This window comes from Dasypus novemcinctus, chromosome 17 (assembly GCF_030445035.2).
Source record: "Dasypus novemcinctus isolate mDasNov1 chromosome 17, mDasNov1.1.hap2, whole genome shotgun sequence".
Lineage (NCBI taxonomy): Eukaryota > Metazoa > Chordata > Mammalia > Cingulata > Dasypodidae > Dasypus > Dasypus novemcinctus.
In genome coordinates, this window is record NC_080689.1 from 15,844,621 (window position 1) to 15,988,799 (window position 144,179).

General features: G+C 39.3%; 2 protein-coding genes across 4 annotated transcripts; one reads left to right on the forward strand and one right to left on the reverse strand.

Annotated features, from left to right (window-relative positions):
• Window positions 1–1,069: 1,069 nt before the first annotated feature.
• On the reverse strand, window positions 1,070–89,524 carry SEPTIN10 (septin 10). 3 transcript variants are annotated; one of them, XM_058278326.2, is made up of 11 exons: window positions 89,397–89,524; window positions 54,963–55,031; window positions 47,994–48,114; window positions 47,402–47,597; window positions 35,422–35,608; window positions 32,769–32,930; window positions 30,953–31,049; window positions 29,572–29,740; window positions 19,887–20,019; window positions 3,881–4,068; window positions 1,070–2,086 (listed from the first exon to the last, which is right to left on the reverse strand). In XM_058278326.2, the coding sequence occupies exons 1-11, from the start codon at window positions 89,424–89,426 to the stop codon at window positions 2,071–2,073; spliced, it is 1,368 nt and encodes a 455-aa protein (XP_058134309.1). In that variant the 5' UTR covers window positions 89,427–89,524; the 3' UTR covers window positions 1,070–2,070. The 3 variants fall into 3 exon arrangements, with proteins under 3 accessions (XP_058134309.1, XP_058134310.1, XP_058134311.1); XM_058278327.2 differs by having other exon boundaries at window positions 3,877–4,068; window positions 89,397–89,523; XM_058278328.2 differs by lacking the exon at window positions 1,070–2,086 and adding an exon at window positions 3,303–3,317 and having other exon boundaries at window positions 3,877–4,068; window positions 89,397–89,519.
• Window positions 89,525–90,095: 571 nt separating this feature from the next.
• Window positions 90,096–94,718, forward strand: SOWAHC (sosondowah ankyrin repeat domain family member C). The gene has a single exon (XM_058278329.1). The coding sequence runs from the start codon at window positions 90,275–90,277 to the stop codon at window positions 92,078–92,080; it is 1,806 nt and encodes a 601-aa protein (XP_058134312.1). The 5' UTR covers window positions 90,096–90,274; the 3' UTR covers window positions 92,081–94,718.
• Window positions 94,719–144,179: the final 49,461 nt, after the last annotated feature.

The following is a 144,179-nucleotide window of genomic DNA, read 5'->3' on the forward strand; positions in this document are numbered from 1 at the left end:
ATGAAAGAGCTTTAAAAATTAGAAGAGTATGGACAATCGATTAATGGTTGTTAAGGGCAATTCTGTTTCATGTGCCTTTATAGGGAAAATTTTTAAACAAAACATGCCTAGCTTTATTTTGTTCCCAGGAGCATCACTGGATAACAATCACTTTGTAACCTTGTACTGATTAGTTAAGAATAAATTAGCTTTGTCATATATTAAGAACAGGAATTTCATAGTGCAATTGTTAAAATTTTTCTTAGCAGTGGAACCCCTTTAAAATGAAATTTTATATGGAATCTCAAATGCATGAAATAAACTAAAGAGTTCACTGTGGTTGCAGCACAGTGAGGCCTTCTCACAGCAAAGTCAATAGTAGTACAAAATAACTATCTACTTAAGTCCACAGACTTAGGAAGGTTTCCAGTAAGTTCTTCTCAGTTAGAAACTTTTTTAACTTTGCCTTACCAGGCCAACAATCAAGCTGGCACTTAAAAGTGAACTTCCTACAGTTTAGGTCAGCTGTTTAAAACAGCTTGGTAGAACATGGCTGTCAAATAGCAATCACTCACAGAAACGGAACTGAGCTCTCCTGGCGCACACGCGTCTCTGCTGACACTAAGCACCGCGGTGCTGCCCCTTGCTGACCAGGCCCCGGACCCCTGGCCTCAGGGCCTCACCGACACCCACTCCTCACCTAGCAGAACTCAGGCATCTTGAGAACAAAGTTCAGAGCGTTTTCTGTGACACAGAAGTGAACTACCTAAAGTTTTAAAAGGCTAAGATGCATCTGTGAATTTCAAATGCAGAAATGGAATTTAAAGTGTTTGTAAAGAAATTATGTTATAAAGTGCAAGATATTATTTGCAACTTATACAACTTCATGAGAAAATATACTGCTCAGAATCTGACAGAAGGCTAAGTAAAACATTTTCTTAGTCTAAAAATACGGGTAAAATACCTCTACATCTTAAAATAAATTGAAGAATTAAACAAACCGATTTTGATAAAATGTGTTAAAATGATAGTTTACAAAAAGAAAACTTAGATCATTTTAAACATTTCAGTAAATATGGAGATATATCTGTCAAGAGTAAAAGTGAGATTTATTTAGAAATAGCCAAGTACAAAAAATGAAAAATTATATATCTAAAATTCTTAAGGAAAGGTTGGAAACCACTAAATTGTTCTGAGAATATTACTAATACACTTTGAATTTCAAATATTCCTTGAGATACAAATTATCTGAATTAATATTCAGATGTCCATAGCTATTTTCTTTTTTAAAAAAATCTTTTAATAAAATGGCTCTACCTTCTTATTTTTTTCCTTGGAAGACAGAGTTTTAAGCAACAAGTAGGTAATAAATCCTAAAGAAAACAGTGTGATACACCCAATTTCAAAGGCAGCTATCACTAGCAAAAGGGATTTATATGCCTGGACGATTTTACTTTTAATCATATTTTGTTTCATCACACCAATACATCAACCACAATAAGGCATACTGAAGCATAGAAGGTCTTCATGCTATATAATTTGGTACAGAAGCTTGGGATCATCTTACTGATTAGGTAATCACATCAAAATTTTTACATTTCTATAAAACTATTGAGAGGTTACACAATTTAAAGTATATAATACACTTCAAAACATATTCCCAAAATTTTATGTTTAGGATATTTTAAAAAGAGTACACCCTGAAATATAAACGCAATCAGAGAGATATAAATTGAATGAGTTCTTTCTGTATTTTTAATGGCTCTGACACTTTTCTCTTTGGTATAATGCACAGAAATGTCAATAACTTGGCAATAGGGTAAAACAATCTAAATTTATTTCCAACCAGCAATTTAAAAATTCCTAACAGTGAATATGTAAGTAGTATCATCTACTCTAATATATATATTTTGATCTTATACTTAAAAGTATTTTTCCAGAAATGGAAGTTTCTGTGGCCACTTGCCAGACATAGAACTAATAAATGATATAGCAAATAAGAACAGCAAAGAAAATCAAAGCATACTCTAACATTTTAATAACTTTTGCTTGTGGTGACCTTCTGTGATGTACAGTTCTGGAACCTCTGTTTTACATATAATTGGAGCTGAAAAGAGAAAAAAAACCCTTTGATTGGTACAATAAAAACCATATACTTTTTAATGTAACATTTTGTGTGATTTATGTATCTTTAAAAAAAAATACACAAAGTGATACTACTCATTTTACAAAAATCAAACATACACCTAATATACTTTAGGATATCTAGCTAGGAGTCTTTGGAAAAGAGAAAAAAAAAACCCACACCAATTCTTGAGGATTGATCCTTCTGACCTCTCAAAAACCTATGGCTTTGGCCATTATTTCATAAAAACTAGCACATACTATGGATTCTTGGGTGGAACAGGATAATCATTTTTACAAGATAAAAGTAACTGGCTTTCATATATGAAATAAAATTTGGGAATTCAATTTTAAAAACAATGGATTTAGATAAAAGTATTAAAATTAGTTTTATAATTCAAAGAGCTGATAAATTATATTTACAGTTGTACTTTGAAATTCAATGCTTTAACTAAATGATACATAAAGAAAAAATAGCTTATTATATGATCATATTCATTCTGTCTGCTACTGTGGGCACTGTTCTAGGCTCTAGGGATGGACACATCAATAAACAAAACAGAGATCAATGCCCTGGTAGATTTCACAAGATCACACATGAGAATTCCTCTTCTCCCTCCCAAACTATAAAATTCATAGGCTGATTAAATCCACCAAAACCATTTGGATTTACTTCTCCCATTTCAAAAATGGAAAGCCACCATGGGCCAAGAGTATGTTTTCTGAACTATTTTGACACTGAGTTACAATATTCTGAAAATAATGAGTCTGAAATAGACGCAGTGATTAAATTAAAACAGAAAAAGCATTACTCTGTAAGGAGCACAAGGAGGATTTAGTGCTGCTAAAGCAGAGGTAATTGGAGTAAACGGAGGCAAAGACCCACAAAGGCAGCATGCTAATAAGCCATGAATTTCAAAGACAGTCAAATAGATAAACTGACAAGGACATTGTGGGAAATAAAATGAGGGACACAAGGCACAGAAGGAAATAATCAAAAAGTAAAAAAGAATCTTATTTTCTAAAAACTTTGGAAACTTTGATTTTAACACATACCCATAACCTATAAGCCTTGAGATTATCATCCAAATGCTACTCATGGCCGCCCCATTGTACTGGGGCCCCCTCTACCTTCCTTTGCATCTTTAGGTCCATCTTTGGATTCACAAGCTCTGACATCAAAGCACAGGAATTCGAATCGACAGTCTGGATCCCTTATTAAAATAAAAATTCTCACAGAATCAATAACAGAATTTGTTAAAAAAAAAAAAAAAGAGCCTAAGAATTAGGTTTTTAATCAAGTACTATTTTATGTCTATGATTCCCAAACAAAGTATATAGCTTCCACTTAGATATGAAATTTGACATAATTAATGGTAGGTTAACAGTCATTTGCTGTGTACTAGAGCCCCAGGATGGGCTTTGAAATTTTTTTCCTCAGCTAACTGAACCTTTTTACTGTGATGTATTTTTATTTTCTCCATCCATCCATCCATCCATCCATCCATCCATCCATCCATCCATCCATCCACTCACTTGTTTTGGCAAACATTCAGTGAGAACCTACTATGTGCCAGACAGTTACAGATGCTGGGAAAACAACAGTGAACACAATGGACAAGGTTTCAGTCAAGGAGCTAACATTTTAGTTGCAGAAGACAAGGCATAAGTAAACAGAGAAGTGCTATGAAGGAATCAAACAGGGCAGTGGGCCGGAAGATGACGGTGAGGCATGGGGTGGGGAATCCAACAGACGGGGTGGTCAGCGATTACCTACTTCTTACGATCCTTGTCTTTCTTTAAGGTGCTACCTGATGCAGCAAATGACTGGTTCTGGAGTGTTTCACAGGTAGTTTTCTTTTTAGAAAAAGCAATTATTTCTTCTTCTAAAAGTTTTCTCTTTTCTTCAAGCTTCAGTTTCTCTTCTTGGTGAACTCTTTTAAGGTGCTCAAATTTGGCCTGTAGCTGTGAAACAAAGGTGCAATACTCACTAAGGACACAGGGTGACAGCACAAGCACAGGAATGTACTCCAGCTCAGGAAAACAAAAGTAACCCTCAACTACAGTTTTCCTAACACTCAAAAGTTCGTGCTTAAAGGCAAAGTTTAGGAATGGAATTTCCTTGGTACCTTTACGTTTAAATGAGTTACAATGCAAAAAAAGAAAAAATGTTTGGAATAAATGTAAAACTCATAATCATGAAAAAATTCTTTTTAAAACCGTTGATCTTTTTCTCCTGAGTTATTTTCTCTCTCTACTTTTTCCCATAAAGCCTCTTAAAATAAAGTTTCTCAAAGCCATGCTCAAACAAAATACATTCATTTAAAGATAGTATGCGTAGTGAAACAGTTGTTGAATAGTTATACTGATAGACTCTTTGGAAAGCAATTGCCAATTTTAGTAAAGAACCTTAAAAATCTACTATATTTTTTCCTTAATCATTCTACCTCTTAAATCTAAAATAAACAAAGAAATCCTAAGTTCAGAGAAATACTTATATATGAAAATATTCCCTGTAGTAGAATTTACATCATAATGGAAAAAATTGTCTAAGTATCCAAAATTAAGTCGAAAAACAAATTTATGCTTAATATATTCAATGTAACCACTAAGATGAGTTTTGAAAGTTTGTAACATTACCATGTGATATTCCCCTTATCAAGTGAAATAGCGGAAATGGAAAAATATTTAAGTTAAGGACAAACTTTAGTAAATATTCATTTCCTTGGGGCACAATATCATCCTAATAAACCATAAGAAAAGAGCATCATCTTGGATGTCAATTTAGAGGCAGGCCTAAATCTGACATTATTTTATTCCAATAAAGTTGAGTTGGGGATGGATAACAGTGGCATATTTATCAGAGCTATGAAAGGAATAAAACTGAAAAACATCTAAGACAGATAAAAAATTGGACAGGAAGAGATAATCTAACATTTTTACCATGATATCTGATATAGTAAGCACTAAAAAAATATTAGCCATTATTATTTTTAAAAAGCAAAAAAACAAAAATGGATGCCACTGCTCTTCAACTCTTGCATGGGCACTTAATGACTCCTTCCCCTTGAGCTCCATTATGGCCATGAAAGAAACCCTTCAAACACCATGTTGCACAGTAATATTAATAGTTTCCATGACCCACTCCTCCCTGAGATATCCTACACTCCTAGCTCAAGAAAGGATTCTAAACGATCTTAAGGATTAACAATAAAATAAAATATAAACATTTAAGTCCAAAAAGTCAATTGTGCAACAATGAATGGCAGTATACCTGGCTTAACTGTGGTTTGCTTAAAAAACATCTAGAAGCTTTTGGGTGGCGTGGCTGACAAGAACACAAGCAAGTGTCTAGAATCTACATAAAGAAAAAAAAAACTTTTTTTTTTCTTCAGACCTGGCAGATACAGTGAAACTGGCATTTTCAGTTCAGGGCAGCAACCTAGCATTAATACAAAAAGGACAGCATGGTGTCTAGAAAAGATGTCATGCAATAGTTAAGGAAATATTTCACTAAAAATAAGAGACTGAAAGGAAGAAATTAGAAGAAGCTAAACTTTAGCCTAATAAAATGTAAATATTCAAAATATAGAATAGGTTGTCTTGTGAGCCAATGAATGCCTTGATAGGAGAACAGTCAGAGGCCGAATAAGGTTGGAAAAAGATAATTAGGACTCTTTATTTTTTTTCAATCCAGGGAATTACTTTTTAAAATCTTCCCAGGAATGAGTAGTAATGAAAATATGAGAAAACTGGATTCCAGTTTCTCTGTATCCTCTCCAACATTTATTTTCTTTCTTTTCTTTCCTCCCTCCCTCCCTCTCTTTCTTTCTATACCAGTCATCCTTGTAGGTTTGAAGTAGTTTCTCATGGTCGTTTTAATTTGCATTTCCCTTAATGGCTAATGATGCTAAGCATCTTACCATGTGTCTTTATTGGGCACTTGTATATCTTCTTTGGAGAAATGCCTATTCAAGTCCTCTGCCCATTCTTTAATTAGGTGATTTGTCTTTTTGTTGTGGAGTTATGGGAGTTCTTCATATATTCTGAATATTAAACCTTTATCTGATATATAGTTTGAAACTATTTTCTATTATTCTGGAGGCTATCTTCACTTTCTTGATAATTTCCTTTTATGCACAGTTTTTAATTGGATAGAACCCAATTTATCTATTCTTTGTTTCTTATACTTTTTGTGTTATATCTGCCAAATCCCATGTCATGAAGACTTGCCCTTATGATATTTTCTAAGAGTTTTATACTTTTAACTCTTACATTTAGGTCCTTGATCTATTTTGAGTTGTTTTTGTATGAGGTGTAAAATAGGGGTCTAACTTCGTTTACCTGCATGTGGATATCCAGCTTTTCTAGGACCATTTGTTTTAGAGACTATTCTTTCCCCACTCAAAAGCCAGTTGGCCAGAGGACATCATCAAGATGCTGGTGAAAGACATCCCTGGAAAAATTTTCCCTTAGAGAAAGCTTAATAAAAGGGCAGATTCCACATGCTTAGAACAACAAAGTCTGGAGTAAGACTATATAAACACTGAATCAGAGGGGGAAAAAAACACAAAGGAAGAAGGTAGGAGATCTACTACTCAGGCATACAAGTCCGGACCCCATCCCCATGGCCAATCCTGAGTGGCTTAAGAGTCACACAGCAGCATCACCCAGCCCAGGTACCTCCTACGATGGTCACTGACCACATTCCCATACAGGAATCCAAGACAACCTGTTACATCCTTAAGGGCTGGCGAGCATGCATATACAAAGCATCCCCAGGAAATAAGAGCCACTGGTAGCAGAACTGTTGGGAAGCAGCGCACACTCCTAACCCCATCCCTAACTGCTAAAGAACCTAAACAAAAATTGGGCATTTTTTAACACTGTCCACTATCTGGGTCCCTGGGGTGAGATATTCTAATGTGGAAGTTACCAGAGGCAGAAAAGCCATACGGGAAAAGGGAAGAACTAAATCGTAAGGAAGGGTAGATCCAAGACTGATAGGGATAATAAAAAGGTAGCCCTGGCTTGGGCAAAGATATCAACGAAGATCAAAATTCATACAAAGAACCAGGAAGATATGGCTCATTCAAGGCAATCAATGAAAACTTCAGAGAAAATAGTCACTTGAACAACTAATCTTTAAGAAGTTCAAATAAATATCCCCAATCAATTCAAGGAGTAGAGGAAAATATGGACAAAAATAAACTAAATATGGATATTGAGCTAAAGGTTATTAAGAATGACAATGTGTGAACAAAAAGAATTAGAACATTTTAAAAAGGAACAGAGTAAAACTCAGAGGGATGAAAACACAATACTGGAGCCTAAATGTACACTAGAGGCATACACAGCAGATTTGGACAGGCAACAGAAAGACTCAAGGAACTGTAAGCAGAACAATCAAATGCCAAAGATAAAGAGAGAATTCTGAAAACAGCAAGACAAAAGGGATTCAACCTCAATAAAACTAAATTCTGATTTCTTATTAGAAATGATGGGAGCAAGAAGACAATGGTACAATATATTTAAGGTACTGAAAGAGAAAAACTGCCAGCCAAAATTCATTATCCAGGAAAACTGCCCTTCAGAAATGAGGGATAGTTTAAGACATTCACAGATAAACAAAATCTGAGAGTGTTCATCACCAAAACACCTACCTGCCCTAAAAGAAATACTGAAAGGAAAAGACAAGTAAGAGTAGCTTGGAGCAGTAAGAAGTGACGATCTCCATTAAAGGTAATTATATGGATAAACACAAAACGAACAGTACCGTATCCTCAGTATAATAATTCTACTCTTTATTATGTATAATATTTAGAATGAAGTTGAATAAGAAGTAATCACATTTCTTTGAAATGGACATATAAAATATAAACAGGAAATGTGTGACAAAAACAACATAAAGAAGGGAAACAGAGAGGGGAGCAAAGACTGTGTGTGCTACTGAAACGAAGATGGTATCTTTTCAAACAAGTAGGTTATTGACTTAGGCTGTTTAATACAAATCCTAGGGTAACCACAAAGTAAGTATTTAAAATAAAGAAAGGGAAATGAAAATGTAAATCAATCAGTTACATCACAAAAGATCAACTATATACAAAAGAAGGTGCAAAACAGGAGAGGCAAAAAAGATATATAAAATATGAAAGACAAAATGGCTTAACAGTAATTACTTATCAGTAATTATAATGAACGTAAATGGACTAAACTCTCTTATTATTGTGTAATGCAGCAGTGCCCCAAAATGTGTCCACTGAGTGCAATGACTGTGCCACAGTGATGAGGGAGGTTGTTGGTGTGGGACGAGTGGGGTGGGGGGTGGGAGGTGTACAGGAACCTCATATTTTTTAATGTAACATTTTTTGGGTGAAGTATATATCTTCAAAAAAACACAATTTACAAAAATGATGTAGTGGCGGGTGGGGAGTGAGTTATATGGGAACCTCTTACATTTTTTGTTTTCTAATGTTTTTTAACGTAACATTCCTTGTGATCTATTAGCTTTAATTTTTAAAAAGATATTATTAAAATTTTTTTCAATAAAATATATATTCTACAAGAAAAAAAAAGGTCATAGACTGGCAGAATGGATAAAAATAAACAACTATAAGTTGTTTATAGGAGACTCCACCTTAGACCCAAAGACATAAACAGGTTGCAAATAAAAGGGTGGGAAAAAATTCCATGCACATAGTAACCAAAAGACAGCTGGGGCAGCTATACTAATATCAGATAAAACAGAAAATCTGGATATCCACATGCAGATAAAACGTTTTCTAAAAAGTTACAAGAGACAAAGAACAGTATATATTAATAAAAGGATTAATAAACCACAAGAAATAACAATCATAAACATTTATGCACCCCACTGCAGTACCACCAAATATATGAGGCAAACATTGACAAAACTGAAGGGAGAAAAAGAAACCTCTACCATAATAGAGACTTCAAGATGCCAGTTTTATCAAAGGATATAACACCTGGATAGAAGATCTTAATAAAACGGAGAACTTGCACAATATTATAAAATAAACTAGACCTAATAGATACATAAAGAACTCTTGATCTGAAAACAGCAAAGTACACATTCGTCTCAAGTGCACAGGATTATTTTCCAGGATAGACTACACATTAGGACACTTAACAAGTTTCAATATATATACAGAGATCAAAATTATATAAGGCATCTCCTCTGGCCACAAAGGAAAAAGCTAGAAATTAGTAACAGAGGAAGAAATGGAAAGTCCACAAATATACAGAAGTTAAACAACACACTTTTAAACAACTAATGTGTCAAAGATGAAATCACAAAACACATTAGGAAATTTCTGGAGACGAATGAAAATGAGAACAGAACATATAAAAACACATGGAACATGGCAAAGGCAGTGCTTAGAGGGAAATTTATAGCCCTAAATGCTTACATGAACAAAAGAAGAGCTCAAGTCAGAGACCTACCACACATCTGCAGGAACCAGAAAAGGAACAGCAATTAAACCCAAAGCAATCAGAAGGAACAAAATAACGAAGGTTGGAACAGAAATAGAGAATTAAAAAAAAAAACACTAAAGAATCAACAAAACAAAACGTTGGTACCTGGAGAAGATCAATAAAATAAAATAAATAAATAAATAACCCCTTAGCTAGACTGACAAAGACAAAGGAGAAAGGATGCAAATAATTACAATCAGAAATGAAAAGGGGGACATTATTACCAACCCACAATAATAATAAGGATTATATAAGGATACTAATTTGTATGCTAACAAATTAGACAACTGAGATGACTGGACAAACTCCCAGAAACTCCCAGCCTACACCGACTCTAGAAGAAATACAAACCAGTAATAAGTAGAGACTGAATCAGTAATCAAAAAATTCCTAACACAGAACAGCCTAGAACCAGACAGTTTCACTGAGGTATCCTCTCATACCACTAGAATGGCTACTAACAAAACAAAACAAAACAAAAAACAGATAATAGTAAGTGTTGGAGAGGATGTGGAGAAAGAGGAACACTCCATGTATTACTGGTGGGGATATAAAATGGTACAGCTGCTACAGAAAACAGTATGGAGATTCTTCAGAAAGTTAAGTCTGGAATTACCATATGACCCAGCAATTCCACTTCTAGATATATATCCAAAAGAAATGAAAGCAAGGAATTGAACAGATTTTGCACACTGATGTTACATGTGGCTTTATTTAACAATTACCAAAGGGTGGAAGCAAACCAAGTGTCCATCAACATACAAATGGATAAACAAAATATGGAATACATATATATATATAAAATGGAATATTACTCAGCCATAAAAACAAATGAAGTTTTAATGGATGCACCCTGAAGACATCATGTGGAAAGAAATAAGCCAGAAACAAAAGGACAAATACTGTATGACCTTACTTATATAAAAGAAGCAGAATATGCACATTCAAAAGTCAGAAACTAGAATACAGGTTACCAGGAGCCAACTGGAAGAGGGGAATTGCTATGGAGTTTCTGTTTGCAGTGATGGAAAAGTTTTGGCAATAGATGAGGGGGATGGAGGCACAACTTTGCATATGTATTTAACATCACTAATATGTATATTCGAAAAGGGAAAAGGGTGAAATTGTGGGTGTATGTAAGTTACCACACATACATACCCATAGAACTAAACAACACAATGAGTGAACCCTAATGTAAGCTAGTGGGCTAAAGATAATTGCACAATTATTGTTTCATGAACTGTAATAAAGATGCTACTATACTATGCAAAATGGTAATAACAGGGAAAACTGTGTATGTGTGTGTGGGGGGGGAGTTATCTGGGAACTCTGTACTTACCACATGATGTATCTGTAAACCTACAACCACTCATATGGGGGAAAAAAAAGATCAATTGACCATATATGTGTGGGCATATTTCTGGTCTTTCAGTTATATTCCACTGATTTATTTGACTATTTTTATGCCAATATCATACTTTTTGCTTACTATCACCTTGTAATACAATTTGAAATTGGGAAGTGTGAGCCCTCTGACTCTGTTTCAAGATTGTTTTTGCTATTCAGGGCCCCTTGCAGTTCTGTGTAAATTTAAGGATTGGTTTATCCACTTCTGCAAAATAAAGCTACTGGATTTTTAAATAGGGATTGTACTGAATTTGTATATTGCTTTGGGAAATACTGACATATTAACAATGTTAACTCTTCCAATCCATGAACATGGGATGTCTTGGTATTTATTTATTCTTTAATTTCTTTCAGTAGTTGTAGTTTTCAGAGTATGAGTCTTTTATATCTTTGATTTAAATTTATTCCCAGATATTTTATTCTTTTAGATGCTATTGTAAATGGAATTGTTTTCCTAATTTCCTCTTCAGATTGTTCAGAGCTCATATATAGGAATACAATTGTTTTTTGTGTTGATCTTGTACCCTGCCGCTTTGATGAATTCATTTATAAACTCTAATAGTTTTCTCATGGATTCCTAGGAGTTGTCTCTATATAACACCATGTCATCAACAAATAGAGATAGTTTTACTTCTTCCTTTTCAGTTTGGATACTTTTTATTTCTTTTTCTTGCCTTATAGTTCTAGCAAGAACTTCTAGAACAATATTGCACTACAGTAGTGAAAGCGGGTATCCTTGTTCCATTCCTCATTTGGGGGGAAAGTTCTCAGTCTTTTACCATTGAGATGATGTTACCTGTAGGTATGCATCTATATTCATAAGGGAAATTAGTCTGTAATTTCCTTTTCTTGTAATGTCTTTAGCAGGCTTAGGTATCATAGGAATGCTGGCCTCACAGAATGAATTAGTAAGTGATCCCTTCTTTTGAATTCTTTGGAAGAGTTTGAGGACTAGTATTAATTCTTCTATAGATGTTTGGTATAATTCACGAGTGAAGCCATCTGGTCCTGAACTTCACTTTAGTGGGAGGTTTTTTATTAATGATTCTATCTCTGTACTTGCTATAGATTTAAACTGGTTTTTTGTGTTTTTTTTTTTCCCATTTCTTCTTGAGTCAATCTGGATAGCTGATGTATTTCTAGGAACTTTCTATTTCTTTCGGATTATCTAGCTTGTTGGTGTACAACTGGCATACACTTATTCATAATACCCTCTTATAATCCTTTTTATTTCTGTAAGGTCAGTAGTGATATCACCATTTTCCTTTACAATTTTTTGTCAGTCCAGCTAAAAGTCTGTCAATTTTATCGATTTTTTTCAAAGAAATAAATTTTGTTTACTCTCTCACAATTGTTTTTCTAGTTTCTATTTCATTTATCTCCACTCCAATCTTAATTATTTCCTTTCTTCTGCTGAGTTTACTTTGTTCTTTTTTTCCCTAGGTCCTCAAGATGTAAAGTTAGGATATTAATTTGGGATCTTCTAATATAATACAGACTTTCATAGCTATAAATTTTCCTCTGAACACTGCCTTCACTGCATCTCATACATTCTGTATGCTGTTTTTGTTTTCACTTGTCTCTAAGTATTTTCTAACTTCCCTTCTAATTTCCTCTTAAACCCATAGATTATGTTTTTTATTTCCAAATATCTGTAAATTTTCCTATTTTCCTCTGTTACGGATTTGTAGCTTCATTCCATTATGTGCAGAGGAGTTACCTTTTATGATTTCAATATTTTAAAATTTGTTTAGACTTCTCATGTTCTAACATATTGCCTATCCTAGAGAATGATCCTTGTACACTACAAAAAAATGTGTATTCCACCATTGTTGGGTGAAGTGTTTTACATATATATATATATATATATATATATATATATATATATATATATATATATATGTTGGTTTATAGCATTGTTCAAGTCTTCTATTTCCTTATTTATTTTCTGCCTAGATATTCTATCCAGGGATGAAAGTGGTGTGTTAAAATTTCAAACTATTATTTTAGAACTACTTCCTCCTCCAATTCTGTCAATTTTGCTTCATATATTTTGGCACTCTGCTCTTAGGTACACATATGTTTATAACTGTTAAATCTTATTGTTAAATCAACCAATTAATATATAATGTCCTTCTTTGTCTCTTATAAAAGTTTTTGGCTTAAAGTCTATTTTGTTTGATATTAATATAGCTATCCCCACTCTCTTGATTACTATTTGCATGAAATATTATTTCCATCATTTCATTTTTTAACTTCTTTGCCTCTGCAGCTCTATAATGTGTCTCCTATAAACTGCATATAATTGGATCATGTTTCTTACCTATTTTGCCAATCTTTGGAGAATTTAATCTATTTACATTTAGGGAAATACCGATAAGGCAAGATTTACTCCTGCCATTTTGCTCAGTTTTTTTTGTACATCTTATACCTTTTTTGTCCCTCCATTCCTCCAATACTATATTCCTTTTGTTTAGACGATATTTTATAATAAGCCATTTTGAATCACTTGTCCTTTCCTTTGGTATACCTTTTTAGATATTTTCTTTATGGTTACCATAGTATACCAAATCTACTACAATTTAGTTTGCATTAATTCCAACATGATTTCAGTAACCTATATATCAGTATCTATATTCCTCTGTTCCTCCCTTTTATGTTGTTCTTGTCACAAATTACATCTTTACACACTGTGTGCCCAGTAACAACGATTTACTGTTTTTTTTTTAATATATTTAATTTTTCAAGTTTACAAGTAAATGGCAGCATGACAAGTGAAAAATGAAATACTGGCATATATATTTACCCATATTATTATTTATGGCATAGATCTATATTTTTTCAGCCAACATCAATATACTATCTAGTGTTCTTTCCTTTCAACATGGAGGACTGCCTTCAGCACTTCCTGTAAGGCAGGTCTAGTAGTAATGAATTCCCTCAGTCTTTATTTATCCAAAAATATCTCAATCTCTCCCTCATTTTGAAGGTCAACTCTTCCCAAGTAATAGTTTTTTTCTTTCAGCACTTTAAATATGTCCTCCTACTGCCTTCTGGTCTTCATGGTTGCTACTGAGAAACTAGATGTTAATCTTATTAAGGATCCTTTATATAGGACTCATCACTTCTCTTTTACTGTTTTTAAGATTCTTTGTTTTTTGCAATGGACAGTTTTTTCATAATGTATCTTGGTATAGATCTGTTTGTGTTCATCCTGCTTGGGTTCACTGAGCATTTTGCATTTGCATATTTAAATCTTTCATCAGATTTTGCAAGTTTTCTGTCATCATTTCTTCAAATATTTTTCTGGCGCTACAGACTATCTTCTGGGAGTCCTATGATACATATATTGGTACACTTGATGGTGGCCCACAGGTTCCTCAGGCTCTGTTCATTTTTTTTCATTCTTTTTTCTGTCCCTCAACCTTGATAATTTCAATTGTTTTGTCTTTGCGTTCGCTGATCCTTTCTTCTACTTTCTCCAATCTGCTCTTGAACCTTCTACTGAATTTTTCATTTCAGTTCCTGAATTTCTTCCTAGATTCTACCTCATTATTGAAATTCTCATTTTGGTAATATTTTGTTTTCCTGATTTCCTTTAGTTCTTTGCCCATGTTTTCCTTTAGTTCAATAATCCTATTTATGAGAACTGTCCTAGGATCTTTGATCAATAATTCCCAGAGACTGCACTTCCTCCAGAATATTTCCTATTGAATACTTTTTTTTTCCTGTGACTGGGCCATAGCTCCCTGTCTCCTTTATGTTTTATAATTTTCTGTTGAGAACTGGACATTCTGAATATTATGTTATAGTCACTCTGGAAATCTAGTTCTCCCACTCTTCAATCAGACTAAAAAGGAAGAAAAAAGCAGGAAGGAAAGAGAAAGGAAAAGAAAAGTAAAGGATCCAAATAGACAAAATACCCATGGGGGGAATCAAGAAAAAAATAATGAACTATACTGCCTCTCCAAGTCTCTTGTTATATACCAGTCAGAAGGTCAAAGCTGCTGGTTTTGAGGCTGACCACTTGTCTCTGTTCATCCTTCAGAGATCTACCAGATGCAAAATTATAAAACACAGAAAGAAAAAACAAAACAGAAAAAAAAAAAAAAAAAGAACCAAAAGGAGGAGGGGAGGAGGAAGAGGAGGAAAAGAGAAAGGTACAATGGTTCGCTGCTGGTGTGAAGCCAGTAGACTCTGCTTCTGAGAAAAGCTGAGGCTAGCATCTGCACTGGGCTCCCAGGGATCTAGCAGAGTGAACAACACAAGAAAGAAATAGAATCTAACCAATGAATAAGTGTAATGGGTCTTTTAAGTCTTGATTGATGCTGGTTTCAGGCCAGACACCACTGATGCAGAGAGGGCTCAAACCAAGGCCAGAGTCTATGCCATACCCTCAGGAATCTGCTGCCAGGAAATGCCTATACAAAGAAGGAAAGTTTTTTTAAAAAAACTAGTTCTTAATATATAGGTGGATGCTGGTGGGAGGCCAGAAGCATTGCTGCCCAAAGCACTGAAACTGAGGCCAGCCTCCACCCAAGGATCCCCAAGACTGACCTCAACTCCAACCCCAACTTTTAGAGGACAGGGTTTCCTCTGGCAGCCCTGGCTCCAGCCAGCTACTCTAGGCAACTGTGGCCATTTCCATTACCATGGGGTTAAACAATGGAACTGGTCACTGGTTCATGCTTTCACTCACAAAAGCTGAACTCTTGGCAGCCTCTCACTTCTTCTGGCACTCTAGTAATTATTCTAAATGTCCATTTTGGTTCCACGGTTACAACCTGTCTCTTTTCCCAGCTCTTCTGTTTTTCTAGTGGAGGAAAGCGATTTGTAAAACTTCCTATTCCACTATTTTTCACCTGCCAATTAAGGTCCTTCTAACAAGATTCTAAAATTCTAGCTTGTCTTTTTCGAGAAGCATGATTTCCTTAGTATTTGCTTATTTAAATGGTTCCTGATTTTAAAAAGATATAATAAATGTGTTTGTGCATGTGCTTCAAGATGGGACCTCATCAAGTTATTATTCAAATCAGTGATTAAAAGACACAGTTCAGGCTTGGAAGGGGAGGATACAGGGAGAAATGTATATTATGCAAATAGAGATAGATCTCTGATTACTTAAATGGAGGGTGACCTATGCATACTTAAATATCTTGAAAGAGTATAGAGTACCACATATTTCATTCATGAGGTTGACTACAAATTCCAGGAAAGCTATAAAGGAAAAACCTTTGAAAGAGTGTTTGTGTGTTTATGTGTGTGTGTGAAAAATGGGACTATAATTCATACTATGTGGAGTTCACAACTTTGATAGCAACAATCTATTTCATTTACATGAAGCATATTACCATTCAGTCATGATCCCATTGTTCAATACAACAGGTATTTAATTCAAATATATTTTCAAATACTCAAAAAATTAAAAAGCAATGGGATAACTAGTTGTGCTGTGTTTAACTAGTCATCAATGCTTTTAAGGTTATGTAACTGATTTAGGACACTGCCATATCTTTTGTAAACACTAGTCTTTTGAAGCTACATTCTGTTGTTCAATGATCCTTTAAAGAAATCCATTTTTAGAAGTTAGAAATGAATACCAGGAAAAACATTTCACTTGTTTAACTAGTTAGAGCTTTAGTCTGAGCTCTGTATCTCACTGTGGTCCCTCTTTTGCCTTGATTGCCTGAAAGTCAGAACTAGGACTGTGTGTTCATTTAAGAAGTTTCCCTGAGCCAAGGCTTTTAGTTGCACTTTTGTGCAACTCACTCCTTCTTGTTTGTTCTCTTCTTGTTTTCATGGTTAAAATGGATCTGCATTTTTACTGCAAATTGTCTACTTTTTGGAAGTAGAAGAGGCACAAATATTAAATGAATAAAATCATACAAAGAAATACTTTCATATAAAATCACAAAAATATATTTCAAAAATGGTTATGTTCTTTTTTGAGGAGATTATATAAACTATTTTTTCTTGTAGTAGGGAAGGAGGTGGGAAATTTCTTTCTTATATAACATGCCTTATTAGCTCATCGAGAATGATGTTAATAGAGATGTGGAAAGGATAATATTTAAATAGTATTTCCAGATATTGTTTGTTCTCTGCTTCTTCCTATCTAGTTATCTAATGTTCACATACTATTATATAAGTGCACATAATTTAAAGCTAACCATAGTGGATTGCACTCGGTCTTGGTCCACATTCTGATGGAAGAGGTGGGCCCAGTATAAATAAGACCTCTGAATTCAATGCAACTGTTACTTCAGTTGTGGTATGACCTAAGTGAATTCAGAGTGGGTTTTAACCCAGATTACTGGAGTACTTTATAAGCAGAGCGACTGTGAAACTGAGAGAAGCCATGGGAGTAGCCAAAAGCTAGAAGTCAAAGGAATCTGGAAGCGAGGAAAGGACATCACCATGTGCATTGCCATTTGACAGAACAGCCAAGGATCCAAGGATCGCTGGCAGCTGCTCCAGAACACCACTCTTCAGGGACAAAGCAACGCCTTGCTGATGCCTCAGTTTTGGATTCCTCCTACCCTCAAAACTGTAATTCAAAAAATTCTGCTTGTTTAAGCCATCCCATTGAATGGGAAATTAAAACACAAACTATAGATGAAAATCAAGATTTATGCAAAAGATAAATTAAGGGTTTTTTGAGTCCTAAAAATATTGAGAGGGTATTTTAAATAACAAAATTTTCTAACACAAAATTTAATATTTTGTTACCAAGAGAATTTCTTTTTACTAGTAACTGCCAGTATTTACTGACATAAATAGCTTAAAATGTCAATAGCCAAGAGTTGGGTGAACAAATGTCTCAGGATGTCCAGAAGATACCAGTTTATATATACTTGTTGCTCTAGTATAATTATTAATAACCATCCTTTCCCTCTTAAAACTGTCCTAATTAAGACAATATATTATAAAGTCCCCCCAGTCCTTAAACTGATAATTCTTGGCCTAAGCAGGAAGGACTAGTGACTGGATCAATAATTCGACTAACTAATCATGAGATTAACTTTCCTTCCAAGTATTAGCAATTAACCGATAAAAACCAGTCATAAGATGCTTTGTAATATTAATAAACAAGTCATCAAAATCTGTCTTTACAGGTAAATAAGGGAAAGTGGGAACTCTTATGACAACTTTGGTCTTTAATATCTTAGGTTTAAATTAGCTTCATCTTTTGCTTAATGCACTCTTTAACACAACTAGTTGAACCAAAACAAAAAACAAAAAAACACCAAAAAACAAAATAACAAGCAAAAATCCACAAATCAACAACTGACATGATTTATCTCTTTTTCCTTCAATCATTTGGGCTCCCTGATTTTTCGGTTTTCCTCTTAAATAATAAATATACATTTAAACACAATTTCTTATATTGGATTTTTAATATTTTTTAAAGCTATAAACCACTTTGACATCATTTCTTCTCATGGATGAAACTAAGAATCATGACAGAGATAATAAACTCTTTAAAGACTTTTACCTACCATCTTAACAATGAATCTACTAATTTAAGAAAAAAACTTTATCATCCTCTTTTCCTATTCATTGCAACTCTCTACCCAATATTTACATTTTAAAATAACTCTAAATATGAATTAAAGGAACATAACATCCAAATGCAACATGTGATCCATGACTAAATCCTGGTTCGAAAACAAAAACAAAAACAAAAAAAGACAGTATTGGGTCAATTGGGGAAACTCAATGTGGGTTAGTTATTAGATGATATTATGACATGACTTAAGTTTCTCAGATGTTATACTGATACTGTGGTTATATAGGAGGAGGAGCTTATACGTAAGAAATGCATGCTGAAGTTCTTAGGGACAGTGTCATAATATCTGCAAACTTCTTTCAGGTGAACAATGGAAAAACACACATACAAATATACATACACACATATAAATAAGTAAATATGGCAAAATGCTCACTGTTAAATCTATATGGGAAGATACCGGTGCCCTGCACTGTTGATTTTCTGTTGTTTGGATATTTTCAAAATAAGAGGTTAAAATTCAAATTATGAATAAGATAAATTAGCAGATAATTCATTTTACAAAACCATCCACTTCATAGTTCATTTAAATAGTAAGTACTTAAAGTGTACTTGAAATAATAAATTTGCAAAATTAAATTACATCACAAATAACTATTCAAAGGCTCTGGTATCATCATCATTATTAGCATTTCTGTCTACTCTTAGAAAATTCCTTTTCGCAGTAAAATGACCCTCACCATAAATGTGCCATTTACACTGCTGTTAGGTATACAGAAAACAGCTTAACTAAATAAAATAAAACTAAATTTGTTGCTTGAAGAACTAGAGGAAATTCACTGGCAATGTTTTCTTGTACTAAGGTTATCCAGAGGTCATCCAGATCTACTAACTACACCCAGAAAGCCTGAGCTTAAAGGCAAAGAAAAGCTACTTTACAGGTTTCACAGTTACCCATTTCATACCAAACAACCCCAAAAACCTTCAAAAAGGCCTACCAATCCACACTAAGTACTTTTCTTGTTCTGACTGATGATGCTGTAGAAGAAATCAGATGTTTTAAATAGACTCTATATTCATTTCTAAGATACTGAAAACACTTCTTAGTAACCTAGCCCATTAGGTCTTTGGTAAACCATTTTTAATAGAAAAATATTTGCTTTTGAAAGGTCAAAATTTTAAGTTTGACTTCAAACTATGATATTTTAAAAGTCTGTACTGAAAGACTAGCTTTAATGTAGCTAGCTACTTACTAAAGAACAACAAATAGCCTCTAAAAACATCTTAACTAAATACTTGAGATAAATCCCCCAAATTAATAGGACACCTAAAAAACAAATGCAAATCACATCAAACCAGCAGAACGTGCCTCTCTTTCAGCCTCTTTCAATATGGCTTCTTTCTCCTTTACTCGCTGCACAAACATCTGCTTCATCTCTTCCTCCTTTCTCTGACGCTCACCGTAGATTTCGTGTCTTTTGGCTTCGTAGGTCTCTTGAAGACTAAAAAAGTTATTTGTGGTAGTATCATGTTAAAAAGATAATAAAACAAACTTGCAAAAACTCATACATTTCACATTAGGCCTCATATATCAACATGTACCAATACCCCAAACATGGAATTTTCTATAGTATGAGATATAAGAAGCAAAGTACTACATCTACTATGGAGAGTATTAAATTTTGAAGTATCTGCTTAATCAGTTCTTTCACAAAAAAGTATTCTCATCTCACCCCAAACATATTCCTCTTTCTGTTACTGGCATTGTTGTGTTAAGAAACCCTGAGTCTTTCAAGACTTTCATCTTTGACTCTTCCTTTACCCTTAGGCCCATATCTGATATGTTAATTCAGCCTGTGCCACTGACATCACATTTAAATCCACCTTCCTTCCACTGCTGCAGATATTCTGTTTCAGCCCAATTTGATGTCTTCGTGATTTTCTGTTTCCATTATTCCAATCATCTCCTAATTGGTCTCTTGGCCTCTAGTTCCTCTTTTCTTTTACTTGTACATTTTCTTTTTCTTTTACATCCCCAAGGTTTTCCACCAAAAACTCATTCTCTTTTTTAACTTACATTAGTCATGGTATCTACAGAATATGGTTCAATCTCCTTTAAATAGCATTTAAGAAACTTTGCAATCTGGCCCCAATCTATCTTTCCAGGTTCATTTCTCATCAAACAAATCCAATCCCCTTAGGTTCCAGCCATATCAACCTACTGATTGTTTCTAAAACATGCCACACATTTCATGCTTTAATTACTTGTGTCTGCTTGGCTTCCAATGTCATTCTCCACTTCCTACCCCTAAACTATCCTGCTTACCCTCTATTCCTCTACAGCCTTCCCCAGTTTCCTCCCTTGCAATTAACTGTTTCTTCCAGCACTTCCACCACACTGTATATACCTCTTTTTATTTTTATCCCAGTCACACTGTCCCTGTCTTCTAATAGGTCACAAATCTTGATTACAGTGACTGGATGCTTATGACTTATGATGCTGTAACCCTACTATCCTGCAGAGCTCTCTGAACATTTTAGTTTCTTTGTAAATGTTCAATTAATTAGAAAAATTTCCAGGAAGTAGAGACAGACTAAACCAAGCAGAAAAAGGATTGTCCTGGAACTTGAAAGCCAGCTGCCCTTTCTCACTTGCAGCATTTCAAAGGTACAATAAACCCTCTTATGTGCCAGAAAATCTGGGCCCTTTCATTTTAGCCCACCATGAGAATGAACAGTTCAAAGGTTTAACAGGGAACACAAATTCACTTTCCAGCTATGTTATGGTTAGAAATTTCTACTGCTTATTAAAAAAAAAAAAAAATCTTTTACCTACATAGATTTCAAAATACGATAAATTAAGGAATTTTACTAATCTTAAATATTGTAACTGGAGAAATAAATCTTTGAAGTGTAGAATTCTGTAAGTTCAAGGAAAAACAGTAAGAAATATTACACAAAAGCCATTATGGCTAGCAGTTGAGTGTCTGGTATGCACAGCAGGCATTCTGATTTCAGAGGAGGAATAGATCCTAAACATCTTCAGAATACTTTCTTTACTAATGCTAAGGAATATATTTAACCCTTCTGCCACTCCTTGCCTTCTCTATCACTACCACCATCATCACCACTGATTTGAAAAATATGCAAAATACCTAGATATCACAGAAATGCCTCAAATCCCAAGGAAGTACTTTACTTTATAACAAGGATTTTTGTTTTTCAGTAAGTGCAAAATGCCCTCGATATCACAGAAATGCCTCAAATCCCAAGGAAGCACTTTACTTTATAACAAGCTTTTTTGTTTTCCAGTGTGTTTGATTTGGTTTTATTTTAAATAGGCCCCTAAATCAGGCAACTTTCTTTTATTCACTTTTTTAAAATATTCATTCATTCATTCATTCATTCATTTTTGGAGGTACCAGGGCTGGGGATTGAACCCGGGACCTCATGTGGGAAGCCAGCGCCCAACCACTGCGCTACACCAGATCCTCATATCAGACAACTTTTACCATTTTTAGAAAACTCATTGAATTTCTATACCTACAGTGAACTGACAATCTTTTAACAATAAACTTGGTTTAAATAATGTCTTTAATTCATATTGAATGTAATTTTTTTAAAGTTTCACTAATCTATATATAAACACCTGAGCTGTTTAATAAGGACAATATATCTGGAAAAGGGAAGAGACCTAACATTTATCAAATAGCTGCTACCAGCAAAGTACTGTTCTGGGCCCTTACGTTCATTATTTAATTCCCATAACCATTCTGATGGACAAGAACAAATATTCTGTTTTAGATCAGAAAAACAGTTCAGAGAGGTAAAGTAAACTGCCCAAAGTTAACATTGCCTATTAGCAGAAAGCTGGGATTTAACCAAAGCCGACTTGTTCCAAATTTCATATTCCTAATCACCATCTATTAAAAAGCCCTAAAGTGATGTCTCAGTGGCATGTCATATCACACCACTTTCCAAATTTCTGACAATATGAACATATGGGGCCAACTGCAAGTAAAGAAACTGACACTATCTTTGTTCAAATGTGGTAACAAGCAATTAGGTAAAAAACTCTTAAAAGATCCGGAAGAGAATGACTCACAGAGTTAAAATTGTAAAACTAAAGTAACCACTGTTTACAGTAATAGATTTATTTATTAGAGATGAAAAAATAGTTTTCTTGCTTTATTACTCTCTTTTCTGGCATAAAAAATAGTTTGCTGTCATGAATGATTAATGCCAATATATTACTATAGTCATAAATCTCACTGACTTAAACCACAGGGGAAAACCAAAGTATAAGAAAAAACTCTCAGGTGCTCATATCACCAGGGTCATGTGCTTTTATCCTCAAAAAAATTCCTCAAGGTCCAACTAGAGTAGGGAAAAGACATAAGATGTCAAAGCTGCTGCATGGAACAAGATAGAGTCAGGCTTGAGCTCCAGATGGGCCAAGAGCTCTCATTCTTCTGGTGTCTCTGACATGCCTCAACTACAGAAATGAGTGGTAGACTGGCTCCAAGTAAAAGTACAATGTATATCACCAACTTGCCCTTTTCCCTAGCAAATAATGACATATACTGGATTATTTCCGACAATGGCAAAGTTGTAAAGGTTACTATAATGTAAGATAAAGATACCAGGAAGAGTAAAGGGGTTGCATTTATTCTATTTTGGATAAAGAATTTGCTAAAAACTGTACCAGGGCAATAAACAACAAACAGTTATTTGATAGAGTGATAAAAGCAAGCATTGCTATTGACAATGGAAGAGCAGCTGAGGTCATCCAAAGGCAGAACTACACTGATAAACCTAAGTGTTACGAATGTGGGGAAAGTGGACACAAGTTATGCCCATTCTAAAAATATGCTGGAAGAATGTGAACCTCCAAAGAAGAAAGAGGAAAAGAAAAAAAAAAAAGAAAATTCCTGAATGAGAAAAAGAAACTAAGGAAGTAAAGAAAGTGAAGATAACTGGGAAGATTCTGCTCTTGACAGCCTCAGTCAGGCCACAGCTTTCCAGCAAACCAAAACTGAAGAACATAAAAGGTAGAAACCCATTTCAGGGGACCCCTCAGCCTCAGATGATTCAAGATGCCCAAGGATACAGAAAAGCACATATTTCAGTGATGAAAAACTTAGTGATTAAAATTAATATTATGTAAATATTTAAATTTTTAAAAGTCAGAGTACGAAGTTCAGTTGGAGACTAAAAGTTACATTTAGAACTTTAAGTATAAGAACCCTTGACACTGCATAGCTTTTTTACTATAAAATAGTTCACAGGAAACTGAAAAATAATGTTAAATATGTTTATGTATCTAGCAGAGTAATAAGATCAAGATTTGCTAATAACCATTAATCCTGACAACAATTACTTTTAATATGAGTAAGAACACTTAATGCTATTATAGTAATACTACCGTTATCCCAAGAAAGAAGGTAGATATTAAAGATTTATTAGAGCTCATCATAGAGGCTTTATTCATATTAGATTGGTTTACATTAATATTTTTCAAATAAGTTTAATCTTTACAACAAAAACTTCATAAAAACTGTGACAAATGTGAGTGATTTATTGTTAAATGTTAAAATTTTCAAGAGAATTTTATGCATAAAAAAACAAAAAAACCTTCAAGTCTCTTCATTACTACCAGTTTTTATTTCCTCATTGCCAAAGCCAAGTATCAGACAATGGCTTGGCTTAAGTAATGGGAATTTATAGATTTAGTGTTGATGCTGGGAGAAATCCAAAACCACGGCATCATCAAGGTAATGCTTTCTCCCAGAACACTGTGCCATTCTGGGCTGGTTGCTGGCGATCCTTGCTTTTGGCTCTTCTGACTCATGGCAATGCACTGCACAGCCTGGTCTGGCCTCTCTTTTCTCTTCTGAATTCCCTTGACTAATACTTCCTGCTGTTCCCTCTCTCTTCCCGTGGTAATCTTCAGTAATAGGATTAAGACCCATGCTGATTCAGTTGGGCCACACCTTAACTGAAATAACCTCATTAAAAGGGTCTCCTTACAATGGGTTCCCAGCTACAGGAATGGATTAAGTTTAAGAACATGTTTTTCTGGAGCACACAGCCCCAAGCTACCACAGGACCTGTTTATTTTTGTTTTATGGATAGTTCTAATAAGTTGCATGAACTGTTTTCCAAGTCTATTGCAGACTGAACGCAGAAAGTTACCTATTTATTTTCTGAGAATTCCAAAGACACAAAATTTGACTATGATTATATCACACTTAAGTAACTCTACAATGCTACAGAGAGTTTTCTTTCAAAGTTTTAGGTGCCACAAAACTTTAATGACAATGATTTTGTGCTTAAACATATTAAAGGTGATTAAGTGTGGGAAAGAAAGGGATTATATTAAATCTGAAATTACTGAACTTGGGTGTTTAAAAGTTTGGTTTTTTTAAAGCCTGTTTTAAATAGTTTAAATAATTAGCATGAGAATATTATTAAGATTGGTTAATTAAAACTAGAGGAGTATACACCATTTACTTGGACCTCATGATAAACACTTGATCAGTGTTGGTAGATCAGAATGTCAAATACAGGCTCAGCATAACTATTCAATAAAATGTAAGTGGAAAAACAAACTGTAAGGTCTGGCAATGAAGAAGGCTGCAAAGTAAACAGAAATAAAGGTCACCCTAACAGTTTCATGCAACTATAATATTTATCTACAATGCTAATATTGAGGGACAGATCTTACATGCAAACCAAATTACACTCATTTCGTTATGTACCTGCCAAATTATATGGGAAAGATTCCCTTGAAAAAAATAAAATGTAACCTGAAACTGTAACAGTTATAGTACTATAAAGAACTATAGAAGCCTTATTAAATTCTTTATTTATAAATTCTTTGCCAAGAAAAGAGACATTTTGCCTCTCTGTCTGGCCTAAGAAAGCTATTGTGAAATGTCTTCTTAAGGAGGTTAAGGAAGGGCAGAAGGCCCACTGGTCTCCTAGAAAGCAGGCAAAGATCTCCCTCACACTGAGAAACCTAGTTTCTCATCACTCCTATTTATCTTCTGCAAACAACCTCCAGTCATTGCTACCTACCCAATCTGTGACTTGGTCTAAATTAAAGAACATCCTTTTCCAATTTTCCATTCTTCATCTGATTCAGTGAGTAGATGTTTCCCAAACTGAACAAATGTTCAATAAACAGATGTGATGGATAATCTTTGACTTTGACTAACCATCATCTATTTTCTTTTGGTATTATTATCCTGCTAATATTTGGGGGAGCTACCTCTTCCAACAGGATTCAGTCTGGTGGGACGTTTAATCAGGTTCCTGCCTACCTATAGACAAGAGATGGCTACATGATCTAAGTTGAACCAACTGAACACTACTTCCCCGGAACACGAATTGTGAGCAGAGAAGAAAAAAGGCAGGAAGGCTTTTAGTTCATTCATTTCTCCTCCAATGCCTGAATGAAACTCTTTTCCATCTGTTTCAAGCTTTCCCTTTGAAACTATAATTCCTGTGTAACCCTCAAACCATTGCCCTTTTGAAGAGAGAGCAGTCATCGTTATTTTTCAAAGAACTGTAATGGACACAACCAGATTGTATTACACTGCTGTACTTTTACAGCATAAACCATGATCTTCAATTTCAGTACAGCTGACCACTCCTTCTTTCTTGAAACTTTTTTCATTAGGCTTCTAAGTCATTAAACTTTTGGTTTTCTTCCTTCTTCTGTCTGATCCTTCTCAATCTATTCTATTTGCTCTTCCAGTTAACAAATATTAGAGAGACTCAAGGCCATTTCCTAGGTACCCTTCTTTCCAGATATACTTCTCTCTCCAGGCAATCTCATCCATGCTCATATTTTCACTTAACTCTTAAGTGTCTTCCTTTAGCCCAGCCTTCTATGAGCTCCAGATAAATAACCAAAAGTGCCTACTCAACATCATTACTTAGATATTTCAGAGGAAACTCAAAAAAGTCAATGGGTCTCAAACAGCACTCATGATCACCTCCTTGTTCATCACTGATACCCTATAAAAGAAGCTAGTTGTCTTCCACAGCGATACCCATCTCAGTGCTTGGGATGACCATCCACCTACTCAACAAAGCCATAAATCCAAGAAACCTCTTGATATCTTCTTTTTCTTCACCTTATTATATCTCAGAATAATCATGTTCTTTCAATTGTACCTTCTAGATATCTCTCAAATCTGTCTAGTTCTATTTCCTTCGCTATCCCCTTAATCCAATCAATATTCTTCTAACTAGTCTCTTCTAAGTAGTTTTGCATACCTCTCCAACACATTCTTCACATTACAGCCAGGAGTGATTGTTCAAAATGCAAATATGGTATCACTCCTTCAACGGGTTTGACTTCCTCTTAAGACAAAGACCAGAATTCTCAAAAGGGCCTTCATGGTTTGATACTTCCTTACCTTGTTAGTCTTATTTTTATGCCATTCCCACCACCCTCACCACCATCTGAATTCCAGCTGCACTGAACTTCCAGTGCTTTCAAGATGCCATTCCCTGTAACTTCAGGATCTCTGCATATGTCTTGCTCTGTTTTCCCCAATTTATTACTTAGTTATCTTTCTGAGATCAGCTAAAAATATTCCCTGCCTCAAGGAAGTCTTCCCTAATTTTCCAGATTAAATTAGCAGTCCCATTATATACTATCTCTCCTTTAGTACACATATCATGCTGTAATTTATTGTTTAATTATTTAATGTCTGCCTCCCCTGCAAAGTGTACTCTATGAGAGCCAGGACTATATTTAGTATTATATCCCTAGCACTTAACCAAGAACCTCACAAATAGTAGAGAGACACACACACACACACACACACGCAAACTTGTGTTTATACCCACGCTGTTAACTTCCAAACTACTATCTCAGTTCTAACCTTTCCCCAGTTCCAGATGCATTCATTTTAGGTAATAACCTACTCAATTTCTTCACCTGAATATCTAAATAAGCACTTAAATTGCTCTTATCTAAAACCTCTCAATTACCAAACACAATCCTGAAAATCCACTCTCCGGATTTTCTCATGTCAATAAATACCAATTATCATCACCATTCACCCAGTTTCTTGGGGCAAAAACAATGATTGGATTCATCCCTGATTCCTCCTTTTCCTTTATATGCCATATCCAAACCATTTCATCAGTCCCAATAACTTTATCTTCAAATTATATTTCTTAAATATGTTTCTCACAACCACCCTACCACGCTAGTATAAGCCTCTATCTTCTCATGCCTGGACTACTGTAGTAGCCCCCTGACTAGTCACTTTGGACTCCTCACCACCACCACCCCAAGTATGTCTCCACATGAAGACCAAGTGCCATCTGCCCACTCTGCCCTTGAAGCTCTACAAGACCAAGATCTTTGTATAATTCCACATTGCATATACTCTGTGACAGATGTTAAACAAACAAGATGTTAAACAAACAAATATTTGCCAAATGACTGAATGAGGATTTTTTATGCTGACTACTAGCCTCCATCCTGGAAATTCAACTTTGATAAGCTGGAGCCAGCATTTCTTAATCATCCATGCGTAACTAATGATCAGCCAGGTGTAAGAACCACAGGGCTAGATTAATCCACCAGACAACATGAAACTCTCTTCTCTGAGATTATTTCAAGTCTGCTAAACTTGCTCTCAACTTAATCTCTTCGCCTCATCAGTGCATACATGTAACTCTGAACTGACTCCTGAGACTCCAAAGAAATGAGAAGTGAAACCTCCTCTGGGAAACACTAAAGAAGCCAACTCTACGTGCTTTTTCTTCACCAAAGAAAATAATCAGTTAAACTGAATTGGCCCATAATGTACGAAAAGTAAGGCATGCCTGAAAATGACTAGCGAGAAGGGGTTAAGTACACACAGTTCTTAATTTATTATGCTACCAGAAGCTAAAAAAAATAAACACTAATAAATTAAATCCATAGCTTGAATTATTTTTAAAACTTAACCTCATGTATTATTAAATCTTCTACAAGGTCTTAAGTAATAACAGCACTGATCTGATGTTCTCTTCCACTTCCCTTTTGTGTTTACTTTCTGGTACAAGTACTAAAAGCTATAGAAATGAGTAAAATGCAAATAATGAAAGGGAAAAGGAATCCTCAGTTTCTGTTATGAGAGTTTAAAATAGTGTTTGCCTTAAAGATTTCATACTTTCCTGCAAGCAAAAATTATTCTGGAATTCTCTATCAAATCAAATTTTATTAATACATTCAGGATTAAAGTTTTATGTTCATGTTTCAATCAAAAAAAGCCAGGATTGTAACATCAAATAAAATTACCAAGCAAGTTTATTGCTGTAATCACTGATTACAGCAATTATGCCTATATATATATATTTTTTTTTTTAAATAATATTTTTAAAGATTTATTTTATTTATACCCTCCCCCTTGATGCCTGCTTGCTCTCTGCTCTCTGTGTCCATTTGCTGCATGTTATTCTGTCTGCTTGTCTCCCTTTCTTGCATCATCTTGTGGCTCCAGCTCTCTGTGGGCGCGGGCTGCTTATGACTGTATTTTAATATTATAATAATCTAATTTCTGACTCCCCCAAAAGACTTTCATTCTTTCTTAATAAGATATTTTACTAAATGTAAGTCATGCAAAAACTTTCATCAGGATAAAAACCAACAGAAAATATTTTAAATTTGTTTAATATGACTCCGTACCAACTTTCTTCTGTGGTAACACATTAAATGTACTTTCACCTATTTCATATATACACAAAAATAAAACCAAATAATTACTTTTTCCCCTGAGTATTTATTTCAGCATATATCATAGCATATAAAGTGAGCTTCTACCCAACTCCAACTAAATCAGAAAAGGATCTAAAGAAACTTCAAAAGCCAAGAAGGCTTTTGAGAAGCCCAATTAATCATAACTAAATGATTGTATTTCATGGTTTGGGGAGATTTCTAAAAAACTCATTCTCCAATTTATAAAAGGGCACAATTCTTTCTAATTTATTCTTTTGTTGGATTCCTATCAACAACAGCTTGTCCAAAAAAAATTCCCACTTACCTGACAGGCTTGTTCTCTGGACCCGTATCTTTAAAGCCCATTTCCTCCAGTTTGCAACGCCTATAAAGTTCATAGTGTCGTGTGTGGGTTTGTTCTCTCAGGTCCTCCATATTTGTACAAATGAGCATTTCCCGGAGCTTTACAAAGTCACAGTGGTTTTCATTTTCCACTAGTCAGAAAAATAATAAAACAGCAATACTGGTTTTTAATTTCTGGCACAAAATCAATATGTGTTGATGACAGAATACATGAAAACATTTGAAATAACAGCCAAATGATCAGCCTGATTAAGAGATACAATTATTTTATATTAAAAAAACAAGGAAGAAACTCTAAAATTACATATACCAAATTGAAGGCAAAGTTAATTAATAGACCAGGAAATTTATTTTAAGTTTAGTAGCCAAAGGATAATAAACAGGAAATAGCAAGGAAATCCATCATATTATGTTGCCATATGCTCTAGTTATTTCACTAATGTTTTATTAGAAGCTTACAAACCATCCTCAGGAGATCTCACATGTTGCTTAAAAAAAGGCTCTAACAGTGTTCCACTAAAATCCCAAAGCAGCAAAATATGCAAACTCATATCATCTTCCATGTATCAATTATCAAATTATTTTATACAATACCACATTTATGAGCCTATTTAGACACTATTCAATTTAGACACTATTCAAAATTAGTGAATAAACTTATATGGTCTTTCTATATTTACAGTGACCAGAAGACTATTAATACAATGTAATGTTATTGTGACTAGCATTTTAAGTATTACAGTTTTGTATATTAAAAATGTTAATTTTTCTTATTATTTTTCATTATTTACAAAATTAGTCTATTTTTAAAAAGCACCACTTGGAAACCTATACTGACAGGGGTTATTCATTCCTCATTAATTAGTATCACAAGTAAATGAACCAGATAGTACTCATTACTTACTATAATGCTAGACGAATAATCTAAATGTCAACTAGATTTAATGTTTTAGTTGACTGACAAGTTTGTTTTGGAAATAATTAGCAATATTTTGTTCTGTTGACTAGTAAAACTTCAAATTTACAAGTTGGTTTATTGTGCTCTAAAATTTAGTAATAATTTTTATGTGTCATGTCTGCACAAGTGCTCTGCCAGTGATGGTGGGGACCTTCTGAATGTCACTGCACACCTGGGAGGTAAAGTGTGTGAAAAATAAGGAGGCTCTGCCTGGCCTCTACAGACTCTTACCTACAACAGCAAATAGCAAACTCCTGTAACAACCAATCAGAATCCAAAATAAGCATCCTCTCAAAAAAATGCATTAAATTTAATTTTGAAACTACTGGGTAACACATACTTCTAATAAATATTCCAAATTGTTGCTCACATTTATCCTATTTACCTTGTACAACACCCCAAGGGTACTGACGAGCTTTGACCATTTTATTTCCAACTTTTACCTCTTCCATACTTCCCACAACAGCAAATGGTAAATGTCCCTGAAAAGGAACCATAATATCAATTCCATCTTCTCATACCAATATGACAATAGACAAACTTAAAAAGTTTATGAAAATAACAGAAAAGAGAATAATTTATTATATAACCAAGCTATTAAAATCAAGTGATCTGCTATACCTCAGATTTTAAAACTTGGCAATGAGAATGTGTTAACTGTTTTACATTTTCAGGTCCTATAAAAAATAAAAAATTGCCTACTGAACATCCCCTACATACATGGCATCATGCTACTGGGAATACAAAACAGGAAAGAACTTTAGTATACCTATCATTTTCCTTAATATTATCTTTGCCCTAAAAGACAAAGACAATGTTGAGAAAATTACACACACACATATAGTACACATAACTAAATTACATATCTGTATTTAGTGTGTGTATAGATACATTACACTAATACAAAGTAATACATAATTTCCAAATTAATGCCAAATACAGTAAATGCTATAGAAATTCAGTGGAGTAAGAGATCACTGTGAACAGGGAGAATCAAGAAGAGGTTGAAGAATTAAGTTCAACCAAACTGGATCAGGAAAGATTAGATTTTAGATCAAGAAGAGTAGGAAGGACAAGATTAGGCAAGGAGAAGATTTTGAACAAAGATGTAGAAACAGGAATATGCAAAAGACAGATGCAGTGGCAGTAAGTAGATTGGTCTGTCTGAAGTTGAGGATTGATATAGAGGGAAAGCCTACTGTAAAAGTATTAAGTACTATGTTTAGTATTTAATAATTAACATTATTTAGACCTTTAATTGCAGCTTTCTAAAAGATGATTCCAGATGAGCACAAGAAATAACATTAGATCAAAAGACAATTTAACAGCTAGGAAATAAGATCACCTCATTTACACTGGTCAGCTTTTTATACACTTCTTTAATATCTTAATATAAAGAAGATATGAAAAATCAGAAAAGAAAAGAAGTGGAGTTAGCATTTATTGAATGGCACTAAGGCAGGTACTTAACAAAGGTATCATTTAACTTTCACAACATCCCTTGTACCCCATTTTGTAGATAAGTTAACAATCAAGGATGGTAGTAACTTCCACAAGAACAAATGATTAATTCTCTCTGCTTCCCAAACCCATGATTCTTCAAAATAAAGTCAGATATTTAAGAAATCTGTTAGCATGAAGTAGCTCAAAGAAATTACTCATGTTACAGAAATACACTATATATGCAAAATTATATATTATACATTACATCTCATATGTAATATATAGTAAAACTAAAAAATACATGAATGTTTAATATTTAACTTTGGCACTGTACATGTGACACTAATAATCTTTTAAAACCCAGATTAAAAAGATCTCCTTAACTTACAAGATTTTAAGATTCTAAAGCATTCCAAGAGAGGCTAAAAGTCTTCTCACATTTTTAAAGACAGGATAGAAAGCAATCTTTGTAAGGTAGTTTAGTAAGATTCCACAAATGGTATACTCAGTCTCACAAATGGGTCATTTATTTAGGTGAAAAGTGGGAGAAAGAAAAATATGCTTAAAGACATATTCTCATCATACTTTTCCCAAGTCAAGAAAATAAAACATTTTCCCACATCCGACATACGGAAAATTCACCTTGCTTGAAGTCATTTTGGAGGATACAAGTGAAATTATATTAGTTGCAATGTCACTTGTAAATTATACTTTTATTTTTATAAGTGAAAGAGAATTCATATATAACAGAAGCTTACATTCATTGAAGCATTGATTTTAGCAATAGTTTCATCATCTGTTGGGAACTGGTATATCTGGACACCATTGCTAACCAATTCACTCATGAGCTTGATCTTAAACTTGTGTAATTCAGTTTTAGAAATTGCATCTGCTTTGGCAATTACTGGTATAATGTTCACCTATAAAGAATAAAGAAAACAAACTCTCACAATTCAAAGATCTGTTTTTCATACTGTAGTTTTTATATTCAAAACCATTCAATCTCTGACAAATTTCCTTAACCAAGATCAAGGGACAGACAAACTCTGGTCTGACTCGCCAACTGTTTTTATAAATAACGTTTAATGGACTAAATTGTAAAAATTTTTAGAAAATTTTGAAATTTTATAAATACCAACTAAAAGTGTTCACAATGCAAAGGAATAACTTTCTCAGCATTATTTAAAGTTCTGTCACTACCCAGAGAAGAAGAGCTTTGGGGTTGTGAACACTGACTAGCTTCTAAGTCTAGTCCCATAAATGATTAATGGGTACAAGAGTAAACCTTGATGTTTCTACAAATTCGGGGATTGGTCTGAGTTTGTTTTTTTAGTTTGTTTTAGTAAAAAACTCAGGTTAACCAGGCATGTGTCAAAAAAGTGAGATTATAATGTAAATCTTCAGAATAAAAGTGAAAAGTAAAAATCATAATTCTTCTGTTCTTAATTTTTCTCATTTCTCACTGATTGATGGTATATTTAGATTTATTAGTTTTCCATAAGTTCCAAAGGTATAAAGATTTTTCCAACTCTATAAAATTAATGTTGGAAAACTTTCTAAGCAATTGCAGGTAAAGAATGTTAAATTAGTCAAAGTACATAGAAATGTGGAGGCGGACTTGGCCCAGTGGTTAGGGCATCCGTCTACCAAATGGGAGGTCCGCAGTTCAAACCCTGGGCCTCCTTGACCCGCGTGGAGCTGGCCCATGCACAGTGCTGATGCGCGCAAGGAGTGCCTTGCCACGCAGGGGTGTCCCCCGCGTAGGGGAGCCCCACATGCAAGGACTGCGCCCCGTAAAGAAAGTCGCCCAGCGCAAAAGAAAGTGCAGCCTGCCCAGGAATGGTGCCGCCCACATGGAGAGCTGACACAACAAGATGATGCAACAAAAAGAAACCGAGATTCCCGTGCCACTGACAACAACAGAAGCGGACAAAGAAGACGCAGCAAATAGACACAGAGAACGGACAACTGGGGTGGGGGTGGGGAGGGGGAGAAGGGGAGAGAAATAAATAAATCTTTTAAAAAAAAAAAACAGTACATAGAAATGTTGAAGCCAAATTCATGGTTTCAATATTTTCTTCTTAAATATTCCAAAATTTATGCCATATTAAGGACAAATAACTGCCTCCATGATAAATAGCAGAAATAGACCTGATGTTAAACATAAATGTTTATGTGTATATCAGGGAGAGAAAAAGTTACAGATGTTTCCCAACGAAGATACCTTGTCATATTTGCATAAAATAAGGTAACTATCCATGTCAAAAACTTCTTGGGCATTCTGCTTTTAGGTACAAAAGACAACTATTCTCAAGGAGGCCTGAGGAACTAGAAGAAGCCAACTCAGACACTTCTCATCTTTACGTAGTGATGCAGTGGTCTTGTGTAAATCAGGATCTTCACATATCTCCCAAGTGTCCTTGGGATAACAGCCAACCCCACAAACAAACAGTGTATACTCATATAATAAGCAACAAATCAAGTAACTGAGGCAAATCTTAGTTTTACCTAGAAATTTAAATCCCTTTAAACATGTAACAAAGTTTAGGTGTAGCATTCATTTTTAGGCTATACAACAGAAAGCTAGAAGTGCCACTTTTTTTGATAAAGGAGTCCCAAGTTTAAAACTTGTCCCTCCATCTACCAAGTAAAGCAGAAGACTGTGGTGAAAATCTTTAAATGAGTGCATGAAACCATATTTTTCTTTTACTGTTACCATGAAACATTTCATTTAAAAGATTTAGCCTGAATGAAAAACAAAGTCATGACCCAAAAGATAATATTGCAGTGCTATTCAAAGTCTTTGGAATTCTGTGATAAGCATCTAGACTAATTGTTGTAAGTTAGCCATGTATAGGTTGATTGCTGGCCCAAAGATGTGTTCACTATGGACAAGAGCGCATCATCTCATCTATCTATTCCTGAGAGTCTACTCTGGAAACACATGACCATAAAATGCTCCTGGCTAACTCTTTATTTGAATTTATATATAGTTCCTTGGTTTAAAAATTCAAAAATAAGTTTTCTTGGTATGGTCTGAATTAAAATACATTTTATAATAATACATGATGAAACATTAGTTGCACTCTTTGTCAGTGAAGTTCTTTCTCTTAATGGTGTCATAAAGTGAAATTAGTGTCAAACAAATTCTACATCAAATGTAGATAAATATCCATGTTCTGACATGCAATTTAATCACTAAAAAAAGGAACTAAAATTTTATTTTAATGTTTCTCCTTTGCATTTCATGTTCTAAACTGAGTTTCTCCGGAAAATAATCTATGGATTGAAACTTCAAATGTTTAAAAGATGCACAGAAAAAAAATGTTATAGCTACATGTAACTTAAAGATATTTTAATAGTTCAAATAAGTATTAAAGCATGACAGGTTGACTCTTTTCCCAAACCTACCTTACTGTCAAGGCTCTTCATGGTTAAGAGATCAAGTGTCTTCAGAGAGTGGCCTGTGGGTGAAATGAAGTAAAGGCACACATGGATGCGAGAATCATGGTAGTTAAAGAGAGAACGTTTTATCTTCAATTCTTCTTGGAGATAGGCCTCAAACTGAGCATCTATGTAGTCAACTATAGGTTGATAACTGAAAAAATAATTATTAAAATATTTAATACAACATATTCATGCTACCTTACTAAGCTACTTGTGCAATCTAAAGTCTAAAATCTATATTTTTACCAATTAACAAACAGTTAATTTTTATGAAAAAACAGACACCTTATTGATAAAATGTATTGTCCAGAACATACCCATACCAAGGTAATACTTCAAAACCATCAAAATTGCCTGTGCTTTAAGTTGTTTTGTAGAAACTGACTCACATTCATTTACACTGTGGGTCACTTCACACAAAGGTTCCCATACTAGTCAGCTTGCTAAAGAATGATTAGGAGTCTTATTTGTAACCTAATTGGTACTTGGCATATGATTTAACTGAGAAAAGGCATGGGTATCAATAACTTTAAAAATATTTAAGTCAAATTCTATGACTTCTTACCTCTTAAATCAGATTTCTAAGGCATGGAGAGCTTGAGAGAGTAAGATGAAAGGCACACGTCAACTGAAAGTATTTAACTAGGAATGCTGGCATGATTTTATTTTCATTTAACTATAAACCAAGGCAAGGCACATCACATCCTGTGCTCTATGCTGTTTTTCAGATCACTTCTCCCTGGACTAACTGCTCCCCTCTAGCTTTCTAACTCTATTCATCCTTCAAGATGCAAATTAAATCACTGTGTATGTATGTGCAAAGCACTTGGTTAAGATTGTTTCTTGAAATTAGTTTGTGAACATTCCACTTGGTTTTTCTCCCCACTTCATTTTGATATGCTAGTAACTGCCTATGCAACTTACATTTCTACTCATAAGTATTCTCATTAATCACTCTGATTTTCCCACAGAAAATAAAACCAAATAGTTCCTATGTCAAATTCCCTGGACACCTTAGTAATTAATTATCTTTGTAGTTTCAAAATGGAGCAGTACCTTGTGCATATATATGAAGCATTCATAAATTGTGTAAAACTGTGAATTCCTCTATAAAGTTGCCTGACCCTTCTAGTCCTTGAGAATAATCCATTTCTTTTTAACATATAAAATACCTTGTCTCCCTATCCAGATAGTAAGCAATTTGAGAACATATAGTATTTTATATTTCTCAGTTTTCCATAAGAACTAGCACAATACCTTGAACATTATAAGAACTTAATTCCTTTCTGAGTGAATATTACAAATACAAGTAAGTGTTAGTTAGGAAACTGGTCTAAAGGTGACACAATATGATTCTCTACTCAAATGATAGGAAAAAAAAAGTTAATTTGTAAGTATACAATAAATGACCTAAAATAGGTTGGTAATATGATTCGCATTTCCCAGAAAGCAAAGTAGAATCCTATTAAGACATTTTTAAATGCCAGTCACTCAGACTCTACTGAGACACTAAATTAATAATATACTAAAGCACTTCTTTCATAGTAATTTTCCCATGTTTCCACTCCCAATGGTGGACTCACTCTTACAAAGAAAACAAAGATACTGGCACAAAATATTTAAAATCATTTCTTAAAAGCACCAACATGCTCTGGTAAGGAATTAACCTGGCCAAAATTGAAGGGAAAGTGGCAACAAAGAGATAATCAGAAGACCAGAGGTGGGATAAGTAAACTATGGACCATAGGCTAAATCCAGCTACCATCTGTTTTTGTACAACCTTCTTGGAACACAGCCATATTCATTCATGTTTTATCTATGGCTGCTTTTGTACGACAATAGCAAAGCTGAGTAGTTGGGACAGAGATCATATATCCTACAAATTTTAAAATACTTATCATCCAGCCCTTTACAGAAAAAGGGTTTAGTGCTAACTCCTGCACTAAAGCATCAAAGCTGCTTTCAGCTTCTGAGGCATTTGTTAACCCAGTTCTTGTGCTTTGTTTTTGAAGGTCTTACAGGACAAGAAGAAGAAATCAAAGGTCAGGACCCAAACAAGGTGGGAAATCTAATGAGACACATACCCCCACCACCACCTTGAGTTGAAATCCTAAAAACCTATACCTTTAGCGTTAAGGTGAACCAGAAGTAAACCTGCAACTCCACCTTGCTCCTTACAATGGCCAGGAAAGAAAGTTGTTTTGGCAATAAATGAAATAGGCAATACAAAAGGAAAGAGGAAAAGAAAACATTCTTAAGAACTTGTGGTCATGGGACCAGCCCTTGTTTCTGTAGCCCAGATTCACACTGCCTCTCTCACTCTGGGAACCTCAAGCCATAAATTAGGTTTAGGAATCTCCAGACCAATTTTTTTAATTAATTTTTTAAAATTTTTAAACCAGCTTTAGATTGCATAAATGTTACATAAAAAAATATGAAGGATTCTCCTATGCTCCACTCCCTCTCCCTCCCACACTTTCCCACATTAACAACATCCCTCATTGGTGTGGTACATTTGTTACAACTGGTGCTCCCATATTGAAGCCCTGTTACTAACCATCAACAGTTTACATTATAGTTTATACTCTGTCCCACGCAATTTTGTAGGTTACAATAAAATATACAATGGCCTGTATCCATCACTGCAATGTCATGTAGGACAACGCCAATGTCCCAAAAATGCCCCATATTACATATGTTCTTCCCTCTGCCATCCCTCAGAATGTCTGGTGGCCACTGCCTTTATATCAATGTTAAGAGTTCTTCCATTGCTAGAATAATAAGTCTACAGTAGAATAATAATAATAATGTCTACTTTAGTCCACAGCCTGTTAATGCCCAGAGGGGTCTAGGCTAAGCAATTCCAAATCTGTTCAAGAGGAAAACATCTTGGACCTCAAAGTATCTCCATAAAAATTTTTTAAAACACCATGAGAACTATAATAAAAACAACCAAGCAAGCAAATGAAAAATGAGAACTAATTATTAATGAGAACCAAAAGGAAAAGTAAACATTAGTAAGATATCTTTAAACTTTTACGTAGTTGAATTATAAGATATAATTATGAAATATTAAGCTTACCATACCTAAAGAAATAAAAAGCAAGCATGCATGTATGTGCTGAGAAAAGGAAACTATTAAAAATAAAAAGTGATCCTGCAGATTCTTGAATACGAACCACATAAAATGTACAGATTTGAAAAATACTGAAATGAAAAACTCAATGGATTCATTTAATACTAGACTAGACACTGCCAAAAAAAGAATTAGTATACTGAAAGATAGATCACAAACAATATTTGAGAATCCAACAGAAAGGGGGGATGGAAAATATGGATTAGAAATACAGAATAATAAAGGATAAGCACTATGGACATGGAAGACATAATGGAAAGGTATAACATACATTTAGTCAAAGTTTCAGGAAGAAAGGAGCCAGTAAAAGGGATAGTAAAATAGAGACAATATTTAATGAAATAACACTGAGGTTTTTAAGGAACTGATAAAGGACACTGTATTCGAATTCAAGAAGCCAAACAAACCACAAGTAGGATAAATTAAAAAGAAATTTTAAAATAATATATCATGGTAAAACTGTAGAACAATAAAAACAAAGATTTTAAAGCAGTGGAGAAAAATAAAACAAAAGGAGGGAGTACCTAAGAAAGATTGACATTGATTTCTCAATAATAACAACAGAAGACAGCAGATCATGGAATGGTATCCTCAATGGGAAGAAAATAACTGCCGAGCCAGAATTGTTTACCCATGTAAAATTTCAAGTACAAGAACAAAATATTGAAATTTTTGGTTAATAAAGGGTAGTAAACAAATACTGGCCACAGAAAATAATAACTATGTCTTATGTGGTTTAAAAATACGAAGATAAAATGCATGACAACAGTAGGTCAGGAGGGAGAATTAATGGAGCTTAATTGTTTTAACTTCTATTTTATTGTCAATTTTTATTGCTGGACAGAAGTCCAAATATTAATTCAACTTTAAGTTAAAGAATTTATATTATAATTTCTAGGGTTAAAAACTACAAGAATAGAAATCAAACAAGAAAGGAAAAAGAAATACAGAACTGGCAAGACAAACAGAAAACAGAAAATAAGATGGCCATTTAAACTCAAATTTACCAGTAACGATTTTAACTGAGAATGAACTAAATACACAGTTAAAAGAAGCATTGTCAGACTGAATTTAAAAAGAGAAAACAGTATGTTCTTAATAAGAAACACATCTGAAGCACAGGGTACAGAAAGGTTCAAAGTAAGAAGAATACACCATATATAAGAAAGCTGATGTACTTATATTAATATCAGGCAATATAAATTTCCACAAAAGACATATTATAAGAGAAAAGAAGGTCACCATATAGCAATAAAAGTGTCAATTCTTCAGGATGAAAAAGTTGAGATTAGAAATATTAACTGAAAATGGATGAAAATGAAAATGCTATATATCAAAATTTATGGGATGCAGGCAATGTCATGCTTAGAGAGAAATGTATACTCTTAAATGTGTAAAGCTGAAAATCAGAGAGAAATTAAAGCAAACTAAACCCAGAGAAAGGAAATTATAGACATAAGAGCATAAGTAAATGAAATAGTTAAAACGTATAAAATTGAGAGGATAAATAAAACCAAAATTTAGTATTTGAGAAGACCATAACCTGATAACTCTGTTGAAATTTATCGAGGAGAAAATGAAAACAAGCACAAATAAGCAATATCAAGAAAGGAATAACGGATATAATTACAGATGATATCAGCAACAAAAAGATATTAGGAGGGTATTATGGATATCATTAAGACAACAAATTTGAAAAAAAAAGGATGAAAAGAATAGATTCTTACAAAATTATAACTTATCAAACCGTCTCAATGGTTATCATCCCATAACCATTGAAGAAAATGAGTAGCAATACAAAAATCAGAAAGCAACAGACCTAGATGGTTTTACCAGTGATTTCCACCAAACATTCCAAGGACATGTAACTTTAATCTTATACAAATTTTACCAGAGAATGAAAACTCCCTCAACACATTTTAGAAGGTTAACAAAACCTAAAAACCCAACAATGATAGTAGAAGAAGGAAAACATAGGCCAAAAGCCTCACTTATGAACACAAATGGAAAAGTTCTGAAAAAATAAAAAATGAAATAAAGTAAAATATGATCCAAGACTGTAAGGTTGGTTTACCAATAAAAAAATCAGTTAACGTAATTCACTTTAAGATTAAATGAGAGAAAGCATGGTATTCTCAAGAGAATGCAGGAAAAAAAAAACCTGAAAAGGGTAAACACTTCATGACTTTAAAAAAAAAAACCTTACTAAATAATAAAAGGACTCCATAATTTAATTATTAAAAGAAACTTAAAGAAAGCACAATATTTATTTTAAAATAAATAGAGCTTTCCCTTTGAGGTTAGTACAAAGGGAAAAATGCTGCTTTCACTAGTACAGGCAAAAATGCTACTAGTACCACTGATTATCCAACAAAGTACTGAAAGTTCCAATTAGTACAGCCAGGAATTTAAAAATAAAAGGGGGGCGGCAGACTTGGCCCAGTGGTTAGGGCATCCGGCTACCACCGGTTCAAACCCCGGGCCTCCTTGACCCGTGTGGAGCTGGCCCATGTGCAGTGCTGATGCGCGTAAGGAGTGCCCTGCCATGCAGGGGTGTCCCCCGCGTAGGGGAGCCCCACGTGCAAGGAGTGCCCTGCCACGCAGGGGTGTCCCCGCATAGGGGAGCCCCACGCGCAAGGAGTGCGCCCCATAAGGAGAGCTGCCCAGCGCAAAAGAAAGTGCAGCCTGCCCAGGAATGGTGCCGCCCACATGGAGAGCTGACACAAGATGTCGCAAAAAGAAACACAGATTCCCATCCTGCTGACAACGACAAGAGAATCAGACAAAGAAAATGCACCAAATAGACACAGAGAACAGACAACCGAGGTGGGGGGTGGGGGGGCAGAGAGAAACAAATAAATAAATAAATCTTAAAAAAAATAAAAATAAAAGGGGGAAAAAAAAATACAGACTTCTGTGTCCAGTCATGGAGTCACCATGACTGGATTTACCCTCCCACCTTAAGCAATTAGAAATTCAGACAAAGGTTTTCAGACACTAGACAACAGAAAGAATAAAACTGTGATCACTGAGAAAGGAAAATAATTGAGGGGAGCCCTACGATTTTCCCTGTGGACTATCTGGAGACAAGATACCAGGGGTACTGCACAAAGATAAAACACAAGAGAGCCTGGTGGGCTCATTCAGTTGAGGAGCTGGAGATCAGAGTTCAGGGAAGTCCACTCAACTAGGGTTTGTGTGACAAAATACTAGAAAGAAGTTTTGCTCATACAGAAAAGCTCTGGAAATTGAGAAGGTTTCCTCCTCAAATCTCTGACTAAGCACTGACATGCATGAGATGAAAGATTCCAATAGTATGGAAATTTCCCATATTATAATGGTGGTGGAAGTTACAAAACTATACAATTGTCAAAATTAATTGAACTGTACACTTAAAAATCAGTGAATTTTATTTATACTATTAAATTATATATCAATAATGCTGATTTTAAAAGAAATAAAATAATTGAAAAATATAACTGCCATTACACGTAGATTACACAATTATAAACATGGAAAGTAATCAACTTTAGATATGAAATGTTGGAATTATCAGCGAATTTATAAATACAAAAGTTTCTGTATGCAAAATTAATTGTATTTCTATAAACCAGCAACAATTAGAAAATGAAATATTTTTAAAAGATATCATTTATGAGATGATCACAAATGTCAAAAATCAAAGAGTAAATTTAAGTAAAGCTACACAAGATTTCCATGTAGAAAATTATAAAAACTTTCCAGGAGGAATTAAATAAATGCAGGCACATCCAATGGTCATGGAAAAGGATAAGCTTTACAATAAATAGTGTCAAGACAACTAAGTACTAAGTATTCATAAAGACAAAAATGAAACTGGATCCCCTAACACCTACATTTTAAAAAAATCAATCTTAGATTGATTAAAATTCTAAGAGTTGAAAAGAAATTTTTTTAGAATGTAATACAGGATACTATTTTCATGGTTTCAGGGTAGGAAAGAATTACTTAAACATGATACAGAAAACACTAAGCATAATGGAAAGACTGATAAATTCTACTACATCAAAAAATGATGAGGGAAGTGGACTTGGCACAATGAATAGGGCATCCGCCTAACACATGGGAGGTCCGCGGTTCAAACCCTGGGCCTCCTTGACCCGTGTGGAGCTGGCCCATGCACAGTGCTGATGTGCGCAAGGAGTGCCCTGCCACACAGGGGTGTCCCCCGCGTAGGGGTGCCCCAAGCGCAAGGAGTGTGTCCCGTAAGGAGAGACACCTAGTGCGAAAGAAAGTGCAGCCTGCCCAATGGTGCCGCACACATGGAGAGCTGACACACAAGATGACGCAACAAAAAAAGAAACAGATTCCTGGTGCAGCCGATAAGGATAGAAGTGGTCATAGAAGAACACACAACGAATGGAAACAGAGAGCAGGCAACTGGGGTGGGGAAAGGGGAGAGAAATTAAAAATTAAAAAATTAAAAAATGATGAAAATGCTTTTAATCAAAACACATCTTAAGAGCACTGACAAGCCAAAGTGGGGAAGCTATTTCCCTCATCTACAAACAAAACTGACATCCAGAATATATAAAGACCTTCTATGATGGAATGAGAAAAAGACAACAACCCAAAAGAGAACTGGGTAAACTACAAGCACTTATAATTGAGGAACTCCAAAAAATATTTTAGGGAAGCAGATGTGATTCAAGCAACTGGGCTCCAGTCTACCATATGGGAGGTCCCAGGTTCAGTTCCTGGGGCCTCCTGGTGAAGGAAAGTTGGCCTGCATGGAGATCTGGCCTGTGTGGAGAGCTGGCCCGCGCAGAGCGCTGACACAACAAGATGACACAACAACAAAAAAAGAGACACTGAGGAAAAACAATGATAGACACAAAAAACCAGGGAGCTGAGGTGGCTCAATGATTGAGTGCCTCTCTCCCATGATGGAAGGTTCCACGATCAGTTCCTGGTGCCTCCTAAAGAGAAGACAGGAAGAGAAGATAAGCAGACACAGAAGAACATGCAGATTGACAAGTGCAAGCAGTAAAGGGGGGGGGATAAATAATCTTAAAAATATTTATATATATATAAATATATATATATCAACCTTATTTGTTGGGAATTCTAGGTACCATTATACACCCACTATACTGAAAAGATGTTTTACAAGATGAAGTGTGGATAAGAATATAGTATAATGGAAACTCATATGTATCAGTGGTAGGAATGTAAATTGTACACTCACTCTGGAAAACACTTAGGTTTTGTCTAGTAAATACTACAACTTAGTTCCAAGTGATATACATGCATACCTCAGAGATATTGCAGGTTCAGTTCCATACCACAATAAAGCAAATATTGCACTAAAGTAAGTCATACCTATGCTTATGAGCCTGTGTGTCTGAAATCTGAACTAGGCCTAGAGCTGTAGGGTGCCTAAAAGTTACCTCCTGAGAGCCTCCACGTTGCTCAAATGTGGCCACTCTCTAAGTCAAACTCAGCATGTAAATGCATTACCTTCCTCCCAGCGTGGGACATGATTTCCGGGGATAAACCTTCCTGGTGCCAAGGGATTACTACCAATCACTAACTGGTGATACAACTAGAAAAAGACCTTTAATAAAAGGGGGAAATGGTAAAGACAAATGGGTTTATACGGCTAAGAGTCTTCAAAAAAGAGTCAGAAGGTCATCAGAGGGTCACGCTTATGCACGCCTCAGCAGGAACCCAGAGACAGCCAAAGTAGATACAACCCCAGGTACTGGTCTCCTGAGGGCTATGGAGACACACGGGTTCTATGGTCATGGCAGATGGTTCTGGAGTTCAGTGCCTTGTCAATGAGCCCTACTTAGGAATTTGTGTGCCTGACTGTGATGGAGTTGGACTCAGATGTGACCTTTCTACATAAGCCTCTTCTGTCACTTTTACGGAACCTGTGGTTGGTGCTGGGGTTGGTGTATACTCAGGAGACTTGAATCTCTGGACTGGCCACGTGCCAGCTGGGCCCTGAGGCTCAGCAGAGTTGCAGCTCCTATTCTACGGTTCGTTGGACTTACCCAGGTCAGCTAACTGGGGGGGGGGGGGGGCGGGGTGAAGATAGTCAACCACCACACCAGGGAACCGAGAGTACCAACAACTCTAAGCAGGAGAATCGCATCCATCAACCATGCGGGATCTAAGACCCCTCTTGATATAGAGGTGGAATGGCATCACTATGCCAAGGTCCTCAGGATGGAGGAATAAAATATGGATTAGAGTGGACTTACTGTTATTCCACTATAGAATTATTGAGACTAGTAATGGAAGAAACTGTAGCACTGATGTGGAGAAAGTGGCCACTGTAGTTGCTGAGGGCAGGGATAGAGAAGAAGAGATGTGATGGGGGACATTTTGGGGACTTGAAGTTATTCTAAATGATATTGTAGGGTCAGATGCTATACATTATATATCCTGCCATAACCCACTGAATGTACTGGGGGAGAGTGTAAACTGCAATGTAAACTATTATCTCTGCAGTACAGCAGTGCTCCAAAATGTATTCACCAAATGCAATGAATGTGCCACAATGATGAAAAAGGTTGTTGATATGGGAAGAGTGGGGGGTGAGGGGGGCGTATATAGGAACCTCTTATATTTTTAATGTAACAGTTTTTGTCATCTATGTATCTTCAAAAAAATACAATTAAAAAATAAATAAAGTGAGTCATACAAATTTTTTGGTTTTCCAGTACATATAAAAGTTATGTTTACACTATACTGTAGTCTATTAAGTGTGGAATAGCATTATGTCTATAAAACCAATGTATAAACCTTAATTAAAAGGTGACAAAGTAAGCACATATTGTAGGTAAAATGGTGCCAAAAGACTTGCTTAGAATAGGGTTTCTGCAAACCTTCAATGTATTTAAAAAAATGCAGTTTCTGCAAAGCACAATAAAGTAAAATATAATAAAACAAGGTATGCCTGTATATATAATACACACACACATATAACATAAATTTATAATGTTGCCAGGAGCATTACTCGTAATAGGCAAAAACTGGGAAAAACTACCATTTATATCATAAAGCATGATGCCACTTATTTAAGTTCAGACAAAACAAAACAATATTTTTTATAGATATACACATAGGTTTAGCCCATTAAGAAACACAAAACTCACTACAAAAGTCAAGAGAGTGATTACCTCCAAAGGAAAGGAAAGAGGCTATGATCAGGAACTAGTAACATTGGGACTTTCTAAGGTACAGGTCATATGTTGACCAGTGTGGTGATTCTGTGGGGAATGGCTTCATAATTATTTATTAACTTGTATATATATGTTGTATGTATTTTTCCACATATGTACTCATATGTTTAAAGAAAACTGCCATGTATTATTTCAAATGTGATTCAACATACAAAACTCAATTAACGCAAAGGAAAAGGACTGGGAAGACAAACATCAAATTCATTGGAGAAAGAAATGAGACTGGGCCCCAGGGAATGGCTAATGTGGGTTCTCAAATTATGTGTATTTTCACAAATATATTTACGTATTACTTTGGCAAATTATAGAAAACAATCTAACTAAGAAATAAATGGAAAGAATCAAGTTATAATTTATTTCAGAGAAACAGAAAGTTATACCTATTGTGGGTCTTATTCTACAGTATAATGAAATTTTTTTCAACCAGGTCTCGCCTATCCTATGTTTATACTTTCATTTATATAGATTAATTAGCTCTAAGTTGGTATCCATCTTGTAAGTATTAATAACTTTTAAAGCAATGTCACAGGCCTTTACCTCTGCCACTAACCTACTTCTTCCATTAGGTCCACATAAATCATTTCTTCCTATTTAAGGCAGAACACAAATGTGTTGAAAATACTATATTCTAACATAAGTTATATAACAAAAGTCAGTTTATGCAAAACATTTTCCTCTAAAGCAAACTTTCGGAAACTAGGAAAATGACATAATAAAAAAAAAAGGAAAAAGAACAAAATCTTATTGCTTTGCCTTCTTCATTTCCCCTTTTCATACTTTAAATTTGATACAGAACCTATAATCAGTCTTAATAATACCATCGGAGAAATAATGACAATAAATAATGACAATATTTAAAAAACATAAAAATTTCATTATCAAATCTTTCCTGCAATGCTTAATGACGTAACTGGCTATTTGGGTTAAGATTTTTTTTTTTTTTGAGGTACAAGGAGACGGAGATTAAACCCAGGACCTCATATGTGGGAAGCTGGAGCCCAACTATGGGGTGATACCAGCTCCCCTGACTTGATTTTTTTGTTTGTTTTGCTTGCTGTTTTTGTTTTTTTAAAAGGCACTGGGAACTGAACTTAGGACCGCCCATATGGGAAGCAGGCACCCAACCACTTGAGCCACATCCACTCCCCTTGGTTAGAATTTCACATACATACATACACACACACACACACACACACATATTCATGCACTATGTATTTAGCCACTGTATATATTTGACATTATATGTTTTGTTTTCTTTCCTCAACAAGATAAAGTCCTGTCTGAAAATTAGTAAAAGTCACTAATTCACTGAATAGGTATATTGGGAAATAATTTAAACAATTTTTGCTGAAATACACATTTTAATAATGTCATTCACATTATTCTGAAGAAATTGGACAAATGAGTAGAAAAATGTCAATTTTCTAATAAGAAGCAAACATTGCTTAATTATTTTTAAAAAACTAAAGTATGGTAGGAAAGGTATGGGTTACCTATAGAAAATCAAATCACAGTCCATGGAACAAGTAGGCAATTGAAATAAAAACTTGTCTTATCACAATAAGAAAACACAAACCTCTCTTCTTTGTTTATTTGGTCACCAAATCCCACTGTATTCACAATGGTCAATTTCAATCGAACGTTACTTTCCTGGAGTTCATATGTCTGAGCTTTAAGTCTAACATGTGGGCAAAAATGTGAAGATTCACAGTCTTCAAAATTAGTATTAAACAATGTATCAATCAGCGTTGATTTTCCAATTCCAGTTTCCCCTGAAATACACAAAAATTTATTTCACAGGTATGTCTGATGGCTGAGAAGAAATAAAACTGCAAACCCCTTTAGGGGTTTCCAGGATCCCAAATATTTCAGAGGGTGGGTTGTGCATGCTAAGGCTAGCACACTGAGTCATTAGCAGAGCACAGAAATGAGTATGTGTGCTAAAATACTCAGAACTCTGAAGAAAGCACTGAAATGTTTAGAGAAACAAACAAAAAGTTTAAAGCAGTACAACTAAGAAAAACAAACGTGACAATTTAAAAAACTGAAAAAAAAACTCAGAGTCATGATATCAAATTGGTAACATCAGCATCATACTTCTTATGACAAGTATGAAGTGAGTACACAAACTATGAAGGAACAACTTAGAGAAAGAGTTCAGCACTTACCCACACAGAGAATATTAAAGCAGAAGCCTTGCTGAATGGATCTATTGACCAGCTGATCCGGTAAACTTTCAAAACCAACATGGCCAGACATAGTTAATGAACGAATGTTTTCTCGTTTTAGCTGAAGAAAAATAAAAACAATTGGCAATAGCAACAATTTTTTTATTAAAATAGGAAATAGACACATTTGAAAGGATAAATAGAATTTATCAAAAAACTAAAGATTTACAATCATTATATCTCACCCAATTAGTTAAGTAAATTTGGGGGGAAAGAATTCTGTGTACAGAGTCTCAAAATATGTATTAATATTTCTTATTCCTTTCATGTAATGAGAGTTCTGTACTATTTATAACATGAAAACATTTGATTTCCAAAAATAGGAAAATATCCAGATGAACTGTGGCATATTCATTCAAAAAATGAAATAGTCATTAAAGAGGTTTATAATATGTTTAATAACTTAGAAAATTCTTACATTAAAATATCAAGTAAAAAAAAAGTATGGTACAAAATTATATATATATGGTTCCTGCTCCCAGTAATGACAGAGCAACTTATGTCAACCTAAACTTCCTGCTGATAACAATTATAAAAAACTCTTTCAAGTCACTGGCCTGTAACCAAAGGCAAACAGACTATAAGGTAATGAGACCAGAAAGGAGGTCTATCAGGTGAGTTGCACATTTATCCAGCTTTTCCCCTGAGAATACTCTCAGTCACTGTGACACAAGGAAGAGAGAGCTCAAGCAGAAAGTGGGCTGAGAAATCAGTTGGCGCCTAGGACAGGCAGATCAGCTGGAAATCGAGGAAGAATATTACAGAAAGGAGACAGCCCAAATCTGCACATACACTCACTTCCCTCAAATCCTTGGTTGACCAGTGAAATGTAGTGTAGAAAGCCCAGCTTGTTGGGTGATAGGGGCTGGAAGGAGCTAAGCAGAGTGTTCAAGAGTGTCACTCTGGGGACAGGGTTTGAATGCCAAGATCTTTACGTTAAAGGAGCTTGGTAAACTTTCCACCAAAACCTTAAGCCACATTTTAGGAGTAAGAATCCTATCCCAGGCCTAGGGGATGCTCTCTAGTACTGAAAGTACAACTGAAATAGACTCTTACAAAGTTAAAACTAAGGCTTAATTTGGTCACTGTGACCAGCCAGTCATTTAACTGCTGCCAGAAGAAACTCAGGATTCTTGTATCTTTCCAGCAGATCAAAGAATCTAGGATCTCAACGATGAATTATCCACAATATCTACAGTACAATTTTTAAAATACTAGATAGGAAGAAGCAGAAAATGTTGATTTATACTCAAGAAAGTAAAATGGTAGACAGAAAGCCACAAATGAACCAGATATTGAATTAGCCAATAAGGAATTTAAAATAACTATGGTAAATATATGCTAAAGAATCTATAGAAAACTGCAAGCAAGAGAGCCTGTCCATCTGCCCCATGGGATTGAAGTCCCCTCTCAATTAGAGGTAGAATGGGCATCATCAAACCAGAATCCTCAGGATTGGGGAATGAACTATGGATGGAAGTAGACTTACTAGTATTCTACTGCAGACTTAACGCGATTCTAGCAATGGAAGAAATTATATCATTGATGTAGAGACAGTGGCCACTGGAAGTTCTGAGAGCAGGAAGAGGGAAAAACAGGTAAAATATGGAGGTATTTTTGGGACTTGGGAACTGTCCTGAATGACATTATGACAACAGATACAGACCATTACATATTCTAATATAACCTAGAAAATTATGCGGGAAAGAGTGTAAACTACAATGTAAACTATAACCCATGCTAAGTGGCAATGCTCCAAAATGTTTTCATGAATTGTAATGAATATACCACACTGATGAAGGATGTTGCTAATTAGAAAAATGTGGGAGGTGTAGGGAGTGGGGCATATGGGAATTCCCTATATTTTTGCGTACCATTTACGTAATCTAAATATCTTTTTAAAAAATAAAAAATAATACATTAAAAAGAAAAAACAACCTATAGGGAAAAGATGGATAGAATGTATGACAGCTGTAAACACTCTTTAAAAAAAACAGCAACAAATAGAATTCCAAGAATAGAAAAATGCAACATCTAAAATAAAATAAAAATACATTGGATAGGATTAACAGTAGATTAGACAGTGGAAGGAAGATTTGTTCAATAATTATTATCTAAACTAAAGCAAAAAGAAAAGATAAAAACTATGACAGAGCCTCAAAGACCTGTGAGATGGCAGCTTTATTTGGAATCCCAGAAGGAAAAGTGAAAAAGAAAAAAAATGTAGTCTGAAATTTTTCCAGATTTTCAAATGATCCCAGAGAACCAAGAATTTCAGCAAACCACAAATGGGGAAAATCCAAGAGAACCCACATCTAGTCATATCAGAGGAAAATGCCTTTAAAAACAAGGGTAAAGAAAAAGTTTTAAGAGCAATCAGGTATGGGGAACATATTAAACACAGGTAAAACAAATATAAAATGACTATAAAGATGTCTCATAAGAAACAATGCAAACCAGAAGATAAGAGAATGACATCTATAAAATGTCATAATAGAAAACAATGAAGAATTCTATAGCTAATGAAAATATCCCTCAAAAAATGAAGGAAAAATGAAAACATTTTTAGACAAAAGTAATCTTAGAAAATTCACTGTTACCTAATCAGAAGTATTAAAGGACATTCTTCCAAAGACAAAGGAAAAAGACTACAAATGGAAACTCAGATCTACAAAAAGAAATGAAGATTACCAGAAAGGTAAATATGTGAGTAAATACACAAGAATTTTTTGCTTGGTTTAATATCTTTAAAATATAATTGAGGGGAAGTGGCTGTGGCTCAATCATTTGGGCTCCTGTTTACCAAAAGGGAAACCCTGGGTTCGCTTCCCAGGGCTGCCTTGTAAAGGCAAGCTGGCCCACACCCACAGAGAGCTGGCACAGCAAGATGACGCAACAAAGGGAGACAAGCAGACAAGCAGAACAACGCGCAGTGTATGGACACAGAGTACATACAGCAAGCAAGCTGGAGGGGGGAGGCGGATAAACTAAAAAATAAAAATAAATCTTCAAAAAAAAAATATATATATATATATAATTGTATAATTGGCTGCTTGAAGCAATAACAACAATGTTTTGCCAGGTTTTAATAAATGTGGAAGTAAATACAAGCTATGGACTACAGTTGGCCGTAATATTGTAATGATGTTCTTTCATCATTCATAATAAACATGTTACAACAATGTCAGGCATAAGAATACAGGATCCCAACAATGGGGCAATATATGGGAATCCTGTATGGTATCATGATTTTTCTTTAAAATTTTCCAATTAAAAAAAAAAGTACAAGTGTGATAATGATAGCACAAAAGATGGGATAGAGTAATTTAAGAATACTCTTGCAAGGTTCTTTTATTATACATGAAGCAGTATAACACTGTTTGAAGGCAGAGTGAAAGAGGTAAAAGCCTAGATCAGTTACCATAAAAATTTTTTTAAAAGACCAAAAGAGCTAATAAGCCAATAGTGGAAATAAAATGGAATCATAAATATGGAAGAGCAAATGGGATATGTGAGCTGTCTAACAGGTAGCCACTAGGTACTTGCTGCAATCGAGCACTTTAAATGTGACTAGTGCAACTGAGGAAGTGAATGTTTCATTTTATTTAATTTAACTAATTTCAATTTAAATAGCCACATAGGACTAATGATATTTAAAGTGTCTGTACTGGACAGTGCAGGTCTACAAATTCCAATTAAAAGGAGATTGTCAGAATGAATAAGAAAGGAAGTCCCAACTATGTACTATCAGCATAGAAATTACAAGCTGATTCTAAAATTTATATAGAAATGTAAAAGACTTAAAATAGATAAAACAACTTTGTAAAACAATAACATTGAAGGACTTATACTACCTGTAGCAGTTTGATATTACTGAAGAATTCCAAAAAGAAATATTGGATCATGTTTGTAAACTGGTCTTTCCCTTTGGGTATGATTAAATTATGATTAGGGCTTTGATTGGGCTACACCCACCAAGGGGTGGGGACTCACAGAGAAAACAACATAGCAGAAAAGTTAGTTGGAGTTTTGAGCTGGGGCCCGGGAAGCAAGCACACAGAGGACCAGAGCAGTTGAGTCTGGAGAGAATCGAGCCCTGGGGAGAACAACAGAGCTGGTTGCCTGAGAGTCTACAACTGCCTTGTGGAAAGCAAAGCAGCTAAGCCCTGGGAAGAGAGGAACCCAGGAAGCCTGAACCCTGGCAGGCAACAGCAGCCATCTTGCTCCGACATGTGGCAATAGACTTTGGTGAGGGAGGTAACTTGAGCTTTATGACCTGGTAACTCTAAGTTTCTACCCCAAATAAATACCCTTTAGAAATACCAGCTGATTTCTGGTATTTTGCATCAGCATCCCTTTGCCTGACTAATACACTACCTATTCATCAACCCACAATCATCAAGGAGTATGGTATTATGGCAGTCTATTTATTATTTATCTATTTCATCAAAATTTAAGTCTTCTGGTCATAAAAAAACACCATTAAAGAAAAGGACTATGCAAGTCACAGACTAGGAGAAAATATCTGCAAAACATATATACACATATGTTTTATATATATAAGTATATATAAATACACACACACACACACACACACACACACAAAACAACCCAAATGTCCAAACTGGTGAATGGATAAACAAATTGTGGTATATTCATACTAAATGCTGACAGCTGCCACAACATGGATGAATCTCAAAGGCTATATCCAAGCAATGGTATATTTACTGTGATTTGAGTAAAAAAACACCACCAATATATAGTTTTTCATATATTCATACATATATATGAATATGGATAAAAACATTTCAAAAGGTATGAGACTACTCTGAGTAGTTAACTTGAGGGTTTAGGGTGTGAAAGACTACTTTTTACTGTATGTGGAAGACAGAATTCTAAGACTTCCCCCAAATTGACAACCTTTGGTATACAAACACCTTCTACCAGTTAGTCAATGAAATACTAATCTAACTGCTGCTGTGAAGAGATTTTGGGGACCTAATTAAGGTCCCAAATTAGTTAACTTTAAGAAAGGGAGATTATTCTTGGTAGTGCTAACCTGATCAGGCAAGCCCTTAAAAGGGACTGACCACTTCTTGAAGAAAGAGAATAGAAGTATGAGGGGGATTCAAAAGGCATTAAGTTCTCCCCTGATGGCTTTGAAGACAGAGGGAGCAACATGGACAGAACCTAAGAACACCTTCTAGGACCAACAGCTCCCTGTCAATAGCCAGCAAGAAACTGAATTCTGCCAACAACCTGAAAAAGAATTCAGAAGCAAATTCCTCCCCAGAGCTTCCAAATTAAACAGCTTGTGTGTGAGATCCAGAGTAGAGAAACCAGTTCAGCTATGCTTGGCCTTCTGACCTACAAAACTGTGAGTTAATAAATGGTGCTGTTTTAAGCAGCTAAGATCATGGTAATTTGTTACGCAGCAATAGAAAACTGGTACACTGCATTCTCTTTTGTACCCTTTGAATCCTTTTTAGTCATGTAAGCACATTGTTTTCATGATTAAAAAAAGAGAGGAAGCAAAAAACATGTTTCACAGTCATGAAAATGCTTAAGAAAAGACTGGAAGAATATTTGTTAGACTTTTTGTAGAAAGCAAGTATTTACTAGAAAAAAGTTGAACTAAACAACTTCTAGGATGTCTTCTGATTATCAAATGTTATGATTTTAATGTCATGGAAATAAAGGAAGCATTTCAAAAAAAAGGAAATGGTCACCAAGATTTAACACATAAGATGGGCCAGAGATAATAAGGAATTAGCAATGGCCACTCAATGGATTAGTCACTTAAAGATTACTAGTGACTTTGATAATAGTTTTCAGCAAAGCAATGCATTAGGAGGCAGATTAAGAGTAATTCAAAGTTTGGGTGATGATAAAATAATGATGAAATACACTATTCACTCAAAAGGATGAGAGAAAGAAGACAAAAAGGATAATAGTTGGATGGTCAAATTAAGATTTATCAAAAATGTGGCAAGTAGAAGGGAAAACAGGATGAGTCTATATTTACTGGAACACAGAACTATGGAGAATTATTTAATTTTAACTGAATTACCCATATTTGTATTTTAAATTTTCTTTTTAAAAATCTGTAACTTACCTCTTTCAACAAGTTAAATTTACTCCCTTGTTTTGAAAATAAATTTTAATGTGAATTACCCAAAATGTCTCTCATATACAGGTACACCTTAAAAGGAACCTTAGAAGAACTAAGATTTAATCTCCTACTCAGTAAAGCATCTTTCAGGTGGCCATCCAGCTACTTCCTAAACTCTGTTAATAAAGATTTTCTATAGTTCACAGAGCTCTACAAATAATCCATCAGAAGTAGTGCTAGGGGAGCAGATGTAGCTCCAGTGGTTGAATGCCTGCTTCCCATGTATGAGGTCCCAGGTTCGATCTTTAGTACCTCCTAAAAGCAAACCAAACAAAAATCCAACTCTCATTGGGGAGCAGATGTAGCTCAGTGGTCGAGTACCTGCCCATGTACCAGGTCCTAGGTTTATTCCCCAGTATTTCTTAAAAAAAAAAAAGCTGAATGTTGCTGAAGTACTTGGCACTTTAATTTGTTTTTCTTTAATGTCAAATAGGATAGAGACAAGTAAATATTCAATGAATTATTCAATCCATCATTGGGTTTTTTGTTGTTGTTGTTGTTGTTGTTTTTAGGAGGTACTGGGGATTGAAACTGGGACCTAGTACATGGGAAGCATGCACCATCACTGAGTTTTAATTTGTATCAGTACAAAATTTTACTCACATTCAAGGTAAAAACAAATATACATAAGTCCCTATCCCAAAAGTCTCTGTAAATTCTCCAATTAGTTATTTTGAAATCATAGATGCATTTAGAATACAATATTATACAGTCTTCTATTTAAGAGGTATACTCACTTTCTGTTCATCATCAGACATTTGTGAGGATGTACAAGTTGCTTTTGCTGCCATGTGTGATCCAAGGAGCTGGTAAAGAAGAAATAAAAACTTAAAAGTCAAAGCCACAATGAGATAACACTTCACACCCATTTAAAATAAATATTTATAGAAATCCTATTATATGTCCATCACTATGCTCACTCATTAAATACATTTTATTATTTAATTCTTACAACAGATCTGAGCTAAACATATTATTATCCGACAGCCAAGATGAGAGAATTAGGATTCAGAAAGGTCAGGTAACTTAATGAGCCCAAAGTCATTCCAGCCAGTAAATATTTCAACTGATTCCAAAGCCAATGTTCCTTCTACTGTCCCAAGTTGTAATCCAAATGTATATTCACTTTGTTTGCAGCAGTAAGTAATGAGGGAAGAGAGGTATAAGAGAAGTGCTAATTTCAAAGCAACTCTGCTTAAAATGGCACAGCTACCCTACTTTCCTTTATTTTTACAGTTTAATATATACTTTATATACTTAAAATAATTATAAAAATCAGTGCAATTTTTCACATTTTTTAAATCTCCTTAATATCTGACAATAGAAGATAGCTAGATTCTCATATCTGCTTTTTTCCCCAATTTCCAATGCTTTCACTGATGAAAATATTTAACAAATCAGTTTTATTGATACATATTAATAAAGCATAAATCCATCAAAAGTGTAAAATGAATGATATTCAGTATAATCTCATAGTTGCACATTCATTTCAATCATTTTAGAGCATTTTCATTATCCAATAATAACAAACAAAAAACCTCATCACATCTCACGCTATGCTTTCCCTGCCATACATAGCTGCTATTGTTTCCATATCTTTAGTTTATTTGTATTTACATTTTGTAAAAACAGTCATATATGCAATATCACCCATATTTTTATTTTACATCAGGTTTCACTATGTTATACAGTCTCAAGTTACATTTTTTAACTTTCCTTCTAGTAATTACATGTCCTTAGACTTACCCTTTCAACCATCACTATACTCATACAATAGCTCTGCTAGCTACAAACACTATGATGTGCTTTCACCATTTCTATTCATTTCAAAATTTACAAACACTATGGGACCAACTCTCCACAGATTAACCCTCAGCTTTCCATTCTTCACCCTCATTCTATTTTCTGGTGACCTATATTCTAATTATTTATTAACTCCATGAGGTTACACAATATATTTAGTTCATAACGGCACAATCATATGGTATTCATCCTTTTGTAGCTGACTTACTTCACTCAGCATAATGTCCTCCAGGTTTACCAATGCTGTCATATGCTTCACAACTTCATTTCTTCTACTGTTTTATAATATTCCATTGTGCATACACACAACAATTTGTTTACCAGTTCATCAGCTGATGGCACCTGGGTTGTTTCCAACTTCTGGCAATTGTGAATAACACTGCTATGAACATCACTGTGCAGATGTCTGTTCATGTCACTCCTCTCAGTTCTTCTAGGTATACACTAGTAACAGTATTGCATGATCACATGGCAAGTCTATATTCAACTTCCTTAGGGAACTGCCAAACAGTCCTCCACAGTGGACATTCCCACCAAAAGTGAATAAACATTCCTATCTCTCCACATCCTCTCCAACATTTACAGTTTTCCGACTTTTTAATAGCAGCCAGTCTAACAGATGTGAAATGATATCTTATTGCAGTTTTGATTTGCATTTCTCTAAACACTAGTGATGCTGAACATTTTTTCATGTGTTTCTTTGGCTATTTGTATTTCTTCTTTGGACAAATGTCTATTCAGGCCTTTTGTCCATTTTTTAATTGGGTCATTTGTCCTTTTATTGTTGAAGAGTTGTAGTATCTCTTTATATACCGTGGATATTAAACCTTTATCAGATATGATTGCCAAATACTGTCTCCCATTGAGTCGGCTGCCCTTTCATCCTTTTCACAAAGTCCTTTTAAGGTGCAAAAGTGTTTAACTTTGAGGTGGTTCCATTTCTCTATTTTCACTTTGTTGCTTGTACTTTGGGTATAAGGTTTAAGAAACTACCGCCTATCACAAGACATTGAAGATGTTTTCCTACATTTTCTTCTGGGAGTTTTATCGTTGTTGCCTTTACATTTTGCTCCTTGATCCACTGTGAGTTAATGTTTGTATAAGGTGTGAGACAGGAGTCCTTTTTCTTTCTTTTGGATATGGCTATCCAGTTCTCCCAGTACCATTTGTTGAATAGACTGCTCTGGCCCAGCTGGGAGGGCTTATCAAAAATCTCTTGAGGCGGGTAGATGTGGCTCAAGCAGTTGAACGCCTGCTTCCTACATGGGGGTGCTGGGTTCAGTTCCTGGTGCCTCCTAAGGAAAATGGAAATAAACAACAAGCAAAAACAAAACCCAGGGGAGAAGATGTGGCTCAGTGGTTGAGTGCTGGCCTCCCACATAAGAGCTCCCGGGTTCATTCCCCAGCCCCTGGAAAACTAAACAAAACAAAACAAAACAAATCTCCTGACTATAGATATAAGGGTCTATTTCTGACTTCTCAATTTGGTTCCACTGGTCAATTTACCAAAAAACAGCAAGTACCATGTTGTCTTTTAGCACTGTAACTAGGTAATATGCTTTAAAGTCAGAAAATGAGAATCCTCCAACTTCATTCTTCTCTTTTAAGACATTTTTGGCTATTTAGGGCCCTTTACCCTTCCAAATAAATTTAATTATTGGCTTTTCCATTTCTGCAAAAAATGGCATTTTTATTGGGATTGCATTGAACCTATAAATCAGTTTGGCAGAATTGACATCTTAGTGATATTTAGTCTTCCAATTCATGAACATGGAATATCCTTCCATTTATTTAAGTCTTCTTTGGCTTCTTTTAGCAATGTTTTGTAGTTTTCTGAATTCAGGTCCTCTATGTCCTCAGTTAAGTTTATTCTTAAATATTTGGTTCTTTTAGTTGCTAATATAAATGGAATTTTCTTTTCTGATTTCCTTCTCAGATTGTACATCAGTAGTGTATAAAAACACTACTGATTTTTGTGTATTAATCTTGTATCCTGCCACTTTGCTGAACTCATCTATTAGTTATAGTAACTCTGTCGTGGATTTTTTCAAGATTTTCTAGATATAGGATCATATCATCAAGGAATAGTGGAAGTTTTATTTCTTCATTTCCTATTTGGGTGCCTTTTATTTATCTAGCCTAATTGCGCTACTAGAACCTCTAGCAAAATATTGATTAACAGTGGTGACAGTGGACAGCGTTCTCTTCTTCCTGATCTCAGCAGGAAAGTTTTCAGTCTTTCACCATTGAGTACAATGCTAGCTGCAGGTTTTTCATATATGCACTTTACCATATTGAGAAAGTTTCTGTATTAGTCAGTCAAAGGGGTGTTGATGCAAAATACCAGAAACTGGTTGGTTTTTATAAAGCGTATTTATTTAGGGTAGGAGCCTACAGATACCAGGCTACAAAGCCTAAGTTACTTCCCTCACTAAAGTCTATTTTCACGTGTTGGAGCAAGATGGCTGCCGATATCTGCAAGGGTTCAGGCTTCCTGGGTTCCTCCCTTCTGGGGCCTTGCTTCTCTTTCCTCTGTGAGCTTACTTCCTGGGGCTCCAGCTCAAGGTTTCGGCATCAAACACCAATATCAAAACTCCAACATCAAAAACCCTCAACTTTGTCCTTTGCCATGCCTTTTACCTGTGAGTCCCCACCCGCCAAGAGGTGGGGACTCAATGCCCTAATGATATGACCCAATCAAAGCCCCAATCATAACTCAATCACGCCCAGGTACAGACCAGATAACAAACATAATCCAATATCTATTTTTGGAATTCATAACCATATCAAACTGCTACAGCTTCCTTCTATCTTTGGGAGTGCTTTTATCAAGAAAGGGTGCTGTATTTTGTCAAATGCCTTTTCTGCATCAATCAAAAGGATCATGGGATTTTTCTTCTTCAATTTATCAGTGTTTATTACACTAACTGATTTTCATGTGTTGAACCACCCTTGCAAACCTGGGATAAAACCCACTTGATTGTGGTATATATTCTTTTAATGTGCTTTTGGATTTGGTTTGCCAGTATTTTGTTGAGGACTTTTGCATCTACATTCATTAGGGGTATTGGTCTGTAATATTCTTTTTTCATAGTATCTTTATCTGGTTTTGGTATTAGGGTGATGTTAGCTTCATAGAATGAGTTTGGTAGTGTTCCTTCCTGTTCAATTTTTTGGAAGAACTTGAACAATACTATTATTAGAACATCTTTGAATGATTGGTAGAAGACACCTGTTAAGCCATGTGGTCCTGGGCTCTTCATCTTTGGGAAGTTTTTGATGACTGTCACAATCTCTTCGCTTGTGGTTGGTTTGTTGAGATCTTCTGTTTCTTCTAGGGTCAGCATAAGCGGTTCATCTGTTTCTAGGATTTGTCCGTCTCATCTGTACTGTCTAGTTTTTTGGCATAAGGCTGTTCAAAGTATACTCTTTTTAAAAAAAAAATTTTTTTTATTTATCCCCCTCTCCCCCACCCCCACTGTCTGCTCTCTGTGTCCATTCGCTGTGTGTTCTGCTGTGTCTGCGATCCCAGGACCTTCCAAAGTGGGAGAGAGGCAATCACTCTCTTGAGCCACCTCAGCTCCCTGATCTGCCATGTCTCTTATTATCTCTTCTCTGTGTCTCCCTTTGTTGCATCATCTTGCTGTGCCAGCTTGCTGCATGGGCCAGAACTCCTGCGTGGGGCTGCACTCCTGCACGGGGCAGTACTCTGTGTAGGCCAGCACTCTGCATGGGCCTGCTTGTCACACAGGCCAGCTTGCCTTCACCAGGAGACCTACCTTGTGCATCAAACTCTGGACCTTCTATATGGTTGACAGGAGTCTAATTGCTTGAACCACATCTACTTCCTCAAAGTATTCTCTTATGATCTCTCTTATTTCTGCATGGCCAGTGGTAATGTCTCCCCTTTCTTTTCTGATTTTGTTTTTTCTTGGTCAGTCTAGGTAAGAACTTGTTGATTTTGTTGATCTTCTCAAAGAACCAACTTTGATTTTGTTGATTCTATTATTTTTTTGTTCTCAATTTCATTATTTCTGCTCTGATCTTTACTCTTCTTTCCTTCAGTTTGGTTTGGGATTAGTTTGCTCTCCTTTTTCTAGTTCCTTCAGGTGTGCAGTTAGATTTCAATTTTAGCTCTTCCTTCTTTTTTAATGTATGCACTAAGAGCTATAAATTTCCCTCTCACTACTGTCCTTGTGGTGTCTCATAGGTTTTGATATGCTGTAATCTCATTTTCATTCATCTCAAGATATTTGCTAAATTCTCTTGCAATTTCTTCTTTGACCCACTAATCATTTTAGAGTGTGCTGTTTAATCCCCATATATTTGTGAATTTTCCCTTTTTCCAACCATAATTGATTTCCAGCTTCTATTATGATCAGAGAAACTGTTTTGTATAAATTCAATCTTTTAAATAAATTTATTGAGTCTTGTCTTATGACCCAACATATGGTCTATCCTGAAGAAGGATCTATGAGTGTCTGAAAAGAATGTATACCCTCAGGGCATATATCCAGGGTACATAAAAATGTTTGGATATTTTCATAGTGGATACAATTAAAAACAACAACTGAGGGAGTGCTGAGTTCCTAGCCAGGGGAGCTCTATCACAGTCCCTAAAGGAACAGCAACAATCCCCCAAATGCAACGGCAAAGACCAAAAAAGAATGAAGGGCCAACAATGAGCCCTTGATACTAATGACTATGCTTGTGAGCCTGTGCACCTGAAATAAGAACAAGGCCTAGAGCTGTAGGGTGCCTAAAAGTTACCTCCTGAGAGCCTCCGTGTTGCTCAAATGTGGCCAGTCTCGAAGCCAAACTCAGCATGTAAATGTGTTGCCTTCCCCCCAGCGTGAGACATGACTCCTGGGGATGAGCCTCACTGGCGCCGAGGGATTACTACCAAGTACCAGCTGATGCTGTAACTAGAAAATGACATTGAATAAAAGGGTCAACTTGGACCAGCAGAATATCTCAATCTACATATAATACCAGGAGTTAAAAATGCTTTTTGACCTGAATAAAAGGGGGAAATGGAAAGGACAAATGAGTTCATATGGCTTGAGTCTCCAAAAAGAACTGGGAGGTTATCAGAGGGGTTGCCCTTATGCACACCTGAGCAGAGTCCCAGAGACAAATAAAGTAGATACAACCCCAGGTATTGGTTCTTCTGAGGGCTACAGAGACCCACAGGTTCTATGGTCATGGCAGATGGAGTTCAGTGCCATGTCAGTTGGCCCTACTCTGGAGTTTATGTTTCTTTGTGATGAAACTGGACTCAGATGTGATCTCTGTTCACAAGCCTCTCCTGTTGCTTTTACCAGAACTGTAGTTGGTGCTGGGGTTTAATGCATACCCAGGGGACCTGAATCTCTGGACTGACCATGTGATAGCCAGGCCCTGAGCCTCAACAGACTTCAGCTCCTACACTCTGGTTTATTGGACTTACCCCACTCAGCTAACATGGAGTTGAAGAAGGTCAACCACCACACCATGGAGCCAAGAGTGCCTACAACTGAAAGCAGGAGGATTGCATCCAGCATCCATGTGGAATCTAAGCCCCCTCTTGTTACAGAAGTGGAATGGACACAACCATTCCAAGGTCCACAGGATAGAGGAATAAAGTATGGATTAGAGTGGACTTACTGATAATCTATTCATGAACTATTGTGATTAGTAATTGAAGAAAAAAGTGGCATTGGTGTGGAGAAAGTTGCCATGGTGGCTGCTGGGAGTAGGGAATGGGAGGAAGAGATGAGATGTGGAGGCATTTTCAGTACTTGGAGTTGTCCTGGGTGGTGCTGCGGGGACAGTTACTGGACATTGTATGTCCCCCCATGGCCCACTGGGTGGAACGTGGTAGAGTGTGGGCTATGATGTGGACCATTGACCATGAGGTGCAGCTGTGCTCAGAGATGTATTTCCCAAATGCAATGAATGTCTCATGATGATGGAGGAGATGGTTGTTATGGGGGGAGAAGTGGGGTGAGGGGGGTGGGAGGTATATGGGGACCTCATATTTTTTTAATGTAAGATGAAAAAAAAAAAGAAAAGAATGTATATCCTGCTGTTTGGGGGTTCAATACTCTATAGAGATCTGTTAAGTCTAGTTCATCTATCATATTACTCAAGCTCTCTGTTTCTTTATCTATCCTCTGTCCAGACGTTCTATCCAATACTGAGAGTTGGAGTTTCCAACTATCACTGCATAGACATCTATTTCTCCCTTCAGTTTTGCCAGTGTGTGCCTCATATATCTTGAGGCACTCAGGTTAATGCATTAATATTTAGTACAGTTATTTCTTTTTGGTGAATTGCCCCTTTTATTAATGTCTGATCTTTTTCATCCCTTATCATAGTTTTGCATTAAAAATCTATTTTGTCTGATATTAGTATCAGTACTCCAATCTTTTTTGGTTACTTTCTTCACAGAATATCTTTTTCCAACCTTTAACTTTTAACCTGGTTGTATCCTTACATTTGAAGTTAGTCTCTTGTAGACAACATATAGATGGCTCATACTTTTTTCAGCCTTTCTATCAACCTATGTCTTTTGATTGAGGAGTTCAATCCATTAACAGTCAATGTTATTACTGTAAAGGCATTACTTCATCCATTTTGTCCTTTGGCTTTCTGTTGTCATATCTGTTGTCTGTCTTTTTATCCTTTAATTTACTCTTCTTAAAAATCATCATTTCTACGCTTTTCTCCAAGTCTCTTACCTTTGTTTTTTCCTCCCAGGCTGTAGCACCTCCTTTATTTTGTCTTGTAATTCTGATCTTTTGGTAACATACTCTATTGGTTTTTGTTTATCTGTGAAGACTTTGAACTCACCCTCATTTCTGAAGGACAGTTTTGCTGGATACAGAATTCCTGGTTGGCAGTTTTTCTCTTCAGTACTTTAAATACATCATACCACTTTCTTCTTGCTTCCATGGTTTCAGCTGAGAGGGTGACAATCTTATTGAGGTTCCCTTGTATGTAATGTTTTGCCTTTCTCTTGCTGCTTTCCAAAGCCTCTCTTTATCTCTCACATCTGGCATTCTGAATAGTGTCTCACTGTAGGTCTATTGGATTTATTCTGTTTGGGGTGCATTGTCCTTCTTGGAAACTGATATTTATGTCTTTCATAAGGGTTGGAAAGTTTTCAGCCATTATTTCCTCAAATATTCTTTCTGCCCCTTTTCCATTCTCTTCTCATTCTCTGACAATGATAACATGTACGTCTGTGTATTTGCATTGTCACTCAAGTCACTGAGCCCCTGTTCTATTTTTTCCATTCTCTTCTTTCTGTTCTCCTGTCTTTTCTAGTTCAGATGCTCAATCTTCAAAATCACTAATTCTTTGAGCAATTCAAATCAGCTCTTATTTGTCTCTAACGTTTTTAATCTTATCCATCATTCTTTCATTCTTTCATTCTTTGCAGGCTTTCCAGTTGTTCTATGCTCACCCAGTGTCTTCTTTTTTTTTTTTTTAAAGGGATCCTTTTTTTTTTTTTTTTTTAAATTTTATTTAATTCCCCTCCCCTCCCCCGGTTGTCTGTTTTCTGTGTCTTTTTGCTGCGTCTTGTTTCTTTGTCCGCTTCTGTTGTCGTCAGCGGCACGGGAAGTGTGGGCGGCGCCATTCCTCGGCAGGCTGCTCCCTCCTTCGCGCTGGGCGGCTCTCCTTATGGGTGCACTCCTTGTGCGTGGGGCTCCCCTACGCGGGGGACACCCCTGTGTAGCACGGCACTCCTTGCGCGCATCAGCACTGTGCATGGGCCAGCTCCACACGGAGTCAAGGAGGCTCGGGGTTTGAACCGCGGACCTCCCATGTGGTAGACGGACGCCCTAACCACTGGGCCAAAGTCCGTTTCCCCCAGTGTCTTCTTAATATCCTTTATTTCTTTAGGCATATTTCCTTTCAATTCTTTGAATTGATTTAAGAGAGTTGTGTGATTATCACTGATCAATTGTCTTAAATCCTGTATCTCTTCAGATATTTGGTTTGTTTCTTTGACTGGGCATCTCCTCCTGTTTCCTAGTATGGCTTGTAGTTTTTTTCCTGATGTCTAGGAATCTGAACCTGTTGGTGAATTTACTCTCACGGCCCATTTCCCTCTCTTGCCTATTGTTTTTTTGTTTTCACAGCTCTTCTTTGATATTTGGTTCAACTTATTCTAAGTCTTTAAAATTTCCCAGCTTACGTTATCAAAATCAGGCCAGGGACTCACTAATGGGTTATAGATTTTCTCCCAGGAGTTCGGGATAAGAGAGACCTAAAAGCAGTTTTTCTCTGAGCAATTTCCATGCCAGCCAGCAGATGGCACTCACTGGCACACCTTTCCATGGAGGTCTTTCTTCCAATCTCTACTTTCCTGTGTTTTGATCTGGCCAGCACCAAGATTCAGAGTAGGCTGTGCTGGCTAAATTCATACAAGAGAAAATCCCCGGCTCCCCTTCCTTTTTCCCTTATAACCGGTAACAGGGAGGAAGATGTCTGTTCCCCTTCCAGTTGGCTGCAGTGGGCCAGGGGTTTTATCCAGGCTTAATATCTTGGGGGTGGGGGATAGGAGCCTGTCCTGGCCACCACAGTGGTTTGATAACTCTCTTTTGTTGTTTTGAGTTCTTCATCTCTCTGTCCCTTGTCCTCCTGGGAGTTGTGAAGCACTGTCCTGATCTGCTGATCCCCAAAGCAGGTCCCTTGGACAGCTTCTGGCTCTTTCTCTGTTGTTTTTGTGGAGCGAGCTGAGCCCTGACTGCCTAGTGTGACACCATCTTCCTGTAACTCCTTGCTACCCTACTTTTGAATACAGGACAGGATACTGAGAAAATATGGCACTTTTAAAAAGTAATATTATACATGGAGGACATAGGGGAGGAAAGGCAATCAGTACCGTGAGAATACAGTACAAAATAAGTTTCCCTCCCAAAACACCCTGATTCCTCAGTATCTCTGCTCTTATCCACTGAGGCAATGAGACTCTTCTATATCCTTCCAGAGACAGACCATATATATATAAGCATATGCAGGTCTCTTTTGTCTATACCAGGGGTTCTTAACCTTTTTTGTTCCATAGACCCTTTTGCCAAGTCAGGAGAAAACCACAAACCCCTTCTCAGAATGTAGCAGCAGATAGTTTTATGACAGTATACATTGGCATGTCTTTAAATTAAATTTTAGGATTATTCAAACTTATGTTATACAACTTTCCCATAATTTCAATACCAGATAACCTAGCACAGTTCAACATCTGTTCAAACTGTCATTTTTGGCAAACATTTAGAAATTTGAGTGTTCCCCTGGTATCATAAAACCATCTCCACCATCCTTACCAACCTTTATGCAGGCAGCTATCCACTGGTTCTGAACACACGACACCAAAATAAAAATCCTACTAAGTCCACACTATACTATGTATTATTTAATCAATATATCATACCCACACCAACATGTCCCCACAAGAATAACGTTTCTTTGAATTTTCAATTCAAGTATACAGACACCTGAAATCTTTCCAGGGACCACTTGGGAGGTTATGAACCTCTGGTCTATACAAAAAGTTGCAGCCTATTGCTCTGCATCATGCTTTTTTCACTTAATATAGCCTGGAGATAGTTTCACATTAATATACAATACAGATCTATCTCAACCTCCTTCCTTCCCTAGTAAAGTATTCTGTTTTATAATTACAGCACAGAATATATGGGTGTTCTCTCTTTATTTAAACGGTCCCCTAGTCTTTAATTACAATGTACTTTGCTACAATGAATACCTTTGTCTATATGTACGATGAGGAGGAGAACCTTTCCACTGCAGCACAGGAAGTGGGTAGCATTCCTGGCACCATCACCCCCTCCCAGAACTGTGAATGCCATCACACGTAGATACACTGATACACATCATGACTGGAATTATTTAAATGTTAACAATCTTCTGCAGGTGTTTTACAGGTAAAATAAGCTTTCTGCAGGGTGACCTTGTGACTTAACCACTTCACGTAACATTGTTTCCAAATCCTGAGTAGCTGACAATGCATTTTTCCAACATGACTCTTGTCAGATGGAAAATGCTCATATTAAAAAGCACACAACAAAAACTCGGTGATGAATACATAGGGGGCAGAATTTATTTTCTGGAGAAAGTAAACATCAAGTATGAGAGTTATGTGGGAAAAAAGGGTTATTGGTCTCATGCTGCAAAGTTAGGAATAGGGTTAATGACTGATAGACGAGTGGCAGGCTACATACAAGTTTGAAGCATGCATTTAGAGTCTGACCTTTTGAAAAAGGCAAAGAGCATCACAGAAAACATATGCTTAGGGACCCTTCAGAACCATGTATAGATAAACTGAGTAAGAGAACAGAACATTCCCTGCTCAGGCCACCAATCATTTATCCTTTCCAGAGATGGGACCTAGCAGTGTGACTTCCTGATGTAACATATATTTCCTCACAGCAGAGTAGCTGTGTCTACTGTTAAGTGATATGTATCACAACTAATTAACTGAAGGCTAGAGTATTGGGACTGGTTACCTTGAATGAAACTCAAACTTTAAAAAATTACTGGTAAGAACATAGTTTCCAGTATTTGAAATAATGGATACCATCTGATTAAGAGTTTGTGAAATGCTGTTTAGTAAGCATTTTTGGTTGATAGGTAAAATTTGCTAAGAAAAAGAATAGCTTTGTACTCATTTATCATCAAAATTTGATTAATAAAACCTAGGTTAAGTTTCTGTCATTTATGGAAGTTCATCTCAAATATCCATTTTTTGTTAATTCATTTCCTGTTTTTCTGAACACCTGCCAAAAACCTACGTAAAAATCTCTGTGGATACATATTTTAATCAGGAAGTATGCATGAGTCATATAAAAGTAATATAAAGAGCTGTCTTTAATATTTTCCACTGATACTACATGACTGGTCAAATTTCCAAAAGTTGTAGGATAAAAACAGTTTTCAATAAATTAATAGGACAGTATTTAAGGTAAAATAACAAGGAGAAAGTTGACTGAGTCCCTCTAGTGGCAAACAGAGCTCAGTATAGGATTAAGGAATCTTAAAATTTTAAAAATAAAAGAAAGAAAAAGAAAGAAAATCTACAAGGGGACATGCAACCACTTACCATATGCAAATCACTGGAATCTAAAAGTAGTAAGACACAGTCCTTGACTTTAAGAACTTATTTAACTGGAAAGCAGATATGGCTCAAGCAATTGGGCTCCCTTCTACATTTCAGGAGGTCCAGGGTCTTATACCCAGAGCTCCTGGTGAAGGCAAGCTGGCCCACGCAGAGTGCTGGCCCACATGAGAGGGCCGCCCCGTGCAGGAGTGCCAGCCAATGTGGAGAGCTGATGCAGCAAGATGACACAACAACAACAACAACAACAACAACAACAACGAGATGCAGAGGAGAGACAATAAGACACTTAGCAAAAACCAGGGAGCTGAGGTGGTGCAAGAGAATGATCGCCTCTCTCCCATTCTGGAAGGTCCTAGGATCAGTTCCTGGAATCGCCTATTGAAAATACAAACAGACACAGAAGAACACATAGCGAATGGACACAGAGAGCAGACAATGGAGAAGGGAGGAGAAATAAATAAATAAATCTTAAAAAAAAAAAAAGAACTTATCTAAGAAAAACATGAACTCATACCAGGCAATCTAAAGCACAAGGGAGGCAATGAAAATTACTATGTACACTTAGACAATTTGCTTTTTCTGTGGCTTATATTTTAAATACATCATACCTACACAAACACATATATATTTAAATCTACACACCTACTACCTAGAAGGGAAAAATTAATACTGTGCCTTTAAATTTCAGCAAAGTCTAACAAATACTTATAAACATATTTTTTAATTGTAGTATTTAATAAATCATAAAAATAAGTATCAGCCCATTTTAGGATAATTAGAGGAATATCAAGTTCTTCACCTCCTCCAGAATTTCAGGTTGAGAGGTAGAGGGTATGGGCAATACAGCTGAGGAGGTACGCATTTGCCCTTGAATTCCATAGGAGATGGCCTTTGTCTATTAGTCAACTATGGGAAAACATTTAGTGATTCTCTCATATAGGGTCTTATATAGGACCCTATATAACAACTTTGTTTAGCATACTTGGACACATTCCTGAAACTGTCTTATACCCTATCCTTAGGTAGTAACAATGAGCCTCAGAAGAAAAGAACTTTGACTTCACTTTACAATAGCTTCATTTTAACTTCACTTTTCCACATTTTTTATCTTTATAAAGTTAATGCAAGAAAAAGAGCCAAATTTTCAAATTGTCCCCAAAGATTCCTGGGCTTCTATGAGATATTTTTGGAGTCCCCTAGGAAAAACAAATGAAATAAATAATGAGAGACAGACACAGAGACAGAGAAAGAGAACAAAAAGAAAAGTATGGTCAAAGTAATTCTGATCTGGACCTATTTTATGGGGTGAAGGAGGGGCAGTCTTTGGCTTTAAAAAAAATAGTTTGAAAGATTCCACAGACTCATTATTTGAAAGAGAATTTTATAAAATCTCCAAGTTAAGGAAACTTTAATAATAGTTAATACTGCTAATCTGAAATTTCCCTTTAAAAAAGTAGCAACATTACTTTATTCAAGTAATACAAAGGACAAATCTAGATGAGGATGCAAATTATAACCCAGAAAAAAAAAGAAAGAATTCAACTGAAATCAACAATGATCTAAAAGACCAGGTAAATACAAGGCAAAGTATGAAAGACTTGGCCCCAGTGTGCATGTATCTCCCCCAGGGGTGTGCTACTATAGTAGTTACAGTATTTTGCATAATAGTATTCCAGAGTCCCATGAAAGCATAACCTCAATCTAATCATCACCCCCAACAAATATAAAAGTTAAAGGATAACAGCAAAGTCTTTTACATAGCCTCAAAAAATCATCAAGATGGAGGAAACTTGACAGTAGTTCACGTAAAAAGAGAGCTAGGTGCTCCAACTTTAACAAAAGCTTATTAGATGCATGCTTAAAATACAAATGCAATCCTAATTTGAAATTACTTCTTCCTCCTTAATTAGAAAAGGAATAGTTTATGTTTATTATAGGAAAAATACCTTATTGCTAATTTTTGCCATTTCAGTAACAATGCAATGTACTTCCCTCTTGCAGCAGCCAAAGGGGTACACAAACTTGGATCTCCCTTCAAGAAATAACTTGCCTTTCTGCCTTTCTTTACAAAAAATGCAATTAACTGACAGGCTCCAACTGCTGCACCTTCGGGATCTGCCCCGTCGTAGAAACAAGACCACTCTCTTGCCCAGGGAGCCCCTAGCTAAGGACTGAGCACAGTGGGGCTCTTGGGGCCTGGCCCTTTTGCCCTACGCCAGACTCCTCTAACAGGCAATCCGCGCTCCAGAGCTCTCCACTGAGTTGAACAAGATTGTAAGATCTGCACTGCTGTCTGAGACTCTCTGCCCCAAATTCTGCTTTCTCCCCTCTTTCTTTTCATAGATGTCAGAATCTGTATTACAGCTTAAAGGCTTTTCCTGCCCAACCCTGCTTCCACTCTCTTTATCTTTCACCAGCATTACCTCCTCCTCCAGCTCCTCCCCCAAAATCTCTCAACTCCTTTTTGACATCCCCTCGCCAAAGATCCAAACTAACAAAACTGTACAAGCATAAATTATTTTGTACATCTGCTAATTCCCTTATAATAAATTCCCAGAAGTAATCAAAAGTATAAACATATTGCCAAACTTCACTTCACCTCAAAAAGACTACCTGCTTATATTTCCAATATCACTATATCAAAGTGCCCATTTCATTAAACACTCATCAACAGACAGCAGTATCTTAATTCAGCTTCTGGTATCATGAGCATTTTTTCCATGACACCAGCCATTTCTATTGGCCAAATAACCAGTTCATATTGGTCTTCCATTAGCCTATCAAGGAATTTCTTTTTTGCTTCCCGACCATTCTAATGGTTGGTCATAACTCTTTGCTTGCCGTGCATATTGCAAATACTTTTTCCTAATGTCTCACTGAACTTTTCAATTTTCATATAGTCCAATCTATCTTTCCTTTATGGCTTCTTTCTTAATTTTAAAGCTTAGAAAATCTTCGCACACCCTGAGATTTTTTAAAAACATACATAATTTTTCCCAAGGCTTTATGTCTTATAAGTAAGTCTTTAAGCCTTCTGAAAGTTATTTTCTAATTCTGTGTGAATTAAGGAAATCTGACGTTTTTCCTGACAATGTTATCCTATTGCCTCATCAGAGAATGAGTGATAGCAAAGTATACTCAAATATCTATGGTCTATCTGGAAATTTGGAAATGAATCTCTAACAGAGAAAAACTAGAAGGAGTAAACGCAAAACAGACAGATTTTGACACAATTAAGGGAAATTAAAGGTAAGCACTGTCTAATAAAAACTGAAAGGGCTGCACTGTGAAGTAGTGGACTCCCCATCACTGGCAGAGAGCAGAGAGCAGAGAAGCACAGTTATCATCAGTGGGTATGCTATAGAGCCAATTAATGCACAGAGTAAAGGTAGAATAATCACCTTCTAAGGTTCCTTTCAACTCAGACTGTATGGATGTATACCTCTGAACAAGAACAAGTAAAGAGGAAAAAGTATGTAATGTGGTAGAGAATGAAGAACAGTAATGGACATTGCACCTACAGACAGGGTGGATTAAGGAAAGACACAACAAATTGCACCTAGTTTCTATGAAAAGACTTCATGGAATTGATTATCTCAAGGCTTGAACTGATAGAAGATAAAGCATGTTCCATGCAGACTAGGTGGTAGAAAAGCCAAACAAATTTGAGAAGTCATTTATGTAATGCAGGAAAAGCAACTGGAAAAGAAACTTAAATAAAAGGTAGGATAGAAGGCATGGTTCCTCATTAAAAGGATTTAAAATTGACTATGAAAATTTGGGAAAGAATGAATACTGAGGAATCAGTGTGAAGTCTGTCAATACACACTGCTTTTCATTTATTCCACAAAAATACACAGTATTTACTAAAAGGTATTATATTTTAAGAACAGAATAACAGGCGTCAGACATCAGGGATTAAAGATGAATACAACAATACCCCTGCAATTTAAATTGCAGTACAGATAGGAGACATGCATACAACTAAAAACAACTAAATGGAGAGGTTGAGTGAACTAGGAAAATGTAGTACAAAAGACATCAAGAGGCCCTTTGAGCTTTATGGTCATGGCATGCTTTTCCTGAAGTCATATTCAGCTGTGAGGGTGAATGTATAGATTTCATGGACAGTTGAATTTAAGTAGGGGTTTTGCCAAAGAAAAATGATGAAACAAGAGAAGGAGCTGAGATAGGCAAGGAAACGATTATAATGATGGACCATTGACTCACAGCTGGACAAAAAGGAGAAAGAGGGCATGAAAGACACAAGGAGCAGGGAAAAGGTAGTAGATCAATGGATTACAGGAAAAAAATTATGGGATTCCAAGGGAATAACACGCAAAGCAGGGAGGAATGATTAGAGGGGAATGCCTGAAGTGAGATTATGAACAAGATGGTCAACTACCCACTCCAGGCTCCAAGCTACAAGAAGTGTCCACTAATGACAGTACACCTTGAAAAACAGCTCACAAACACCACCTTAGAGAAGAGTTTAGTCAAATGTAAAATCAGTCAAATATGTCTGTATTAGGATAAAAACTGCAAATACGTAAGTAGGGTGTGATCCATCTTAGCTCAAGAACAGTAGTAGGCAAAACTTTCTGGGGAGCTGTGGAACAAGACACAGGTAATACAAAATTGAAAACTGTCATAATTATTAGTTCTTCATCTGTGTTAGTAAATATTGAATATCATGTTTATGGTGATGCCCTGCTCCCTCTCTGATACAATCCTTTCGATTTTGGCCATTCTCTCCTCTGTTCTACATGGCTGTGCTAAGCCCTCTCGCTTCAGGTTGTTCTTGACTCCTCTCTTTCACATGCTGAGCTCTGCCCTACCACAGGTCCTTTACAACTATCGGTACCTCTGCTTAGACACCCTGTCCATCCTTTATCCACAAAAATGGCTCCTCCTCTCAGAATTTATATTGTACTGAGGAGAGGCAGTTAAACAAGAAAGCAAAGCTTTGAAAGAAATAAGTGATGTGAAAAAGAGAGGTAGTAAGATAGATTTTCAACAAAGGTGCAAAGGCAATTCAATGGAGAAATGAAAGTCTTTTTAACAAATGGTGCTGGAACAAGTATATATCCATATGCAAAAAAACCAACAACAACAACAACCTCAATTTCATAATTTGCATCATATACAAAAATTAACTTTAAATGGATCAGAGACCTAAAAACTTCTAGTAGAAAAAGTATGAGAAAATATTTGTAACCTTGAGTTAGACAAAGATTTCTTAGCTACAAACCAAAAGTAGAATCCATAAAAGAAAAAAAAAAGATAAATTGGGTTTAGCAAAATTTAAAACATCTGTTCTCCAAAAGACATTGTTAAGAAAATGAGAAGACAAGACACAGACCAGGAAAAATATTTGCAAATCACATATCTCATAAAAGATTTATAAAATAAATACAGTTCTAAAAGCTTGTACAACTAAAAAACAAACCAATTTTTTAAAATGGGAAAAAATTTGCAAAGACACTTCATCAAAGAAGATATACAGATGGCAAATAAGCACATGACAAGATTCTCAACATCACTAGACATCAGGAAACTACAAATTAAAACCACAATGAGATATTGATAATGTTAAATTTTAAAAATATGGTCACCCTTATTGGGAGCTGCCAGTAGTAATCACTTTCTGAGACATGGCAGAGACTTTCTAGAAGATAAAAACTGATCAAGGATGGGACTTTCTGCAAAAGCGGAGCATTCCTTATAAAGGTGCAATCGGATCAACATTTACTAATAAAGTGGTCTCAGTCTGGTAGGGTCAGTCTATTAAAAATGGACAAGTATACTACATTAACCAATGGATATCTGTTCCCACTGTGTAAGACCCTCCTATGAAATAAAGAACTTTAAATGTCAACCCACCATTGTAACTTCCCACTTGGAAATCTCCTAGTTGCCTTTCTAAACCCCTTTAGCCTGATGGACATCTTGATATTCTCACTCCCAATTTCCACAGTTGGAGTTCTTCCCTGCTCAAGCACTTTCTCTTTCAATAAACTTGCAGCATTAGCTATACTGGTGATTTTGTTTCTGTTGCTACTACCCCTGCCTATCAGAATTAATAAAATTTTAAAAGCTGCCAATACCAGGTAACCTCAAGGATGCAGAGCAACAGAAACTTTCATTTTTGGAAAACAGGTTGACAGTTTCTTATAAAGTTAAACATATACTTACCATACCAGTCAGCAAATCTACTCCTAGATATCCATCCAACTGAAATAAAAACTTATATTCATACAAAAACCTGTATATGAATGTATACAGAGGTTTAATTTGTAATAGCCAAAAACTGCAAATAACTCAGATGTTTTTCAGCTATAGAAAGGATAAACAAATGGAATTGTGGTATATACATACAATGGAATATTATTCAGCAATAAAAAGGAACATGCAGCAACATGGATAAATCTCAAAATAATGTACTTAGTGAAAGAAATCAGCTCAAAGCATATGTACAAGTCCATTCTAGAAAAGGCAAAACAATGGAGACAGAAAATGGATCAGTGGGTAGACTAGGGGTAGGAGGAGGACTTGACTACAAAGAAGCACAAGGGAATTTCAGAGGTGGGAGCAAGTGATGGACCTCTTCTAGATCTTGACTGTGGTTGTGGCTAAAAAACCATACACATTCTTCAAAACTCACAGAACTTTATACTAAAAAGGACTATACACAAATTGTAATTCATTAAAAAAATTAATTCAAAAAGTCATAAGATTTTCTGGCTAAAAGGGAGGTACTCACTACATAGAAAAGTAGTAGCTAACAAAAACTTATTAAAACATTTGAAGATTAACTTAATCATTAAGATAATATAGGTGCAACTCTTTATAAATAAAAAGAAAGCATACAGTATAATATGCAAATGCAAAACAAGATTAAAATACTTTCTCCAGTTGTTCAAATTATAATAAAGTATTAAGTTCTTTCAGCCCTTGGGATTATGTGAAAACTGTAAATTATAATTCTTTTCTATACAACAGAATCTCTGTTACTATAGGACAAGCAGCCTGTCTTCTCCCAAAACAGAGAGTCACTGGAAATTGTCTCAACGACCCATGTCACAATGGAGAAGAGTTAACATGATATCAGTACAAATGTATGGCTTAAGAAGGCTGTTAGATTTAACTGCTTATGATAGCAACAGATGCAAACTTCTGAAGCACTAAGTAACTGTCAAAGCCATGTATGAGGACTTGGGGCAAGGAGATACAATGACAACATGAACAAAACAAGAGGCATTTTGCTCAACAAAATTTGAGAAAGTTGACCTTCATCCAAAAAATTGGAGATAACAGTACCCACCCGCTGATGAGGTTGGCTGAATAAATGTGATAATACAAATAAAGCAATTGCCATAGTGTAGGTACTTAGCATCTAGGAGCACTCCATTACAGCAAAGGACAAATTTACATCTAACACAGCAAAGGACAAATCCATAAAAACTATATCTTGAATACTTTAACATTTGTGACGATCTTCAGAGATTACTAGATCATTTAAAAAGTAAAAAGCCCAAAGAAGTTTAAAATAGTGACTAAAGTTCTCTTTAATTCCTTAAAATGTGTACTAAAGAAAATTTTAAAGCTATTTTTTCATGATTGGTAACTACAAATAAAAGGATTCTGATACTATTTTAAGGTTGCACGTATAGACAGAGCCTGAGATGGATGATAAACCCAGTTCCTACCCGAAATATTCAGCCAACTCTTTGCTAACCTATGTCCTTCTCTTCCTTTAATACTTAGCTCATTTTTGGGCTTCTGCAAAAGCCTTTTCTCTTTACATATTTAAAGGTAGTATAGTGCTAATCATAATCTCCCAAACAGGTCGTATTCCAAAAGTTCACTTTAATAGGCTGCATGGGTTCAGAATGCATTCTCCACAGAAATATCAATAGAGCCAAGGTCCTGAGCAGAAACAAATGCCTTATTCAACCTTGTAGTGTTTTTTAGTTTTAGACTAAGTTTTCAAATCCAGTAGCAGAATAAGAATAAAGCACATTTGTTGCCCTATTCCTAGAAAAGCAAACTCAAAATCATGTATTCTTAATAGGGAGATATAACCCACTAAGGAGGCAAAAACTGGTACTTGGGTGATGGAAGAAATCTTTGTGGCCCTCCAAAGCTCCACCTAACCTGACAAAATCTTATTCACTATTATGGAATTTCTTTCACTCAGGAGAATTTAAAGTTAACTTAAATCAATTATATGGGTTAATTTTTTTCTCAGGGGGCTGGTGTTGAGGGGATGGGGTGAGGCAGGGAGCAATAATGAAAACAGGTTGAGAAATCCTCCTCCAGATAAACCTTGAAACAGGCAAAGTTTCCATTTAGTATTTTCCCACCTTCATTTTAGAAGCCCTTTTCCCTGCTGCCCTAAGACCAACCTAAATTAAATCTACCCACTTGTGTGAGGTCACCCCTACCAAAACTCCTACTTTCTTTCCAAGTACAGGAAGATCTCAATAGCTTCCCAAGATCTCACTAGGTGAGAGATAACTGACCCACTGACTAACATTCCCTGGTGTTTGCCCTTTCACAAAAGAAGAAAAGATTTTCTGGTTAAGTGCATTTAAGGCAGTACAAGTGGGAAAATGCTGAAAATTATACTGGAGGAGGGAAACGATTCAATGTCTTTGTTTCTGAAGTCCTAAATTACTTACTTGCAGATTAAGAGGTTTTAGCTACCAATTTGTAGATGAGGATAATTTAAATATAAGGCTACCTTAGTTAACAATCCCTGTTCTAATGAAGCGCCTTTCTAACAAAAGTATCTTTTAATTTTCATTTTCCAAAATCATTCTGGCCTAATTCATAGCTAATACTCCTCCTAAATGATATACATTCAACTAAGCAAAAATATCACTGAGCAAAACTTCATTGTCCATGAAGAAACTGGAAAACTGATTACTTACAAAGTATTTAAGGTACCATCAAAATACTACCTAATATTTCAATATTTATGACCTTTCCCTACACATAAATACTACCTAATATTTCAATATTTATGACCTTTCCCTACACATACACTCTCTAATTTGAACAACAAGACTTCCCTTAGTCCTCATAAATGTGTCCCAGAGAAGGTAGAATAAACTTGACCTGGTTCTTAAGAGGTAAAGAAAAAGGAGACAAGTTGCCCTGCAGTTCTCAGACCTCATGTTTAGTAATCCACTGGTCACTGAAGCTAGGCTATCTGAAACCAGGAGGTGCTAGAGAACCCATTGGACCTGGCATAGACCTGCAGGGCCTACTGGTTTACCAGTCCTCCTAGTCTCTCTCCACATCCACACAAACAGAAGGTAGATCACTGCTCCCAACCTTCTGTTCTTTATCCCTTCTTATTCCTCAAGATGTATATTTCATTTTTTCAAAATATGGCATTATTTTAATGCATATTTCAATTATATTACTCAGACCTGACACCCCAGAAAATAACCCCATGCCTCCTATGTAATTTTGACTTCTGGTAATAAACATTTCTAGAACACACCCTTTGCTAACTATATGATTACTATACAATCTCTACCAAGCTGCCATCTGTCAATTGTCTCAGACCTACATATCAGAGTGATAAGGATTCTTTAAATGGAAAAAGATTTGGGTAACCTTAAACAGAGTATGGCAAAAGAAGTGTATTTCAGTCCCCTATCCCCTAATAGAGGTTCTATGGCTTTAGCTCTCTATATTCACATTAGACAAAGGAGAAGCTACCAGTTCCTCTTACTTGGGTCTCTAAAGCATCCTCCCTTCTAACTTCTAACAGAAGTGAAGTTCTAAAGCCTGGATTTACTTTCTCTAAGCTTCATTTCTCCCCTAAGGCTATATTTTTAAAATCTTTGACCTGCTCTGTTTGACTTTACCTTCTTTTTCTAGCCTCAACATCCAGTTCATCTTTTAAAATTTTCTCCAACCAACAATTTCTTTATTCCATAATTTAAAATCTTTCAGCATCTGAAAAAGTAGACTGAAGGACATCTGCAAATTCTAAAATTCCCAGTACAGTCAATTCATGGTTACTGATACAATACAGTAACCATGTTTCCCAAAATAGAAGCTACAGACACATGATCTGAAAATTTCACGGCACTTAAGACAACTGGCACTGTTCCAGAAAATTCAAGATTCCAGACTGCTCTAACAATGTAAAAATCTAATTATGTACCTTCACTTTCTCTCTGATGAAGTCAAAGGGGGGAAAACCATACATCTGAAGAAGTTTCATTTAAATGAACCAAACCATGCAAACAAGCAAAAAGAGGCCACCAAAATTTAATTCTGAACAACTTTAAGATAGCAAACAAAAATTCACATCCTTTGGAATTAATCATATGTAAATGAACTTTGAGTTTCATTATACCTAAAATGCTTTAGTTAAATCCTCAAAGAAAAGTCTCAGAACTTTTGGAGAAATAGAAACAAAATAGTTCATTTTAAATAAGTGTAACTACAAAGTACAAAATTTCAAAGGAAGACTGGAACAAGATATGCATATTTACTAAAAGTAATACTAAAAAGTATAAGCGCTACATTGTACTCTATTAAATCATATTGTTTTAAAGGCATTTAAGGGGAAATGGATATGACTCAATTGATAGAGCGTCGACCTACCACATGGGAGGTCCAGGGTTCAAACTCAGGGCCTCCTGGCCCATGTGATTAGCTGGTCCATGCGCAGTGCAGCCACATGCAAAGAGTGCCATGCCACGCACAGGTGTCCCCCGTGTAGGGGAGCACCACGTGCAAGGAATGCACCCCGCAAGGAGAGCTGCCCCACACAAAAATAGTGCAGCCTGCCCAGGAATGGCACCGCACATGCGGAGAGCTGACGAAGCAAGATTTACACAACAAAAAGAGACACATATTCCTGATGCCACCAAGAATGCAAGTGGACACAGAAGAACACACAGTGAATGACACAAGAGAGCATACAGCGGGGGGGGGGGGGGGGGGTAGAGAAATAAACTAAAAAACATTTTCAAAAATAATAAAAATAAAGGCATTTAAAATGAAAGTTTTTAATCTTTATGACCACAAGAGATATAATTCCTATTTCCAAGATCTTGAATAGTTGATACAAGCCCTAAAAGGTGTTAAGTAAATTTTAAAAATAAAGCATCATCTAAACCAAACTTAGAAATATAATAAGGAAGTGTAAAAATTAAGTTTCACAGTGAAAAACCTTTGAGAATGTCTTTTGTATTAGGAATACTCAAAATCATAAACAGAGAAAATTAAGTTTAATATAGTTGAAAATGAGGGGTCAATGCATCCTTTTGAAGAGAAGAAATCTATCTTGTGTAAAATATAAAAATATAAGAGGTTGCTTCTCTTCTCCCATATACAGCAAAATTGATCAATACATACATACATAAAACAGATATAGTTACAGCCTTGAATGATGTTAGGATGAAAATTAGTCTGGGAATCCTCGAAAGGTATGACACTATCAATGCAGACCCTGGAGGAAGGTAGAGCTCCATTAGAACATAAACATATACTAACAAATAGCTCCTGGCTGCCTATGAGAGTTTATAATCTATCCATTTAACATTCAGCAAGAATAAAACCTTTCAAGCTGAACATATGTTCAATATTTAAAAAATCAGGGCCAGGACGGTCTGCAGCCAACATGGATGCAACTGGTCAGACAAAAGCACCCAGGCCCCACACCCCTGCAACGTCACTCACCTGCATCTTGTCTCCAAACACTCAGGCGGTACTGGGGATAGAAGCTAGGATCTCACACATGCAGAGCAGGTGCTCAACCACTGAGCTACACTAGCTCGGGCAAAACTGCATTTCTCATCAGGCCCCAGGTTAAAAGTCCCTGGAAGATGGGAATTACGAAGCAGAGCAGTCAGAGTTTTTATTACTGGGAATTCAGAACTGAAGGGAGTTTTCCCTGAAATACTCTCAGTGATACTCTCCCCAAGTTCTTCAAGAAGCACCAAAGCGGCACACTTTGAGACGCCCCCTTTGTACACTGGACCTGTCAGGCTCTCAACTCCCAAGATGTAACTTTCTGCAGATCTGTTCTTCAGTGCCCAGAAGAAGCCAATAACCAGGAGACACGGAGCCTCCCAAGCAGGCCTGTATTTCCCCAGGGGCCGCATCTATCATTACCTGAGGAGAGGCAGCTATGCCTAGAGAGTGGGCATCTACATGGCTAGCGTGCTGCAGTACCCTCCACCAAAGTGCTGGAGCTGAGGGGCAACGCTGCCCTACAACCCAAGGGCACTGGGGACAAGACCAAAAACAGCATGTCCTGCTGGCTGTGCACAATGACAAAGAGCCCGACAAGCTGTGCTCCTGCACCACCTGGCGTCTTCCCCAACATCACACAGAGCTCAGCACCAAAAGAACAGTGAAGAAACCAAAGGTCCTGTCCCAGGAGTTCTGATACAGTGAGTGACTGTGGCAGTTTGAGATTATTTCTGAATCCCCAAAAGAGAGATTATATTTGTAAACTAATCTTTTCCTCTGAGTGTGATACTGATTGTATTAGATTCAGCTGAGATGTCTTTGATTAAATTTAGTTAAGATTAGGGCTTTGATTCAACCACATCAGTAGGAAATGACTCTGGCTTAGTCCCCACCCTCTAGGTGGGCTGATAAAAATGGACATTCATTCAAGAAGACACAGGGTAGAGACAGCATGCTCCACAGATGCCATAGGAGAGAAGGCTCAAATAGCTAAAGCACAAGGAGAGATGACCCACTCATCTGAGAGTTTGCAGCTGAGCAGATGAGGAAGCCTTATGCCAGCCTAGAGCTGAGACAGGAAGAAGCTGGGCCCATGGAACCTTAAGAGGAAGAAGGAGCAACCAGGCAGAGATCACCCACCATCTTGCTTTAACGTGTGGCAACTCACTTTGGGGTGAAAGCAACCTTGAGTTGGACTCTTAAGGGCCTTGTAACTGTGAGCTTTTAACCCAAATAAATACCCTTTATAAAAGCCAACAGATTTCGGACACTTTGCATCAGCACCCTTTTGGCTAACAAGTGACCAGACTCCTAGCCATGTTCCATGTCCTGCCACCGCAGTCTCAATTTAGGGTATGGATTCTGCTGTAAGTGAGCATCACTAGATTTTAGAATATTTTCATTGCAGGTGTTTTTAGGTTTGAATCTAAGGAATTACATATAAGGTATATCCTGCAAGATAATTAACAGGCAGATCCCTTTCATTGTGCATTCCTTTCAGAGCAGAAGGATGACCAAGAACATATCGACACCCTGACCTAGGAAGTCGTGATTATTCATGCTAGTTACTCTAACTAGGGTGTTAGTGTTGCACCATGTGGCTCCTCCAGAGGGGGTTGCTGGTGAACACTTGTCTACCAGACCACCAGGGCTTGGTCTCCCTGTCCTAGGTAGCTGGCAGTACAAGCCTACTGCCAGGGTCTCAGTCACTGCCATTGGCAACTGTCTAATCTGGAATGAGAGGCTATTTTTCAATTTTGCACTTTGCTCTTAAAGCTTTTTCAAATGTATGGTAAATATGATTTATCATCACAACCACTTTGCAAAATTGCATTTTATTGGGTTACTGGTATAAAAAAAAAGTCACAGTTAAGGACAAAAGATGGGGGGCTGATGTTATAGTGAGTAGCAGCTGGTTTATAAATGGGATTGTGGCTGAAAAGGGTAGTCTAGGGATGAAAACGTCAATTGAAAGAAAGTTCAAGAATAATCTAGGGATTGAATAACACAGTGAACCCAGAGTGGATGAGAATTGTGGTTAATGGTACAGATGCAAAACTGTCCTGTGAGCTAGAGAGCATGTACATCACTATTGCAGGGTTGTAGGAATGTGGAAAAGCATGGGAAAAATACAATTGGTGTGACCTATGGATTACGGTTAACAGCAATACTATAATATTCCTGCATCAATGCCAAAGATGTATGGTGTTGATAATGGGGGGGAGGGAAATGGAAAAATTGCCAAATGTATGACATGGACAATTGTTGGTGGTAATAGTCTGATGATAGTTTTTTTCGTTTGTTTTTTGTTTTTATTTCTCTCCCCTTCCCCACCCCCCTCAGTTGTCTGCTCTCTATGCTCATTTGCTGTGTGTTTTTCTGTGTCTGCCTGTATTCTTGTCGGCAGCACTGGGAATCCGTGTCTCCTTTTTTGTTGCATCATCTTCCTGCGTCAGTTCTCCGTGTGTGTGGCGCCCCTCCTGGGCAGGCTGCACTTTTTTTACATGGGGCAGCTCTCTTTATGGGGTGCACTCCTTGCGCATGGGGCTCCCCTATGCAGGGGACACCCCTGCGTGGCATGGCACTCCTTGCGCACATCAGCACTGCACATGGGCCAGCTCACCACATGGTCAGGAGGCCCTGAGTTTGAACCCTGCACCTCCCATGTGGTAAGCAGACGCTCTATCAGTTGAGCCAAATTCGCTTCCCATGGTTATAGTATCTCAATTAATCTGTAACAAATGCTCCACCATGATGTGGTATGTTGATAAAGGTGTGTTTTATGGGAATTCTACACGTATGCATGATTGTTACCATTTCTGTAATAAAATATATCAAAAAAATAATAGTAGGGTGGGTTAGGGAAGAAATACACCAAATGTAAGATATGGACTATAGTTAGCAATTTTTTGACAATATTCTTTCATAATTTGTAACAAATGTTTCACAACAATGCAAGGTGCTGGTGGTGGGTGACATATGGGACCCCTGTATGATGTTTTGCATGTTTGTTTTGTAAGTTCACAACTTCATACACTTATTATTTCTGTAGGTTCATGTATGAATGACATAGTTCAACAAAAATTTAAAAAAAAAAACAAATAGGAGGCATGTGTTTAAAAATAAAATCAGAATTTTTTTTTTAATTAAAAAAAAAAAAAAAAGAAGGGGGTTCAGGAAGGCTATAGAATCCTGGTCTCCTGAAATCTATTTCAGGGCTTTTCTCACCGCTTGATTCTGTCTCGATTCTCCTTGTGAATTCTGTTGATGGCTCAAATTTACACAAGGAAAGGGGCATAGCTTTTCTATTTTTTTGAGAAGCTAGAATCCATTTTATAACACAGGATCCTTTGTCATGTCAAATAAATTTGGAAGCCTTGTGAGTGATTAATATTCCATACTGAGCCCTGGGAAATGACTCAAAGGCTTTCTGATCATTTAAAATATCAAGTGAGTCACAGTACGATGGAGGGAATGAAGGTGGAGATTCAGAAATTACTACTGCCTCAAGATGTCCAGATCTTTTCCACTCTCCATTCCCCACCCCTGCACAGTTCGCTGGTTAACCCACTTCCCTACACTCCCAAGGACCACCTTCCTTACCAGATGCCAGAGTTTGACTGACCCGCTGACCGTGCTTGTTTTCGTACAGAGGGAAGTGGAGTGGATGGGACTTTCCTGTTGTCTTGGAATTGGCGCTTAGAGCCCAAACAAAGGGCAGCGGTGAAATAAGCTCTTCATGTTCTAGAGAGCTTCAGTTGCCAGGTGCCTCCTCGGACTTTCTAAGAGGTGACTGACCAGTTTTAGCATCTTATTAACTGTTTGTATATCTGCTGAGACAGAAGACAAGAAGATTCCCCTCACTCCCATGCCACGCAGAGCGGGGGAAGTAGGAAATGGAGCCGCCTGCACAGCCACCATTTAGCTGGCCAGGACACACGAGTTCTCCAGGAGTTGGGAAAGTAGGCAGGCTTGAATCCCCATGCTGATCCAGTCAAAGATCTGGAAAGGGGTCTCCAGCACTCAGAGGTACTGAGGTTTCCACTGGGATGAAAGGACCAGTGGAGAAAGAAGTAGAGGCAGATCTTGGGGAGCTGTGCAGAAAGGATGGTCACCATCCACCTCAGAGACATTCGTGTGGGAATTCTTTCCTGGAGACGCCAGTGCAAGGTAAGGAAACAGTGGCAGGAAAAGCAGTACAGGGAACCAGCTCCTGGTGGCTAGGTAAAAAGATATTTACCCATCTTCCTTCTTGATCATTCCTAGTCTCCAATGCCAGAGGAGTTAAAGCCTTGATAAGGAAAAACAATCACACTATCCCCTTTCCCAAGGCCCGAGTCTCAAGATATAGTTTGGGCCTGGAATAGGGAGGGCATGAGATTTAAATTGAATGGGCAAAGCAGCATTATTCACAATTGCCAAAAGGTGGAAGCAACCAGAAGTGCCCATCAACAGAAGAATGGATAAACAAAACATGGTATGTGCATGCAATGGCCTATTACTGAGCCATAAAAATGAAGTTGATACATGCTACAACACAGAAAGAACCTTGAAGATACCATGTTGAGTGAAATAAGCTAGATACAAAGGGACAGTTATTGTATGACTTCACTTAGATGAAATAAGTAGAATATGCAGACTTTCTAGAGAGTAGAATACAAGTTACTAGGGATAGGGGGAGGGGGAATGGGACTTATTCTTAATAGGTGCAGAGTTTCTGTTTGGGGTGTTGGGAGAATTTTGGTAATGGATGGTAGTAGTATCGACAGCACAAGTTTGTGAAAGTGATTAACATTAATGAATTGTATATTTGAAAGTGGCTAAAATTTACATTGAATATATGTTACCACAATTAAAAAAAAAAAAAAAGAATGACCAAGAGGGTTTAAGCTAAAAATAAAAAAACAACACCTATTCTCAAATACACATAGATCATAGCTATGAGGTATACAAAGAATAAATATAGGTGGCTCTTCTTGAAGACAAATCATTTAATTGAAAGTGAAAAAGCAAGCTTCATTAAATTTAATTGATGTAAAACATTACATAACAATACAAAACATAAATTAGGAGGTATTTCAAGGTAGGATATGACTAAGTACCAAACAAACAGTACCACAGACTACTAAGGGTTGGGATGCTCTGAGAAAGCTCAGAAGAGATAGGACAGGAGTGAGCTGTTTCATTTTGCCATAATGATTACAGCATCTGGATCACTGGAAAGAAAGAATGTCTCTCAAGATTGAGAAATGGCAATATACAAAGACACCGATATGGTAATTAACTCCAAAACATGAAAGGAAAGAATTAAGAATCACAACTTCAGGAAACAAAGTAAAACAAATGAGAGAGGCATCTAACATACAAAAATTATTCTAGCTGAAGGATAATTGAAAAGGAAAGACTAAGTTCAGAAGCATCAGGGCTGAAACAGGAAATGACAAATATAGATAAGAATTGAAAGGATTTAGACACCATGTAAAAGGTATTTTCGTAAGGATAACCTGAAGTAGTGGAAAAGTATGGGTGTGTTCCTCAGGGGACAAGAAAAAGCAGTCAGTGGATTGCACTCAACACTATTTCAAGATCTACTAGTGTAGACAGACAACAATAAATATAGAGTCAACACCTCCTGAATGCTAAAATTAACATAATTCCTAATAAGGGATATATTGGAAACAATGGAGGAGACAATATGGTATAGCAGGTCTCACCATTTATTAGCTGTGAATCCTTGAGCAAGACTCAATTACTTTCCTGGGTCATAATTTCCTCTTCTTTAAAAAATTGAAAAAAAAAAAATCAGTTTGGAACATCAAGTGAGATTTACCATAAGAGTTTTTTAAAAATTAAGGGACAGATGTGGAGTAGACAAAACCATTCTAAGGTCCACAAGATGGAGGAATACAGTATGGATTAGTGTGGACTTACTGATATTTTATTCATGAACTATTGTGATTAGTAATCGAAGAAAATGTGGCATTGGTGTGGAGAAAGTGGCCATGGTGGCTGCTGGGGGTAAGGAGTGCGAGGAAGAGATGTGATGTGAGGGCATTTTCGGGATTGGAGTTGTCCTGGGTGGTGCTGCAGGGACAGTTACCGGACATTGTATGTCCTCCCATGGCCCACTGGGTGGAATGTGGGAGAGTGTGGGCTATGATGTGGACCATTGACCATGAGGTGCAGCAGTGCTCAGAGATGTATTCACCAAATGCAATGAATGTCTCATGACTATTAAGGAGATTGTTGTTATGGGGGGAGGAGTGGGGTGAGGGGGGTGGGGGTATATGGGGACCTCTTATTTCTTTAATGTAACATTAAAAAAATAAAGACAAAAAAAAAAAAACAAGGCAGTGGACTTGACCCAGTGGTTAGGTCGTCCGTCTACCACATGGGAGGTCTGTAGTTCAAACCCCAGGCCTCCTTGACCCATGTGGAGCTGGCCCATGCGCAGTGCTGATGCACGCAAGGAGTGCCGTGCCACGCAGGGGTGTTCCCCGTAAGGGAGTCCCACATGCAAGGAGTGCACCCCGTAAGGAGAGCTGCCCAGCGTGAAAGAAAGTGCAGCCTGCCCAGGAATGGCGCCGCACACATAGAGAGCTGACACACAAGATGATGCAACAAAAAAAACCACACAGATTCCTGTGCCGCTGACAACAACAGAAGCAGGCAAAGAAGACGCAGCGAAGAGACACAGAGAAGAGACAACCGGGGTGAGGGGGGAAGGGGAGAGAAATAAATAAATCTTAAAAAAAAAAAAAAGAGAGAGAGAGTGTTTTAAAAAAATATCTTAAGGTAGGAAAAAAAAATTAAGGGACAGGGAAATGGATGTGGCTCAATTGGGCTCCCATCTACCATATGGGAGGTCCAGGGTTCTATGCCCAGGGTCTCCTGGTGAGGGCAACCTGGCCCATGCAGTGAGTTGGCTCATGTGGAGTATTGGCCCATGTAGGAATGTGCCCTGCGCAGGAGAGCCGCCCTGCATGGGAATGTCCCCTCCCGAGGGAAAAGCCACCCCGCACAGAAGTACTGGCCGAAGCAGAGAGCTGGCGCCACAAGATGATGCAACAAGACACCGAGGAGAGAAAATAAGAAGATGTAGCAGAACAAGGGAGCTGAGGTGGCACAAGAGAATAATTGCCTCTCTCCCACTCTGGAAGATCCCTGGATTGGTCCCTGGAGCCGCCTAATGAGAATACAAGCAGACAAAGAAGAACCATAGTGAATGGACACAGAGAGCAGACAATGGGGGGGAATGGGGGTGGGGGGAGAAATTTAAAAAATTAATCTTAAAAAAAATTAAGGGACAGTGCAAATGAAAAATATATCAAAATTTGTGGGACATGGATAAAGCAATATTGAGAGGGAAATTCATAGTACTACAAATCAGAAAGGAGGAAAAAGCCTAGATTTTTTGTAGATAGAGACAAAGTTATTCTAAAATGTATAAGGAAAGGCAAAGGAACTAGCACAGCTAAACCACTTTGAGAGGAATTAGCCTACCCTCTACATCAGGATTTACTATACAACTATGGTAACCAAGGCTAGTATTGACAGAGAGACAGGCACATAGATCAATGGAACAGAACGGAGAAACCAGAACTAGACCTCCAAAAATATGCCTAACTGATTTTTGATGAAAGTGCAAAAGCAATTCAATGGGGGAAAAACAAGCTTTTCAACTAATGGGGCTGAAGCCTTTTGGACATCCAGAGGCAGAAAAGAAACTTCAGTTCAAGTCTCGTACCTTAGACAAAAATAATTCAAAATGAATACATATGTGAAACATAAAACTACAAAACTTTTAGGGGAAAAAAAGGGAGAAAATCTTTGGGTTCTAGGGTTACGTAAAGAGTTGCTAGACTCGATACAAAAAGGACAATTCATAAAAGTGAAAACTGATAAAGAAGGACTTCATTAACGTTAAAAACCTTTTTTTCTGGGAAAGACCCTGTTGAGATGATGAAAAGGCAAACTACAGATTAGAAGAAAATATTTGCAAAACATATACTGGCCAAAAAACTAGAATCTAGAATTACAAAATGAATTTAAATTCAATAGTAAACAAATCAATTAGAAAATGGGCAAAAGATGTTACCAAGGAAGATACACAGATGGCAAATAGGCACATAAAAATATGTTTAACATCAATAGCCATTAGGGAAATGCAAATTTAAAATGAGATATCCCTTCATACCCTATCAGAAGGGCTAAAATAAAAAATAACAACACCAAGAAACAGGAGCATTCATACATCGCTGGTAGGAATGCAAAATGGTCCAGCCACTCTGGAACGCTTAAGCAATTTCTTATAAAACTAAACATACAACTACTATAACGACTCATCAATTGTACTCCTGGGCATTTACTTGAGAAATGAAGATTCATGTTCACCCTAAAACCTCTACTTACAGTAGGAAAAAACTGTAAACACCCAGATATCCTTCAAACTGTGATACACCCACATCATGGAGTACTACTTAGCAAATAAAAGCAACAAACTATTGATACACAGGACAACCTCGATTACTCTCCCAAGAATTATACTGAATAAATCTATCCCAAAAGGCTGTGTACTTTATGATACATCATATAATCATTCTTGAAATGAAAAAAATCATTCTTGAAATGAAAAAAAAATTATAGAAATGGAGAACAAATTAGTGGTTGTCAGGAGTTATGGTTATGGAGGAGGTGTGGGCAAGAGGAGCCTCTAAAAGGACAAGGTGAAGGATTCTTCTGGTGATGGATATTGTTTTCTCTTCACTGCATCAACAAACTATAGTTGTACTATGGTTTTGCAAGATGTTACCATGGAGAGAAACTGGACAAAGGGTACAGGGGATCTCTTTGTACTATTTCTTACAACTGCATGCGAATCTACAATTACCTCAAAAAAGGGTTTAAATTTAAATACAAGTAGCCTCAAAACAAATGAAGTACAAGCAATTGACAAGAAATCCAACAGTCAATTAATGAAGTGCCCTCTTCTGTCAATCTTTGATTTCAGACTGAAGATTATTCCATGAATCAAAGACTGTAAAACACATACCCCTCACCTCTACCCTCAGTAGCCCACCATCCTCTCACTCACCCTCACCTACACACAAACACAGCAACTGTTAAGGAACGAATCCAGGCAGAAAAATGGAAACTTCCCTAAATGCCTGATATATACCCCTAACACACCTACACACCTGAATCAGGGGAGGAAAATCTTCTGTCCACGCTCTACAAAACAAGCAAGCAGTCTGACACATTTCCTTTAATGCTCAGCCTGTTTCTACAATCTGAGTTTTTGATTAAGAGATTGCTTAGACCAGTAGTCTCAAACTTTTCGTGAAGAGATTCTGTTTACAGTATTAGAAATTAAAACTGAGAAAAAAATTTTACACCCAAGACCATACATACAAGGGCATTCAGTTAACCCTCAGGACAGTAGAATCATTACACAGCATATAGCCTCTGGAAAACCCCACTGTATACTCCTATGAGAATGAGAGTGAAAACGACAAATAACTCCTTGGTACTATTTTTAAAATAGTTGTGACCACACTTGGAGAGCCACTAGTTTACCATCAAATGAGAAAAATGTATACGAAAGTGATTTGAAAGGTATGAAACACTGGAAAAATCAATCGCATGTTTTGTTTTGTTTTGTTTTACCCGGGTCCCAAGGCAAAAAAAAAAAGGCTCAAAACCTGTTACAGGACAACTTCGACAAGCGCACAGTTCGGTACAAAGGCGGGAACGCAGAGCCAAGGAAGTGACTACAACTATAAAAAGATTACAATTGTACTGAAGCTGCACTGAGTGTTCAAGACCGTTATACAAGTGATGCGCACACAATCACTGCTTTAAATTTAAATTTTAACAAAGACGGGAAAGCCACGTTAAAAAAAAAACAGCAAAACAAAACAAAAAACTTCCCCAAACTTCCAGGCTCCCAGCCACCTCCCCCCTCCCCCCGCCGCGCGATCCCCCCCCCCCAGTAGGAGGGGTCCGCCCCAGCGCCCCTAGGTGGGGGCGAGGACCAGGGAACCGACAGGAGGGAACCGCGCGGTCGTCGCGCGGGAACGTGGCTGGCACACGCGTCCCCTCCCACTTGAAGCGGGAGAAAAACGACTCCTCTTCCCGGGCGCGCGTCGAGGCTCCGCGATCCGGCCGCGGAAGCCTCGGGGCGCACCCGACCGCGGCGGGGCGAGGGCGGGAGGGGGAGGGGGGGGAGGGGAACGGGGGGGGCGCTGATCACAGTCAGGGCCCCGAGCCGAGGGGCTCGCGGGAGGAACGGTCCGGCAGGAGCGCTCGGGGAGGAGGGCGGCGGCCGGAGCGGGCAGCGAGCAGCGGTCTCCCGAGCTCAGGAAGTTCCACTCGGATCGCCGGGAAGCGCGGAGCAGGAAAGGGGGACCGCGGGCGTGGGGCCCCTGGGGCGGGGACAGTGCCGGGCGCCGGCATCCGCGGGCCGAGGGAGGGGGCCTGGACGGGCAGCGTGGGACCGGGCGCGGCCGGGACTCACCAGGTGCCGCGACACCTCGGAGAAGGCCATGGTCCCGAGCGGGAGCAGCGCCGAGAGCGGGACGCGGGGGCAGGCGGAGCCGCGGTCTCAGCCCCCGCGCCCCCCGAGAGGCGCGGCCCGGCCGGAGGGGAGGGGCCGGTGGGAGGGAGGGGAAGGGGCGGGGCCGGGGTGCCACCGGCGGCGCGGGGGCGCCCGCCGAGCGCGTGGGGACGCCCGGGGAGCGGCGGGGGGCGGGGAGAGGTACGGTGGGCCATGGCAGCCCGGGAGGGGGCGCCCGAGAGGCCGAGGGGCCTGGGTTCTAATCCTCCGCCCGGAGACAGGAGGGGGGTTGGGAGGCCGGGCCCCTGTCTCTCGGCGCAAGGGAAAAGCGAGGCGTCCAGCGGAGAAGCCTCGCTGACCGGGAGAAGAGCGGTTCGCCGCACTGCGGCTGAGGGAGGCCATCGCAGGGGCGGCCTCTCCACATTTTAGAAAATAAAGGTTTACTGGGAGGGGGACTGGAAGAGACGTGAGGAAGACGACGAGGAGAGAGAGCCGGGCCGCCTCCGCCCGCCGGGGCTCTAGGGCGCGCCGAGATTGCAGGCCCGCGGCGGGACCGGAAGTGGGGCGGGGCCGGGGCGGGGCCTGCGGGCGCGGGCTGGGGGGCGTGGCCGCTCGGCCGCCCTGGTCGCCTTCCCCGCGAGGCGGCCGCGGCATCCTCCGGCCGCGGGCGCGAAGAGCGCGGGGAGGCGCCGAGGGCGAGCCTGAGGAGAGCCGCCGCCGCCGCCGCCGCCGCCGCCGCCGCCTGCACAGCCCTCGGAAGCCGAGCCCCACCGAGCGGGGCCGCCGCCCCCTGCCCGCCCCAGGGCCGCGGGGGGTCCCGCGCCGGCGATGGGGCCGGGATGAGCCGCTCGCCCGCGCCAGGACGACCCAGGATGGAGCGGATGGCGGAGGTCGACCAGGAGGCGGTGCTGCGCTTCCTCGCGGCGCACGGGGGCCGAGTCCGCCACGCCGAGCTGGTGGAGCACTTCCGAGGCGCCCTGGGCGGCGAGCCCGAGCAGCGCGCCCGCGCCCGCGAGCGCTTCAAGCAGCTGGTCAACGCCGTGGCCACGGTCCGCACCGACCCCGCCGACGGCGCCAAGTACGTGCACCTCAAGAAGAAGTTCAGCGCGGGCCTCCCGCCGGCCGAGGCGGCCCCCGCCGCTGGCCCGGAGGCGCCCCCCAACCCCGAAGCGGCCGGGGGCTCCCGGCAGCCCCAGGCCCGACCCCAGCGGCCCCCGCCGCCGCCCCCCGACGCCGGCGTCGCGGTCCTTCCCGCGCCCCCTCGGGACCTGCCCCGCATCTCAGTGACCGCGGAGCCGGAGCCCCGCGACGGCGGGCCGGGAACCCCCGAAGACCCTGCGGGACCTGGGGAGGGCGACGCGCTCCCCGCGGCAGCGCCGGAGCCCCCGGAGGCGCCCCCAGAGGAGGACCGAGACTCCGGCGACGAGCAGGCTCGGGCCGCTTCGCTAGGGCCTCGGGGCTCAGCCGGGGACAGCCGGAGTGAACCGCCCAGATCTGGGCAGGTGCCTCCCTTGAGCGTCGGGGCGCGGAGGAAGAGCTCGCGCCTCAACGTGCAGCCCCTGCCCCGGGGGCCGCCCCCGGGACCCAGCGAGGAGCTGCTGGAGCCCCCGCTCCTCGGCTGGGAGGAGGCGGATGGGGGCTGCGCCCCCGGGGGAGCCACTACCCCGCGATCTTCCCGCAGGAACCTGCGGGACCTCGTGATGGGCAGCTCCCCGCAACTTAAGAGGAGCTTTTTCCCTGGGAGTTCCTCCGGGGGAGGACGCGGCAAAAGCGGAGGGGACTCGGACAGCGCCTCCCTGGCCTCGTCGTCGGCGGAGGAGGAGAGCAGCAGCGGGGGCTCGGTGACGCTGGACCCGCTGGAGCACGCCTGGATGCTCTCGGCCTCCACCGGCAAGTGGGACAGCCTGGAAGGGCTGCTCAGCTGCGAGCCGGGCCTGCTGGCCAAACGGGACTTCATCACCGGCTTCACCTGCCTGCACTGGGCCGCCAAGCACGGCAGGCAGGAGCTCCTGGCCCTGCTGGTCAACTTCGCCAGCAAGCACCGGCTGCCCGTGAACATCAACGCCAGGACGAGCGGGGGCTACACCGCGCTGCACTTGGCCGCCATGCACGGGCACGTGGAGGTGGTCAAGTTGCTGGTGGGGGCCTACGACGCAGACGTGGACATCAGGGACTACAGTGGGAAAAAGGCCTCTCAGTACCTGAGCCAGAGCATCGCCGAGGAGATCAAGAACCTGGTGGGAGCCTTGGACGAGGACGAGGGGGAGAGCGCGGCGGGCAGCGGGGGTGGTCGCTGGAGGCTCTCGAAGGTGCTGCCCTCGCATCTCATCACCTACAAACTCTCGCACGTCCTGGAGGATGGCGCGGACCACCACCACCACCACCACCAGCAGCACCACTCGGCCGAGGGGTGGGCTCTAGGCAAAGCCAGGGATCCAGGCCGCAAAGCTGCCGGCAGTGCTAGTGGGCGGATGAAACCCAGACTCAACAAAATCCGCTTCCGAACTCAGATCATCCACACCACACCTTCTTTCAAAGACCGGGAGCAGCCACTAGAGGAAGAGGAGGAGGAGGAGGAACGGGTTCTTAAAAGCCACTCATCCTCCTCATTCAAGTTGAGGCCCAAGTCCAACGTATTTGGGTAAAAATAATTTCTTTCTAAAATTGCTGCGTTGGTTGGTTTTCAGGAATAGAATACTAGGCGTGGGCAAGGAAGTGAGATCAGAAAAGACTGAGACTAAATTCTGTTTTCTGTACTCGGGTTGGAGTGGCTGGGAGAAAGGAGTAACAGGTACTCTCCAGCGTTCTGTAGCAGTGCGGATTTCCTTCAGGCCAGCGTTCTGGGGGAAGTGGATTTCTTTTTAAATAACTCATCACACCTTGGAATGTGCCTCTTTTCCCCCACTCCTTCCCTCTGCACTGAAGTCCCTATTTCTAAGGACTAGAAATGTGTCTTCAATTGGGGGACAGAATTGATGCTTGAGTATCTTTAACCATTACTGAATGCCATGCAAAATAAGGAATATTGCTTTTTTTTTTTTCTTTTTGTCTTTTAAAAGCATTTATTCTTCCAAGAGAAACAAGAAAGGCTGATTATAATAAACTGGTAGTATTTTTATGTGCGTATAAAACTACAGGCTTCCCTGGTTATTTTTACTCTGCATTTGCTGAAGGTCAGGTCAGAGTTGAAAACGCAAAAATACTAATTAGAGAGTAATAGGAATCTTGTTTGCATCCTATTTGTATTACAAGTAGCAGTTCAACCATTTTTTTAAAATCATTTCAGTTTTAATCACTGAACTAAAAAAGTGAGCAATATTGCTTTCGAGTTCACCTGTAGTATGATTTCTACTTTAACACTGTACTCAGTATTAAGGTACATTATTAAGAATTACACAATTTTGTATTAAAAGAGAAGAACACTGTTCACATCCTTCAGTACTTTTAAGTAATATATAGCCACTCATTCTGATTCACATTAACTTATTTTGCACTACTAAAAGTGAATTTGCCAGGGCTTTTATTTTGAGGTCATATAACCATTAATTCTGTTCGGTGTGACCCTTGGTGCTTAGAGCTGAATTGCCTATAGAAACCGTTTCTGGTTTAGATGGTTAGCAAAAATTGGCAAAAATGTTAAGTGAGCCTATGCTTCTATGAAGTAGTTATTAAATCAAAGTAATGATTCTCACTTATGGTACACTTTTTATTTTACTAATAAAAAACATCCATAGTCTTTTGTAGCAATGATTTACAAATGTTTAAAATCCTTTAAATGTTTCATTTCCGTGAATCTACTAGAGACACATGGTAAAGTTATTGAAAAGCTGGGTAGTAAACCTTTCCACTTGAAGACTGCACTTTATAAAAGGAAAGAGATGGGACTATATTTAAATGCTGCTGGTTATTGAATCTCTTTGTATATAAATGAAAAATATTGCTTTTAAAGACTTGTTTAGGTGGGGTTCTTAATTACATTTCATTCAAATGTGTTAGGGTAAATGGCATTATAATTACTTTACATTTAACTCACAAACATAGTAAATCTGTTTGTAACACAATTAGAAACAACTTTTGTGGGAGACTAATTTGAACAAGTTCTTCTCCATTAGCTATTTTGGTCTCATAATTGCTGAAACATAAGTACGACAGCCTATGGGGGGGACAACCTGCAGATTGAATGAACCAATGGATGAATTGCAGAGTTGCAGTATTTTGAGATCTTAAATTTTTAATTTCCCAAATTGTAGAAATTTGTGACAAGTTTGCCACATCTTTCTATAGGTTACAACTGAATTTATTTAAAGACAAATGCAAAAGATTCATATAAGATATATAAACGATTGTACATTTGTGTGCCTTTACTCTTAAGATTATGGAACTGGGACATGTACGTTTGAGAAGCACTTTTATCCACATGGGTGAAAAACCTAATTTTATATCAATTAAAATGGATTACTTGAAAGTGAAAAATACTTACTCACTTGTTCTGAACCAGTCATATACATCTAGTGCAGAATAAGCTATAAATTCCCATTGAGGAATGGAAAAAATTGCATTGACATGTAAAGTTAAGGTGAACTATAGACACTTCAGAACCATCTAAATGTTCTCTTGAACAATCAGTGTTAATATCTTAGGATGTGTATGTTAGAAACTAATGGCACAAAATCTATAATTTGCTAGACCTTTATAGAGATTGACTCAATACTTCATTTAACTGACTTTTTACACTAAAGGCTTAAACTTTTCCATTAAAATATATTTTAAGTTTTAAAAATTCATTCCAGAGGGGAAGTACTTGAATCTTTCTTGTTATGATGCATTTGTGTGCAGGAACTGTAGCATTTTTGGCTACTAAACTCTATATTCCTCTAATTTTTTAATTTTCAAATCAAGAGATTATAAAAAGTAAATGAATTGTGTGCTTTGACTATTCATAGAGTTGTGCCTACCATTAATGGAAATATATGCCAGGTACTTAAATATTCGTTAATGTAAACCTGTGGTTAAAAAACTCAAGTATGTCCACCTGTTTTCTTATAGGCACAGTTGAAACTAGTGAATGTTTGACAAAATTCTGTTCACTTTTATGGCGTGTAAAATGCAGTTAGCTTATATAACATGAAATGTTGGTACTATTTTATAGTCATGCTTGAAAACCTGGAGTCCAGAATGTCTTGTCTCTTGTTTTTTAAATAAGTGAAATTTTGGGAGTTTGAGAATGTGTAAAATTTGTTTTGCCAAAAAAATTAAAGGTGCCCACTATAGTTTTTCTCTGAATCTGAATCTCTGTGGTCCTTTGTACTTTTCAACTTGTGTTGTGATTTACAGTTTGCAAAATGCTTTTTAAAGTTTCAATTACTTGATTATTTCACTATCCCTTAAGGTTACTGGCCATATATCCCTAATTTACAGATGAGGAAATGAAGCAGGAGCCAGTGGGTGTTCAGTGTCATGCAGTAAATGGCAGTAAAGTTAATCCCAAAAGTAAATGCTGTGGGAATTTGCTGCAAACCAGGGTTCCTTCAGTGATGAATTATCAATTCATTTTCAAAAAACACTTAATACAAGAAGTCTGGAAGATCACCTTGTCTGTGAACTTATTTCTTAGATACAGTAATCTCTAGATAAAGGAAATACCTCTCAAGTTTACATCTCCATCTTCCTTTTTCCCATGAACATCACTTTCATCTTAATGTATGCTTTTTCTCCTTAGTCTTCTCTTTAAATGTCGGTTTCAACTCAGAATGTAGCTTCTCTATTCTGTAAATAAATTGCCTATTTTTCCACATTGATAATATTGGTAGGAATGTATGACAGGTGCTCCACTCTTGAGTGACATGTGGTACATTAAAGATCCTCAGCAAGAGTGCGTTTTTTAAATAGAAAACACTAAGGAAATACTTAGTAGCATTGTATCATATTTTCAGAATCAATAAATTCAACAGCACAATCATGCCAAGTGTGTAAAGCTAAGTATTTTCATACAGGAGAGCTTCTAAATGCCAGCTAATCACTTCATCTGCAGCTCAGCCAAAAGAAAAACAGTCTCTTTAAATTTCCTGCAGGTGAAATTGGCTTTATTATGATTTTATTTTTTGAGCAGTTTAAGGGATTTTCAAGTGTTTTGATTATAAGAAAGTTTTATTTTACAAGATTATTCAAACACATAATCTCTGGGAGACGCTAACTGGCTTTAAATATTCTAAATACCCCCATATATACAAATGACTACTTATTCTGTGAATGCCCAACTGGCAAAAGAGTAGGGGGATGAAGTTTAGCTTAGTATAGAGAACTTTCTAATAATCATTTTAAGTGATTATTGATACAAAGAGTGCAAAAACTTCTGATAGTAACTACAATTTAATTTTGACTCGAACCACCCCAGAGTTAGGCCAAACTCCACAGGCCAAGGGCAAGTTCACCGGCCCTTCATCAGTGAGGTAAAGTAAGATATGTTTGGTTTTATTAAACCCAACTGTAAGCTGTCCTAATCAAAGAGCCTGGAAGCCCCTATTAGAATACTCTTCTGGGTCTCTAAGAAACTTTGAATTTCATAGCCTAGAAATAAACATCATTGAGATTTACCCAGAAGGTTCTCATATTGATAAATATCCTCAAGTTAGCATTTAAGAGGAATTAGTTCTAGTCAGCTGTTCAATGTCATGGCTGTGTACCAAGTCTGCACCAAGGAGATTCTAAACCTGGCTAAGGATTTTTGTTGGCAGTTATGAAAATAGCTAATACAGGAAGCTTACTGTGTGTGCCAGACTAGGTTGGTAAGTACTTTTAAAAGATAAGAGGAAGTGGATGTGCCTCAAGCGGTTGAGTTCTTGCTTCCCAGCACCTCTTAAAAAAAAAACACACAAGCAAAACATGAAAAAAACAAATCGGGAGCCACTGTGGGTCAGTGGTTGAGCACCAGCTTCCCACATATAGGTCCCGGGTTTATTTACACACACACACCCTGAATCAAAAAAGAAAGGCAGTAAGTCTGTTAATACTCAACTTACTCCCTACCTCCCCATTCAATTCCAGTATCTCAATTTCATTGATAAGGAATTGAAATACAGAGACTCAACTACATGCCCAAATTCACAGGGCTAGTTAGCAGAAACAGGGATTTAACTCATGCAGCCTGGCTCCAGGGGTGGTCGTGCATACAGATTATGCTCTCCCACTCTTCTGGGCATGTAAGAGACTATCAATTGATCTAAAGCTGGAGAGAGACTCATGTTAAAAATAGGTTGACCTTAGTATCTGCATGTGAGGCACAAAACTAAAAACCATAAAAAAGCACTAATAATTGAGACAAAATTTAACATGCTAATATTGTTACTGGATATTTAGGTTTGTTTTTTTAGTCTCACCTAGGTTAAAATATTTGGACTGGGAAATAATGTCCTTAGGCCCTAGTAGTGGAGTAGCTAAAATGTATGGGGTATGGTTATGTTTCTTAGGCTCACCTCTCCTCTTTCTAACCCAATACGCCTCTGAACACTAAGGCATTAATTGACATTCTCAGCCCATCTTCCACATAATCATGAGGTTAAATTGGGACCAGCGAGAAAACCAGCAAACCAACATCCATTTTCCTTATCAATTTATAAATTTGCCACTGACTAAATCTGAGTTTAAGATTTGTTTTATTTCTGCCTACCCCCTTGTTGTTTTTGCACTTGCTGTAGTCTGTTCATCTTCCTTGTTTCTTTGGGAGGCACCGGGAACCAAACCAGGGACCTCCGATATTGGAGGGAGGCACCTAATCGTTTGAGCCACCTCCGCTGCCTGCTTTGTCGGGTCTCTCATTGTTTCTCTTCTTGTGTCCCTTGTTGGGTCAGCTCGCTGTCTTCTTTAGGAACACTGGGATCTGAACCAGGACCCCCCGCCCCCATGCAGTAGGCAGGAGATCAATTGCTTGAGACACACCTGCTTCCCTAAGTCTGAATTTTGATAACTTGCTTTGGAATAGTCAAAAGCTTACCTTTGCTCTGTTAAAAAGGGTACTTTTTGAACACTTTTAAGAACAGAATCTTTAAGGATCTTAGCTCATAGTTTGCTAACTGGTCTTAAAAATAAATCACTTGCCATACCTTTGATGCCCAGTAGACTGTATATATCCTTGAAATGAATAAAAATTCCTGGCTTTTTACTGTTATATTTTTTAAAGTAATATAAACTCATGGATTTAAACCAAGACAGTATAGAAGCAGAAAGGATAAAAAGTAAAAATTACTCATTTCTTCCCCTAATTCCATTCCCCAGCATAAACTGCAACTAACAGTTTCTTCTAGACTTTTTTGTGTTAGACTTTTCTACTTCAGGCTGGCCTCTCTCCTTGACCTAAACTGATTTATTCAGTTTATTGGATTACACCTAATGTAAATATTGAAAAAAGTGAAGGGGGGAAGCCAATATTTAGATTCTCATCTAAAGAATACTTAAATCTAAAAATTCTGAGGTAAGAGTATCATTTGTTACAGGTTAGGTTCCCCGGGAGGCTTAATACAGAGCCTTGTTTCATTTCAGTGTGTCCCCTTGAAGCCTCTGTCCTGCTTTTCAAACTGTTCGGATGGTGAGAACTCTCTCTCTCTGGCCGCACTGCCTGGAAATTCCTGGCTACCTCCTCTCTGTCCCCGCCCCCGGCCCCTGACTGCTGGCGTGCTCTCATAGCGCCCTGCTCCTCCCTCCTTCGTGGACTGCTGGTTTTCTTGCCCACTTTTAGACTGTTCTCTCTGCACCCAGTACCCAGCCATTCTTGACGCATGCTTGCACTCAGGAGTTGTTCATAGACTAAAGGAATAAACAAATCTTACTAACTGTCCTCCCACAGTCTATAATTTATCCTGCAACTTTTGAATCTCTAAGAGGAGAACGTATCTGGAGCTTCTTTTTACCAAAACCCAGAGTAGCCCTGGTGGATGGATTTTGGCAGATCCAGGTAAGCCTCATGGGTGGTAGGTGTCTGGGTGGAATGATATTATTCATTTAAAAGCTATCTCACCCCGATTATTGTTACCAATATCTTATGCTAAAGCCAATACACTCGTGGATTAAGGTCTCCTCCTGTACATGTACTGTAGAAAATACCTTCCCAGGAGTGAGAAAGCTTTAACCCATTAGCAACCACTGAAAAACCATAGAATCCTAAAGGAGCTCCCAAAACAAGGTTGGCAAGTTTGGGTTGGGGAAGAGAATAGGAAACAATGAATGCCCGACAGCCTGAGGAGAGAGCTGGACAGCAAAGGAAAGCTCACGTGGGTCCCAAGTAAAACTGCAAAGGGACGCGCTAGACAAGGGTCATCACTGGATTCATCTCTGTGCCAATTTAATTCTACAAAAGCGTGACGATTGCCTTCTGTGCACTGCACTATTAGGCATGCCCTGTTAGTCCACAGGCTCCACGAGGGGAGGTCTGTATCTGTCCCCTTCGCCACTCTATACCCAGTGCCTTGCTTGTGGTAGTTGCTTAGTAAATATGTGTTCAAAGAATGCCTGGGACAGCTATCTGAGGCTAAGAGAAAAATTAGAGCCATGGTTCAGCCCATCACCCACAATGCTTTTGAACCAAACTTTACTCTGGGGATACCCCAGGGAGAGTTAGTGTGAGGCTGAGGAGTTTATGCATAAAGAGACTCTAGTGTTTTTTGAGGAGGAAGTCAGTGATGCACATTATATTCGAAGGAAATTAACCTGGCAGAATAAATCACTTTTAGTCAGTGAGCACTCTGGCTATGATATTCACATGCTTTCAACACATCTTGTCCCATTTGGCAAACAGTGTTTTGGTCTTAGACTTGTTCCTTCAAGTTTCTACCTTGAAGCCTTCTGTAAATTGGGGCATTTTACTTGAGGTCTGCCCTTCTTCCCTTATGAGGAGAAGGTATAGTGTAGGTACCGGTGACAACTCTACTGAGTGCTGCAGATTCTCTCTCCCTATGTCCTTTTCCACGCCTCTTACTATTTCTTGGTTATACAAAGAAAGTCTATAAATTCAGACAAAATTGAAATTAAGCTCTTAACTCACCATAGAGATTTTTTTTTATTTGAGTTGTAGGTTAATAAAAATATTATGCATACCATACAATAGAGATTTTGATAAGTAAACGAGTATAATAAATGAGTACTTAAAGGAAATAAATTGTTTTTGAGAACTTTAAACCACAACCATATGCCTTTCATTAAAACGTAAGCTGAGGTTAAAACTACCATTAGTGTAGGGTACTGAGGAGAGAATGCCTGAATTGAGTGGGAAGTTGGATGGGATAACCTTTGTGGTCATTTTAACTAGAAAATTCTGTGATATACATACCTTTTCTCATGTCCCAGAAACCTCTTAGCATTCATTAATGGTAAATAAATGTTGAAGCAAAGAATTGTTAGCCCAGTTTGAGTTTACCCAATAAAAATGAACGCCCTATAACATTCTAAGTCAGATTTTTCTACCAATTCATGTTGACCTGACACCCACTCAGCACTGATTATAATATTTAAAAATATTTGCTTAGATATAATTGTCTCATGCGAAATATGTACCTCCTGATATCATGCACTGAAAAGCACACTACTTCAGTGACATCTGTGCCAGAAATGTATAACTAGAATGTAATAATGAGGAAACATTTGACAAATCCAAGTTGATGGACACTTTCCAATACACTGGCATGTAATCTGAAAAAAAAAAAATTATAAAAAACAGAAAGACTGAGGAACTATTCCAGATTAAAGGAGATTCGAGAAACTTGACAACTGAATACACTGCATGATTCAGACTATACTTTTGCTATAAAAGACATTATTAAGACAATTGACATAATCTGAATAAAGTCTGTAGATTCCAGTAGTATTGCCTTAGTGTGAATTTCCTGATTTTGACCCTCCTTATTCTGTGGTTATTTTAAGAAATACACACTAAACTTTTTGGGCAAAGGGGCATCATGTCTGCAACTCACAAACAGTTGGGGAGGGGAGAAGCAATAGATAGAGAAAGATAAAGTAAATCTGGTAAAATGTTAACATTTGGGGACCCTAGAGGAAGCACACATGGAATTTCTCTGTACTATTTTTGCAATTTACATTAAAGTAAAAGAACAAATCGATTATGCAACAGTTAAGATAGAGGCTTTTCATGTACTCCTAGCACTCACTAAGAACAAATTCAGTGCAATTAAAGAAAGGGGTAAACACTGGGTATTCTCCCAGAAAATAATTTCCAAATAAGACTTAACTGTCCTCTAAAACTTTCATTTTAAGTTCCAAATTTCCCACAGGGTGTGAATGTGCTTATGTTTGGACTGGTGTTTTTTTTTTCTGAACCTGGTTTTGAAAGAGACTGTCAGAGCTAGGCTGGCCCATCTGCAAAGGATAACCATGATCTAATTGTCAGCTATCTGCGTGACCTTTTTCAATGAACTAGTTCAAAAATCAATCCAGGCCGAGTTAGTGTTCAAATTTTTGTCATTATATCAAATTCCTAATTCCCCACGTAATATCTTTCCAAAGAGTATGTTCAGAGAGTAACACAAAAGAATTTTTTTTGAATGGTACCTCAGCAATAGGGCTCCTGTTATTCAGTTATCTTTTGGGTTATTTTAATGACTTGATTCTCTTAAGGGCTTGATTGTGGCTTCTATCAGTTAGTGGGGTCTTCTGCTAACCCACTGAGATGAAGTTTCTTGGAGTAAGTAGAGGTTGGAGACCTCTTCTACCTCCTGTAGTGGTCTGGAGCTGCTCCAAAGTAAAGTCTGAACCCAGGAAATTTTACTATTGGCCACATTCCATTATGGTGGACTTCAGGGCAATCTAACAGGGCTGTTGCCTGGATTTTCTAGCCAATACTCTTTGAAAGAAGGAGCTAGTTGCCTAATGGTTAGAATTTTTTGTTTTATAGAAGCTTCAAGGTGGTTTGAGCTGCTGTACCTCCTTATTTGCAGACATTCAGATTTTTTCCAGTGCTTTTACTCTCCTCTACCCTCTGAATTGAGAAATTAATTGGAGTCAGTTATGAATTTAAGCATTAGGTCAAATTATAATAAGAAAGCAAATGTTTCTCTGTGTCATACTGGGCATTGTGATAGAATTCTTCCAACACCTTCAGCAGGCACTAAGGAATTTGGCTGTGGAAGTCAAGGTAGGGAGGTTGTTATAACCTTGAGTCTTTGACATGCCTTTTATGGAAAGCTATTACATACTTTCTAACAGTACCAGGTTAAGAATAAAATAGAATCTGAGGAACTGTCTTCTCAGAAAGGGCTGAGAATTTCTTTTGCTCTTCTGCCCTCTATTTTTTTTTTTTCCCGAAGAGTATGTGAAGCAGAATGGAGGAGTCACACAAATGCTAAGGAATTACATGAATCTGAATCTCCTTTAATAGTTAATCTTTCCCCACACTAGCTGTGAATAGTAAGAACATATTACAAGGTCCCTTTCCTAAAAAGAGGTCAACTTGAGCAGAGTAAATTATTAACCAAGGGCCACTGCAATACTGCATCACTGCAGTATGTCACTGCAGTCCCGACTCAGGATTGCCTGGCTTTCGACTACTCCGATGAATCACTGTCACACACTCAGCCCTTGCAAAACCGGAGCCTCAGATTCTCAGGCTCTGCTTCTGTCCTGTCTGATTGTTTACTGAGAAGTCATTCCAAATCCCCAGGCCTGTAGACTGAAGCATCTGTTGTTCTAAATCAGGCCCAGGTGTAGTAGGAAAAACAGAATCAGATGGCTAAGGGCCCGGCCATACCCTCCTGGCCCCACCTTCTAAATCAGCTCTGATGATCTGCCACTTAGAGACTGGCTTTGATGGTGGAGCTTACTGAAGGCTGGGAATTGAGGGTACATCTTCCAGAACTGCTTAAAATAAAATAAAATAAAATAAAAAATGAATAGGGTGGGGAAAAGAAGGGAAGTATCTGGGATGCCTAAGAAGTATAATTGCCAACAGTGGCCTCCAAACATATGGTTGGGAGCAAAGGGATCACATCCTAGGCAACCATTAAGTGGCATAGATAGGCTTTCCACTTCTCTAGTAATCTTTCCTTTTATTCCTTTGGCCCTCTGAAATGCACAGAAAGGGAATTAGGATTAATAAAGAGAACTGAGTAATGGCCACTTAGGGAGTGGTGCAGGGTATATGTCAGCCAGATGGTGTGTTCCTGGCAGCTGAACATTTGGGGGAGGCAGGAGTGGTATATTGTGAGGAAATAAAAGCCTCTTGACTGTGCACAAAATGACTTACTTAAGAGTCCAGGGGGACATCTGCTAATATCCTCCACTAAGGTCATAAAACAGAAGAATCTTCCCATACTAAGCCCAAAGTATTGAGAAGGCTGTCACAGCCTTGTCTCCCTTCTAGTCAGATTGCCTCACTTCTGACTTCTCTTTGTCTTAAATTTACATTCAGATGTCATCATTTTTTCCTCCCAAGCTTTCAAAACTCTACCATCAGAATTTAAATGGGTAATTAGTGCTATTTAATTAAATGGTATTTATTGAGCACTTACTATGGACCACGGTGCTAGTTCCTCTGTGGGTAGCAAAAAATACAACACAAGGTTCTTGCCCTCAGGATCTTATAAATTGATAGGGAAGAAAATTGCTGCACACTAAAGTCACTAACAATATACGTGACTGAAGGTGAGATACATATAATAATGCATTACTGATATTCAAAAAAGGGAGCTATTATTTTAAGATGGAAGCACTACAAGAAGGAGATGAGATGGGCTAAATCGTGTGTGATACGCACGAATCACATATACCTGTAGGCGTGATGGAAGGATTGGTTTTGACAACAAGACACTATAATCTATGTATTCAAAGTCTGAAATATGCACCTTAAATTAGGAAACAAAAAGCAGTTTGGCTAAATAAAAAGCACTGCAGAGAAGTCAGAGATAAGGTTGGAAATATGGATTGCTGTCAAAGGATTGTGGGTCTGGAAAACAAAAGACTGTTTCTTGTAGAAATTTGTTCTTGGTGGTTATTTTGTTAATGTTAACTTCTTAATGTTAAATTTTCAAAAGTAAGGAAAAGTATATAAACCAGCATATGAAACAATGTAGCCACAAATCAGTTTCCACAATACCAACATTTTGGTCAAATCTTCTTTCATCAATTCTACCTCCCACTTTCCCCATCCCATGTTTCTTTGAAGCATATAACAGACATTGAATAATTTTGCATGTAAATGTTTGTTCCTCTAAAAGATAAGCACTCTCTAACAATATACACTCACACAAACGCACATACCATTATCACATCTAAAAAATCAATAATAATTCTTAATAACAACAATTATTCAGTGTTAATTTCCCCAATTTTCTTTCTCTCTTTTTAGTAAATTCATTTTTTATGTTTTTACAGTTCCACAGTTCAGAAGTCTGGGCTAAATTTAAAGGATTGACCAGAATGTGTCCCTTTCTCGAGGCTCTAGGGGGCTTTCTATTGCCTAATATCATTTCTTTGACCTCCTCTTCTGCTTTTCCCTTCCACTTAAAAAAAATAAAATAAAATAAAATAAAAAATACATATAGTTAGAGAAGTTGTGGGTTTAGAGAACAATCATGTATAAAATACAGGATTCCCATATATTAAAATATATTTTTAAATAGTATTTTTTCAAATTCAAATCCAAATTAGGTTCATATATTGCAATTGATATGTCACTTACATCTCTTTTAATTAATATGCTCCTCCCCCCACTGCAACATCTTCAATACCTTCTCTCTCTTTTTTTTTTTTTTTTTTTGGAGCTTTCATTTATTTGTTAAAGAAACTAGTTATTTTTCTTGTAATTTCCCACAGTCTAGATTTTGCTGACTGTATCCCCATGATATCCATTTAACATATTCTTCTGTCTCCTGTATTTCCTATAAATCATTATTTCTATCTAGAGTCTTAATCATATTCAGGTTCTGGTTTTGGCAAGGAGATTTCCTAAGTAGTGTGGTGTTCTTTTATCAGGAGATCCATCCTATCTGTGATGATTTGTGTGTGATGTTAGCAAGTGCTGAAAACTATTGCTCAGTTCCTTTATTTCATCATGGGTTGCAAAATGGTGATTGTAGGAGGTTGAATTATGTACCCCAACAAACACATGTTCTTAATCATCATCCGTATCTCTGTGGGTGTGAACCCATTGTAAACAGGGCCTCCCGAAGATGTATTTTCAGCTAAGGTGTGGCCAACTGAAGCAATGTGGGCCTCAATTCAGAGTACTGTAGGCGTAGAAAAGCAGAAGTCACAGAAGCCAGAACAGAGGGGACACAACCATGAGCAGCAGAAATATGAGCCAAGGAACCCCAAAGATTACTGGGAGCCAGCGCCAGAATGCTTCATTCTCCAGGGAGAAAGGAAGTCTTGCTCATTTTTTTATTTTACTTCTTCTAGTCTCAAAACCATGTGCCAATAAACTCCTATCTTTTAAACCATCCCATTGGGTGGTATTGGTCATAGCAGCATGGCAAACTAAGACAGTGATATTCTAATTCTCTCATTCTTCTCTCAATTATTAGCTGTAATACTTCTTTAAAGAGTCATTCTTCCCATCAATTATTTGGTCACTGTGAAGTTCATATAAGAAAGGAAGGATAAACAAATGAGGTTTCTCCCCTTTATTTGCCAGTTTTCAAAGTAACAAAATGATTCCCTAACATCGTCCAAAGATGACTAATGAGTTGGATTTTTAAAACATCATTATAAATTCATGGGCTTTAACATATTTAATGTATTTTAATCCACTGATTATTTTTTAATACTTTAAATTTTCTCATTTTTGGTCAGAAAGACCCTCTTCAATTTGGCTAAAAACACACTCTAGTAGCCTGTTACTACCTTGCTTTCTGATATGAAAATATTTTAAAGTTCATTTTGTACATTTCTTACCCCACTCTTGGAATCAGATATTTTTCTAAGGAAGCCTAGTTTGTTTTAGTGAGAAATGCCCTGCTGATCTTCAGGGTGCTCATCACCCCTACTGGGCTTATTGTTGTTTCTAGGTCTTTCAGGTGGACAGAGCTACAAAACCATCTTTTTAAAATAAAATACATTACTAGCTGTGGAACAGAGAACAGTTTAGCTTCTCTCAGCCTGAGTTTTCTCATCAGTAAAATAAAAATGAATGTCCCAGGCTTATTAAGGGAATGTAACAAAATAGCGTATGCTAAATTTAACTCAGATGTTCATCTATACAGCGAGGAATGCAATCCCTAGACTCTAGTTTGACCTTACAGCTATTTCATTTGAGCCCCCATATGCTATTGAGAGCAGGAAGTCATAAGTACAGTCTATTGCCTCCCAAAGCACTATCCCTTCCTCTTGGTACACCCGGAGTTCCCTAGGAACAATGAGGTCTTGAGGGGAGTCCCATTGGTCCATCCCATCTTGGGATGCAACCTGCAGTGGACGGACACCTTGCTGATGGATAAGAAGACACTGATCTTGGTGAAATGAGACAAAATCATAGGAAGTGGAAAGACCAGTATCTGCCACCTCCTAAACCTAAAACCATCAGCTCCTGCCCCTATTAGTTCTCAATCCTGCTAACCATCCTTCTCTTGACAATTTTTTCTTAAACTGAAGAACACAAAGATCTTGTTTCACCATTCTCTTAATACATTCTAGAGGTGACTAGCCCACCCTATGCTGTGAAGTAGCTGGCACTTTTTCTTTAAAGACAGAGAAGTAAAAGTATACCATTAAATATCTCTCAGAGACTCAAATCTTTGGATTGCTCATATGCTGTTTGAGCCCTGAATCCCAGCAGAGTTGTGACCAACTCCTCCTCGCCAGTTCTTTGGACTTGCTCTGGACAACCAACAAAGCAATGATGGTGGACAAGTCTCATCCCAAAAGAGTATCTACAGCTGCAAGCAGAACAATTCTATCTGCCCATAATATCTAAGTCCCTTCTCAGCCTGAAGCAGAGTGGACATCACCCCAAACCCCTCAAGACTGAGGAAAGAACAAACATAAGGGGGGAGTGTAACCATGGACCAATGCAGATTTATTGTTATTATAGTTATTATCTTGTGTTAAGAAATTGTAACATTTATATAAAGGTACCAGGGGTACAGAAGGGAGGAAGAGGGATGAAGGGGTGGAGCAGAGGGCATTTTTAGGACAGCAAAATTGTTCTGTATGATACTGCAATAATGGACACATGACAGTGTACAATTTATCAAAGCCTATAAAACTGTATAGCACAAAGTGTAAACCATAACGTCAACTATAGACTTTGGTTAGTAGCAATGCTTCAATATTGGTTCATCAATTGTAACAAATGTACCACATTAATGTAAGTTGTTAGTAACAGGGGAAACTGTGTGTGGGGGGAGGTTTATATGGGAATTTCCTATTCTTTTGGTGTAATTTTTCTGTAAATGTAAATCTAAAACTTCTCTAAAAAATAAAGTTTATTATTATTTAAAAAAAAAAGTCAATGTAATACGTGGCACAGGAGCCCAGCAAAGAACAAAGGGATGGTAGGGTGGAAGTGAGGATAGTATGTGGAAAGGAGAAAGGAATGCAGTTCCAGGTCAAGGACCCAGCTCAGAACTACATCCGCTTGGTAGGCGAGCCACCTGGCAGTGAGCCAGGGTGGCTGCCTCCTCTCCATGTCTGCATCCTCGTCTTCAGGTCCCAGCATAATCGTTTTGCTCAGATTCCTGCCCTTACCATATGGGTTCCAGATTTGGATTACCAAATAGCCTTTCCAAAGAATCTTTAAAGCTACAGCACTATTTCATTAATTTTAACTTGAAAGGATTCTGAATCATAGACTATTTAAAAATAAGTAAGACACTTGAACCCACAGATCAAATGTCACTAAAAAGTGGGAGTACAGACATTATGTGCCTCTTGGTATGAGGCAATAGGAAGTTTCCAGTACCATCTATGTAGAATTCTCGACATTAAAAAAAAAAAAAAAAAAAATGGAAGCAAAATCTAATCAAGTCTGTAGAACCAGCTATCAGCTTATAGAAAATAGCAGTGGGTAATGAAACTATTTAAATGACACAATGAGGATATCATCAACTAAATCCAGCTGTGGAAATCTCAACAGGACAAGTGACCTGGTCTCCAACAAATCAATGGTATAAAAAAAGGGAGCAGAGAGGGTATTGGAACCAGGAGTCCGTGAGCTGGAACTGAAATTCAAAAAAAAAACATTATTTTTTTGGGGAAAGCCAAGATGGCGGCAGAGTAAGGAGCTCCTGCTACTGCTCCTGGAGTCAGCTCTTGCTACACAGCAGTTAGTAACCATCCAGAGGTATCTAAAACACCTCTTTGGGGGCCACAGGAGACCAGAAGAGTATCCTGCAACATCCTTGAGAGTGTGGGAGGAGGAGGCTGCCCATTAGTAGAGAGGATTCATGAGTAGAGCGCCCCACGCCAAGGAGGTTGGCACCTGTGGCACAAGCCAACTCGGGAGCTATTCTGTGGCTGGATTCCAAAGCTCCATTTCCAAAAAAACAGGGGAGGAAAACACGGTGTGGCACCAACTTCAGCTACTGATTAGTAAATTCGTTGGGCTAAAGTATAATCCTAGGAACAGCTAAACTTTGAGCCTGTCCAGGTCAGAAGGAGGCCAGTAGCCGCCCTTTTGACTCCGCCGCTGGCCTGAGGGGAAGCGGGCTGCCCTAGCTCTGGCAGAGAGGAAACTGGGGGGCCTGTACCACCTCCCTGGGAAGCTGCAAGCCATGCCACAGAGGCCAGTGCCCATCCTCCTCTAGAAGCACAAGTCACCACAGGATTCTGTGGCTATAGTTAGCATTTCCTATTAATGGTGGAGGAAAAGAAAATTGTCCACCAACCTCAGCTACTGATTAGTAGACTCAGCTAGCTAAAATATAATCCTAGGAATAGGTGAGGCTTGAACCCATCCAACTGAGCTAGGAAGCCACCATTTTGACTCCATCCCTGGCAGGAGGGAAAGCTGGGTTGATTGAAAATCCTGTGAAGTTAAGAGACTGGCTTCTTTCCACCCAGATAGGACTGCAGGCCTAGCCTTAGCCTCCAGCCCCACTTCTAGCACAGAGGAAGCTGGCAGGACCTGCACCAGGCTCTCCAGGAAACTGCAGGTGCTCTCCACCAGCACAGACCAAATAGTTAGATACCTGGGACTGCATCCCCATACACCAGGGTAAGAGAGGAGCTGGGTATCCTCAGCCTCTCTAGGCAATGGCAGGCATTTGTAGGCCACATAAACTGGTTTGTTAAGTGCCTTCAAATCTATCTCCACCTCTGTCCCCTGCATAAGACAGGCAGGGGCTGGTGTTTCCTCAGCCTCTCAGGGCAACTGCAGTCACTTTTGGCCTGCACAAATCCAACAGTTGAGCACCTGTGGTTCTACCCCTACCCCCAATAGAACAAGAGATGGATTGTGTTTGCCCAGCCTCTCTGGGTAACTGCAGGTGCTTTGGGCCCACACAGCCTGGGCTGGTGAGTACTTGTGGATCCACCCTCACTCCCAATAGGAAAGGCAGTAGCTGGTGTTTCCACAGCCATTCCAGGACATGACAGACAGTTTAGGCCTACATGGATTGAACTGTTGGACGCCTATGGATCCACCCCCAACTTCAATAGGATAGGAGACGTCTGATGTCTCTACAGCCTCTCCAGACAATGGTGGGTACTTTCAGCCTATAAGGACTAAACTGTTTGGTGCTCATAGAACAACCCCCACCACCCAATATGATTGGAGAGGGCTGGTGCTTCCTCAGCCTCTCCAGGCAACGGTGGGTACTTTGGGCCTACAGGGACCGAACTGTTCAGTGTCAGTTGTTTTGTTCCACCCCCTAAAGGGCAGAATGGACAGTACTCCCTCAGCCTCTCAGGTCAACTGCAGGTATATTTGGCCCACATAGTTTAAATTGTTGGGCACTCCAGATGGTCCATTCCCACCCCCAGCAGGGAGGGGGTCTGGTGCTATGTCAGTTTACCTGGATAACTGGTCATTTTGGACCCACACAGGGCATAGTTTGCTTCCCACAACTATAGCTCCATCCCTGCCCAAGGTTGGGGAGTAAGGGGTGTGAAGCTTCATCAATCTCTCCAGGCAACTACAGACAGTCTTGTACTGCCAACTTGGATTATTGTACACAGTTGCAGCTCTGTCCCTACCCCTGACAAAGAAGAAAGGTGGGAGAAGCTTCATTAATTCCTTGGGCAAAGTGGGCAGGTTCAGCCTCCATAGCTTATAGCACCAACTACATCCTTGACTCCTACTACACAATGAGCAAGAGAGAAAAGACAAGAAAGCCCCAAGCAAAAGGGAGAAACTGCACCCAGAATAAATACATGTGGCCAGTCAGATGCAAAAACACCAGCAAAAAATTACAATCCATACCAAGAAACATGAAGACATGGTCCATTTAAAGGAACAAGTTAAGCCTCCAGATGACATAAAGGAATTGAGACAACTAATCTTAGATGTTCAAAGAAATCTCCTTAATAAATTCAATGAAATGGCTGAAGAAATTAAGGATATTAAGAAGACATTAGATGAGCACAAAGAAGAATTTGAAAACGTACATAGAAAAATAGCATACCTTATGGGAATGAACAGTACAATAAATGAAATTCAAAACACACTGGAATCATATAATAGCAGATTGGAGGAGGCAGAAGAATGGATCAGTGAGGTTGAAGACATGGCCTCCAGAAGTGAATACACAAAAGAACAGATGAAGAAAAGAATGGAAAAAATTTAACAGGATCTCAGGGAACTAAATGACAGCAAGAGACATGCAAACATACATGTCATGGATGTTCCAGAAGGAGAAGACAAGGGGGAAAAGGGCAGAAGGAATAGCTGAAGAAATAATGATGGACATAGATATCTGTGTCCAGGAAGCGCAATGTACTCCCATCTAAATAAATACAAATAGACCAACTCTGAGACACATACTAATCAGAATGTCAAATGCCAAAGACAAAGAATTCTGAGAGCAGCAAGAGAAAAGCAATGGATAACATATAAGGAATACCCAATAAGATTAAGTGCCAATTTCTCATCAGAAACCATGGAGGCAAGAAGGCAGTGATATGATATATTTAAGATACTGCAAGAGAAAAACTGTCAGCCAATAATTTTATATCTGGCAAGATGGTCTTTCAAAAATGAGGGTAAGAATAGAATAATAGATAAAGAGAAACTGAGACTGGCTTTGTAGGAAATACTAAAGGGAATGTTACAGCCTGAAAAGAAAAGACAGAAAAGAGAGGCTTGGAAGAGAGTCTAGAAATGATGACTATGTCAATAACAGTAACTAAAAGTGTCAAAAGAGTGGTGATAATAAAATGACAAATAAAACCCGAAGATTAAATGGATGAAATTAAGAACTGCCTTTACAGTAATAACATTGAATATTAATGGATTAAACTCCCCAATCAAAAGACACAGACTGGCAGAATGGATAAGAAAATATGAGCCATCTACATGCTGTCTGCAAGAGACTCACCTTAGACCCAAGTATGCTAATAAACTGGAAGTGAAAGGTTGGGAAAAGATATTTCCAAATGCAGTAACCAAAACAAACAAACAAACAAACAAAACAAAAACTGGGGTAGCTATACTTATATCAGATTATATAGACTTTAAAAGCAAAACTGTTATTAGAAACAAGGAGAGACATTACATATTACATATTCACCAGGAAGAAATAGGAATTATAAATGTATATGTACCTAACCAGGATGCCCCAAGATACATGAGGCAAACACTGGCAAAACTGAAGGGAAAAATAGACATCTCAACAAGAATAGATGGAGACTTCAATATACCACTCTCAGCATTGGATAGCACATCTGGGCAGAAGATCAAGAAAGAAACAAAGAGCTTGAATAATATGATGAATGGACTAAAGCAAATAGGCATATACAGAACACTGCACCCCAAAACAGCAGGATATACATTCTTTTCAAGTGCTCATGGATCTTTTGCCAGGATAGACAATATGTTGGGTTACAGAGCAGATCTCAATAAAATCAACAAAATCAAAATTATACAAAGCACTTTCTCTGATCATAATAGAATAAAGTTGGAAATCAACAAGCAGCAGAAAAAGGGAAAATTCACATATATATGAAGACTAAACAACACACTCTTAAATAATCAGTGGGTCAAAGAAAAAATTTCAAGAGAAATCAATTAAAATCTCGAGATGAATGACAATGAGAATACAACATCTCAGAACCTATGGGATGCAGCAAAGGTAGTGTTGAGAGGAAAATTTATAGCCGTCAATGCTCATATTAAAAGAGAAGAAAGAGCTAAAATCAATGACCTAACTACACAATTGGAGGAACTAGAAAAATAACAGCAAACTAATCACAAAGTCAGTAGAAGGGATGCAATAACAAACATCAGAGCAGAAATAAATGAAATTGAGAACAAAAAAAGCCAAAAGAATTAAAAAACCAAAAGTTGGTTCTTTGAGAAGATTAACAAAATCAACACATCCTTATCCTGACTAAGAAAAAAAAGGTTCAAATAAATGAACTAAAAAATTAAAATGGGAACGTCACTACTGACCCCACAGAAATGAGAGATCATAAGAGGATACTATAAACAACCTTATGCTAAAACACTAGACAAAGTAAGCAAAATGGAAAAATTCCTAGGAATATATAAACAATTTACATTGACTCTAGAAGAAATAGAAGACCTCAAAAACCAATCACAAGAGATTGAAATAATCATCAGTTTCCCAAAATGAAAAGCCCAAGACCAGACAGTTTCACAGGTGTGTTCTACCAAGTATTCAAAGAAAATTTAATACCAATCTAACTCAAGCTCTTCCAAAAAATTGAACAAGAAGAAATGCTACCAAACTCATTCTATGAAGCCAATATCACCCTAATACCAAAGCCAGATAAAGATACTATGAAAAAAGAAAATTACAGACCCATTTTGCTAATGAATACAGATGCAAAAATCCTCAATAAAATACTTGTTCATTGAATCTGACAACACATTAAAAGAATTATTCATCATGATCAAGTGGGTTTTATACCAGTCATGTAAGAGTGGTTTGCCACAAGAAAATCAATCAGCATAATACACCACATTAGTAAATCAAAGAAGAAAAATCACATGATCTTATCAATTTACACAGAAAAGGCATTTAACAAAATACAACATCCTTTCTTGATAAAAATACTTCAAAAGTTAAGAATTGAAGGAAACTTTCTCAGCATGATAAAGGCTATATATATGAAAAACCCACAGCTAAGATTGTACTCAACAGTGAAAGACTGAAAGCTTTCCCATTAAGATCAGGGACAAGACAAGGATACCCATTGTCACCACTGTTGTTCAATATAGTGCTAGAGGTTCTAGCTAGAGCAATCAGACAAGAAAAGGAAATAAAATTCATCTAAATTGGAAAGGAAGAAGTAAAGCTTTCACTATTTGCAGATGATTTGATCCTGCATCTAGAAAGTCCAAAAAAATCTACAATAAATCTGCTAGATCTAAGAAATGGTTTCAGTAGGGTGTCAGGATAAAGATCAATATGCAGAAATCAATGGTGTTTCTATACAATTGCAATGTGCAATCTGAGGAGGAAATCAGGAAAAAAAAATTCCATTTACAATAGCAACTAAAAGAATCCAGTAATTAGGAGTAAACTTAACCAAGGATGTAAAGCACTTGTGTTCAGAAAATTATAATGCATTGCTAAAAGAAATTTTAAAGGATCTAAATAATTGGAAGAACATTCCATGTTCATAAATTGGAAGACTAAATATCATTAAGATGTTAATTCTACCCAAATTGATATACAGATTCAATATGATCCCAATAAAAATTCCAGGAGCATTTTTTTTAAACAAATGGAAAACACAATTATCAAATTTATCTAGAAGGGTAAGAGGCCCCAAATAGCCAGAAACATCTTTAAAAGGATAAGTGAAGTTGGAGGACTCTCACTTCCAGACTTTAAATCAAATTACCTAGCTACAGTGGTAAAAACAAACAAACAAACAAACAAACAAAAAAACAGCATGGTATTTGCATAAAGAACTGATGATTCAGAAACAGACCCTCACATCTATGACCAAGCGATTTTTGACAAGCCTGTCAAACCCAGCTGGGACAGAACAGTCTATTCAACAAATTGTACTGGGAGAACTGGATAGCCATAGCCAAAAGAAAGAAAAAGATCCCTATCTCATACCTTATACAAAAATAAAACTCCTAGGGAAGCAGATTTGACTCAATGGATAGAGCGTCCACCTAACATATGGGAGGTCCAGGGTTCAAACCCAGGACCTCCTGACTCATGTGGTGAGCTGGCCCACGTGCAGTGCTGATGCACCCAAGGAGTGCCATGCCACACAGGGGTGTCACCCACGTAGGGAAGCCCCTCATGCAAGGAGTTCACCCTGTATGGAGAGTCACCCCACATGGAAAAAGTGCAACCTGCCCAGGAGTGATGCTGCACACACAGAGAGCTGATGCAGCAAGATGACGCAACAAAAAGAGATACAGATTCCTGGTACTGCTGACAAGAATGCAGGCAGACACAGAAGAACACACAGCAAATAGTCACAGAGAGCAGACAACTGGGGGGGGGGGGAGGGAAAGGGGAGAGAAATAAATAAAAAATAAATCTTAAAAAAATTTTTTTAATGAAATAAAATAAAACTCCTAGAAGAAGAAAATGTTGGGAAATATCTTCAAGACCCGATAGTAGGTGGTAGATTCTTAAACCTTACACCAAAAGCACGGGCAATGAAAGAAAACATGGATAAAAGGGATCTCCTCAAACGTAAACACTTCTGTGATTGAAAGAACTTCATGAAGAAGGTGAAAAGGCAGTTCATTCAATGGGAGAAAAGATTTGGAAACCACATATCTGATATGGGTTTCATTATCATTCTATATAAAGAGATCACAGAACTCAACGATGTAAGAGCAAGCAATCCAATTTAAATAGACATTTCTCCGAAAAGGAAATACAAATGGCCAAAAAGTACATTTAAAAAATGTTCCATATCATCAGCTATTAGGGAAATGCAAATGAGATATCATCTAACACCGCAAAGAATGTCCACTATTAAAAAAAAAGACAACAATAAGTGCTGGAAAGGATGTGGAGAAATAAGAACACTCCTTCACTGCACCATTATAAAATGGTGCAGGCCCTGTGGAAGACAGTGTGGTAGTTCCTCCGGAAGCTAAATATAGAACCCTCATATGATCCAGCAATTCCTTTACTAGGAATATATCCAGAAGAACTAAAAACTAAGACACGAACAGACATCTGCACACTGATGTTCACAGTGGCGTTATTCACAATTGCCAAAAGATGGGAACAGCCCAAGTGTCCATCAACCAATGAATGGATAAACAAAATGTGGTATGTACGTATGATGGAATACAGTGCTGCAATAAGATGAAATGAAATTGGGACACTCATGATAACATGAATGAATCTTGAAGACATTATACAACATGAAGTGAACCAGACACAGAAGGACAAATATTGCATAGTCTCATTAATATGAACTAAATACAAAGAATAAATACATGGAGTTAAAACTTAGAGTATAGGTTATTAGGAGATAAGAGGGTTGAGAAGAACTGATGCTTAATGTATGTAGAAGTTTTAATTAACTTGACTGGAAAAGTGTGGAAAGGATAGAGTTGATGGTAACACATTATAGTGAGTAACAGATGGTTTATAAATGGGATTGTGGCTGAAAAGGGCAGTCTGGGGAAATAAATGTCAATTGAAAGAAAGCTAAAGAATAATCTTGGAACTGAATAACATAGTGAACCCAAAGTGGATAAGAATTGTGGTTGAGGGTACAAATGCTAGAGTATGCTTCTGTGAGCTAGAGCAGATGTACATCACTATTGCAGGTTGGTGAGAATGTGGAGAAGCATGGGAAAACTACAATTGGTGTAAACTATAGACTGTAGCTAACAATAATACTATAATATTCTTGCATCAATGCCAAAGATAAACTGTGTTGATAATGAAGGTGTATGGAAAAAGTATGCCAAATGTACACTATGGTCCATGGTTGGTGGTAATAATCTGATGATATTATCTCATAATCTGTAACAAGTGTTCCACCATGGTGTGGTATGTTGGTGAAGGGGTGTGTGCATGATTGTTTTGAAGTTCACAACGTCTAGAATAAAAATATATTTTTAAAAAATAGGGTGGGCTGGGGGGAAAATATAACAAATGTAAGAGAGGGACTGTAGTTAGTAGTAATTTTTTTAAAGATTTATTTTATTTATCTTCCCTGCCCTCCCTCATTGTTTGTACTTGCTGCATCTGTTTGTCTTCTTTGTTTCTTTAGGAAGAACCAGGAACCAAACCCAGGACCTCCAATGTGGGAGGGAGGTGCCTAATTGCTTAAGCCACCTCCATTCCCTGCTTTCTTGTCTCTGTTATGTTTTTCCTTTTGTGTCTTTTGTTGCATCATCTTGTCATGCCAGCTCACTGCACCTGCCCATTGCGCCAGCTCACTGTCTTGTTCAAACTCTTTAGGAGGCACCGGGAACCTTTCTCCCTGCTTTGTTGCATCTCTTATCATGCTTTTCTTCCTGTGCCTCTTGTTGTGTCAGCTTGCCTGCCTGCCCATTGTGCCAGTGCACTGTCTTCTTTAGGAGGCACCAGGAACTGAACCTCAGACCTCCCACGTGGTAGGTGGGAGCCCAGTCTCTTGAGTCATATCCCACTTTCCAGTAGTAATATTTTGACAATGCCCTTGCATAGTCTGTAACAAATGTTTCACAGCAATACAAGGTGTTGTTGGTGGAGGGGGATGTATGAGAGCCTGTATGATGTCATGCATGTTTATTTTGTAAGTTCACCATCTTTACTATATATTTATTGTTTATGTATATGTTCATGTGTGAATGATATACTTCAGTAAAAATATATTTTAAAAAAACATTCTTGTGGGGACGTGTTGATGCAGGTGTGATGTATTTATTAAATAATACACAATTTAGTGTGGTTTTCATCTGACTGGCAAAGGGTTCTGTGATATAGAGTAAAAGAGACTTAAGGAATATATTAACCATATACAATATGTGGAATTTATTTAGATCCTGATTCCAGCAAAGCAATCATAAAAATATGTTTTAAGACAATATGTACAATAGGAAAGTATTATTCTTAATTTTGTTAAATATAACAGTATGATGGTTACATTTCTTCAAAGTTCCTTATCAGGTAAAGATGCATATTGCAGTATTTACAGGTAAAAATGACATGCTGTCTGGGATTTGCTTTAAAATATTCCAAGAAAAAGCAAACTTCCATTGTGGCAGAGAGAATAGATAACAATAGTATTGGTAAAATGCTGATACTTTTTGAAGCTGTGTAAAGGTTACATGGAGATTTATTACATTATTTTCTCTGTTTTTTATAGGTTTGTAATTTTCCATAATAAAAAGTTTTTAAAACATAAAAAGTAAAAATAAATGAGAGTAATGAGAGTGAGGGAGGGAGGCACTTATAATAATCTAGGAGAGAGAGATAGGTACCTTGCACTCCGGCTCTGTTAGTGAGATGGTGAGAATGGATGAATTTAGAGAGCAGAGAAGAGTTTTCTAGAGAGATTAGGAAAGGGAGAAACTAATTATGATTCCTAGAGTTTTTACTTTGAGCAACTGGGAGAATGGCCATCAACTTGTCTGGAAGAAAGCTGAGGAAGTATAAACTTGGGAGCGGTAGGCAGAACTCAGGTCAGTTTTGGCTATATTAATTTTGAGAGAGCTGTTAAAAAGCCAAGTGAAAATGTCAAATCCACAGTTGGGCACCCAGCTCTGGAGGTCAGGACAGATGCCAAAGACTGGGGACATACATTTAGGAGTCATCAACCAATAGATGGTATTTAACTCTGTGGGCTTGTGTAAAATGACTCAGGGAGAGACTAGTTCAAAAAAAGTAGTTCGAATGAGACTTTTTCTTTAATCTAAGACTCATATTCGGAAATGATCTATGAAATTTTCTCTAAGGCAAAAAAAAGAAATGAGGCTTTGCAATAACTACATTCAAACCACAAAAGCGAGTTGGCTCCTGTTGTCTTTTTACACCCAAGGGCATTGGTAAAACTGCTGCTCTGTTTTTCACAAAGGAAATCACAGCTGCCTGGATGCAGCCTTGGATTGGAATTTAAGCCTGCAGTCTGCACTCCAGAGGAGTGGAGTTGTCTTCTAAACCTGGCCTGTTTTCTGCCTTTTCTCCCAGGCTGTTTCTCAGGGTATGATTTACAGACCACAGGACCCCACTGTGGTCAAGCTCCAGGGCCCATCACTTCAAGCCAACAGAAACAGAGGTCAACAGAAACTGCTCTTGTGAAACTGTCTACTTTTAGGGACTTTTCGAGTTGGTTTGTCCCTGTGGTCCCCACCCCCAGGAATAGCAATGCAGGGCTAACTCTGAGCAGCTTTTGTTTGGCTCCGGGACTGTGTGGCCTCAACTACAATGCGACAATTCAGACACTTCACAAGCCAGCGGGATCCCGAATGCCAGTGCTAAGGCCAGAAGCAAACTTACTCTTCAGTATGTTGGCAAAATTCTTCCCCCAGCAGATGACGTTTATATTTCTAATGCATGCCTTTATTGCCAGGTAATTTAATTCCTTGATTGCGTTCTTTGAGCCGTGATTGCCAATAGAGCGGAGGTCTAATTTTATCATGTAAATGAGCTTAAAGACAGATTGGGAGAAGAAAGTGGGGGTGGGGACACTCATTACGAACTGTCACCAGTGTAGTAAGTCATCAGGCTACCTAGCTCTAGAGCAAAGAGAATCTCTGTGAATTGGCACCGAGTACTCAGGCCCTGCTGACCAGATCCTCCATGAATGATGCCTGAAATTCACCCTCCCAGCCAGACATTTTGTTTTCTGTTTAAAGCCCGTTGCTGCTGCCGTTCATAAGTGAAACCACGTCTAATTTTAAAAATTCAGATCCTCCAGAGTTTAGAGCTGAAGGGAGAATTTCCAGGTGGGGAATGGTGAGCTAAGCTCGCCGCCGGGCTCTGCCTCAAGCCTCAACTTTTCCTTGGCTTAGAAATGACTGTGGTGCTTCACGGACAGTTACGGGACATTGTAGATCCCCCCAGGGCCCACTGGATGGAACGTGGGAGAGTCTGGGCTATGATGTGGACCATTGACTACGGGGTGCAGTGATGCTCAGAGATGTACTTACCGGGTGCAATGGATGTGTCACGATGATGGGAGAGAGTGTTGCTGTGGGGGGAGTGGGGGGTGGGGGCGGTGGGGTTGATTGGGACCTCGTATTTTTTGAATGTAATTTTTAAAAATAAATAAATAATTTTAATTAAAAAAAAAAAAGAGGGAAACGGACTTTGGCCCAGTGGTTAGGGCGTCCGTCTACCATATGGGAGGTCTGCGGTTCAAACCCCGGGCCTCCTTGACCCGTGTGGAGCTGGCCATGCGCAGTGCTGATGCGCGCAAGGAGTGCCGTGCCACGCAAGGGTGTCCCCCGCGTGGGGGAGCCCCACGCGCAAGGGGTGCGCCCGTGAGGAAAGCCGCCCAGCGTGAAAAGAAAGTGCAGCCTGCCCAGGAATGGCGCCGCCCACACTTCCCGTGCCGCTGAGGACAACAGAAGCGGACAAAGAAACAAGACGCAGCAAATAGACACCAAGAAAAGACAACCAGGGGAGGGGGGGAAATTAAATAAATACAAAATAAATCTTTAAAAAAAAAAAAAAAAAAGAAATGACTCACGGCACCGGGCGGCTAGTGTAGGGCTCTGTTCCTGGACTCAGGTCAGACTGTCTGGATTTGAACCCCAGATCCATCCATCACTTAGCTGTGTGGATTAATTCGGAGCAAAGCACTTCACCTCTCTCTGCTTTCGTTTCCTCATCAATAATGGAAACTCATATTAGTATCTACCGTGTTGAACTGTTTTGGGGTTAGTATTTGTTAACACAGGTAAAAGTCGCAGCACTGCCTACACCCAGTAAGCACACCTAAGTGCTGGTTATGCCTATTTGCGTATGACTGTCACCCCCACGCTGGCTCCAAGGGGTACGTTGTTTCCATTTTATTCTCCTCCAAGTTTGGATCAAATCCTATTTCCTCTCAGCACAGAGTGGTGGAACATTCACAAACATTTCACTAAGACACAAGGGAGAACGGAAGGGAAATAAGCTCAGGGGAGGTCTGAAGCAGGAAGCCAGTCCAGCTCCCAGCACCTGGCATACTCTCCACCCACCCCACAGGGCTGGCCCGTGGGCCCAGGCACCTTGGCTGCTTCCTGACTTCTGGCCCTGCCTCCTGATGGAGACCCCACTGTGCCCTCTCCCCGGTTCTGTTCTGTTAGTGAGAGTTCTGGTCTCCTCCCAGGACCTGACCAGCTTAGTCCAGGAGTGTGAAAATGGGCAGGGAGTAGAGCGAAATGTAAGGAGCTGCCCCAAAACTCAGGAATCAAGATAAATAATATTTTGGTGGAATATTTTAAAAAATCAAATGAATGTAAACAAACTCATGATGAATAAATATTAAAATTTTAAATGAAGACAGGATTTGCCAGTGCCATGCTGAACCACTGAGGAGCCTAAGGTGAAGGGGAAAATGGGGTTTTATGTACCTTTAAATAGTTATGGATTTTAATAAAAATATTATTGAGGGCTTTGTTTTCATTAAAGCAAAGAAGTAAAATAATAGTACCTTCTGTTTTTTTGGTAGAAGTAAAATATTTTACAACCAAAATAATGTGAGTTTTAATAAACCCACTTTTCAATTTTTCAATAGTCTTTTACTACATTAACATTCTGGGGTAAAAAGTATCCACCAAAAAACATATAAAAACATGTGGATGGGCTGCAGACTTCTCCTTTTGTCTCGGGTTCCTCTCTGGCTCTGAAGGCCACTGCATTTCCTTTCTAGGCAGGTGGATTCGCACATGTGTGCAGATCCTTTTAGATGTCAACCAGCCAATGGCTCTCCTTAAAACTGTTCTTCCACCTATGGTGGTGGTCCCCACATATTTGTACAATGTGACCCTCCTGTGCACATCGGACGTACACTTGACCCAAGCTGGGCCAAAGTATATCTCACTTGAGAATTGGGAACTGGGAGGTAGGGAGGCCAGATGTGTGAACTTGAAAGTGAGGCTGTAGCCAGTTGTGTTAACGCGGTAGATAAAGCTGATAAAGCTGATCTGCAAAGGCCGAGAAAAACTGGCAGGTGCGCAGTGGGGCATGGAGACACAAGTCCTCTGGTCCAGACTGCAGAGCTTGAGAACAGCTGTCCAGGTCCCAGTTATTTCCTCCTGAGGAGGCTTCACTATCTGCCTCATGTTCCATGACCTATACTCATGTCCTTAAAGTCTTTCATTTTCCTTAAGCCTAAATTTAATTAAATTTTTTAAAAATCCTTGAGGCAACTTTGGTGGGTCAAATAGGATTGTGGAGGCCTAGTAGCTCAGCTACAAGATGTCAGGCTGTCATGGGCAATGGCCAGAGATCTAGGTAGAAACACTGAAACCACGAGCAAGGTCAGTGATTAAAGATACTAATAATAATAGTAGCTTATACTACCCATTATTATAAGATACATATTGTTAATAATTATCATTAGCAGGTAGAAAGGAATACAGGGCAGTCCCAAGGAGTTCCTACTTCAAACCACCACAATGTCTAGCTTAGACCAGCCTAACTGACTCCTGCTAACCTTCAGCTCTCAGTTTAAACACTGCTTCTTTAAGGAATCCTTCTCTAACTGCCAGGTGAGGATACATGTCCTTAAAACTATTTAATCAAATATTTGTAAGAATTTCTAATAATGCTCTTCTCTGGTACTATACAAGTTCCAAGAGAGCAAGAGCCTAGGTCTGTTTGTTCACCGTTCTATCCCCAGCTGAGAATGCCAAGTACTCTATAAAGATTAGTTTACTAATATAATAAGCAAATACATTGTGCCAAACAGTATCTTATTCTGTCTTACTAATATTATGACCCCAAAGCAATCACATAAGTTATAAATACATGATTACAAGAGAGCCCCATTCGTCACAAACATTTGTTGTTAGATTGAATAACTTATGCTTAAGAAGAATTTAAATGTACTGGTACTTTTATAAGCACATATGCCAGTTGCATTCATTCATCAGACACTCACCAAGGGGCAAACACTGTGCAAGGCAGTGGGGCTATGGCCATGAATGAAACACACCCATCCTTGTCCTTGAGTTGCTTACAGTCTTTTGGGGGAGACAGACAATAAACAAGTTAGTGGGCAAATTAGTAAAAATTAGTAGTAATCACACACCAGGAAAAGACAAAGAAAGGACACAAAAAGGATGCATGTGTAAAAGTCCTGAGGTGGGAAAGCTTGGTGTGTCCTAGAAAGTGAAAAGAGAGTGGCGTGGTCAAAGCACAGGAAGCAGTGGTTCAGAGGGAGAGAGGAGAGAGAGGCAAGACTTGACCGTGTGAGATCTGTGGACCATGGTTCTTTGTGCACTGGGAATTCTCTCCAGATTTTTAGCAGCAGCATGGCATCATCTGATTCACATGGTAAAAGGGGCTGCTATGTAGAGAATGGTTTGGAGTAGGGGGAGGGGAGCAAGAGGTGAAGGTGGGGCCCCAGCCACAGCTCACCTGAGCAAAGACGGTGACCCGGATGAGGCTGGCAGGCGTGGGGGCAGAAAGCAAGGCTTTCAGAGTGGAGGAACAGAACTGTCAGGATTTACTGATGGATTAGGCACAGCGGTTTAAGGAGTAGAATCAAGAATGACACCCAGTAATGTTTCTAAAAAGAGTCACTATCTTTTAGAGATGCATACCAAAATATTTTCTGAGGAAATGATGCGCTCTCTGGGGGTAGGGGGAGGGGGAGAGCAGACATGGATGGGGGATTCAATGAAAAAGATTAGTCATGTCGCTAATCATCAAAGCCTGGAGATGGGTATGTGGGAGTCCATTACACTAGTCCCTTTACTTTTGTATATGAATGAAATTTTCCAAAATAAAAATGTAAAGGAAGAGCTAACGATTATTTTGCCCTTGATCCCGACAGACACCATTCTAAATGTACATTATCGCATTTGAATACTATATTTATCATCAGTACACTCATTACAGATGGGGAAGCTAAGGCACAAAGAAGTCATTTAAAACTTAAGTGAATGTAGATAAGTTTTACTTAGGCAGACTGGCCAAAGCGCCCCCACACTACATCGATTTTTGTTTGGTTTGAAGAATTAGGCTCTAAGTCGTTTAAGATGATATTCTAATATTTTTGTGAGGATCAACAAAGGAAATAATAATTTGTAAACAGCCTCAGGCAATATTAACCTGAACTTGTCATTAAAATATATATGCAAACAGGTGGCGCATACAGAGTAACACATGCGTAAGGTACTATTCGAAACCAGGCAAAGAATTATCACGGGACCTATTTGGTTTTCTGACATGAGAGTGGAATGGGGAGCTGCTACTGCCTGAAGAATTGTCACAAGGGAACTAGCCCGAGAAACTGTGCCCATTCAGAAAGAACCCTCACCAGCTCCCAGAGCAGAGCCTCTGTGTCCAGGCACAGACTGACCCTCCCCCACTAGGGTGGCCTGCTTTCTCAAACCATCAGTTACATTTCTCTGGCTTCAACTTTATATAAATGGAATCACACCATATGGTTTTTTTGTTTGTTTTTGTTTTTTTAAAAGATTCCTAGGTTTCTGGCTTGAACCACTTGATGGATTCTGGAAATCTTTATTGAGAGGAAGAACTGGTGGGAGGAATGCATTTCAGAGGAAAACTAGAAGTTAAATTTTGGAGCAGGTCAGACTGAGACGCCTTGGGGACATCCAAGCAGAAATGTGAGGTTGACAGTGGTAGACAGTAGAGACAAGAGCCTGGAACTGGCCGAGGCACTGCCATGGCATGAAAGTCAGGGCGACAGGGGCTCGCCTGGGACAAGAGTGCAGAGAGAAATGGGGGCCTGAGACCAGCCCCAAATAATGCCAACACTCGACAGAGGAGGTGGGACTGGCAGAGACGGAGAGGAAGCAGATGGGAGAGCACATCCTCTGCTCTCAGGAGCTAACAGGAGCCATCGCTGGCAGTAATCACCTGTCACTGAGCAAAGGAACAGTGGGCCAGGCTTTCACAAGTCAAGATGGTAGTGGTATGAAAATAAGCCACTCAGGGATGGATGTGGCCGCACTCCTGCAGGGTGGCTGGAGGTCCTGGCCTTCTCTGAGCCCCATTCAGAAGAATGACCCCCGCTCCCTCCAGCCCAAGCCCCAAACCCAACCCACAGGTGTGTGGTGAGGGTAAGTAGTGGCTCAATAAAGGAACATGCAAAGATACAGCAACATCGATCAACCAACCATGGAAGTGTCATTGGGCCTGGTGAGTGTGTGTGTGTTTTCACTTCTCACTTGCATGGAGACTCTCAGCTTCCAGTTCCAGAAAACCCCAACGAAGTTGTCTTAGAAAGGATATATATATTTTTTTAAGATTTATTTTATTAATTTCTCTCCCTGTCCCCCCCGTTGTCTGCTCTGTGTCCATTTGCTGTGTGTTCTTCTGTGTCCACTTGTACCCTTGGCCACACCAGGAATCCGTGTCTCTTTTTTGTTGCGTCATCTTGCTGTGTCACCTCTCCATGCGTGCACCACCACTCCTGAGCGGGCTGCGCTTTTTTCACACAGGGCGGCTCTCCTTGCAGGGTGCACTCCTTGAGCGTGGGGCACCCCCACACAGAGGCACCCCTGCATGGCACGGCACTCCTTGCGCGCGGCAGCACTGCGCATGGGCCAGCTCACCACACGGGTCAGGAGGCCCTGAGTTAACGAACCCTGGACCTCCTATATGGTAGGTGGACACTCTATCAGTTGAGCCACATCTGCTTCCCTTAGAAAGGCTGTTGATGATCTCTTCTGACATGACAGTCCAGAGGTAAGATGGCTCCGGGGTCAGGCTGGCTCCGTCTCATCCCTAACTTGGACCATCCTCAGATGGCTGTGCTCAGCCTAACTGCCCTCAGGGCTGCAGGGGCCACAGCTCTAGGCCGCGTACCAGGCACAGGAGCATCCTGCAGAAGAAGGGCCAGTCTCTCCCTGCCGCTTCCTTTCAGGAGCGAGACCCTTTCTCAAAGACCCCCACCCCCACCCCAGCTTCCCTGCAGGACTCGTTAGCCAGAACGGGCCAGTGGCCCTGGTGGGCTGAGGCACATGTGCCTAGCTGTTTCCTGTCGTGCAGAGCAGAGAGGACAGCTTTACGAGCCCAACTACTAGATAAATCAGGGGCTGGCTGTGTTGGTCTGCTGATCCACCAGCTCTCTTCTTTTTGGACCCTCCGGCTGGCCGCTTAATTTGGAGGGCCTGCTGTCCAGCCATCTCAGGAAGCTACTTCAAGCTGGGTCTGTTTTTCTGTCCATTGTGCTTCCTACTGGGAGGTCATCACCCAAAGGTGGAGGTGCTCAGCCAGCGCGCTGAGGCTGCAAATAGGCAGGACTCCGTGGCCTGCAGCTGGGCACCAGGGATCGCCTCTGCGAGCGGCTGGCTCACAGCCACGGGGGAAGGGTGGGGAAAGAACAGGAAAGAAGAGAAGATAGAAACATTTCTGGTGCCCTGACCCCAGCCCGCCCCAGCTGCAGCGTCCCTGGAAGATGAAAAGCGGGCTTCTGCTCCCATGGACTTGGGGAATACCATTGCCACGATCGGAAGGGTGACAACGGCTTCCCAGGGCTCAGGTCCAGCAGGAAACATTCAGCCTCTGAGATGGCAGCTTCCCAAACTGCTGGCTCCCATGCTTCCCCCAGAGTACAGCAAACAAGTGAGGCAGGGGGCCCTAATGGGTGCGGGTCTCAGGGAAGGTGGGGTCACATCCCCCTGCCTCCCCCTCCACTGTCATCTGAGGCCCTGCAGGCTCTGCAGCAGGTACCACTGGTTCCTCCCGATGACACACACATCCTTCCTCTTCTTGAGCAAAGTGTAGTTTTGCTCAGGTGCATGCCCTTTAGGAAGGTAACTAACCCTTTCCCCAGTGTAGAGATTAACCCTGATCTGCCTCAGCCCTTCATGGGGGTCCCGCTCCCTCCCCAGTATCTGGTTTAGGCAACAACAAGCAACCCGGTTCTTGCTAAAGAGGCATGTGGGAAAATCTGTTGGGGGCTTCTGGGAAAGTGTTCCTCCATCTTACATAAAGATGCACACAAGTCTTAGGCTGACCAGGATTTACCCCAGAGCTGGGAAGAGGAGAAATGAGGAAATGGGAGTCAAGAAGACACCAGCAGGAAGCAGATTTGGCTCAACTGATAAAGCATCCGCCTACCACATAGGAGGTCCAGAGTTCAAACCCAGGGCCTCCTGACCCGTGTGATGAGCTGGCCCATGCTGATGTGCGCAATGAGTACCGTGCCACGCAGGGGTGTCCCCCGTGTAGGGGAGCCCCACGCGCAAGGAATGTGCCCCGCAAGGAAAGCCAACCCATGTGAAAAAAGCACAGCCTGCCCAGGAGTGGCGCTACACACACAGAGAGCTGACATAGCAAAAAGAGACACAGATTCCCTGTGCTGCTGACAAGAATGCAAGCAAACACAGAAGAACACACAGAAGATGGACACAGAGAGCAGACAATGGGGGGGGGGGGGGGGAGGAGAGGGGAGGGAGAGGATGGGTGAGAAATAAATAAAATAAATCTTAAAAAAAAAAAAGACACCATCAAAGTCTGCAGCAGACACAGCCACGTCTGGTGTCACTGATGGGTTTCTTGTGCCTGCAACTTTGGGGAGGAGTGAGGAAACAGCCTTCATTCTGAAGAGGCCAAGTCCCCACCCTTTCCCCAATCACCACCTCAGGTGACCAGCCTCAGGGACCACAGCATCCTCTGCTCTTCCTTCAGAGGTATAACTTGCCCAGACAGTTCTGGAACTGAGCTTCCAACCTGCTCTTAGCCACAACTATTTTGACTTTTTCTATTACTTCCGTAAAAAGCTCTTGATGCTATAGCACGGTGTTTCTCAAGCATCCACATGACTATGGATCACCTGAGAACTTTGTGGAAATGCAGATTCTGATTCAGCAGATCCTGGGTAGGGCTAGAGATTGATTCTTACAAGCTGCTAAGTGATCTGGCCCACAAACCGCAAGATGAGTTCAAGGTCTTACTAACTTCAGTCTGCTACCAAGCTCTACTCTCTCTCTTTTTTTTTTAAAGATTTATTTTTATTTATTTCCCTTCCTCTCCCCGCCCCACCCTGCCCAGTTGTCTGCTCTCTGTGTCTATTTGCTGTGCCTTCTTCTGTGTCCGCTTGTATTCTTGTCAGCAGCACCGGAAATCTGTGTCTCTTTGTTGTGTCATCTTGCTGCATCATCTCTCCGTGTGTGCAGCACCACTCCTGGGCAGGCTGAACTTTCTTTCACGCTGGGCAGCTCTCCTTATGGGGCACACTACTTGCACATGGGACTCCCCTATGCAGGTGACACCCCTGCATAGTACGTCGCTCCTTGCGCACATTGGCACTGCGCGTAGGCCAGCTCCACACAGGGTCAAGGAGGCCCTGGGTTTGAACCGTGGACCTACCATGTGGTAGACAGACGCTCTATCAGGTGAGCCAAATCCACTTAAGCTCTACTCTCTTCAGTGCTCATCAGCACTAAAACATAAAACAAAAAGGTCAGGAAAAGTGCTTACTAACAATTCTTATTTTACAGTTTTTGTTGAGCTCTAGGAAATAAACATCTGATTAGCTTATCATTTAAAAAAAGAGAGTGAGAGAGAAAAAATGACAAAGCAAGCCTCCTATAAGCTGGTAACAGTAAAGCTTAGAAATTTTTCAGAAAAGCAAGAATAATTTTACTAGTTCCACGTCCTAAAGTCCTGCCTACCAAATAAAGAAGCTTAAGTTGAAACTTTCTAATATGAGATAGGTGTTCCTGAAAATGGTGCTTTGATTGTATTAGGTAGATTTAATATTTAGGGATATTATGAATTAGATCCTTTCCTGAAACGAAGAATGTCTTTTGGAAAGCATCTGATTGCCTCCTTATTTATCTATTTTGAAAGTTCCAAGCATTTATATTCTATTTTCTTAAGACTTCATTCCCAGAGCACAACTTTGCTTTGAGAAAGCTTTCCCCCCTGCGTGTTTAAGGGAAAAGAGAGGTTTCTTATGCAAGGCTGAACTTGGGGAAGCCATCACAATGACACGGTAGCCCTCTGGAGGCCAAGACCCCTCATCAGCATGTCATACCAGATATGATGGAATGGTAATTTTAGGATACAACCACTTGTTGCAAAAACAGTTGTGACCTTATTTTAGGGCAAGGCTGCAATGATCCCAAAAATTCCGGGAACAGTCTGAGTTCTTGATGTTCCTTGGAGGGCATGGATGAGTGTGAACTTCAGTTCTTCAATTGATTCACATGCATTTGAGCTCGTTGGATTTTGTGAAAAGCAAAAGTCACTGAGGTTCAAAAGGTTTATAACAAAATATTCTAGCAATGTGACAGCATAGAGACAGAGTATTTAGGTTCAGAAAACCAGAGCCTAAAATACATAAATCAATAGTGGGAAATTAATCTGGGGAATTAAGAGCAATGTATTAGAAAAGCTAAAAGAGCCAACAGGGGAAGAAGAGGCATACAAAAGATTAGTTAATGCAGGAAGTCATTGCCCCCTCTACCCACAGGGCAGAAAGAACAAAGAGAAGTGGTGAAGCCAGGTCCAAAGGCCAGGGCCACCTGCTGGAACCACAAAGGCTGCCAGCTAGAGCTGGGGCTACAAGGGAGGAATTGCTCAGCCAGTGCAGATGCCACAAAGACACAGCTGGCAATGCTGAAGGGATGGAGGAGAGGAGAACATTCTGGTTTCTCTCCTTGTCCCTCCTGCCAATCCCTGCTGGGGCCTCCCATTGGCCAAAGCTAGCTGGAACCCAGCTGGCAAGGAAGGCTGGGAAGGGTAGTCTACAGGGGTGAGTCCATCATCATAATGAGCAGGGCAGAGGGAGGGCAAGCAATGTATCTGACAAAAAATTGACAAGGTCAGCTCCTTTTTGTATTAACTTGACTCTAAAGTTAACTACCACCAATTCTCTTCATGTGAAATAAGCAAAAGGTAAAGTGAAAACATATGAGTGTGTATATATATATGCATATATATATAACAAAAACATGTATAATGTTTTACTATTTAAAACTATTATAGTTTCATTTCTGTAACTGTCTTGAGGCTATTTATCATCTTCTTTTTCATCACCTACTACAAGTTCTCTTTAAATAGGTAAGCAATGCAAGCCCAGCACCCCAGAATTCCTGGGACCACTTCTGGTATCAAGTGCTTTATCAGTCAGGAATCAGTCAGGGTAGGGAATTCATTTGAGACCAAATGGACAAATTTCTGGCATAGCAAAAGGGTACAGAGTTTGTTCTTAACTATTTACTAGCTGTACAGATCGATTTTTGGGATGTGACGTGGCCTTTCTGGGAGTTTTCTTGTTTGTACAATGAAGGTGATCATTATTTGTCTCTGCGGCCGTGTTCTCCTGAGCACGCTCTTCTGAGCAGCCATGAACAGTTTCTCTACTCCCACTGTGTCCAGCTACTGTCCTTTGGAACTAGGGAGGCCGTGGGACCAGCAGCTTATAAATGACTCACAGTGAAGAGCTCTGCCCAAATAGAAAAACTGCTCTAATCAAGCTCATTTGTGGGAAGCAGACTTGGCTCAAAGGATAGAGCATCCACCTACCATATGGAGGGTCCAGGGTTCAATACCCAAGACCTCCTGACCCATGTGGTGAGCTGGCCCATGCACAGTGCTGCTGCACACAAGGAGTGCCATGCCACGCAAGGGCACCCCCGCATGGTGGAGCCCCACACACAAGGAGTGTGCCCCGCAAGGAGAGCTGCCCCACATGAAAAATGCGCAGCCCGCCCAGGAGTGGTGCTGCATACACAGAGAGCTGACACAGCAAGATGACGCAACAAAAAAGAGACACAGATTCCCGGTGCCACCTAATAATACAAGCGGACACAGAAGAACACACAGCAAATGGACACAGAGAGCAGACAACAGGGGGAAGGGGAGAGAAATAAATAAAATAAATATTTAAAAAAAAAAAAACCTCTCATTTGAGAATTCAAATGACTAAGGCCCTGAAGCTCCTGGGGCTTGGAAAAGATTGAGGGCCCTCTACACTGGAAGCTGATGAAGAAACAGAGGTGACTCATATGCAGCAAGAGAAGAATGGAGAAAAGAAGAGGTTGCACTTGAAGACGCAGAGATTAGAGAGCCTGGCTGGGGAGGATGAGGTCGTTATCCTTTGTCAGCACCCAAACCCAGTTTGCTCTGCTCTGTTTTCTCCCTTAGTTTCCCTGAGATGTTCGTATACCTTTACCTTAAAATGCAAACAAAAGCAAAACCAAACAAAAAGAGGACTTTCACTTGAACTGTTTGTGTGGTCATCTTATTTAAAGCCAAACCATCCTGGCCTGGGAACAGAAGAAGAGCTATCTCGTGAATTGTTGTGGGCATTAAATGAGGTCATTTGTACTGAAGTTCACATATACCAGAAAAAGACTTTTGCTTTCGGAGTCAAATTCGAATTCTGGATTAAACATTATTAGCTGTGGCTTTGGGTGGCGTAACTTCCCTGCACTTCAGTCTCCTCAAATGTGAAATGCAAATAATAGCTCCATTTAGAATGCCCTTCTGGATCTGCCAATTTCCATCTCTGGAACTCCTACCCCTTCTTCAAAGCCTAGCTCAAAATGACATCTCCAAGGGGGGCAAATATAGCTCAGTGGTTGAGTACCTGCTTCCCATTTCCCAGGTATGGGGTCCTGGGTTCAATCCCCAGTATCTTCTAAAAAAGGAAAAAAGACATCTCCACAGATCTTTGTGTATGTCCCTAAAGGAATTCCCCTCCCTTCTCTGCAGCAGCAGCTGTATAATACTCCTCTACACACCTGCCTCATCTCTGCTGCCAGACTGTAAACATCCTGCAGTCAGGGACCATGTCTGATCACCCTTTATCCCCACCAAGGCATGGCAGAGAGCCTCTCACAGAGAAGGTACTGAGTTCATGTCTCTTGAATGAAGCAGACACTACGCACTGGAACTTCCATGCTTTCTTTCTTTTAACTTGCAACTTCTTTTCTTAAAAATAAATTTCCAAAGGAAATCCAGCTTCATTTTTTCAGGTACTTATAATATACAATCATTTCTTAAGTATATCCCATATGGTAATTAGTTAGCAATTAAAGAATTAATTTGCTTTTTTGGAATTAATTGATTAGAGTGTTCAAGGTTTATTTTAGGTAAAATTTTAGGGAGTGCAGAATAAGCCCTCAAAGATATGGAAACAGATAAAACATGGTTAGTTATGGTTGTGTTAGGATAGAAAAGAACTTTTAATAAGTGGGAAAATTCATAGGAGAAATCCAGAAAAAAATGCAGATGGTAAACATTAACTAGAGGGTGGGGATGATGCTTTGACTTATTATTTCAACAAAGAACCAAGAAAACCCATAGCATGATTGGAAAGATAAAAAGTCATTTCAGATAAATTAGCAAACACTTCTGGATTCCCTGCTTTCATGAATGGCGCAAACTTAGATGTGATTCACCCACTACAGGGTGAATGTTCATGATCCGTGGGGTGAAAGTGACTCTTAGTCACCCCTGCATCTCACACACCAAGAGGCTGTTTATTCACCAATCCAACCACATTCTCTAGATTCCCATAGAAAAGAACATCTTAAAGTGTGCTAAGTGAAGTCCAGCTTGAAATATTTAAATTTGTAATAAATTTTTGTTTGAGTGCATTTTGGGAATCTGATTTCACTGAAAGCTCCAAAGGCATAACTGTGTTGAATTTGTCATTAATTACTTGATGGGGAATCCTCACTCTAAATTCATAACTTTGAAATGAGCCCGAACCAGAGTTCATGGTACATCCACTGATTCTCGCTTTTTTCCCTGAATCAAATGGTTACATTCCTAACAGATATAAATCAGAATCAACATTCTCTCCTTTTAAAAACAGACCACCATGTGATAAGACCCTTTGAGAACAAGGGTGAGTCATATTGAAAGGATCCTATTAAAGCCATTCAAAGATTGACAATGACATCAGTGCTAACCCAAGAAGGAAATTAGATAAGAAAATCAAATAAGACTCAAACCACAGCAACCCAGAGGCCTTGGCTCCATTTCAAAAGTAAATGTTGGCAAATCTCCGTCAGAGCCTGACTTCTGGTACGGGTGTGTGTGCGGGAACTGCTGGCTAAACTGGGGCACCAAGAGGGGTGACGAGTTGTGACCGTGGACGCCTGAGGCTGAGTCACCGCAAGAGCTGAGCGGACTTATCTCTTTCCGCAGGTCAACCTTGGATCGGGGTGGAGGAGGGGAGGAACCAGCAGGTGGGGATCTAGCAGTCCCCAAGGACCGGGAGTCAGGAGATTAAAGGGAGAGTTGTCGAGGTTGCTGGGTGCTGTGGAGGGATAAACGCCCGCTGTGGACTGAGGGAGGCTGCTGAGCAGTCAAGCTCTGCTTCTGCCATCAAATGACTTGGACAAATCTCTCCCAACCCTATTTTCCTCTTCTGAAAAATGGCCGTAATAGCACCAGTCCCTCCTAACAGTCGGGGTTAAGGGCCAGGCTTCCTTCCCGGTTCCTCACTGCCCACCTGACCCTTGGATGTAGAGATGTGTTGCCCTTGTGCCTGTCTTCAGCTTTCTTCTCTCATTCTCTACTCTGACAGGATTCCCTCGTCCACTCCACAGCTAAATCTCTAGCCTTGGCCTCTTTCTAGAACCTCAGTGTACTCATTAGGGTTAGTTAAGTTAGTTAGGGCTGACTGTGTACTGTCATAAATAGACCCCCAAATAGATAATGGCCTAAACACAATAGAAACATTTTTTTGCTCAGGTCAACAGCTCAAAGCCATGCAGAGGGACTCCATTCCATGAAGCCATTCAGGGTCTCAGGTGGACGGAAGCTCTGCCATCATCAGCATGTAGCTCCACAGTGGCCTGTCAATGCCAGAGTGTGGCATGAGGGAGCAGGCACCGGAGGTTTTAAGGGCCAGGTCTGGAAGTGACACACTCTTCTCCTCATATTTGACTGGCTAGAACTCAGTTGCATGCCATGACCTAAATGCAAGGAAGCCTGAGAAATGTAGACAAGGGGTGAGCTCACAGAGTAGAAGAGACAGGGTTTGGTGAGCAGTTTGTACTCTCTGTCATGCCCATGCTGGGATTTCCAACTATCTTCAGGATATATCCCTTAGATGCCCCACTGGAACCTCAAACATGTTAGAAGTCAAACTCATTAATGTCCCCAATAAAACTTGTTCCTTTTACTATATTCCCTTTCCCTCTTAATGATGCTGGCACCCACTCAGAAGTCCCGCCACAAACCTCAAGTAAGCCTGACTTCTCTCTCTTCCCCATCTCCAACTTTCTGCAAGTTTTGGTGGTAGCCAGGAATGTGTGCTGCTCATATATCCTGCTGCGGGAAGCATAAATGACTGAAGGCCCCAGCGGCTGCCCCTTCTGGATCCTTCTCTGGGTTTGCACTGAGATCATGCTTCCCACGGGCTGCTCCCAGCCAAAGACTGAGTTCCACACAGGTACGTACGCAGGCCCATTTCTACAAGACATAAGATGCTCTAGGGAATGACCTTGGCTTGAAGGCGCCCCATCAGCCTGGTGGTAACTTTCTTAAACTGAGAGTCTTCTCCCCAGTCCTCCCTCCTTCCCTCTCATTCACACAGAACTCACCTTCTCTGGTTCTTCCCATTACCATTCACAGGTGTTTCTCCCAATAAATCTCTTGCACATTTAATCCCATGTTGGCATCTGCTTCTCAGAGGACCTGAACTAAAATAGTTTTCATTGAACACCTCTCAAATTTGTCTTCTCTTTTCTACTCTCGCCACCTCTGCCCTAGTTCAGGCTCTTTATACTTCTTCCCTATACTAGTAGAATAGCTTCCTAAGAATGTCCTGGAAAAATCTTCATAATCTCTCCTCAGCCACACCCCTTACCACCATTGTCCCCTCTCCCACACCCGGATGACTTGCCTTTCCCTGGATGTACAGGGCTCCCTCTTTGTCTGGGCTCCTCCCTCTCTCCCTGGAATGGCTTCCGTACTTTTCTCATTCTATCAAAATCCTACTCATGCATTAAAGCCCAGCTCAAAAATCTTCCCTGATCCTCAAAGACCAATTCATCCCTCTTCTGCTCCCCCCGCCCCAATATTCTCTCTTACATATCTTTATTTAATTGCATGTCCTGTCCTCCACTAGCCGGATATCCTGGCAAACAAAAATGGTGCTCCCTTCCTCCTTCCCTTCCTAAAATAGTTATTGAGCACCTACTATGTGCCAGTTCCCATTCTGGTGCTGCGGGTTCATCAACAATGAAAACTGTTAGGAATCCCTCCTTCCATGGAGCTTCATTTTGGTATATACCCAGTGTTGAGTGAGCGCTTACATGTAGCAAGTGCCTCAGTGTTTTCTGAATAACTGAAGAAGAGGCCTTATCATTTTTAAATCTTCTACTGACCAAATATATAGTTAATAGACCTGGTGATTCTGAAATTCACAACTACATTAGAAGGGGGAGAGGAAATAATGGCTTGGAAAGTCTTCAGACACTGGAGAAGACCTGCACAAAACAAAATGAAATGAGCCCCAACTTTAGGCCAGAAACACTTGAGGCAAAAGGTAGGAAAGTTGCTGGAACACCCAAATGAAAGGGAAGAGCTTCTGTGTTTGGAGCTAACAAGAATCCACATGCCTGCAAAGAGACCAGACGTGCCTAGGAATCATTTCCAGAAATAACCCCTCCTCCTGTTGGTGGTGGGGGAAATGCTTTGATGAGACTGGGGTGCCTCCCACATGCTGGGCAGCAGCCAACCTAACGTAGGGTCATGGAATCACAGCCTCATCGGCTCTGAAAGCGGGAAGCTGCTAGCAGTGAAGACATCCCCAGAGGGAACGCTGCATCCTCCTTCGCTCAGACACTTGCAGAGCAAGGCAGTTGCTACTCTGTAAGGCAGTCTGTTCTGTTCTGTGGCTTAGCAGTCCTAACTACATTTATTCCTCTTCAAACGTATCTTGGGTCCTCCCCCCTCCCCCCATCTTCCCCATTAAGCAGGGATCTTTCTGCTCTGTTGCAAAATGCCATCCTTGTATTTCTGTAGAAAGGGTGAGTGCATTACAGAAATTCAAACAATATAGAAAAGTAAATGGAAATTTTTAAATCACACCAAATCTCACCATCCAGAAATAACCTTCATGAGTATTTGGTAAACTTCCTTACAGAAATCTCTCGATGCAAACATATAAAATATAGATAGATTTTAAAAATATATATCTTAGGGAGATATCACACATCTTCCTTTTGCATTTTTTTAATTTAAAAAATTTTTAACTCAAGTATAGCATACATACAGAAAAGGGAATAAATCCAAATTGTAAAGCTGAATGATCACAGAGTGAACACACCTGTGTAGCCTCCACTCAGATGAAGAAAGATAACATAGCCAGCACCCCAGAAACGGGGCCCCCCACCACCATTCTCTTCCTCTTCCCCCAACACACCACTGTCCTGACTTCTAACCCATAGCTTAGCCTTGCCTTTTCTTTTTAACTTTTTATGAAAGGAATCATATACTAGGTATTATTTTCTCTCTGGCTTCCTTGGTTCAAAATTATGCTTGCGAGCACCACCAACATTCTAGCACACATCTGTAGTTCATTTTCATTGTGGTATCGTATTCCATTGTACTCCACAATTGATCTCTGCATTTAACTGTCATTGGACGTTTGAGTTATTTCTGTTTGGGGCTAATAAATGTTTCTATGAACATTCCTGTACAAGTTTTGGCGCACACATGCGCCCATTTCTGTAAGGTCTTACACAGGCGTAGAGTTGTTGGTTCATAGAACACACCTACGTTCAACTTTAATAAAAAAGACCAAAAAGTTTGACAAGGTAAGGGTATCCATTTATCCTGTTACAAAAAGTGTGTGAGAGTTCCAGGGATCCCAACCTTGTCTATACTTGATATCATCAGTTTATTGTTTTTTGTTTTTATCATTTAAGCTATTCTGGGTCTTAAGCAGTGGTTCGTTGGACTTTTAATTTGTAGTTCTCTGAAGACTAACGAGGCTGAGCACCTTCCCATATATTTATTGACCACTTGGGATATCTTTTTGCGAAGAGTCTGCTCAAGTCTTTTGCCCAATTTTTTGACTGGGTTATCTTGACTTTTCTTACAGATTTGTTGGGATTATTTACATAGTCTGGATATGAGCATTCTGTTAATAACGTGTTGCAAATACCTTCTCACAGTCCGTGGCTTGCCATTTCATCCTCTTACTGATTGATGTCTTTTGATAAAAGTTTTTCTTATTTTATTACTCTTTATGGTTAGTGCATCCATCTCCCATATATCCTACATCAAACAATAAATATTGAGGGTAATATTTGAATGTGATGGAAGAAAAAGAATCTGAAATAAAACTGAAGGAATTGCTGAATTTTAGACAAATGTTGCCTCATAAAAACCCTAATTCTAAAATAACCTGCTAAAATGAAGGAATGGGTTTATGAAAAGCATTAATAGGTAGTAGCTATTTTAAACCACAGTTTAGCTCTAGACAGTATTTACTAATTTCTTGCTATAAAAGACAAAGAAATTCACATTCTTACATTTCTTCCCTCCACTCTCTCAATCTCCTGAGTCTGCTAGTTTTATACTATCAAGATTTATTATTTTATTCAACGCCGCCCCCCCCCCCCCCCCGCCCCTGTCTGCTCCCTGTGTCCATTTACTATGTATTCTTCTGTGTCCACTTGCAATCTTGACTTGCGGCACTGGGAAATTGCGTCGCTTTTTTTTCGTTGCGTCACCTAGCTCTCTGTGTGTGCGGTGCCACTCCTGGGCAGGCTGCACTTTTTTTCACTCAGGGCAGCTCTGCTCGAGGGGCGCACTCCTTGAGCGCGGGGTTCCCTTATGCGGGGGACACCCCTGCATGGCACAGCACTCCTTGTATGCGGCAGCACTGCACGTGCGCCAACCCACCACATGGGTTAGGAGGCCCTGGGTTTGAACCCTGGACCTCCTATATGGTAGGTGGACAGTCCATCAGTTGAGCCACAGCCACGTCCCTATTATTTATCTTTTATTCTGAAACAATCATTTCTACAGTAGTATCATCTTAATTCTTTGTTTAAATTGAGTTGTTCCTTTTTACCAGTCTTCTTACCAGGGCTTCTCCCTTCTTTCATTTTAGTTTTTCAATGTTACAAAGTTTATTTACTAGATGGAATTGTGATGCATGCTTTTTTTTTTTAATTTTTCTTTTTTTTTTAAAGACACATAGATCACACAAAATGTTACATTAAAAAATATGAGGTTTCCATATACCCCACTCCCCACACCCCCGACTCCTCCCATATCAACAACATCTTTCATTACTGTGGTACATTCACTGCATTGGATGAATACATTTTGGAGCACTGCTACACGGCATGGATTATAGTTTGCGTTGTAGTTTACACACTCTCCCAGTCCATTCAGTGGGTTATGGCAGGATATATAATGTCCTGCATCTGTCCCTGCAGTATCATTCAGGACAACTCCAAGTCCAGAAAATGCCCCCACATCACACCTTCTTTTTCCTCTCCTTCATTTTTAATTTTGATCTCTCTCTTGGTTGGCTGGACTTCATTTGCAACTACATTTTTTGAAGGCCCCTGGGTGCGGTTTTCCTCTGATACGGTAGAATGTCTGTTACCTTTATACTTGAAGGACAACTTGACAAGGTGTAAAATGTTTGGGCAGAGTCCAAAGATAATAAACATACCTCCTACTATAATGAGTCAACTGGCATTCTGTTTACAAGTAAGTTAGTGTGAATTAATTTCTGATTGACACCTCCCTCCTGGGTGCACTGATGAAACAGATACGTAGCAACCTAAGGGGCTAGTTTTAAGCCTGGCCCGAAGTCTCAGTGCATCTACCCCTCTTTGCCAAGGGTAGAGGTTTGCTTGAATGGAGTGGAGTACAACAATCACAGTGAGGTTCTGGCCCCAGAGCACACCCCCATTGTCCAACCCGCCTTCTGTAGGGACTCATGAGAGCTGTCATTTATATTTCGCTGCAAAATAAACTCTCTGGTTCCTACAGGAATAAATGAGGTCCCTGTGGGTGAGTGAAATTGAGATGGTCAAAGAGGAATGTTGAACTTATTTATCCATCCAGGCATTAATACAAACATTTACATGCAACACAGTTCCTCGGGTTTACTATTCATCACAGTTTTGCTTTGTTTGTGGAGTGCTCCAGAAAAGTCCTTTCCAACCAGCCGAAAGACCAGCGTCAGAAGAGCATCCTCCTGCCGCCTCTTCCCCTCACCTCCCTCCTTGGTTGCACGTCTGCTGGCAGTGAGTCTTGCACTTTCTGCCGTCCTAGTGCGACCTGCGGGTCATTGGGAGTCATGGTGAAATGGGAAGCAGGTTTTTTTTCCCTCATCTTCGTCTCCATTTAAAGGACAGCCTGTGCCAGCACCATCATCTGCCACCACACTGGATGCTTTCTCACCACCCCCTGAAGCCTTCAGCTAAGTAAATGACGTTGCTAGGTGCAATTTAAAACCCAAGCAGGGCATCCACAGACGGGCAGGGACCGACACCGTTCGCACACTCTTTGCCCCAGATCTGAGCTCAAGCCAATCTCCTACCTTGTCAGCCCTGTCAGGTAAGAAGCATCAGTTTTGAGCTCTGAGATTACCTGAGTCAGAAGCAGGAGCCATAAAACTGGCATGTTCCCACAAGCCAGGGAATTCTAGAAGGATGGATCATTGACTTTATGTGTAAGGTATATATTTTTTCACCCCCAAAAAATAAGGAGGCAAGCAAAATATTAACCACATGGATACTTTCCAAACGCTCACCTGGAAAAGGAGAGCCATCACACACAGTGTGCATAGTTTAATCCTGCTGGGAGCACTGGACACAAAATCAGAGTCAGATCTCTTGTGAGAACTGTGAATAGATAGAGACTTCCTTCTTATGAGTCTCTAATGGGATTTTCTTTGTTATCTGTCTATTCATCTGTCTATCTATTTCTGTGCACAGTGAGAATCTTGAAGGTAGTGTTAAAAGAAATAAAACAGACTTCCGGCAAGATGGTGGCTGAGTGAGCTTGCCTTGCCGTCGCTCCTGGGAAGAGGCAGCTGGGCACCGCTGGAGGTTCTCCAGGACCAGGCTTTTTCAGGATTTTTTCAGGGCAGGAAGTGTCTGGACATCGATTTGGTGGGAAGGTAACGGAAAGGACTGGTCTATAAGATATAATTTGGGACTTTTCAGGAGGGGGAGGCAAGATGGCGGCTGAGTGAACTTCCCGGTTACTAGCTCCTGGGGGGAATCGGCTGGGAGGCGTCGGAGACTCTTTGGGACCGGCTGTTTCGGGATTTTTCCTGGTCCGGAGGTGTCTGGACATCGATTTGGAGGGAAGGTAACAGAGAGGATCCATCTGTGAAATATACACGGAGATCCCAGCTACGTGTGGAGGATTCCCTCCTTGGGTAGGCGGAACCGAGGCAGCTAGCTCCGCGGAGGGTGGCGGGCGGGAGAGCTGAGCCGCGCTGTGCCGCGGCGGGCGGCGGGCGAAGGAGATAAGCCCAGCCGAGCCTAGCCGTGCCGCGGCGGGCGGCGGGCGGGAGAGCCGAGTCCGGCCGAGCCCGGCTGAGCCACAGCGGGCGGGGGGGTCCGAGCCCAGCCACGCCGCGCCGGGCGGCGGGCGGGAAAGCCGAGCTCAGCCGAGCCCAGCCGAGCCGCGGCGGGCGGCGGGCGGGGGACCGGAGCCCAGCTGAGCCCAGCCGAGCCTGGCGGCGGGGTTTCTGTTCTTTGTTTTTTTTAATTTTTTTAATTTTTTTTTAATTTTTATTTTTTGTTGTTGTTGTTCTTGTTGTTCTTTTTTTTTTTTTTTCAATCCTCTCTACTAGAAATCGGGGGGTGGAGGAAGGATGTGAGTTAATGTCTGTAACATTGTAGGGGTGGAATCTGTGATGAGCTGGGGGTAAGTATGAGCACAAAGAAGGGACAAAATGGGGGCAAGGGGTTACCTTCGGGTGGGGTTTTCTGGGTTTGAGGGGGGCTGGGGATGGGAAGAGGAGTAATATGGTCCAAGAAATAGGTGGGAGGGAGGGGCAACATACAAACATGGGAGAGTGCCAGAAGTTCGTTGAGAACTAAATGTTGAGTAAAACGTATCAAAGTATAAATAGGAGGGTCACCTGGTTAGGACGCTCAGGGGGTATGGTCTGATGCGGGACGGACTCCGGAGGGAATAGCTGAAGGCTCATTTTGCCAAGGTGTGTTCTACCATTGGGTGGGGTGGACCCATATCCTGGGGAAGACTAATGCCGTCGAATAGAGAGAACTGTATCTCTCGTGAGAAAGAACGGCTCCCAGGGCATTAGATTGGCAGGCGTTGTGGGCCCTAAGGGGAGGGGAAAATGGACGTGCAATGGATAGAACAAAGGTAAATAAGGGGGCAAAAGAGGAGTTATGTGAGAGTACACGAGGATGAATATAAAACAGCTAATATTACACCAAAAACATATAGGGGACGACAGACTAATAATGAAAACCATAAGACAAAACATAGGATAACTAAAAAATTGAGAAAACTGTACAACCTAAAGTATGGACCACATAGTAAGCACAAATGTTACCTTGTTTGAAAACTATAGTTTCGGAATCTGTACATCAGTTTCAGGAAATATGATATGAATAAGTTAAAAGATTATTGCTGTGGAAGGGAAAAGGTTTTATGGTGGATCTGGGGAAATACTGTATATTGTATATATGAATTTTGGTGATCTAAGACTCTTCTGAAGCTGACATTATGTTGGGATTCACTTTACGGGAAGTTTTGGATCACAGAGTGGTTCAACAATGGCAGCGGAGGAATACTGATATGGGATGTTATTGACAGGATATATATGGTTGACAGGGAGTTATACAGGGCATATGCCCAGGGTATATGGTAATGTCTATATATACTCATAGTGGAAACAATTAAAAACAACAGCTGGGGGGGTACTGGGCTCCTGGCCGGGGGGTCACTGTTGTGGGCCCTGGGAGAGCAGCGGCAATCCTCCAGGTGCAACGGCAAGAACCAGGAAGGAAGGAGGGCCCAACAGTGGGCTCTTGATACTAATGGCTACACTTTTGAGCCTATGCACCTGCAATAAGAACAAGGCCTAGAGTAGCATTGTGCCTGGGGGTTTCCTCCTGACAGCCTTCATGTTACTCAAATGTGGCCACTCTCACAGCCAAACTCAGCGTGTAGATGTGATGCATTCCCCCCAGCGCGGGACACGACACCTGGGGATGAGCCTCCCTGGCACCGAGGGATCACTACCACATACCAGCTGAAGAAGCAACTAGAAAATGACCTTGAATTAAAGATTCAATGCGGAACAGCAGAATATACCTGTCTACATATAATAACATGACTTCGGGAAGCGGTTTGACCTAATGTAAGAGAGAAATGGAAAGGAGAAATGAGATTATAAGGCTGTGAGTCTCTAAAAAAGAGTCTGGAGGTTGTCAGAAGGAATAGCCCTATGTACAACTGAACAGAGTCTAAGAGACAGATAAGGTAGATACAACCCCAGGTATTGGTTCTTTTGAGGGATAAAGAGACCCACGGGTTCTATGGTCATGGCAGAAGGGGTTCACTGCCATGACAGATGGCCCTTCTTTGGAGCTGGTGTTTCTGCGTGATGGAAATGGACTCAGAGGGGATCTCTTTTCACAAGACTTGCATGCTACTTTATTGGAATTGTAGTTGGTGCTGAGTTTAAGATATATGTAGGGGATTTGAATCTCTGGACTGATAATATGACACCCAGGCCCAGAGCCTCAACAGACTTCAGCTCCTACACTTTGACTTATTGGACTTACTCCACTCAGCTAACATGGAGTTGAAGAAGGTCAACCACCACAACATGGAGCCTAGAGTGTCTACAACTAGAAGCGGGAAGAGTGCATCCAGTACCCATGTGGAATCTAAGCCCTCACTTGACATAGGTGTGCAATGGACACAACCAATCCAATGTCCACAGAGGAAATGTGAAATGGGTGTGGGAACGGTAGCCATGGGGGCTGCTGGGTGTGGGGAACGGGAGGAAGAGATGAGATGTGGAGGCGTTTTCGGGACGTGGAGTTGTCCTGGATAGTGCTTCACGGACAATTACAGGACACTGTAGATCCCCCCAGGGCCCACTGGATGGAACGTGAGAGAGTCTGGGCTATGATGTGGACCATTGACTATGGGGTGCAGTGATGCTCAGAGATGAACTTACCAGGTGCAATGGATGTATCACGATGATGGGAGAGAGTGTTGCTGTGGGGGGAGTGGGGGGCGGGGGCGGTGGGGTTGAATGGGACCTCATATATTTTTTTAATGTAATTAAAAAATAATAATAATAAATAAATATTTAAAAAATAAAATAAAATAAAATGAAAAAAAAAAAAAAAGAAATAAAACAAAATAAAGTTACTAAAGCTAAGAACTTTTAAATGGAACCGGGAGGTCATTCTGGATATCAGCAGACAGCTCAAACTGCCTCAAGCAATAATATTCATCAAAAGCCAGGGGACATCTGGAGACCATAAATAAACCATAAAATAAAGAACCCAATTAGCTATTTAATGTGAAGGACAAATGGAGTATCCCAAATATCCATCACCCAAAAACACTTGTCTGGAGATGCCAAGATGGGTCAGGATTTGGGTTGCAACCTGAATCTGTGCTCCCTGAATTGCAAATCGAAGACCTCAAATAAATGCCTTTGTTGCCTTGCAGCTTAGTTTATTTCTTGTTTGACAGTAGACAAGGCTGTAATATTTGAACTGAGGAAAAATCACAGTTGTCTTTTCAGATGGGAAGCTATCTCTGAGGTCTTTCACCTTTGCCAACTAAACGGGCCGTGATGTGCTGTAATAAATTCTGTATCTTCCAAGGTTTGATGCCCTGATTGGCAGGCGGTCAGGACCCCTTGCTCTGTTCTCATCAGCATCTCCCCAGGCTCCAGCTCCTTTGGGAGGTGGCTTGGGAATCACCTCCTCTGAGAATCACCTACTTGGGAATCACCTACTCCCCATGCAGAATTAGCAGTTCTTGCCGTCACCTCCACATAAGGGCAGCCCAAGTGTCGGCTGGGGTCTCCCCACCCCCTAAGATCTTGATAAGATTGACCCTAACCCCCATTACTCAGTTTCTCAGGTTGCAGCTCCAGTGCTCTCCCCAAGAGTTCTCTGTGTTTTCAGGGCAGGGCGCTCGAGTTCTCAAGGTCACTTTTGCACCGTCTTTCTCTTATGGGTGGCTATTCCTTTATCTCTGCCCTGGCATCAACCCAAAGACAAGTCGAAGCCCTCCCCTTTGATACTGCCTTTGATACTGCCATGAGCAGAAAGCCCTTGGAGCAGCAGGATGTTTGCTAAAGGTTTATGGGCCATGGGAAGTGGGTCAATAAAGCAAAGCACTTACCCTTTAAGCCTTCCTCCATTTAGGGTTTCTCACAGCTAGGATGCCCTTCCCCCTCTCCCTTACCTTCCCCTTTCTCTCAGGAACTCCCAACCCAACTCCTCTCTTGACAACATCCACACCTTCAGAAGTTTAGCAGGTTATTTTCCCAAATCAAGACAGTTTCCTCCCCATGAGGAACTCTGGTGCCAACTGTTCAGATAATAGTTTTTTTTAAAAAGTTCCTTTCAATAGCAATTACCACACTACAGTGTAACCTTCTATTGCTGTATTTCTCACTAAAACTAAGCTTTACTCACATTGGAGGCAGAGGCCTCATCTTGTTATCTGTGTATCTCCTATATCCCAACCAGGGATCCGGTAGTAATTCAATAAACCCAGCTGTTGCAAGAGTGAAGTTGAGAGAAAAATGAAATGGGCCTCTCAGGCAATGGCTCCCTGTGCTGGTTCTACTTAGCAGTGTGCCAGTCAGGACCAGGCAGTGGTGTTGCTAGGAGATGATGTGCTGGCTGGGTTTTCAGGAGAGATGCGAAGCGTTGCTTAGCAACACTTCCTTACTGCCCTATCATTCAGAATGGACGGCACAAAAAATTCTAACAGCTGGGCCTTTGGCCTATCTCACCTAGAAAGAGGCAAGATCTTTCCTTTTGTCTTAGCTCAGAATACCTGATTCTTTAAAGAACCACAAGAGAGAAAAATGTGGACATATCCCAAACATTCATACCCCAAAATCTATTTTGTGAGAACTGTGAATCAGAGGGACATTAGAACGATTCCCCAGAGCCTCAGCCTGCCTGCTCCTCCCTGGAGGGACACACAGGATGCCACTCTGCTGAGTTTAGCGTGCACCTGCATCTCCCCGCAGTCCCAGGCAATTCCCTCAGCTGGCACAGGAACAGCTCGCAAAGTGTGGTCAGCAAGGACAGAAATCTTTTCTGACTGTGGTTGACATTTCCCTGACAAGCTTAGCCCAGGAAGAAACATTTCCCTGATAAGCTCAGCCCAGGAAGAACATTTGGACTTTTTGTTCATCTGTAACCTAGAAAACCCTTGTATGAACTTAAGTTCCTGGAAATATTTGAATTGAAAATGCCCCACAAGTCAAATCATCATCAACAATGGGTTCGATCATCAAATGAGTCAAATGAATCAAACAGTCATCGACAATTTTCTCAGTTTGTGCCAGAGAATACACATTACACCGTGACTG

What these genes read in the sequence shown, in the direction of transcription:
- SEPTIN10 (XM_058278326.2), bottom strand. Translation starts at nt 89,426, where the DNA reads ATGGCCTTCTCCGAGGTGTCGCGGCACCTG. An exon ending in CAAATAAACAAAGAAGAGAG is followed by an intron (nt 35,609 to 47,401) that starts GTTTGTGTTTTC and finishes TTATTTTTTCAG; the next exon opens with TTATCAACCTATAGTTGACT. An exon ending in TGAAGAGCCTTGACAGTAAG is followed by an intron (nt 32,931 to 35,421) that starts GTAGGTTTGGGA and finishes TATTCTTTATAG; the next exon opens with GTGAACATTATACCAGTAAT.
- SOWAHC (XM_058278329.1), top strand. Translation starts at nt 90,275, where the DNA reads ATGAGCCGCTCGCCCGCGCCAGGACGACCCAGGATGGAGCGGATGGCG.